At 34.6% G+C, this 125,507-nt stretch overlaps 5 protein-coding genes and 1 long non-coding RNA gene across 7 annotated transcripts; 4 read left to right on the top strand and 2 right to left on the bottom strand.

Annotated features, from left to right (window-relative positions):
* The first annotated feature begins 493 nt into the window (after nucleotides 1-493).
* On the top strand, nucleotides 494-5,625 carry LOC136041487 (actin, cytoplasmic 1-like). The gene has a single exon (XM_065726183.1). The coding sequence runs from the start codon at nucleotides 496-498 to the stop codon at nucleotides 1,621-1,623; it is 1,128 nt and encodes a 375-aa protein (XP_065582255.1). The 5' UTR covers nucleotides 494-495; the 3' UTR covers nucleotides 1,624-5,625.
* Nucleotides 5,626-15,870: 10,245 nt separating this feature from the next.
* LOC136041437 (calcium release-activated calcium channel protein 1-like) lies at nucleotides 15,871-22,226 on the top strand. Its single transcript, XM_065726106.1, has 2 exons — nucleotides 15,871-16,067; nucleotides 21,590-22,226. Exons 1-2 carry the CDS (start codon nucleotides 15,877-15,879, stop codon nucleotides 21,912-21,914), a joined length of 516 nt encoding a protein of 171 aa, XP_065582178.1. The 5' UTR covers nucleotides 15,871-15,876; the 3' UTR covers nucleotides 21,915-22,226.
* Nucleotides 22,227-30,398: 8,172 nt separating this feature from the next.
* LOC136041488 (actin-3-like) lies at nucleotides 30,399-34,645 on the bottom strand. The gene has a single exon (XM_065726184.1). It carries the CDS (start codon nucleotides 34,612-34,614, stop codon nucleotides 33,487-33,489), a length of 1,128 nt encoding a protein of 375 aa, XP_065582256.1. The 5' UTR covers nucleotides 34,615-34,645; the 3' UTR covers nucleotides 30,399-33,486.
* A 4,347-nt stretch (nucleotides 34,646-38,992) lies between these two features.
* Nucleotides 38,993-56,743, top strand: LOC136041453 (uncharacterized). Its single transcript, XR_010621031.1, has 2 exons — nucleotides 38,993-39,222; nucleotides 56,289-56,743. It is a non-coding gene; the product is annotated as an uncharacterized LOC136041453 (long non-coding RNA).
* On the top strand, nucleotides 51,604-52,922 carry LOC136041493 (actin-3-like). The gene has a single exon (XM_065726188.1). It carries the CDS (start codon nucleotides 51,636-51,638, stop codon nucleotides 52,761-52,763), a length of 1,128 nt encoding a protein of 375 aa, XP_065582260.1. The 5' UTR covers nucleotides 51,604-51,635; the 3' UTR covers nucleotides 52,764-52,922.
* A 12,697-nt stretch (nucleotides 56,744-69,440) lies between the features above and the next one.
* Nucleotides 69,441-114,397, bottom strand: LOC136041492 (calcium release-activated calcium channel protein 1-like). 2 transcript variants are annotated; one of them, XM_065726186.1, is made up of 5 exons: nucleotides 99,643-99,804; nucleotides 89,931-90,108; nucleotides 83,250-83,363; nucleotides 75,501-75,697; nucleotides 69,441-70,077 (listed from the first exon to the last, which is right to left on the bottom strand). In XM_065726186.1, exons 1-5 carry the CDS (start codon nucleotides 99,771-99,773, stop codon nucleotides 69,753-69,755), a joined length of 945 nt encoding a protein of 314 aa, XP_065582258.1. In that variant the 5' UTR covers nucleotides 99,774-99,804; the 3' UTR covers nucleotides 69,441-69,752. The 2 variants fall into 2 exon arrangements, with proteins under 2 accessions (XP_065582258.1, XP_065582259.1); XM_065726187.1 differs by lacking the exon at nucleotides 99,643-99,804 and adding an exon at nucleotides 114,244-114,397 and having other exon boundaries at nucleotides 69,575-70,077.
* Nucleotides 114,398-125,507: the final 11,110 nt, after the last annotated feature.

Raw genomic sequence — 125,507 nt, forward strand, 5'->3', positions numbered from 1 at the left:
TTATAATTAATCCATCCTTGTTTTTATTTTGATTTTTACCAATTGTCAATTTAATTTGTTTGGGCCGTTTTGCTTCGGGTTACCTTTTGCCATTATGAAATACATGTAGCCGGACGTTTTTAAGCTGAGGTTTGGTAGACATTGATGATCTTATCAAGCCTAATCATCATCGTTATTATTTCATCATCTGTTACAGTAAGAGACAAGTAATAGACAATGATCTGTTACAGTAAAAAAGTAATCATCATCTGTTACAGTAATAGACAAGCCTTAGAGTTGTTTTTAACGAAGGTTTATCGCAAAGGTTATAATCGCTAAGGTTATTATGTAAACTGCAAAATATTTATGACACAGGAGCAATAATTTTTATTGCTTATTTCAAACTAGGAAACTACCTGAAAATTTTAAAATTAGTTTTGTTTTTTGTTAGGTTCTTGCTACTTGACGAGTGACTTTAACATGTAATGTCATTTTATAGTAAGAATTACAAAAAATATGACAGAAGATATAGTTGCAATTGTTATTGATAATGGGTCAGGTATTTGTAAAGCAGGATTTTCAGGAGATGATGCCCCAAAAACATTGTTTCCTGCTGTGGTTGGACGTCCAAAACATACGGGAGTAATGATTAATGCTGGTAGCCAGGATACTTATGTAGGTGATGACGCTCAAGCAAAAAGGGGAATTTTGAGACTTAAGTATCCTGTTGAGCATGGGATTGTCACAGATTGGGACGATATGGAAAAGATCTGGCACCATACCTTCTACAATGAACTTCGAGTTGCCCCAGAAGAACACCCAATTTTACTCACAGAAGCGCCTCTTAACCCAAAAGCCAACAGAGAAAAAATGACTCAAATCATGTTCGAAACTTTTAATACCCCTGCTATGTATGTTGCCATCCAAGCCGTCCTTTCCCTCTATGCATCTGGAAGAACCACTGGTATCGTTCTTGACTCTGGTGATGGTGTCACCCACACCGTACCCATTTACGAAGGCTATGCCCTCCAACATGCCATTTTGAGATTGGATCTTGCTGGTCGAGATTTGACCGATTATTTGATGAGAATTTTAACTGAACGAGGATATTCCTTTACTACCACTGCCGAAAGAGAAATCGTTCGTGATATCAAAGAACAACTTTGCTATGTTGCTCTGGACTTCGAAGAGGAGATAGCATCTGCCACTAACTCAGCATCTCTTGAACAGAACTATAAGCTACCTGATGGTCAGGTCATCACTATAGGCAATGAGAGATTCAGATGCCCAGAAGCCTTATTCCAGCCATCTTTTCTTGGTAGGGAATCTTACGGCATTCACGAAACTACATACAAGAGTATTATGAAATGCGACGTCGACATCAGAAAGGATCTCTATGCCAGCATCGTTTTGTCTGGTGGCTCTACCATGTACCCTAGCATTGCTGAAAGAATGCAAAAGGAAATTACTGCGCTTGCACCATCCACCATGAAGATCAAAGTTATTGCCCCGCCTGAGCGTAAATACTCAGTATGGATTGGTGGTTCTATCTTAGCTTCACTCTCAACATTCCAAGAGATGTGGATTTCTAAGCAGGAATACGACGAGTCCGGACCATCCATTGTTCACAGAAAATGTTTCTAACTTGCTTATGCCGAAAAGCGAACAAACCACAAAATGTGACCTTTGTAAAATAAATTCCGTTGAAAGATGATATCACCATCATCTTACGTTTAACTTGGCTTTGATAGGAGAATAATACTGAGTCAGATATTGGTTATCATTTCTTAATAAGCAAGGACTGAAAGTTTTTCTTGTTTCCTATTTTTTCAAAACTTTTTTTTTATTTTTGGTTATGTGACTAAATGAAGGATCGATCACAAATTGTTTGTTGTCAAGATGTACATAAAGGACCAATATTAGTCAATTAAATTAAAAGACGATCTTTGAGGCTCGTCTTTTACCATTCCAGAAAGAAAGAAATCCTGTTTGTAATAAATTTATGGTCAAATTACATTAGTGATCGATATATCCAGTTTGCAACAGTAGCTGTCAACCGAGTAAGATCTTGATTTCAGCGGTAGCCAGAAACCAAGTAATATCCAGGTTGCAGCAGTAGCTAGAAACCTCCTAGTAAAAAAAAACAACTGGATTCTTATAAAAACAGAAGTACACTATTAGAACCGCCCTGTCCAATACCCCTATTTAGGAAAAGAACTTTCCCTTGGCTTGAATAGCAAGGAACAAATATTGGTTTGAAAATCAAGAAAAGGAGCTGCAACTACGGTATGGCACTGGAAAATCATAGAGAGCTCTATAATGGCTTATTTGAAAGGAAATCGATGTAATGAATATATTTCCTAATTTAATAAGTATATTTTCATAACAAAATCGTTTTTTCACGATAAACTACATTTTTAGCCACCTAGATCCAGAATATGCAACCCTAAAAAATCATTAGGTCCAAAATCATTAGGTCCAAAAAATCATTAGGCCTCGTCCAGAATATGTAATGGTCTGTTCTTGTAATGATTTTCTCTTAATATAATTAGGCAGGAAACCGAGGCTTGACTTCCTGTTTGGAAGAAATTTGAATATCTATCTATCTATATGTATAAAAATAAGTTGTTTGTATGTTATGTCTGTTACATTATGTCTTTTACGCCAGAAATATGACGTCTGAAAAATAAAGAAGGAAAAGAAAACAAACTAAAATGTAAAGACTAGGAATTGCATAAATATTTCGAAATATTTTGACAATAGATTAAAGTAATTCGAAAACCTTAAAACAGATAATTAAAATGTTGAGGTTTATTATAAATTGTTGAGCTTTAGCAAGCTTAGCACGTACAGAAGAATTTTTAGTATAGATCTTAAAATGACAGAAGAAACAGCCGAGGAAGCTGCTCAAATAGTTAATCAAAGAGAAATTTAAGTATAAATCCTACAATGGCAGAAGAAACAGCCGAGGAATCTGCTCAAAGGGTTAATGCCAAAAGACTTGCAGCTAAAGAACGCAAAACCGCGCAATTAGAGTTAAATCCACCTGGACAGCGACAGTCAAAACGTATCAAAACTCAAAATGATGTCGATGATGATTGGGTTTGGGATTTTGACTTGGATAAGGTCATCAATGTCTACCAGATTTTAGTTTCAAAAAAAGGTTTGGTGATATGTATTTCATGGTGACGCTGAAAAATGAAGAAGAAAAAGAAAACTGAAAAAAAGGTAAAAAACTAAAAATAAACTAAATGAAAAAACTAAAAAAAAACAAGCGCATATGTCGTTACGCGCCATATTAGTTACGCGCCATTGTAGTTGTGTCCCTGTGTACCACCTATGAATATAGATAGATTTATATATGTGTTTTGAACTACGTAAAACTTGCGAATATACAACATTCTTGGCTTTCCCATTGTCTGTGCATATACAAAGCCTTATGTACTAATAATGACGTCATATGCAAACGCTCTTTTTACAAACAAACAAACATGCATACACACAACTCGTTTTTATATAGATAGATAGATAGATACAATACAAATTAACTGCGTAAAACTTGCGAATATACAACATTCTTCGCTGTCCAATTGTCGCTGCATATAAATAGGTTGTCAGGTTTACTGACCCTTGAACATCCAACGTACAATTGTTCATGGAAAAAACAATCAGTATTAAGATCTATACCACATTTTTCTAATGATTGACCATGAGCTTTGTTGATGGTGATTGCAAATACTAATCGAATTTGGAATTGCAATCTTTTAAATTGAAAAGGCAGATCCGTTGGAATCATGTGAATGCAAGGAATAAGAACAGGCTCAGCCTCAAAAGGCCCTGTCAAGATTGTAGCCTCTATTACGTTTTCCATTGTTTTTTTTTTTACGGCAAGTCGCGTGCCATTGCAAAGCTTTGGTGGGTTGATATTTCTTAACAGTATTATTGGTTCGCCTATTTTTAGTTGTAACACGTGTGGTGGAAACCCTGAAAGATCCACGGAATTTAAAAATTCAGATGGATAATTAACCGCCTCATTTGGTTCCAAAACTGTGTCGACTGACTTGTAAAGGACTGCCTGGTCTCGAATCTTGGTCAAAACAATATTGTTGATTTCGTGGACGTCCTTATTTTTGGGTGCAAGAATCACTCTTTCACTTAGCCATTTATTGTTTTTATAATTGTTTAGAATCTTCGGAAATACTTTTTCAATCAATTCATTTTTGGACGTCACTAAATTACAGAATTCAGCAGGTAGTTGTATACGTCCTGAAATTGAGTCTACTGGGAGCTTTCCGTTTCCAATTGCCAGCAATTGATCTGAAAATGTTTGACCAGAGTCATCGTTTTGCAATCGCACACGCATATTTGTAGTTAATTTTAATGTTTTTACGTGTGCCCATAAATTAGAATTTTTCAGGCAAGCATTCATTTCGTCTACAGGGGTTGATCTAGGTTTTTTAGGTAATGTTTGCCTGAAATCTCTCGCAAGCAATATTAATGTGCTGCCAAAGGGTTTCGAATTCCCTCACAAATCTTTCAAACATTAATCCAGAGCCTTGAGCGATTTTTTATGTGCCATTGTGCACTCGTCCCAAATAATAAGTTTTCACTGCTGCAATACTTTACCCATCCCAGATGATTTGGAAATATTGCACGTGGGAGTTTCTGTAGAATGCAAATTCAGAGGCAATTTCAAAGCGGAATGAGCAGTTCTTCTACCAGGCAGCAACGTTGCGACTATTCCAGACGACACAATTACCAACGCTATATCATTTTTTGATCGAATTGATGCCAGAATCAGTTTTATCACAAACGTTTTACCAGTACCTCCTGGCGCATCCAAAAAGAAAATTTCTCCAACGTTGTTATCGACACAATGCATTTTCGTATCATAAATGTCTTTTTGTTCCGACATTAACTTTGAAATGTTATTTTCTACATACGACAATAGGTCACTCGTACTGTAACTTTGTTCACGATCCAATTCTACACATGTCGAAACAGCAGTGGTACGATTAGGTGAAGGCATTCCCCAATCATGAAGAGGTTTGTTTGCCAAACATACGCATAAATCTTCTATAATAACTAAAGTGTGGTTATAAATTTCTTATGTAAAATTAAAAGTCATATCTGACATCTCTAACCGTTTTCGATGGAGTATTTCTTCGGACATTTTTGATTTATATTTTTCCCATAACTCTGTAGGAGCTGATGGAGAGCAAGTTGTTAGTATGATGCCAAACAATGCATGAATTTGACTTGGAGTTGACGTTTCGCACACGTCATTTATGCAGTTGTCCCAGTGTTGGTCATTCTCCAATAAATTCAGAGCTTGGCATGCACTACGGTAAGTGTCATGTATAGTACCGTTTACAGTTCTCAAATACTCAAAGGACGTCGGACCGGGTGCATTCACCAAAAGCAGGCGTAGAAATGTTGAAGGGGGTGAACGGTGTAGAGTCTTCCTATCGTGGTATCTTTGAAGATGGTAGGTTGGTAGTCGACTGACTTACCCTGTTTTCGACGTTCAAATACTTTATTTTCAGTGTTCCACGTGTAATACGAAGGCACTTCAGTATACAGCAGTTTTTTTGCAAACGAATCATTTTTGCATAGCGAAAAGAAAGCAGTTAACTTTGTATCCGGTGGATTCTGGGCTCTTTGTTGCACGTTGGATTCCGAAAAATAAACACGTTGACCATTCTGTAAATGTACCTCTAAGTGAAGAGCAGCTGGATTAAATTCATGTATCGGAAATGAAAGAATTCGCCAAACAGCTTCATTACTGCTTATGTATCTTCCAGCCTGATATTGTACAATTTCGTCGATATCTTTGATTTCGGACTGCAAGCCAAAAACTGCCATGTCACTGCCTTTGTTGACGTATTTACATATGTGTTTGATTGCCTTTACGGAGTTACACTATTCAACGCTTACGTGTGCATTAAATGTTTTTGATAATAATGGGGAATATGGAACAACCCACTGGTTATCTACTTCGATAGTGGTACCGTTACGCTTCTTTATTATTGCTGTTTTACCACCATCTTCAGTAGATCTTTTTCTATATTGTGGGTAACCATCATTGCCAGTAATTGTGTTGGATACTAAAAGTCGTGGATATTACTTCGTGCACCTTCCTTTGGCCATACATGGTGAATTTTCGTTCAGTGCACCGCAAGGTCCATGTATTATATTTTTTACAACAATACCATATATCTCCGACCATAACGTTTGCCACTTCGTCGATAGTTGGAGCATTGTATCTACGCACATGTTGGCCAGGAGGCAATTTGTCAGCGGAAATAACAATTTTAAGCGTATCAGTAGGCATCAAATCGATGGCTGAACAGACGCACTAAATTATTATTTTCGTGGAAAAGATGTTGCAATTGGGAAACGATTGTCCTTTCAACGTTGGGAGAAATTTCGCAACGTGTATTCAATTCAGAATTTCTATCACTGATGAAGGACAATTGTAAAAATTTATGATTCTCGCCTGAGAATGGTAGAAGGGACCCTGCTCTATGTAAAATTTGCCCTTTTACTTTGAAAGTAGGCATTGATAAAAAAAAAAACGCTTAGATTCTGACGTAGTTCCAGTAAGCAAAGTCTTCAATGGCTCTGGGGCAATCGGCGGTTCATAGACATGACATTACGGCCCGTGTCTTCCCACAAAAGTTGAAATCACTGATAAACTACATAGTAAAACTTGAAGTGTTTGGGTCAGTGCAATGCTGGATGTACTCAGTGGAATGGCAAAAACGAGGTTTGCCACACGCACATATACTAATCTGGCTACATAATAAAATTACTTCTAACGAAATTGATGATGTGATTTCCGCTGAAATACCTGATGAAAATTTCGATAAGGGGTTATATGATATTGTTGTAAAAAATATGATACATGGACCTTGCGGTGCACAGAACGAAAATTCACCATGCATGGCCAAAGGAAGGTGCACGAAGCAATATCCTCGACTTTTAGTATCCAACACAATTACTGGCAATGATGGTTACCCACAATATAGAAGAAGATCTACTGAAGATGGCGGTAAAACAGCAATAATAAAGAAGCGTAACGGTACCACCATCAAAGTAGATAACCAGTGGGTTGTTCCATATTCCCCATTATTATCAAAAACATTTAATGCACACATAAGCGTTGAATACTGTATGAGTAAAACGTTCGATACGGTGGACAGCTCAGGGCTTATTTAAGGTCTTGACTCAATTGGGGTGAAGGGTTTAAGCCTTGAGTGGTTTTCATCATATCTACACGATCTAGATGAAATAGTACAGAAGGGATCATTTTTATCTTCAAAAAAGAATCAATCCTGGGTCAAGAATCAATCCTGAGACCTCTCCTTTTCATAATTTTGTTGATCCAGTGAAGCATTACCTGTCGGAGGTTGGTGTCATCCTGTTTGCAGATGGCGCTTTGATCTTTCTAGCTGCGCCTTCGCTTGATGTTTTGTATAATAAAATTCATAATGCCGTCTCTGAATTTCTAACTTTTTCTCAACAAACTTTGTTAACCCTAAACTTTTTTAAAACATTTTCATGATATTCTCTAGAATTTCGTCAAGTGTTCGAAATGATCAAATCATGGTTCGAGAAAATGTGATAAAAAGAGTAACAAGAACGAAATATTTGGGGTTTTTAATTGATGAAAACCTGTCATGGAAAAACCATTCAAATGCGACAGCTGAAAAATTAAGCACAGATCTTGGGGGGATGCGAAGAATTAAAAATATAGTCTCCAAAAAGGCTCTGAAAATGATTTATTTTTCTATATTTTGTCCATATATTAGCTACGGATGCTCTATATGGGTAAGTAATTTTGTTTGCATATTTGCATAAAGTAATTTGCATATTAATTAATTGCAATTTATTGGAAGATTTTGAGAAAAAAGGAGCGAAGGAGGAGGCCTAGTTGCCCTCCAAGTTTTTGACTACTTAAAAAAGCAACTAGAACTTTTAATTTTTTACAAACATTTTCATTGGTAAAAAATATACGTAACTTACGAATTGACTTACATAACGAACTTCTATATTCGTATGTTTTTATTGCGTATATGAGGGGGTTCAACCTTCGTCGCTCTTTAGCACTACAGCTTAGATTTTGTCCCAATTCCTTAAGAATAACCTTTGAATCACAAAGGCCGTAGAATAAATAGTATAAATTACTAAAAATACTTAGCGTAAAGAGTGAGGTATAACGAGGGGGTAAACCCCTCATATGTATAATAATTTTGTTCGTGTTAAATTTTAATGCTGCTCCTTACTTTCAGTACAAAAATTTTTTTCATATTTATTTTTTCATTGTTTTTTTCAAATAATGCTAGAAAATCCTTCGCCCCTTCATGGGGAAATTCTCTTCCCCATGAGAAGTTTCTCCATGGAAATATCCTCCCACGTAACCCCCCCTCAACTCTCCCCCCCCTAAACCAAAAAAATCCCCTTGAAAACGTCTGTACACTTCCTAGTAACCATTACTATATGTAAACACAGGTCAAAGTTTGCAACTTGCAGCCCCTCCCACGGGGACTGTGGGGGAGTAAGTCATCCCCATAGACATAGTTATTAGGTTTTTCGTCTATGGTGAATAAAATGGCTATCTCAGAATTTTGATCTGCTGACTTTTGGGGAAAAATGAGCGTGGGAGGGCTTTGGAAAAATGAGCTTGAAACTTCTACAATAAGGTTCTCTGATACGCTGAATCTGATGGTGTTATTTTCGTTAACATGGTATGACTTTTAGGGGGTGTTTCCCCCTATTTTCTAAAATGAGGGAAATTTTCTCAGGCTCGTAACTTTTGATGGGTATAACTGATCTTGATGAAACCTATATATTTTACAGCATTAAAATGCGATTCTTTTGATGTAACTATTGGCATCAAAATTCTATTTTTTAGAGTTTCGGTTACTATTGATCTGGGTCGCTCCTTACTACAGTTCGTTACCGCGAACTGTTTGATATGTGTTGAACAGTCTTGGAAAGAACAAGTAAAGTCAAACTAAATATTTGGTATATAATGATTTTTAATTGTTGAAAACTCATCTGCTCAGGAATTTATTCCGTTGTAATTCTTAATTTCATTTTCATTACTGTAATAACTGGAAGAGAAAATATATGTAATATTATTCATGCAAAATTGACGCATTAAGCCTTAGACTTTTATAGTCAAACAGTTCGCGGTAACGAACTGTAGTAAGGAGCGACCCGGCTCAATAGTAACCAACACTGTAAAAAATTGAATTTTGATATCAATAGCTACATCAAAAGTATTACATTTTAATGCTGATTTTAAATATATAAGTTTCATCAAGTTTAGTCTTACCCATCAAAAGTTACGAGCCTGAGAAAATTTGCCTTATTTAGGAAAATAGGGGGAAACACCCCCTAAAAGTCGTAAGATCTTAACGAAAATGACACCATCAGATTCAGCGTATCAGAGAACCCTACTGTAGAAGTTTCAAGCTCCTATCTACAAAAATGTGGAATTTGTATTTTTTGCCAGAAGACTAATCACGGGTGCGTGTTTATTTGTTTGTTTGTTTTTTTTTGTTTTTTTTTTTTCCCAGGGGTCATCATATCGACCAAGTGGTCCTAGAATGTCACAAGAGGGCTCATTCTAACGGAAATGAAAAGTTCTAGTGACGTTTTTAAGTGACCAAAAAAGTTGGAGGGCATCTAGACCCCCTCCCACGCTCATTTTTTCCCAACGTCAACGGATCAAAATTTTGAGACAGCCATTTTGTTCAGCATAGTCGAAAACCATAATAACCATGTCTTTGGGGATTACTTACCCCCCCACAATCCCTGGGGGAAGGGCTGCAAGTTACAAACTTTGACCAGTGTTTACATATAGTAATGGTTATTAGGAAGTGTACAGACGTTTTCAGGGGGATTTTATTTTGTTTGGGGGTGGGGCTGAGGAGAGGGGGCTATGTTGGAGGATCTTTCCTTGGAGGAATCTGTCAAGGGGGAAGAAACATTCAATGACAAGGGCGCATTATTTTCTAGGATTACTATAAGAAAACATTGAAAAATAAACATGAAAACGTTTATTCAAATGAAAGGAAGAAGTAGCATTGAAACTTAAAACGAACAGAGATTATTACGCATATGAGGGGTTCTAAAAATACTTTAGCATAAAGAGCGAGGTATTTAGGAGGAGATAAATACCTTGCTCTTTATGCTAAAGTATTTTTAGTAATTTCAACTATTTATTCTACGGCCTTTCTGATTCAGGGGTCATTCTTAAAGAATTGGGACAAAACTTACGATTTAGTGTAAAGAGCGAGGTATTAACGAGGGTACAAACCCCCTCGTATACATAATAAAAATATAAGGTTATGAAAGTTTGTTACGTAAGTTAACTCTTAAGTTACGTATATTTTTTACTAATAAAAATGTTCGTTAAAAATTAAAAGTTCTAGTTGCCTTTTTAAGTAACCGAAAAATTGGAGGGCAACTAGGCCTCCTTCTCCACCCCTTATTTCTCAAAATCGTCTGATCAAAACTAAGAGAAAGCCATTTAGCCAAAAAAAGAATTAATATACAAATTTCATTTTAATAATTTATGTGCGGAGAGCCAAAACCAAACATGCATTAATTCAAAAACGTTCAGAAATTAAATAAGAAAAAACTAATTTTTTTAGCTGAAAGTGAGGAGCGACATTAAAACTTAAAACGAACAGAAATTACTCTGTATATGAAATGAGTTGTCCCCTCCGCAATCCCTCGCTCTTTACGCTAAAGTTTGACTCTTTGCCACAATTCTACTTTTTTAAACAATTAAAAGCTTTAGTGTAAAGAGCGAGGGATTGCGGAGGGGACAACTCATTTTATATACGGAGTAATTTCTGTTCGTTTTAAGTTTTAATGTCGCTCCTTACTTTCAGCTAAAATTTTTTTTTTTTTTTTTTTTTAATTTCAGGAAGGGGGCAATATCTAAACTCTCGTTTGTAGGGAAACTAAGTTTATCTTGAACAGTCATGGAAATAACAAATAAAATTAAACTGAATATTTGATTTGATATGATGATGTTAGTTGAAAAAAGCTCATTAGTTCAAAATCTAATAATACTGTATATTTTTGGTTTATTTTTAATTATGTAATGATTACAAAAGAAAATATTTGTAATAGAATTCGTTTTTAGTAAAGCACCTATGATGTAGTGGGTTTTAGACTTTTACAGTTAGCGGAGGAAGCAGTACCCAAACCCTTGTTTGTAGTGATTTTTCTTCGTTTCAAGCTTGATTAGCATATTCAACTAAAGTTTTACTCACTTTAAGATTTGTTATTCATCTACATTAGTACCTATTTTATGTTTTTTTTGCTGTGATTGTTTATTTAATTTCTGTGTGTCTTGAATTTCGTCTGTTCTTTAAGCGCGATTTCTGGTCGTTTTGAGTTTGAGTTATTGTAGGTTTTTATTTCTTCTATCTGACGTTTAATATAGCCTTGATTTTACTTGGAATAACTTCTTTTTACGGAATATTTATTGTAATTAATTTCTGTTCGTTTCGGATTGCCAAAGTCTAAATTTTTTCATATTGCCTTGAACATTCTTTGCTAGAACTAACAAAATTAAACTGAACGTGTGATACATAATGCTATTAATTGCTGAAAGCTCATCAGCTCGAGACTTTGTTTCACTGCAATTTTGATTTTATTGCCAATGTTGTAATAAGTAATATTTGTAATATAATTCGTTTCAATAAAGCACCAAATACGCAGTTGGCATTATGCTTTTACAGTTAGGGAAACGGACAGTAAATAAACTTTGGTTTATAGTGAAAACTATAGGTGTCTTGCAGGGGCGTAGCGCCAGCATTTTAATTGGGGGAGGGCAAGAATTTTATTCCAGCGCTACCATATACCATATACCAAAAACGCTGCTTGGTTAAAGTCAAATTATTATAAGACTCATAATAAACAATAAACACACATTACATAAAGTTTTAATGTCACTCCTTACTTTCAGTTAAAAAAAAGAATTGGAACAAAATTCAAACTTTAGCGTAAGGAACGAGGTATTGACGATGGGACGACCCCCCCCCCCATATACATAATAAAAATGTGCAAATATAGAAGTTCGTTGCGTAAGTTAATTTGTGAGTTACGTATATTCATTACCAGTAAAAACATTCGTAAATAAATTGAAAAGTTCTAGTGGCCTTTTTAAACAACAACAAAATTGGAGGGCAACTAGGCCCCTTCCACCATCCCTTTCTCCTCAAAATCGTCTGATCAAAACTTTGAGAAAGCCATTTAGCCAAAAAAGTAAAGTTAATATGAAAATTTCGTTTTAATTATTCATGTACCGTGATCTAAAATCAACACCTGTATTAATTCAAAAAGATTCAGTAATTAAACAAAAAAAACAAGTTTTTTATTTTAACTGAAAGTAAGGAGCGACATTAAAACTTAAAACGAACAGAAATTATTCCATATATGAAAGGGACTGTATCCTTCTCAACGCCCCACTCTTTACGCTTTACTACTTTTCAAGACAATAAAAACTTTAACGTAAAGAGCGGGGCGTTGATGAGGGGAAAGTCACTTTCATTTACGGAATAATTTCTGTTCGTTTTAAGTTATAATGTCGCTCCTTACTTTCAGTCAAAAAAGCTTGTTTTCTTATTTCATTTAACCAACAATCAGAATCCATTGCAAATGTGGTGTCTTTAACTAAGCTATAATCTTCTCGAGGGGTGTTACAGCTCATGGTCACTCCTGCCTCTCTATCAGCAGTCATGGTTTTGGTTAGGAAAATTCGTGAAAAGTTCACCTTGACGTTGCTATCAGGCCCACGATTGCAGGATTTCCCCGATATTTAGTATATCTAAGTGATATATAATCAAACATTTCGTGCTAACGAACTGTAAGTAAGGAGTGACCTGGATGAATAGTAACCGAAACTCCAATAAAAGGGACAATAGACACATAAAAAGAATTAAATTTCTATGCTGATTCCAAACATATAAGTTTCACCAAGTGTATACTTACCCTGAATTTTTTTTCTTATTTTCGAAAAAAGGGCGAGACATCCCCCCAAGACTAATAGAATCTTAATGACAATTACACCATCAGATTCAGTGTATCAGAGAACCTTATTGTAAAGGTTTCAATCTCCTTTTTGAAAAAATGTGGAATTTTGGATTTTGTGTCAGAAGAAAGATCACGGATGCGTGTTTATTTGTTTTATCTTTTTAGGGGTGATCTTATTGACTCAGTAGTCCTAGAATATCGCAAGAGGGCTCATTCAAACTGAAATTAAAAGTTCTAGTTCCCTTTTTATGTGACCCAAAAAATTCGAGGACAACTACGCCCCCTTTCATCCTCTTTTGTTTCCTAAAGTCACCGGATAAAAATTCTGAAATAGCCATTTTGTTAAGCATAGTGGAGATATCTAATAACTGTGTCTTAGAAGACGACTTAATCCCCCACGGTCCCTGGAGGAAGGGCTGCAAGTTATGAACTTTGCTTATTGCTTACATATAGTATCGATTATTGGGAAGGATACAGACATTTTCAGGGGAGATTTTTCCCGGTGGGCAGGAGACTGGGGGAGTTTGTTACATGGGATAGTCTTTCCAAAAAACAAATAAAACAAGTTTATTCGCTGAAAGTAAGGAGTAAAATTAAAACTTAAAACGAACAGAAATTATTACTTATATGAGGGGGCTATCCCCCTCGTCAATACCTCGCTCTTTACACTAAAGTTTTTTAGTACTTTTAAAAGAGCTGTTTCTTTTAATTAAACGACCTTTGTGATTCAGGGGTCATTCGTAAAGAATTGGAACAAAAGGGGGACTCAGGGGTCATTCTTAAAGAATTGGAACGATTGGAAGCGTAAAAGGCAAAATATTAACTATGGGGTGAACCCTCTCATATACATAATTATTTCTGCTCGTTCTAAGTTATAATGTTGCTCCTTGCTTTCATGTAAAAAAACTATTTTTTTTTTTAATTTAATCACTTAACAAAGTCATTGACTCTTGGGTGAAAACTTTTCCCTCTGTAATAAAGAACAAAAGATTTACCAAAAGTGTCTTGTAGCTTATGTTTCTGTTATCCAGCAGCCTTTTCTAGCAACAAATTGGGGAACGGGCTATGGAGTTCAAAATCTGGATTTTGGAAAGAAATTTTTTTTCTGGATAGATTTGCTGACTTGAATTAAAAAAAAAACTTTTCTTCTGTGATTTTTTTCTCAATTTACCAGATTCATAAGCTTATAAAGAATTACCATACTATGTAATGTTATATCTTTAAAATCTTTTCTAAGGATCTTAAGAACAGATTTTCAGATAAGTATGGCAGAAGAAATGGTAGAACATGGTTCTAATGAAGACTATTACAAATCAGAACTAAAAAAAAAAAAAAAAAAAATAAAATCAAACTACATGTTTGGCTAGCTGAAAATACATCAGATTACAAGTCATTAGCTAGGAAAATTCAGATTAGAATCTAGATGTGATATACTTGGACCCGGTAACGATAGTAAACATTCCATGCAATTGAATCAAGGTATGTTTCTTTTCAGCGGAGGAAGTTGATATCATCTAGTTTGACTGATTACTGTCGTCAAAATATTTTGCATAGGTTATCCATTCAGAATGAAAAAAAAAATCCGGGAAAAAACTGTAATACAAATAGTTTTACACAGAAATTACTTATAAAAATTTGGAAAATAGTATACTAAAAGCCCACCGAGATCAGAAACGGAGAAACGCCCCAGAATCAAACAGTTCACGGTAGCGAACCGTAAGTAAGAAACGAAATGGCTCAATAGTAAACGAACCTCTAAAAAACAGAGTCTTTATACCAATAGATATATCAAAAGAATCGGCTTATTTTGATGCTTTTAAATGTGTAAGTTTTATTAAGTTTGGTTTTACTGATTAAAGGCTGCGAGACTGAGACAATTTGCCTGATTTTTCAAAAAAGGGAGAAAAACCCCCTAACAGTATTAGAATCTTAATGAAAATCACAGAATCAGATTCAGCATGTCAGAAAACTACTATAGTGGTTTTAAGCTTCTATCTGCAAAAATATCGAATTTATATTTTTGCCAGAAGAAAGATCACGAATGCGTGTTTATTTGTTTTTTTCCGTGTATAATTGTGTCAACCCAGTGGTCCTAGAATATCAAAAGAGATCTCATTTGAACGAATATTAACAGTTCTAATGCCCTATTTAAGTGACCAAAAAGATTGGACGCCAATCTGGCCCCCTCCCCACTCCTTTTTTCCAAAGTCGTCTGATTAAAATTTTAAGATATCCGTTTTACTCATCATAGTTGAAAGGTCCAATAACTATCCCTTTGGATATAGAATGACCCCCCATAGCTCCAGGGGAAAGGTCTTTAAGTCATAAAATTTGCCCTTTTTTCACATAGTATTTATTATTGTGAAGTATATACTCATTTTCGGGTAGTTTTGCACGTAATATATTATTATTCAAATTTTTGAAAATATTTTAGTGTGAACAGAAACCATATTCCATTTTTTTCCACCTCAAACAATAGAATGAATAGTCTAATAGTGTAGGCTAGCACTTTAATGACCTTGTTCATTCTTTTTTTTCTAGTCTAATATAATTGTAGAAATGTTAATAAACATCTATAAAAGTAAAGAGATTCTTCTGCAAGGTTAAATTTCAGAATTTTCCCAAACGTGAAAAATTACTAAGGAAGCGCCAAGTTTTGATTATAAAATGGTAGGAAAAGACTATTTTCGTAATTGATTCCTCTCAGCACAAATATAGTGTTACATTGACTATTTAGTACGTTTTTAGTCTTTTATTTATACATTCTAGCAAAACGATAAGGACTGTGAGAAGAAAATAAAAAAAAACTAGAAAAATGTCCTTTTCTAGGTAGCCATGGTTGAAATTAACCTTCAGGATAACCTTCCAGATGCTCTTTATATAGCTTTTGCATCTTGTACAACAGTCCTTGTAGTCATGCATACACTTGCCCTGATGATAAGTACTTGCATATTACCACACGTGGATACTATTGCTGGATTGAAGCGAGCAGACTTAGTTGACGAATCTCCACATGAAATGCTACGGTGAGTAAATTTTACGACATGTTAGCTCTTTTGCGCTCTTCTACCGGCTTGACTAGTGACATTGGCCATTCTTCATCTGCTGTCTTTTTTCTGTTGAGCTGTGACGTATCTCGAATTTAAGTTTTATAATGGTTGTAGCAATAACTGCAACTTACTTTTAGCGTGACCATCGGTCAATACATGGCTAAAATTTAACGTGTGGTGACAGAGCGATTACTGACTGGGAAGAAATTCACAATAAGTGCTGCTTCAGAAACAGTTGTTTCCATCCAAATTCGACTAAGAAGTAATTTGCAACTGCGGAAACAAATTTTCCGGAGCTCTAAAGAAGAGTTGTAAACCGCTCAAACATGGCTTCCGATCAAATTAAAACGACCACTGTTAAAATCACAATCTTGAAACACCCTAACTTGAAAAACAAGAATGCTCTTTTTTGGAGCCACGTTTAAAACCCCACTCTAAAAGCAAACAGCACACTCTTCATAGAGCCGTCTATGTTAAATAGCATAGAAAAAAAAGAGATTTTTTTTTTAACTAAAAGTAAGGAGCGATATTAAAGCTTAAGACGAGCAGAAATTATTCCGTATATGAAAGGAGCTGTCTTCTCCTCAACGCCTCACTCTTTTTCAATTTTTCTTAGGCAAATTTTGTCAGGCGCTTAACTTTTGATGGGCAAGGCTAAACTTGATAGGTAACTTTTGATCGATGGCACTAAATATGGAATCAGCATCATAAGCTGATTCTTCAGCTATTACTGATTCAGCTATTAAAATTAAATTCTGTTTCTTAGAGTTTCAGTTACAATTGAGCTGAGTTGTTCCTTACAGTTGGTTACCACGAACTGTTTGATTGCGTAAAGAACATCTTTTCCTCTACTAAAATAGCTCCCTTTACTTCTGTGATTTATAATCTGTATATTACCGCAGCTCCCTTAAAAATATTTGATCATATGATGCCTCCCTTCCATTATACAAAATAACGCAGACATGAAAATTGTAGTTATTCAGAATTTATTTAAGACGAACTCATAAAAACAAAGTAAATGAAAAAAAAATATGTTATTGTCCTTTAAAGAGGATATGCTTGCCTATTAGCACCAAGTTTATCAAATCGGTGCCAATCATAAGATAGCACAAAAGCTCCTTTTCTGCAACCAACCGAAGAGAATGTTTCAATTTCATTTCAGCTAATGCAAATTTTATTTCACCTAATGCAGAAAAAGCCTGTACTGTATAAACAAGATTTTGCGACTGACAGCAACACTTTCAAAGCTTTATTTGACAAAAGATAATTTTTGCTCTTAATATATATTCAAAATTGTATTAGAGATCCATTCTAAATTTGTATTTTAAAGAAGTATCACTGGATAATTCAATCAGGTTTCCTTTCTAATTGCTTGTTATTTTAAATTCACCATTTTGTTTATCGGTAAGCAGATTCTGTATCCCCACAAATTTTGTAAAATTAATCCCATCAAAATAATACCAGCAATGAATTATCAAACCATCCCAGTATTCAAGACATGGATTTTTGTTTGTTTCTATGTTATGTTAGACGCATAAATTGAGATCTGGAAATATTTCAATCTCCTTTTTTTCACAATTTGTCTTCCAAAGCTCTATTTTTTTTGTAGTTTTGCTTTCACATTAGCTTTCTGAGTCAATAAATGTATTTGTGGTTAGTACATTGTTTTATTCAAAACACTCAATTGTCCTAAGATATTCCACAAATAGATCAGTTTAATAATTGAATTATTATAATTTTAATAATTAAATGCTTGCTTTTTAAATGCTTGGTAATTAAATCACTAAGTAGTTTTTAAAGTTTTTAAAACATTAAAACTTTAGGTTTAAAGTACTAAATCTTTAGTTAAAGTTTTTAAAGTATTAAGCACTTTTCAAAGTTTAATAATTAAATGCTTGTGTCCTCATTTTGATTTTCTTTTATTACAATGACATTTCCACTTTGAGTTCATGTATGCTCTTAATAACTTTAACACAAGATAGTCAGCACACTTCAAAAAAGTAAAAAAGTATGGATCCCTTAACGTCATATAACGTCATATAACGTCGTATAACGTCGTACAAGTAGATCCCTTAACGTCAAACGGCTTTGTAAGCAAACCAAGATATTAACTTATAACGAACTGTTTTTATATAGTTTGTAATTTTCAGAGTTGTGAGTTACTCACAACTTGTGAGTTATAACAACTAAGTTACTCACTTTTGTTTCTTTTTATACAAGAGCTGCTGTGCATCGTGCTGTGCTGCTGTGGAACATGCAGTGCATCGTTTTGATTTCAATTAGTGCTTGAAAGCCAGTTTTGTGACCTGACATTGATTTTGCACCATCTGTGCAAAGCCAAACGCAAATATTCTACAATATGCCTTTCTCATTAGAAAAAAATGTCAAATAAATACGGGATGTGGGTAAGTTTCACGGGATGTGGCTTGTCCAGGAATAAGTTGGCAAAACAATCTTCGGTTGTATTATTCTTTTCAACATATCAAAGATACCCAATTAATATGCGGTTGTAGCTACATCAGTTCCTTCTTCTACTTGTAAGGCGAATTTTTAAAATGCGTATTTGAGAAACTAATTAATCGGAAAGATTGTATCGTCTATCGTCAAATCGTCAGTTTGTTCAACCCCAAATGGAATAATTAGTAGAATCTACGAAATCTTGCCGATTCTACCTAGAGATTGCGGACCTAATTTTTTTTAGCCTGGGCCAGTAAATGTCGCAGTCCCGAAAGGGTTAAGATATTTCGTGAGATTATGTAGTTTCAATTTCATTTGATTTTTGTTAATCTAATCTAATACTCGCGCCTCCCTATAGACTAGTTCACGGACTCCATAGGGGAGCACGCCTCCCAGTTTGAAAGTGCTACCTTACTTAATTATTTCTTTAAAGCTTTGATCTTAAAAGCCAAACATATTCTTAGGTATTGAATATAGTTTTTACAGTGTCACACCAATAAAGCATTTGCTTTAGAAGGCTGTGGTAGTCAAGTTTGTTTATTTCTAATTTGAGCCTTGGATATTGACCTAATCCACACTTTTTTATTTCTCTTGTAACCCTTTTTCTTGACAAGTATTCACAACAGACATAGTATTAAACATACAGAGTCAATTCTTTTGACGTTCTTGGATTACTGCTACAAAGCCACACCAGCTAAAACTTGGCAAATATACCATGAATTGATCATCCCTAGGTAATCTAATACGTAGCTTCTCAGGAAAAATACTAGACATGGGTCATGGAACCAACTGGAGAATATTTTTGTGTAATTTTGGGCCATTCCAGTAAAACTCTATGGTCAAAACCAAATCAGAACATGGAATGTATATTTCTACCTCTATCAACAAGGTGACCAGCTAGGCGGTTGAATCAGTCTAATGTTCCAAAAAATGCATACATGGGCTTGGTATCTTGAACTATCATACAAGTCTGAAACACCTCAACCTTCCAATTCTCTTCAATAGGAAAAAGCTATGTAATGTCACTATGAGCAATACTTATAACATCTGCTGTTCTTCCAACATTCCGATGCTGGATTAAAACATTAACACAGTTCTGCTCCAAGAGATTTTTTCAAAACCATAAAACAAGGAAAAATATATTTGTGAAATAATTTGATCAGGCAAATATGTCTAGCCAGTAAAGAGAGCCACTAGTTGGCTAAACTGATAGAATATTCTTTGGGTACAGCTACTAAAACTTCCAGTTCCCGTTCTAGCCAACTATTGATATTTTTATAACCATTGATTAGGAACGAGTTCCCTAGGAATAAAAGAGGTACAAACATGCCCGTGACCATCCTTCTCACTTCACAAATTCTTCTAAGCCAATTCTTTTGATGTTCATACCCATTATCTCTATGATGCCGAGGATTAAAATTTTGAAAGTTTTGTCAGCATAAACCCTTTTGGTTGGAAAAAATCACTGTAATCATTCCAAAACTTAAATTGTAGTTTTAATTACTTGTAAACGGTAATGAATTTTACTTGTAAACGGTAGCAGGCTGGATATTAATTTCTGACAAGAAGCGTGTTTAGGCATACAATTCCAGCTTGATGTGCAGCCGAGCACTGCTTTAAAAAGAAGTAAAAATTGATGAAGTGTTATTATTTGCAACCAAAAAGCTATTAAGCAGCCTACCAAAAAAGTAAACTGAGTGTTAAGGCAACTCATAAACCTCTTTAATTAATATTAAATTAATAGATTAATTAGAATTAATTTAATTTATTAATATTTATTAATTAATTTTTATATTTATATTGTAATATTTGTATAATATTGTATATTGTATATAAGAATAGTAATATTTATTTATTGATTATTAATTTAATTTAAATTAATTAGAAATTATAACCAAGAGCTGTTTATTTACAAAGTTAAACCGTTGAGATACAATTTATTATTAATTGAAACTAATTAAAAAAACACTTTCCGAAACAGAAGTTTTCTAAAGACAAGTGAAAGCCATATCAAACTTAAGATCAGAGAAAATAGAAATCTGCAGTAACTCAGACTCGAAACGATCAGAATGTACTGCTAAAGACTAAAAGAACCCCAAAACAAACAGAAAGTAAATAAACAACCGTAGCAAAAAGACATACAAGAGGTTTTTAGTTTACAATCAATTAAACCCTCTTTGAAGTTTATACGAGCATCCCTTCTATAAGAGCCAAATATGCCCCCAGAGCATAACCTACAAGGCCTGCCCCCGGGTTCAGGGGGTTGTGTCGACCCAAAGTTTTTTTTTTTAAATGTTCTTGGACTATTTAAAAAAATGGCTATCTGAAAATTCTTGTCAGATATATTTGGGGGAAAAGGGTGTGAAGGGGAGGGGATTTGCCCTTCGATCTTATTTGACTCTTAAGAAAGGCACTAGAACTTTTAATTTATAATTGAATGAGCCCCCTTCAAAGTTTATACAACGACTCCTTCCATAAGAAGTTTGTCTGAGAAAAAAAAAAAGATAAGTCAAAGGAACCGTATGGCATTTACTATTGCCAACGCCACAGCGTTGGCTCTGATCATGCAGTAGTTGGTCATTGTTTAAATTCCAGACATTTTTTTATTTCTATCTGTAAAACATAAATTTTCAAGTTATGATGCTAATCTCTGAAGTAGGTTAAAAGTCCTATCATTGCCAAGACAGGTTCAATTCAAATGTGCCCACAAAATAACCATAAATAGTCCCTTTAAAACAGAAAAGGAAGTCTATCACTGGAAAATAAAAACTAAAAAATAGAATTAGAAAGATAGAGATATTAAGAGAAAGATGCGGAAGGAGTCAAGCAAAGAGGGAATTAGAAGAAAGGGGAAGTGAAAAAAGAGAGAGAGGGAGAAATATAGAGTGAAATATCTGTACTGCCTGGAACGGAATATTATTGCAAAGGGGCAGAAAAAAAGCATTATAGGTAGGAAAAACAAGCTACAATACATTTCGAAATATTATTTACTAACTTTTATTTTACTCTGAATCTCTTCATTAATTACATATTCAATTTAGATCGTATATTCAACTTGCCTGGGTCCTATCTACTGTCACTGGAATCGTTCTGTTCATGGTTGAAGTTGTCCTGCTTTGTTGGGTTCAGTTTTATTCGTACTCAATTAACGCTGCCTACGCCTCGACTGGAATCGTTCTTCCTTCCCTTTTAATATTTGGTTACATGGCCTTGAAATTCTATAAGAACCTGAACAAACACATGGAAATGAATTCCCAGAGGGATTTAAGCTCTCTGGAAAATGTAGCCGAACAATTAAAAGGAACAATTGACGGAAGAAGGGCATCTAAAGAAAGAACGTACTCCATCATTGACATGCCTCAATAATTGGAGTTCAAACTAATTTATATGGAAACGATAAAAAGTATAAGAATCAACAAAACCATATTTTCTACAATTCATCTCTGAAAAATTGCCATAACTTACAAGGTACTGAGAAGCTGATGCCCACGTTTAATGCTTATCTAGCTAAGAAAACACAGATTAGAAAGTTTTTATCATCTTACCTTTTTATATTTAGGTAGTTTTTCTTTGCGCTAGGAGACTTTCAAAGAAAAAGATAACAACAATCTAGTAAGAATGCAGTTAAGATGTCTTTGGTACATTTTTCTTTTGTAAATTATATTGTATCTATACGAATTTCTTAGTTTTCATTATTTACTCAAGAATTTGAATTTCATTTTGATACGCTGTTTTATCGACTTTTATTGACTGTCTGTCGACTGTTTGAGGCACCTAGGCCCCCTCCCACGCTCATTTTTTCCTAAAAGTCACCGAATCAAAATTCTGAGATATCTGTTTTATTCACCATAGTCGAAAAACCTAATAACTATGTCTTTAGGGACGACTTACTCCCCCGCAGTCCCCGTGGGAGGGGCTACAAGTTACAAACTTTGACCTGTGTTTACATATAGTAATGGTTACTGGGAAGTGTACAGGCGTTTTCAGGAGGATTTTTTTGTTTAGGGGGGAGAGCTGAGGTGGAAGGGTTACGTGGGAGGATATTTTCATGGAGAAGCATCTCATGGGGGAAGAGAATTTCAATGAAGGGGGCGCAGGATTTTCTAGCATTATTTGAAAAACAATGAAAAAATAAATATGAAAAGTTTTTTCTAATGAAAGAAAGGAGCAGCATTAAAACTTAAAACGAACAAAAATTATTACGCATATGAGGGGTTTACCTCCTCGTTATACCTCACTCTTTGCGCTAAAGTATTTTTAGTAATTTCAACTATTTATTCTACGGCCTTTGTGACTCAGAGGTCATTCTTAAGGAATTGGGACAAAATATAAGCTTAAGTATAAAGAGCGAGGTATCGAGGAGGGGGCGAACCCCCTCATAAAAACATGAGAATACAAAAGTTCTTTACTTAAGCTAATTTATAAGTTACGTATATCTTTTACTAATAAAAAGATTCGTAAAAAATTTAAAGTTCTAGTTGCCTTTTTAATTAACCCAAAAATCGGAGGGCAACTAGGCTTCCTCCCCTGCTCTTTTTTCCCAAAATCATACGATTAAAATTAGGAGAAAGCCATTTAGCCAAAAAAAAAGAAAAAAAATATACAAATTTCGTGTTAATTATTCCTCTGCGGAGAGCCAAAATTTAACATTCATTGATTCAAAAACGTACAGAAATTAGATAAAAAAAAACAAGTTTTTAAACTGAAAGTAAGGAGCGACATTAAAACTTAAAACGAAAAGAAATGGGTTGTCTCCTTCGCAATCTCTCGCTCTTTACGATAAAGTTTGACTCTTTGCCACAATTTTACATTATAAAACAATTAAAAGCTTTTTTTACAATTAATTTTTGGCAATTCTAGATGCTAAAGATAATAAAAAATTCCGAATATACACAATTGAGGTCTTTCAGGGGGAAGACACATGTTCATAACCACCCCTTGTGGGTGCCCATATGGGGGCTCAAAAATATATACTTTTTAAATAGATATGTTCGCCAGTTGTAAACATTGAAATACTCCAAGAATAAGGAAACACTTGGATAAAAAGGATAAAGATCCTCCTGAGCCATTGCTGCTACATAAGGCGTCGAGTCGACGTTTCAGTTGCTGATTGACTTTTACAGGAACAAGTAGCAAGTTTGTCGCCAGCCTTCCTGCACCGGGGATCGAACCCGGGTGCTCCGTATCACCAAGCACAGCATTAATCCGCTAAGCTACAACAGGTTATGAAATACGTGATTATGCAAAAAATTTAATATAGAATTGAGCTGGACCTACAATAGGAAATTCAATTTTTGAAATTGTCGAACTTCGGAAGATTGAAACAAATTACAATCAATTAACTAATCAGTTATTTTATCATCCATGAAAGAAAATGATGGCCGAAACCCTTTAATATAGTAGTAAAATCAAAAAACACAAAATAAATCCATACATATATTATTTAGTATTCGTACTGCAGATAATACAGTTACTATTCCATAGTGTCAAAGATAAGGTGAATCTGAAAGGTCATTTAAAACAAAATTCTGACATGTTTACCAATGATGGCAACATATTTTAGTAGGCTATTCTTTTCTAAAAAGAAATATAATCATAGTCAATCGTGGTAAGCATAGCAGACAATTTACAAACTTAAAAATTCTACAGATATGCACCTTTTAATGGCTGGAGAAAAAGAACCACAGAGGAGAAAAGCTGATTGTATGGGACAATGAATGGCAAATGCACTGAAAAGCCATGTTCGGTGAATCCTTTGTCATCTTGGCGGTTGATGCACCCAGAGATGGATTATTATAACGGACCTCCTTAGTAACAGGCTCAATAACGAACTAGACTTCAACAGATAAATAAGACTTTCATGAAGTTCAACGTCGTCCTTCGACATCGTCCTTTGACGTCCTTCGACAGTTGCGATTATCTTCACAAAGCCAATAAGTTATAATTTAAGTTTTCAACTTAAATTATAATTTAAATAATAAATTATAAATTATAATTAAATTATAATTTAAGTTTCAAGAAGGATTGAACAACAGTCGTTGCTATTATGCTCGCACAAAAAGAGATAGACTAACTGCGGTAAAGTACAAACGTTATGGTCGCTAATAGTGGTGAAGTCACCAGGTTATACCTAATGATGATGGATAAGTCACTGGATAGTAATTACCGAATTTCCAGAATAGGCCTCTGAACTAGGGTGCATTTAGTAACCTAGTTTTAAGTATCCTAGTTTTGATGAGCCTAGCCTAGTTTTGGCTAAAACAAAGACCTTCTCCATAAAAAGGTCACAAAAATAGCAAAGAATGTAACGATTTGCAGTGCTTTGCAACAGAATGTGAAGCAAGCATGTTTCGGTGATTCAAATGTGTGGTTCAAAAAGGTGTATCTTAATATTTCAGTGAAAGAAGCTTGAACTTGCCCCCAAACGTGGTCCTTGTCAATAAAAAGATCACAAAAAAAGCCAAATATATGGCACTTTACTATGTTTTGCAACGAAATATTAAGCAAATGCACTTCTTTGACTGAAATGTGTGGTTTAAATGGAAGGTTTTTTTTACCATTCGATCAGGGAAGTCTTTGCTCAACAAATGAGCTTTATCCAGGAAGAGACTGTAAAAATAGTGAAAAATCCTTTTCTGTGTTTTGCCATGGAATACAAAGGAAATACATCAGTTTTCAAATGCTCTTTTACTGTCATTTGCAACAAAATGGCCCTTCTCCATAGTGTTCTCATAAAAATAGAAAAAAAATATGATATTATACTGTGCTTTGCAACGAAATAAGAAAACAATACTATTCTTTGATCCGCAAATTGGTTCCATGTTTTTTTTTTACCATTCTATGAAGGGACCCTAGCATTGGCTCAAAAATGGCCCTTCTCCATAAAGTTCTCGCAAAAATAGCCGAAAATGTGACGTTATACTGTGCTGTGCAACGAAATACGAAAACAATACTATTCTTTGATCCAAACATGAGGTTCCATGTTTTTTACCATTCTATGAAGAGAGCCTAGCATTGGTGCATATTTTATCAAATTTCAATGACGGGGGGGGGGGGGCCTGGCCTTGGGTTAAAAAAGGCCTTTTCTATAATAGCATCATCAAAATAGCAAAAGTTATGACGTTGAACTGTGTCTTGCAACGAAATACGAAGTAAATGTGGCTATTTAATTCAAACGGCTGGTTCAATCGGGTGTGTTTTATTTTTCCATGAAGTAGGTTATGTTTGGCGCAAGATATTGGCCTTTTCCATGAAAGGCAGAGCCTGACATTTTACTGTGTTTTGTAAAGAAATCCAAGGCCAATAAGCTTCGTAGGGCAAAATGTATTGCCAAGGGCGTCGTCTGTTCAGACTATCTTGATAAGATTATCCCAATAATCTGAAGCATAAAATTGTCATATAGCCCCTACCCCTTGACTATCTACATACGAACATATTTTGCTCCCCCTCCCAATAAAAGACTGGAGAGTTGTCCCTGTATATAGTTCGAACATTTTCTTTAGTAACCTTTTAGTGAGGAAGGCCTAGTCTTTGTTAAAAAATGGACCTTCGCCATGGAAAGTTCACAAAAAATCCAAAAATATGATGCTTTGCTATGTTTTTAACTAAATATGAGTCAAATACGTTTCTTTGATTCAAGTGTGGGACATTAAATGTTATTTTTGCCTATCAATAAGGTAGGCTTAGTCTTGGCTCAAAGTTTGGGCCTTCTCCATTAAATAGTCACAGAAATAGCAAAAACATTTGACGGTGTATTGAATTTGGCAACAAGATACGAAGCACATGCAACTCTCTGATTCAAATGTCTGGTTCAAAGGGGTGTCTTTGCTTTTCATTGAGGGGGTGACTTAGTTCTTACTAAGGAAATGGTCTTTTCCACAAAACGTCACAAAAAGCAGAAAACTATGAAGTTTCGTTTGTTTTGAAATTATGACTCAAAATATTCGTTTTCTCCATAGAGGTCACCAAAAAGCAAAAATTATGACGTTTTACTGTGGTTTGCAACGAAAAAAATAGCAAATACGTTTCTTTGATTGCACTGTAGTTCAAATACATTTCATATAGCCCTTCAATGAGGTGAGCACAGTTTTGGCTAAAAAAATTCCTTAAAAATGTCAAAAAAAGTGAGAAATTGTACGTTTTATTACTTTTTGTAAAAAAATAAATAAAATATGTTTATTGATTAAAATGTGAATTTCAAACCTATTTTTTTTACCTGTCTCTAAGGGGGGCTTATTCTTGACTTAAAAAAAGGAGGGTTATCCATAAAAAAACAACAGCCAGACTAAATCACAAATAACAGCCAGACTTTGATGTTTTACTGTGTTTTGCAAAAAAGAAGCAAATATAGTTTTTCGATTTTAACACATGATTCAAATTTATTTTTTTACTCCTTTTAAATGGTGAAGGTCTAGTCATAGCTAAAAATTGGTTTTCACCATAAAAATGACAAAAAAATATGACGTTTCACATTGTTTTGCACCAAAATACAAAGCAAATGTAGTTCTTTGATTCAATTGCCTAGTTCAAATAAGTTTTTATTACCTATCAGTAAGGTTGGACCAAAATATCTAGCTTTTCCATAAAAGATCGCAAAAACTAAGAAAACTGAATATTTTAGAGTACTTTTCGACGAAATACTAAGCAATGCATTTTTTCATTAAGATATGTTGTTTAAATTTATTACCTTTTTATGAGAGAGGGCTAGTCTTGGCAAAAAAATGTACCTATTCCTTGAAAAAGTCACCAAAAGGCAAAAATAAGACGCTTTACTATGTTTTGCAATGATATATGAAGTAAATATGATTATCTCATTCAAATATTGGGTTAAAATAGACTTTTTACCATTAGATAAATGAATTCTGATTTTGGCAAAAAAAAAAATGGGGCCTCTTCACCAAATTGTCACAAAATATGAAAAAATATGCTGCTTTATTGTATTTTGCATTGAATACGAAGAAAATGTCATTTTGTGATTGAATTGCCTTACTCAAATGGGCATTTCTTTACCTTTTAATGACGAGAACATAGCCTTGGCTCGAAAACGGGCTATCTCATTAAAAAGGAAAAAAAAAGCAAAAACGACAAAAACAAAGTAAATACAGTTCTTTTGTTGAAATATTGGGTTTTAATGGAAGTTTTCCTTTTTTATATATAGAAAAAGCTCAAAAAGGAGCCTTCTCCAAAAAAATGTCACCGAAACGGCAAAAATATTTCATTTTACTGTCTTTAACCACAAATGGTTATCTTAACATTCAGTTATCTTAACATTCAGCTTAGAAATTTCAAATCTCAACATAGAGATTTCTCCAAAAAAGGTAATAAAAATAGCAAAACATATTTGATTTTACTGTGTTGTGTTGAGGTTTAACATTAAAAGTTTTTTTTCAGTGTATTTTTGTGACCTTTGAACGGGGAAGTTCTAGTCCTGGTTAAAAGACGGGTCATCTGTATAAAAATGTCAAAAAATTATGACTTTTACCGGGTTTTGCAACGAAACAAAAGTAAATAATTTTCTTTGATTCAAACGACAAATATATATATATATTTCATAACCCCCCCTCCAAAGCCCCCCCGCGCGCGTAAGTCGTTACGCGCCATATTAGTTACGCACCATTGTAGTTGTATCCCTGTGTACCACCTATGAATATAGATAGATTTATATATGTGTTTTGAACTACGTAAAACTTGCGAATATACAACATTCTTGGCTTTCCCATTGTCTGTGCATATACAAAGCCTTATGTACTAATAATAACGTCATATGCAAACGCTCTTTTTACAAACAAACAAACATGCATACACACAACTCGTTTTTATATAGATAGATAGATAGGTAGATACAATACAAATTAACTGCGTAAAACTTGCGAATATACTTCGCTGTCCAATTGTCGCTGCATATAAATAGATTGTCAGGTTTACCGACCCTCGAACATGCAACGTACAATTGTCCATGGGAAAAACAATCAGTATTGAGATCTATACCATATTTTTCTAATGATTGACCTTGAGCTTTGTTGATGGTGATTGCAAATGCTAATCGAATTGGGAATTGCAATCTTTTAAATTGAAAAGGAAGATCCGTTGGAATCATGGGAATGCGAGGAATAAGAACAGCCTCACCCTCAAAAGGCCCTGTCAAGATTGTGGCCTCTATTACGTTTTCCATTGTTTTTTACGGCAAGTCGCGTGCCATTGCAAAGCTTTGGTGGGTTGATATTTCTTAACAGTATTATTGATACGCCTATTTTTAGTTGTAGCACGTGTGGTGGAAACCCTGAAAGATTCACGGAATTTAAAAATTCAGGTAGATAATTAACCGCCTCATTTGGTTCCAAAACTGTGTCGACTGACTTGTAAAGGACTGCCTGGTCTCGAATCTTGGTCAAAACAATATTGTTGATTTCGTGGACGTCTATATTTTTGGGTGCAAGCATCACTCTTTCACTTAGCCATTTATTATTTTTATAATTGTTTAGAATATTCGGAAATACTTTTTCAATCAATTCATTTTTGGACGTCACTAAATTACAGAATTCAGCAGGTATTGTATACGTCCTGAAATTGAGTCTGCTGGGAGCTTTCCGTTTCCAATTGCCAGCAATTGATCTGAAAATGTTTGACCAGAGTCATCGTTTTGCAATCGGACACGCATATTTGTTGTTAATTTTAATGTTTTTGCGTGTGCCCATAAATTAGTGCATAAATTAATGCATTGCGCTGCATTTCTTATCCGTTTGTTTGTTATTGGATGGATGTTGCAATTTATTATTAAAATGATAGACGTCGGCTTCATCCCAGAAAATGATAAGATATTGTAGGGCCTCGTAGCATCGACTTATATTTTCTGATCTTTGATAAAAAAAACACGCTTAGATTCTGATGTAGTTCCAGTAAGCAAAGTCTTCAATGGCTCTGGTGGTGCAGCCAGTAGAGGAAGTTTAACTTTTCCTGAGGCTCAACACATTCCCATTCCCATTGTTTCACCATTAAATTTCAAGGCCTTGTAATAGGGACACATTCTAGACAGAGTCCCGATTTGAACACATCTACTCAAGCTATAATCATCAATTGGGCTGTACCTGAATGCCAGGCGAAAATTTTCAGGTTGCTCTTGTGATTCCTCGGCACGCTTTCTTTTGGTGAATTCTTTTTGAGACGCAAGCCTGTTTTCACGCTGTTGTTGTGATTCCTCGGCACGCTTACTTTTGGTGATTTCTCTTTGAGACGCAAGTCTGTTTTCACGCTGTTGTTGTGGTTCCTCGGACCGCTTTCTTTTCAGACTTTCACTATTAGCCGCATGCCTGTTTTTACGCTGTTCTTGTGATTCCTCGGCACGCTTTCTTTTCATACTTTCTGGTTCCTCGACAGGCTTTCTTTTTTTACTTTCTCTATCAGCTGCAAGCCTGTTTTCACGGTGACGTTGTGATTCCTCGGCACGTTTTCTTTTCACACTTTCTCTATTAGCCGCGTCTTTTGGCATAGACTCTTTGAGCAGCTTCCTTGGCTGTTGCCGTCGTAGGTTCTTTTGTTATTTTACAATAAAAAATTCTCTTTGAACGATCTTCTTAAATACTTATAATGACGTCATATAATAAGCCTCGTCATAACAAACAATGCGACAAACAACTTCGTGACGACATACAGCTCAATCCTTATAATGACGTCAGTCGACAAAGATGACATCAATCAACACAAAAACAAGACGTCAGTCAACAGACACACACAAACAAACAACTTATTTATATATATATATATATATATATATATATATATATATATATATATATATATATATATATATATATATATATATATATATATATATATATAGATAGATGTCCCGCTTGTCATTTGTATCCTCGCGTCCTGGTCTGTAATTTCTCTGTGAGTGTCCCGGTCGTCATTTATATTCCTTGATCCCCGGTGTCCCGGTCTGTAACATACGACAATAGATCAATTGTGTTGTAACTTTGTTCACGATCCCATTCTACACATGTAGAAATAGAAACAGTACGTTTAGGTGAAGGTATTCCCAAATGTTTGATAAGTTTGTTTGCAATAGATAAACACAAATCTTCAATCAGAACTAAAGTGCAGTTACAAATTTCTGTTGTAAAGTCCAAGGTCACATCTGACCTTTCTAGCCGTATTCGGTGGAGTACATTCTCGGCCATTTGCGGTTTGCATTTCTCCCATAGCTCTGTAGGAGATGAAGGAGAGCAACTTTTGCCGGAAGACACGGGCCGTCGTGTCATGTCTATGAACCGGCGATTGTCTAAGGATGTATAAGCTGTTGTATCTAATCCCAAGATGGATTATATGTAAATGTAATAAAGGACGAATCATTAATCTATAGGCATAGTATTTCATTGTGCTGCATTTATTATCCATTTCTTTGTTAGTGGCTGAATTTATCAATTTAATATTAAAGCGATAGGCGTTGGCTTCTACCAAAAAAATGATAGGATATCGCCGAACCTTTGTTCGGCTTTGATGACCTTATCTAAGCATAAATTCCAGACCCAATCATCATCGCTATCATTTTTAGTTTTGATACGTTTTGATTCTCGCTGTCCAAGTTGATTTTCATCTAACTGCGCGTTTTTACATTATTTAGCCCCAAGCCTTTTTGGCATTAACTCTTTGAGCAGCTTCCTCGGCTGCTTCTACTGCCATAGTAGATTTATACTAAAACTTCTCTTTGAATTAACTATTTGAGCAGCTTCCGCGGCTGTTTCTTCTGTCATTTTAAGATCTATACTAAAAATTTCTCTTTGAAACGCTTTCTTATATACTTATAATGACGTCATATACAAAGACTTTGACGTCATATACAAACATACATAATACATACATGACGGCATAATATTAAATCCTTATAATGGCGTCAATCGACTAACATGACGTCAGTCAACAAACATGTGTGATGTCAGTCAACACTCAAACAACTTATCTATATATATATAAAAATAAGTTGTCTGTCTGTGTGTCTGTCTGTCGGGTGACGTCATGTTTCTGTGTCGACTGACGTCATGAAGTTAGTTGTCGTCATTTTTGCTATGATGGTGACGTCATTAAAGATATTTAAGACATATATGTTCACATAGAAATCTATTAATGTTTAAGTTGAAAATGACTGATGAACTTACAATGGCAAAAAACCGATGAAGATGCTCAAAGAGTCTATGCCAAAAAACTTGCTGCTGATAGAGAAAGTCAGAAAAGAAAGCGTGCCGAGGAATCAAAAGAACAGCAAGGAAACAGGCTTGAGGCTAAAGAACGCAAAAATGCACAGTTAGATGAAGATCCACCTGGACAGCGAGAGTCAAAATATATCAAAACTGAAAATGATAGCGATGATGATTGGGTTTGGGATTTTGACTTGGATAAGGTCATCAATGCCTACCAGATTTTAGTTAAAAAAACAAAGGTTCGGCGATATGTATTTCATAGTGAAGCTGAAAAATAAAGAAGAAAAAGAAAACTGAAAAAAGAAAAAATGTAAAAAACTAAAAAATACTAAAAAGAAAAAACACTCAAAGAGAAATTACAGACCGGGACACAAATGACGACCGGGACAGAGGGAATATAAATAACGATCGGGACACTCAAAGAGAAATTACAGACTGGGATACCGGGACACAAATGACGACCGGGACACAGGGAATATAAATGACGACCAGGACACAGGTATTTAAGAATATCGTTCAAAGACAAATTTTTAATTGTAAGAAGACCGTTGAAAGAGAAATTTATAATTATAAAATGACTGAAGAACCTACAATGGCAACACCCGAGGAAGCTGCTCAAAACGAATGTATTCAAGCCGAAGTAGCTGAGTTGGTAAAGCGTTATGTTTCAGGTTCTAGGTCCGAGAGGCTCCAGGTTTGAACCTTGGCTTTAGCATTAATACAAAAGAAGAAAAAAACTAAAAAAGGTAAAAACTACAAAAAAACTAATATGGCGCGTAACGACTTACGCGCGCGGGGGGGGCTTGGGGGGGGCGCGAAGCGCCTCACCAACTAGGTGTTGGGGTGGTGCGAAGCGCCACCCCAACAGCTAGTTCTTATATATATAGATGTACTGTGTGTTGTCTGTTATCTGTTGTCTGTTACAATATGACGTCAATATATAATACATGACGTCATATTCAATATGATGTCTTTATAAATTTTTGCAGCTAAGAAAAAAAGTACCATTATATTGTAGCTCAAAGAGAAAGTATTACTAACGTCAAAGAGAAATTATTCGCTTTATATCAATGAAGGCATGTCGAGGAACCACTAGAGCAACGCGAAATCAGGCTTGCGGCTGACAGAGCTAGTAAAAAAAGAAGGCGTGTCGATGTATTACAAAAACAGCCAAGGGACAGTTATTTTCCTATATAGCGGTATTGAACAAGGCAGTTCTAATAGTGTACTTCTGCTTTTATCAGAATCTATTTGTTTTTTACTATGAGTTCGCTAGCTACCGCTGCAACCTGGATCTTACTTGGCTTCTTGCTATTGCTAAAATCCGGATCTTACTTGGTTGCTATTTACTGTTGTAGACTAAATATATCGATCACTTCTGTAATTTGACCATCTATAGATAAAAAGAAAAAAGCCAAGGGCCTTTTATTTTTGAAATGGTAACAGACGAGTATCAAAGATTATCTTTTAATTTAATTGACTTTATGTCCACTCTTGACCAAAAAACATTTATGATTGTTCCTTCATTTAATTACATAACCAAAAATAATAAAAGCCTTCAAAAACTGAGAAGCGAGAAAAAACTTTCATTCCTTGCTTATTAACGAATGATAACCAGTATCTGAGTCAGTCTTATTCCCCTATTTAAGCCAAATTAAACGTAAGATAATGATCTCATCATTCAACAGAATTTCTTCATCAATGTTACATTTTGTGGTATGTTCGCTTTTTGGCATAACAAGTTAAAAACATTTTCTATGAACAATGGATGGTCCAGACTCGTCGTATTCCTGCTTAGAAATCCACATCTCTTGGAATGTTGAGAGTGAAGCTAAGATAGAGCCACCAATCCATACTGAGTATTTACGCTCAGGCGGGGCAATAACTTTGATCTTCATGGTGGATGGTGCAAGCGCAGTAATTTCCTTTTGCATTCTTTCAGCAATGCTAGGGTACATGGTAGAGCCACCAGACAAAACGATGCTGGCATAGAGATCCTTTCTGATGTCGACGTCGCATTTCATAATACTCTTGTATGTAGTTTCGTGAATGCCGTAGGATTCCATACCAAGAAAAGATGGCTGGAATAAGGCTTCTGGGCATCTGAATCTCTCATTGCCTATAGTGATGACCTGACCATCAGGTAGCTTATAGTTCTGTTCAAGAGATGCTGAGTTAGTGGCAGATGCTATCTCCTCTTCGAAGTCCAGAGCAACATAGCAAAGTTGTTCTTTGATATCACGAACGATTTCTCTTTCGGCAGTGGTAGTAAAGGAATATCCTCGCTCAGTTAAAATTCTCATCAAATAATCGGTCAAATCTCGACCAGCAAGATCCAATCTCAAAATGGCATGTTGGAGGGCATAGCCTTCGTAAATGGGTACGGTGTGGGTGACACCATCACCAGAGTCAAGAACGATACCAGTGGTTCTTCCAGATGCATAGAGGGAAAGGACGGCTTGGATGGCAACATACATAGCAGGGGTGTTAAAAGTTTCGAACATGATTTGAGTCATTTTTTCTCTGTTGGCTTTTGGGTTAAGAGGCGCTTCTGTGAGTAAAATTGGGTGTTCTTCTGGGGCAACTCGAAGTTCATTGTAGAAGGTATGGTGCCAGATCTTTTCCATATCGTCCCAATCTGTGACAATCCCATGCTCAACAGGATACTTAAGTCTCAAAATTCCCCTTTTTGCTTGAGCGTCATCACCTACATAAGTATCCTGGCTACCAGCATTAATCATTACTCCCGTATGTTTTGGACGTCCAACCACAGCAGGAAACAATGTTTTTGGGGCATCATCTCCTGAAAATCCTGCTTTACAAATACCTGACCCATTATCAATAACAATTGCAACTATATCTTCTGTCATATTTTTTTTGTAATTCTTACTATAAAATGACATTACAAGTTAAAGTCACTCGTCAAGTAGCAAGAACCTAACAAAAAACAAAACTAATTTTAAAATTTCCAGGTAATTTCCTAGATTGAAATAAACAATACAAATTATTGCTCGGGTATCATGAATATTTTGCAGTTGACATAATAACCTTAGCGGTTATAACCTTTGCGATAAACCTTCGTTAAAAACAACTCTAAGGCTTGTCTCTTACTGTAACAGATGATGAAATAATAACGATGATGATTAGGTTTGATAAGGTCATCAATGTCTACCAAACCTCTGCTTAAAAACGAAGGTTCGGGCTATATGTATTTCATAATGGCCAAAGGTAACCCGAAGCAAAACGGCCAAACAAATTAAATTAAGTATTAGCCACCTGATTCTCTGAGGTTTGTCTCTTAATGTAACAGATAAGAAAAAGCCATAAGTATTTTCATGTTTTAAATTTTCTTTGAAAAATTGTTTTCTGTCATTCTATCTAAGAGTTACATCGGTCAAGGATCGATCATCCAAATTGCTAGTCAAGAGGATCTCATGTGCAAGTTTTAATATCAGTTTTCCTATACTTTAAATCATCAAATGTATAAAAATTGCCTCCAGCAGGAACTGAGCCTGGGACCTTCTGAGTAGAATTCCAACAATCTTTTTACTGTGCTAATTTGGTTTTTAAGGACTTATTTTTAAAATAGTTTGCGTTATACTTAAATGAACAAGGTTTTAGTGGTAGATTGTAACCTAGTATCTGGGTTGCAATGGTAGCTAGCACCTAAGCAAGAGATGATCTGGTCCAATAATAAGAAATACAATACCCAAGAACTCCAAAAAATAGGGTTAGAATTGAAGCACAAACTATATATATTGAAGCACCCTTATATAAGAAACTTACAGCACCTTGGCTTGAATAATGAAGATTATAGAAAAGAGAACTAAGCCCTGCGGCTATCTTCATTATTTTAGCTAGGAAGTAACTAAAACAAGTACATTTTAAAAATTTTCCGGGTTGCAGCTGTAGCTAGCAAACTAATAAGAGACTTTCCACCCCATAGTAAAAATAAATAGTCCATTACCCTAATGAAACCAAGCACACTTTTGTGCTACCAAGTACACTATTAGAACCACCTTGTCTGAAACCCTATATTTGAAACTTTTCATCCCCTGGCTTGAACAACATGAAAAACATATTGGTTTGAAATTCAGGGAAAGTGGCTACAACCACTATAATCTTCATATACAGCATGGTTTTTCTCTTTTTTTTCTTTTCCACATTTATATTGGCACTGGAGCATCGTAGAGAGTTGTTTAATTGCTCATTTTAAAGTAAATTGATACACCTAGTGCCTTTTGTAATTAAAATAAAAAAAAATTGAATTATTTTGATTTGTGTAGCCATCTTTCCTCTTCTCATCTGCCAATTGAGCATAAGCCATCAGAATTTTCCAGAAAAGAAATTAATTTTATCTATTTTTGGCACTCAATTTGAGAACGCCCACTCATCAAGATTGTGCATAAAAATGCAGCTTTTTAAATAAGAAATATTATTAATTAATTAAATTTTGTTTGATAAAAAAAGCACTAGAACTTTTAATTTCCGTTCGAATGAGTTGATATGATAAACCTCTGGTAAAAATAAATGAACATGCATCCCTGATCTTTCTTCTTGCAGAACTACAAAAATCTGTATTTATTCCAATAAAAAGCTTCAAACCTCTACAGTTCGGTTTTCTAATGCGCAAAATCTGATGGTAAGATTTTTGTCTAGATTTTTTGACTTTTAGAGGGTTTTTCCTTTTTTTCAAAAATAAGGTAAATTTTCTCAGGCTTGTAAAGTTTGATGGGTAAGATAAAACTTGATGAAACTTATATATTTAAAATCAGAATAAACTTTTTTTGGGGATTCTATTCGTATAAAAATTTTGTGTTAAGAGTTTGGTTACTATTGAACCGGGACGCCTTTTACCACGTTCGTCACCACGAACTGTTTGATTAAAAACCCATCATTAGAAGAACAAAACATTGTATATATTGGACTTAGTTAGCTGCCTGATTCTTTGTGGTTTGTCTCTTACTATTCCAAAAAAGAAAAAGGACGGCTTTTTTCTTGATTATAATCAGGGTATTACATAAAACTAAAAATAGAGAACCAACTCTTGCTTACACTAACTGAAAGAATAACCCAAAACTTTCGATCATTAGCTCTAGTAACTAAAAGTTAAAATAATACAAACATCTTTTAAAAACTTGTTCTTCTGAGGAACGGTGACATGCATATTTGACTGATTCTCTGTGGTTTGTATCCTTCTATTCCAACTATGGAAGACTCATAAGCTTTTTCCTACTTATTATCTGCTTTCCAGCAGTAGCTAGGGACCTAGTAAGTGACGATCATGTCCTATACTAATAAATACATCTTGTATACAAAGATCAAAATAGGGTTTTTAACCTATTTTGAAATTACAGAGAAAATAAAGAGAAATTGCATTAATTAATTAAATTAAAAAGAAATTAAAGAGAATTACAGAGAAATTAAAGAAATTAAAGAGAAATTACAGACTGGGATACCGGGACACAAATGACGACCGGGACACAGGTACACAAGTGCAACGGGGACGCCGGGGGTACAGGGGGATATATAAATGACGATGGGGACACGGGGAATGCTCGATTAGCAATCACCATCAACAAAGCTCAAGGGCAATCGTTAGAAAAATGCGGTAGAGATCTGAATACGAATAGTTTTTCCATGGACATATGTTGCATCATATGTTGCATGTTCAAGAGTCGGTAAACCTGACATTCTATTTATATGAACAGATAATGGGAAAGCGAAGAATGTTGTATATTCGCAAGTTTCACGTAGTTAGAACATATATATATCCATCTATTTTCACAGGTGGGACACAGGAGCACAACTACAATGGCGCGTAACTAATATGGCGCGTAACGACTTACGCGCGCGGGGGGGCTCGGGGGGGCGCGAAGCGCCCCCACCAACTAGGTGCTGGGGTGGTGCGAAGTGCCACCCCAATAGCTAGCATTTATATATATATATATATATATATAAATAAGTTGTTTGTCTGTCTGTCGACTGACGTCATTATAAGGATTGAGCTGTATGTCGTCATGAAGTTGTTTGTCGTCTGACGTCATGTTTGTCGACTAACGAAACTACAGACCGGGACACCGGGACAGCGATGATGATTGGGTTTGGGATCTTGACTTGGATAAGGTCATCAATGCCTACCAGATTTTAGTTAAAAAAACAAAGGTTCGGCGATATGTATTTCATAGTGAAGCTGAAAAATAAAGAAGAAAAAGAAAACTGAAAAAAGAAAAAATGTAAAAAACTAAAAAATACTAAAAAGAAAAAACACTCAAAGAGAAATTACAGACCGGGACACAAATGACGACCGGGACAGAGGGAATATAAATAACGACCGGGACACTCAAGGAGAAATTACAGACTGGGATACCGGGACACAAATGACGACCGGGACACAGGCAATATAAATGACGACCAGGACACAGGTATTTAAGAATATCGTTCAAAGACAAATTTTAATTGTAAGAAGACCGTTGAAAGAGAAATTTCAAATTGTAAAATGACTGAAGAACCTACAATGGCAACACCCGAGGAAGCTGCTCAAAACGAATGTATTCACGCCGAAGTAGCTGAGTTGGTAAAGCGTTATGTTTCAGGTTCTAGGTCCGAGAGGCTCCAGGTTTGAACCTTGGCTTTAGCATTAATACAAAAGAAGAAAAAAAATAAAAAAGGTAAAAACTACAAAAAAACTAAAAAGAAAATATATATATATATATTTATATATATCATCTTTTCCACAAAAATAATAATTTAGTGCTTCTGCTTAAAAACAGCAATCGAATTGATGCCTCCTGATACGCAACTATCAACAAAGTGGCAATCGTTGTGGACGGTGATCAGTTCTTACCTCGAGATAATATTCTTTATAGGCGAAACAGTCAGTTGACAAGAATTGCTTAAACTCATCGATGCTACAATGCCCTACAATATCCTGACGAATATAAATGACGCCCGGGACACTCAAATAGAAATCACAGACTGGGACACCGGGACACAAATGACGACGGGGACACAGGGAATATAAATGACAACCCGGACACAGGGACACAACTACAACGGGGACGCCGGGGGGCACAGGGGGATATATAAATGACGACGGCAACAAATATATATATATATATATATATATATATCTACTAGCTGTTGGGGTGGCGCTTCGCGCCACCCCAACACCTAGTTGGTGGGGGCGCTTCGTGCCCCCCCAAGCCCCCCTGCGCGCGTAAGTCGTTACGCGCCATATTAGTTACGCGCCATTGTAGTTGTGTCCCTATGTCCCACCTGTGAATATAGATAGATATATATATATCTATATATATAAAAATAAGTTGTCTGTCTGTGGATGTGTGGATCAGGTGACGTCACCTGAAAAAACTGGATCAGGTGACGTCAAAACTGAAAAAACTAAAAAAAGGCAAAAACTACAAAAAAAACTAAAAACTAATAAAAAAAAAAGCTAAAAAACTAAAAAAACTATAAAGGTAAAAACCAATAAAAAACTAAAAAAAAAACTGAAAAAACTAAAAAAAGGCAAAAACTACAAAAAAAAACTAAAAACTAATAAAAAAAGTAAAAAAGCTAAAAAACTAAAAAAACTAAAAAAACTAAAAAAAGGTAAAAAACTAAAAAAAATAAAAAATAAAAAAAAAATAAAAAAAAGGAAAAAACTGAAAAATAAGCTAAAATAAAGGTAAAAACCAATAAAAAACTAAAAAGAAAAAAAGGAAAAAACTAATAAATGACGACACTCAAAGAGAAAGCGACCAGGACAAAAGGAATGTTCGATTAGCAATCAACAAAGCACCGGGACACAGGGAGTATAAATGACGACCAGGACATAAGTAAAAAAAAAAAATTAACAAAACTAAAAAGAAGGTAAAAACTACAAAAAAACTAAAAAGAAAAAAAAACTAAAAACTAATAAAAAAACTAAAAAATCTAAAAATCTAAATAAACTAAAAAAGAAAAAAAAAGGAAAAAAATAAAGGAGAAAAACAAAACTAAAAAACGAATGTATATACAGACCGGTACACCGGGATACAAATGACGACCGGGACACAGGGAATATAAATGACGACCGGGACACAGGGACACAACTACAACGGGGACACCGGGGGAAACAGGGGGATATAAATGACGACCGGGACAAAAAAACTAAAAAGAAAAAAAAAACTAAAAACTAATAAAAAAACTAAAAAATCTAAAAATCTAAATAAGCTAAAAAAGAAAAAAAAAGGAAAAAAATAAAGGAGAAAAACAAAACTAAAAAACGAATGTATATACAGACCGGGACACCGGGATACAAATGACGACCGGGACACAGGGAATATAAATGACGACCGGGACACAGGGACACAACTACAACGGGGATCTATTTATATGCAAAGACAATGGGACAGCAAAGAATGTTGTATATTCGCAAGTTTTACGTAGTTAAAACCATATATATATATCTATCTGTATTCACAGGTGGTACATAGGGACACAACTACAATGGCGCGTAACTAATAAGGCGCGTAACGACTTACGTGCACGGGGGGGCTTGGGGGGGGGGCGCGAAGTGCCCCCACCAATTAGGTGTTGGGGTGGCGCGAAGCGCCACCCCAACAGCTAGTATATATATATATATATATATATATATATATATATATATATATATATATATATATATATATATATATATATATATATATATATATATATATATATATATATATATATATATATATATATATATATATATATATATATATATATATATATATATATATATATATATATATATATATATATATATATATATATATATATATATATATATATATATATGGTTTTAACTACGTAAAACTTGCGAATATACAACATTCTTTGCTGTCCCATTGTCTTTGCATATAAATAGATTGTAAGGTTTACCGACTCTTGAACATGCAACATATAATGGTCCATGGGAAAACAATCTGTATTCAGATCTATACCTCATGATTCTAATGATTGCCCTTGAGCTTTGTTGATGGTGATTGCTAATCGACCTTTTTTTTATTTTTTTTTTATTTTTTTAGTTTTTTACCTTTTTTTAGTTTTTTTAGTTTTTTTAGTTTTTTAGCTTTTTTACTTTTTTTATTAGTTTTTAGTTTTTTTGTAGTTTTTGCCTTTTTTTAGTTTTTTCAGTTTTTTTTTAGTTTTTTATTGGTTTTTACCTTTATTTTAGCTTATTTTTCAGTTTTTTCTTTTTTTTAGTTTTTTTTAGTTTTTAGTTTTTTTAGTTTTTTACCTTTTTTTAGTTTTTTTAGTTTTTTTAGTTTTTTAGCTTTTTTATTTTTTTTATTAGTTTTTAGTTTTTTTGTAGTTTTTGCCTTTTTTTTAGTTTTTTTAGTTTTTTAGCTTTTTTATTAGTTTTTAGTTTTTTTTGTAGTTTTTGCCTTTTTTTAGTTTTTTTAGTTTTTTAGCTTTTTTATTTTTTTATTAGTTTTTAGTTTTTTTTGTAGTTTTTGCCTTTTTTTAGTTTTTTCAGTTTTGACGTCACCTGATCCAGTTTTTTCAGGTGACGTCACCTGATCCACGATCCACAGATCCACAGACAACTTATTTTTATATATATAGATAGTTTTTTTTTTTACTTATGTCCTGGTCGTCATTTATACTCCCTGTGTCCCGGTGCTTTGTTGATTGCTAATCGAACATTCCTTTTGTCCTGGTCGCTTTCTCTTTGAGTGTCGTCATTTATTTTTTTCTTTTTTAGTTCTTTTAGTTTTTACCTTTTTTAGTTTTTTTTTAGTTTTTTAGATGAAAATTTTTTTTAGTTTTTTCCTTTTTTTCTTTTTAGTTTTTTATTGGTTTTTACCTTTATTTTAGCTTATTTTTCAGTTTTTTCCTTTTTTTTTAGTTTTTTTTTATTTTTTATTTTTTTTAGTTTTTTACCTTTTTTTAGTTTTTTTATTTTTTTTAGTTTTTTAGCTTTTTTACTTTTTTTATTAGTTTTTAGTTTTTTTTTGTAGTTTTTGCCTTTTTTTAGTTTTTTCAGTTTTTTTTTTAGTTTTTTATTGGTTTTTACCTTTATTTTAGCTTATTTTTCAGTTTTTTCCTTTTTTTTAGTTTTTTTTAGTTTTTAGTTTTTTTAGTTTTTTACCTTTTTTTAGTTTTTTTAGTTTTTTTAGTTTTTTAGCTTTTTTATTTTTTTTATTAGTTTTTAGTTTTTTTTGTAGTTTTTGCCTTTTTTTAGTTTTTTTAGTTTTTTAGCTTTTTTATTAGTTTTTAGTTTTTTTTGTAGTTTTTGCCTTTTTTTAGTTTTTTTAGTTTTTTAGCTTTTTTATTTTTTTTATTAGTTTTTAGTTTTTTTTGTAGTTTTTGCCTTTTTTTAGTTTTTTCAGTTTTGACGTCACCTAATCCAGTTTTTTCAGGTGACGTCACCTGATCCATCCACAGACAGACAGACAACTTATTTTTATATATATAGATAGATATATATATATATACTAGCTGTTGGGGTGGCGCTTCGCGCCACCCCAACACCTAGTTGGTGGGGGCGCTTCGCGCCCCCCCCAAGCCCCCCCGCGCACGTAAGTCGTTACGCGCCATAATAGTTACGCGCCATTGTAGTTGTGTCCCTATGTCCCACCTGTGAATATAGATATATATATATATATATATATATATATATATATATATATATATATATATATATATATATATATATATATATATATATATATGGTTTTAACTACGTAAAACTTATACAACATTCTTTGCTGTCCCATTGTCTATAGATATATATATATATATATATATATATATATATATATATATATATATATATATATATATATATATATACTAGCTGTTGGGGTGGCGCTTCGCGCCACCCCAACACCTAGTTGGTGGGGGCGCTTCGCGCCCCCCCCAAGCCCCCCCGCGCGCGTAAGTCGTTACGCGCCATAATAGTTACGCGCCATTGTAGTTGTGTCCCTATGTCCCACCTGTGAATATAGATATATATATATATATATGGTTTTAACTACGTAAAACTTGCGAATATACAACATTCTTTGCTGTCCCATTGTCTTTGCATATAAATAGATTGTCAGGTTATCCCCCTGTTTCCCCCGGTGTCCCCGTTGTAGTTGTGTCCCTGTGTCCCGGTCGTCATTTATATTCCCTGTGTCCCGGGTCCCGGTCATCATTTGTATCCCGGTGTCCCGGTCTGTATATACATTCGTTTTTTAGTTTTGTTTTTCTCCTTTATTTTTTTCCTTTTTTTTTCTTTTTTAGCTTATTTAGATTTTTAGATTTTTTAGTTTTTTTTATTAGTTTTTAGTTTTTATTTCTTTTTAGTTTTTTTGTCCCGGTCGTCATTTATATCCCCCTGTTTCCCCCGGTGTCCCCGTTGTAGTTGTGTCCCTGTGTCCCGGTCGTTATTTATATTCCCTGTGTCCCGGTCTTCATTTGTATCCCGGTGTACCGGTCTGTATATACATTCGTTTTTTAGTTTTGTTTTTCTCCTTTATTTTTTTCCTTTTTTTTTCTTTTTTAGTTTATTTAGATTTTTAGATTTTTTAGTTTTTTTATTAGTTTTTAGTTTTTTTTTCTTTTTAGTTTTTTTGTAGTTTTTACCTTCTTTTTAGTTTTGTTAATTTTTTTTTTTACTTGTGTCCTGGTCGTCATTTATACTCCCTGTGTCCCGGTGCTTTGTTGATTGCTAATCGAACATTCCTTTTGTCCTGGTCGCTTTCTCTTTGAGTGTCGTCATTTATTTTTTTCTTTTTTAGTTCTTTTAGTTTTTACCTTTTTTAGTTTTTTTTTAGTTTTTAGTTTTTTTAGTTTTTTACCTTTTTTTAGTTTTTTTAGTTTTTTAGCTTTTTTATTTTTTTTATTAGTTTTTAGTTTTTTTGTAGTTTTTGCCTTTTTTTTTAGTTTTTTGTCCTGGTCGCTTTCTCTTTGAGTGTCGTCATTTATTAGTTTTTTTTTTTAGTTTTTTACCTTTTTTTAGTTTTTTTAGTTTTTTTAGTTTTTTAGCTTTTTTACTTTTTTTATTAGTTTTTAGTTTTTTTTTGTAGTTTTTGCCTTTTTTTAGTTTTTTCAGTTTTTTTTTTAGTTTTTTATTGGTTTTTACCTTTATAGTTTTTTTAGTTTTTTAGCTTTTTTATTTTTTTTATTAGTTTTTAGTTTTTTTTGTAGTTTTTGCCTTTTTTTAGTTTTTTCAGTTTTGACGTCACCTAATCCAGTTTTTTCAGGTGACGTCACCTGACACATCCATCCACACATCCATCCATCCATCCATCCACAGACAACTTATTTTTATATATATAGATATATATATATATATATATATATATATATATATATATATATATATATATATATATATATATATATGGTTTTAACTACGTAAAACTTATACAACATTCTTTGCTGTCCCATTGTCTTTGCATATAAATAGATTGTCAGGTTTACCGACTCTTGAACATGCAACATATAATGGTCCATGGGAAAACAATCTGTATTCAGATCTATACCTCATGATTCTAATGATTGCCCTTGAGCTTTGTTGATGGTGATTGCTAATCGACCATTCCCTGTCCCGGTGTCCCGGTCGTCATTTACATCCCCCTGTTTCCCCCGGTGTCCCCGTTGTAGTTGTGTCCCTGTGTCCCGGTCGTCATTTATATTCCCTGTGTCCCGGTCGTCATTTGTATCCCGGTGTCCCGGTCTGTATATACATTCGTTTTTTAGTTTTGTTTTTCTCCTTTATTTTTTTCCTTTTTTTCTTTTTTAGCTTATTTAGATTTTTAGATTTTTTAGTTTTTTTATTAGTTTTTATTTTTTTTTTCTTTTTAGTTTTTTTGTCCCGGTCGTCATTTATATCCCCCTGTTTCCCCCGGTGTCCCCGTTGTAGTTGTGTCCCTGTGTCCCGGTCGTCATTTATATTCCCTGTGTCCCGGTCGTCATTTGTATCCCGGTGTATTTTTTTTTATTAGTTTTTAGTTTTTTTTTGTAGTTTTTGCCTTTTTTTAGTTTTTTAAGTTTTGACGTCACCTGATCCAGTTTTTTCAGGTGACGTCACCTGATCGACGATCCACAGATCCACAGACAACTTATTTTTATATATATAGATAGTTTTTTTTTTTTTACTTATGCCCTGGTCGTCATTTATACTCCCTGTGTCCCGGTGCTTTGTTGATTGCTAATCGAACATTCCTTTTGTCCTGGTCGCTTTCTCTTTGAGTTTCGTCATTTATTTTTTTCTTTTTAGTTCTTTTAGTTTTTACCTTTTTTAGTTTTTTTTAGTTTTATAGATGAAAATTTTTTTTAGTTTTTTCCTTTTTTTCTTTTTAGTTTTTTATTGGTTTTTACCTTTATTTTAGCTTATTTTTCAGTTTTTTCCTTTTTTTTAGTTTTTTTTTATTTTTTATTTTTTTTAGTTTTTTACCTTTTTTTAGTTTTTTTAGTTTTTTTTAGTTTTTTAGCTTTTTTACTGTTTTTATTAGTTTTTAGTTTTTTTTGTAGTTTTTGCCTTTTTTTAGTTTTTTCAGTTTTTTTTTTAGTTTTTTATTGGTTTTTACCTTTATTTTAGCTTATTTTTCAGTTTTTTCCTTTTTTTTTTAGTTTTTAGTTTTTTTAGTTTTTTATCTTTTTTTTAGTTTTTTTAGTTTTTTTAGTTTTTTAGCTTTTTTATTTTTTTTTATTAGTTTTTAGTTTTTTTTGTAGTTTTTGCCTTTTTTTAGTTTTTTTAGTTTTTTAGCTTTTTTTTTAGTTTTTAGTTTTTTTTGTAGTTTTTGCCTTTTTTTAGTTTTTTTAGTTTTTTAGCTTTTTTATTTTTTTTATTAGTTTTTAGTTTTTTTGTAGTTTTTGCCTTTTTTAGTTTTTTCAGTTTTGACGTCACCTGATCCAGTTTTTTCAGGTGACGTCACCTGATCCATCCACAGACAGACAGACAACTTATTTTTATATATATAGAAGATATATATATATATATATATATATATATATATATATATATCTATATTCACAGGTGGGACATAGGGACACAACTACAATGGCGCGTAACGACTTACGCGCGCGGGGGGGCTTGGGGGGGCGCGAAGCGCCACCCCAACAGCTAGTAGGGAATATAAATGACGACCGGGACACAAGGAATGTTCGATTAGCAATCACCATCAACAAAGCACCGGAACACAAATGACGACTGGGACACAGGGAATTTAAATGACGACCAGGACACTCAAAGAGAAATTACAGACCGGGACACCGGAACACAAATCACGACCGGGACAAAAATGACGACTGGGACACCAGGACACAGGGAATAAAAATGACGACCGCGACACTCAAAGAGAAATTACAGACTGGGACACCGGGACACAAATGACGACCGGGACACAGGGAAACAACTACAACAGGGATGCCGGGGGGCACAGGGGGATATATAAATGACGACGGGAACACAGGGAATGTTCAATTAGCAGTCACCATCAACAAAGCTCAAGGGCAATCATTAGAATAATGAGGTTTAGATCTGAATACAGATTGTTTTTCCCATGGACAATTATTTGTTGCATGTACCCCAACACCTAGTTGGTGGGGCGCTTCGCGCCCCCCCAAGCCCCCCCGCGCGCGTTACCCGCCATATTAGTTACGCGCCATTGTAGCTGTGTCCCTGTGTCCCACCTTTTTAACTACGTAAAACATGCGAATATACAACATTTTTCGCTGTCCCATTGTCTGTGCATATAAATAGCATTTATATTCCCTGTGTCCCGGTCGTCATTTGTGTCCTGGTGTCCCAGTTTGTATTTTCTCTTTGAGTGTCCCGGTCGTCATTTATATTCCCTGTGTCCCAGTGTCCCGGTCGTCATTTGTGTCCCGGTGTCCCGGTCTGTAATTTCTATTCAAACAATCCCTGTGTCTCAGTCGTAAATTATATATCCCGCCTGTGCCCCCGGCATCCCCGTTGTAGTTGTGTCCCTGCGTCCCGGTCGTCATTTATGTTCCCGGTCGTGATTTGTGTCCGGGTGTCCCAGTCTGTAATTTTTCTTTGAGGTTCCTGGTCGTCATTTATATTCCCTCTGTGTCGGTCTTTGATATGTTTTGACTCTCGCTTTCCAGGCGGATTTTCATCTAACTGCGCGGTTTTGCGTTCTTTAGCCGCAAGCCTGTTTTCTTGCTGTTCTTTTGATTCCTCGGCGCTTTCTTTTCTTACTTTCTCTATCAGCAGCAAGTTTTTTGGCATAGACTCTTTGAGCAGCTTCCTCGGCTGTTGCCATTGTAGGTTCTTCAGTCATTTTACAATTAAACACTTTTCCGTGAACGCATGTCTTAAATACCATTAATGACGTCACCGTCATAGCAAAAATGACGACAACTAATTTCATGACGTCAGTCAACACAGAAACATGACGTCACCTGATCCACAGACAGACAGACAACTTATTTTTATATATATAGATATATATATATATATATATATATATATATATAAAACTTGCGAATATACAACATTCTTTGCTGTCCCATCGTCTGTGCATATAAATAGATTGTTAGGTTTACCGACTCTTGAACATGCAACGCATAATGGTCCATGGGAAAACAATCCGTATTCAGATCTATACCTCATGATTCTATTGATTGCCCTTGAGCTTTGTTGATGGTGATTGCTAATCAACCATTTCCTTTGTTGCCGTCGTCATTTATATATCCCCCTGTGCCCCCCGGCGTCCTCGTTGTAGTTGTGTCCCTGTGTCCGGGTTGTCATTTATATTCCCTGTGTCCCCGTCGTCATTTGTGTCCCAGTGTCCCAGTCTGTGATTTCTATTTGAGTGTCCCGGGCGTCATTTATATTCGTCAGGATATTGTAGGGCATCGTAGCATCGATGAGTTTAAGTAATTCTTGTCAACTGATTGTTTCGCCTATAAAGAATATTATCTCGAGGTAAGAACTGATCACCGTCCACAACGATTGCCACTTTGTTGATAGTTGCGTATCAGGAGGCATCAATTCGATTGCTGTTTTTAAGCAGAAGCACTAAATTATTATTTTTGTGGAAAAGATGATATATATAAATATATATATATATATTTTCTTTTTAGTTTTTTTGTAGTTTTTACCTTTTTTAGTTTTTTTCTTCTTTTGTATTAATGCTAAAGCCAAGGTTCAAACCTGGAGCCTCTCGGACCTAGAACCTGAAACATAACGCTTTACCAACTCAGCTACTTCGGCGTGAATACATTCGTTTTGAGCAGCTTCCTCGGGTGTTGCCATTGTAGGTTCTTCAGTCATTTTACAATTTGAAATTTCTCTTTCAACGGTCTTCTTACAATTAAAAATTTGTCTTTGAACGATATTCTTAAATACCTGTGTCCTGGTCGTCATTTATATTGCCTGTGACCCGGTCGTCATTTATGTCCCGGTATCCCAGTCTGTAATTTCTCCTTGAGTGTCCCGGTCGTTATTTATATTCCCTCTGTCCCGGTCGTCATTTGTGTCCCGGTCTGTAATTTCTCTTTGAGTGTTTTTTCTTTTTAGTATTTTTTAGTTTTTTACATTTTTTCTTTTTTCAGTTTTCTTTTTCTTCTTTATTTTTCAGCTTCACTATGAAATACATATCGCCGAACCTTTGTTTTTTTTAACTAAAATCTGGTAGGCATTGATGACCTTATCCAAGTCAAGATCCCAAACCCAATCATCATCGCTGTCCCGGTGTCCCGGTCTGTAGTTTCGTTAGTCGACAAACATGACGTCAGACGACAAACAACTTCATGACGACATACAGCTCAATCCTTATAATGACGTCAGTCGACAGACAGACAAACAACTTATTTATATATAAATGCTAGCTATTGGGGTGGCACTTCGCACCACCCCAGCACCTAGTTGGTGGGGGCGCTTCGCGCCCCCCCCCCCCCCCGAGCCCCCCCGCGCGCGTAAGTCGTTACGCGCCATATTAGTTACGCGCCATTGTAGTTGTGTCCCTGTGTCCCACCTGTGAAAATAGATGGATATATATATGTTCTAACTACGTGAAACTTGCGAATATACAACATTCTTCGCTTTCCCATTATCTGTTCATATAAATAGAATGTCAGGTTTACCGACTCTTGAACATGCAACATATGATGCAACATATGTCCATGGAAAAACTATCCGTATTCGGATCTCTACCGCATTTTGCTAACGATTGCCCTTGAGCTTTGTTGATGGTGATTGCTAATCGAGCATTCCCCGTGTCCCCATCGTCATTTATATATCCCCCTGTACCCCCGGCGTCCCCGTTGCACTTGTGTCCCTGTGTCCCGGTCGTCATTTGTGTCCCGGTATCCCAGTCTGTAATTTCTCTTTAGTTTCTTTAATTTCTCTGTAATTCTCTTTAATTTCTTTTTAATTTAATTAATTAATGCAATTTCTCTTTAATTTCTCTGTAATTTCAAAATAGGTTAAAAACCCTATTTTGATCTTTGTATACAAGATGTATTTATTAGTATAGGACATGATCGTCACTTACTAGGTCCCTAGCTACTGCTGGAAAGCAGATAATAAGTAGGAAAAAGCTTATGAGTCTTCCATAGTTGGAATAGAAGGATACAAACCACAGAGAATCAGTCAAATATGCATGTCACCGTTCCTCAGAAGAACAAGTTTTTAAAAGATGTTTGTATTATTTTAACTTTTAGTTACTAGAGCTAATGATCGAAAGTTTTGGGTTATTCTTTCAGTTAGTGTAAGCAAGAGTTGGTTCTCTATTTTTAGTTTTATGTAATACCCTGATTATAATCAAGAAAAAAGCCGTCCTTCTTCTTTTTTGGAATAGTAAGAGACAAACCACAAAGAATCAGGCAGCTAACTAAGTCCAATATATACAATGTTTTGTTCTTCTAATGATGGGTTTTTAATCAAACAGTTCGTGGTGACGAACGTGGTAAAAGGCGTCCCGGTTCAATAGTAACCAAACTCTTAACACAAAATTTTTATACGAATAGAATCCCCAAAAAAAGTTTATTCTGATTTTAAATATATAAGTTTCATCAAGTTTTATCTTACCCATCAAACTTTACAAGCCTGAGAAAATTTACCTTATTTTTGAAAAAAAGGAAAAACCCTCTAAAAGTCAAAAAATCTAGACAAAAATCTTACCATCAGATTTTGCGCATTAGAAAACCGAACTGTAGAGGTTTGAAGCTTTTTATTGGAATAAATACAGATTTTTGTAGTTCTGCAAGAAGAAAGATCAGGGATGCATGTTCATTTATTTTTACCAGAGGTTTATCATATCAACTCATTCGAACGGAAATTAAAAGTTCTAGTGCTTTTTTTATAAAACAAACTTTAATTAATTAATAATATTTCTTATTTAAAAAGCTGCATTTTTATGCACAATCTTGATGAGTGGGCGTTCTCAAATTGAGTGCCAAAAATAGATAAAATTAATTTCTTTTCTGGAAAATTCTGATGGCTTATGCTCAATTGGCAGATGAGAAGAGGAAAGATGGCTACACAAATCAAAATAATTCAATTTTTTTTTATTTTAATAACAAAAGGCACTAGGTGTATCAATTTACTTTAAAATGAGCAATTAAACAACTCTCTACGATGCTCCAGTGCCAATATAAATGTGGAAAAGAAAAAAAAGAGAAAAACCATGCTGTATATGAAGATTATAGTGGTTGTAGCCACTTTCCCTGAACTTCAAACCAATATTTTTTTCATGTTGTTCAAGCCAGGGGACGAAAAGTTTCAAATATAGGGTTTCAGACAAGGTGGTTCTAATAGTGTACTTGGTAGCACAAAAGTGCGCTTGGTTTCATTAGGGTAATGGACTATTTATTTTTTACTATGGGGTGGAAAGTCTCTTATTAGTTTGCTAGCTACAGCTGCAACCCGGAAAATTTTTAAAATGTACTTGTTTTAGTTACTTCCTAGCTAAAATAATGAAGATAGCCGCAGGGCTTAGTTCTCTTTTCTATAATCTTCATTATTCAAGCCAAGGTGCTGTAAGTTTCTTATATAAGGGTGCTTCAATATATATAGTTTGTGCTTCAATTCTAACCCTATTTTTTGGAGTTCTTGGGTATTGTATTTCTTATTATTGGACCAGATCATCTCTTGCTTAGGTGCTAGCTACCATTGCAACCCAGATACTAGGTTACAATCTACCACTAAAACCTTGTTCATTTAAGTATAACGCAAACTATTTTAAAAATAAGTCCTTAAAAACCAAATTAGCACAGTAAAAAGATTGTCGGAATTCTACTCAGAAGGTCCCAGGCTCAGTTCCTGCTGGAGGCAATTTTTATACATTTGATGATTTAAAGTATAGGAAAACTGATATTAAAACTTGCACATGAGATCCTCTTGACTAGCAATTTGGATGATCGATCCTTGACCGATGTAACTCTTAGATAGAATGACAGAAAACAATTTTTCAAAGAAAATTTAAAACATGAAAATACTTATGGCTTTTTCTTATCTGTTACATTAAGAGACAAACCTCAGAGAATCAGGTGGCTAATACTTAATTTAATTTGTTTGGCCGTTTTGCTTCGGGTTACCTTTGGCCATTATGAAATACATATAGCCCGAACCTTCGTTTTTAAGCAGAGGTTTGGTAGACATTGATGACCTTATCAAACCTAATCATCATCGTTATTATTTCATCATCTGTTACAGTAAGAGACAAGCCTTAGAGTTGTTTTTAACGAAGGTTTATCGCAAAGGTTATAACCGCTAAGGTTATTATGTCAACTGCAAAATATTCATGATACCCGAGCAATAATTTGTATTGTTTATTTCAATCTAGGAAATTACCTGGAAATTTTAAAATTAGTTTTGTTTTTTGTTAGGTTCTTGCTACTTGACGAGTGACTTTAACTTGTAATGTCATTTTATAGTAAGAATTACAAAAAAAATATGACAGAAGATATAGTTGCAATTGTTATTGATAATGGGTCAGGTATTTGTAAAGCAGGATTTTCAGGAGATGATGCCCCAAAAACATTGTTTCCTGCTGTGGTTGGACGTCCAAAACATACGGGAGTAATGATTAATGCTGGTAGCCAGGATACTTATGTAGGTGATGACGCTCAAGCAAAAAGGGGAATTTTGAGACTTAAGTATCCTGTTGAGCATGGGATTGTCACAGATTGGGACGATATGGAAAAGATCTGGCACCATACCTTCTACAATGAACTTCGAGTTGCCCCAGAAGAACACCCAATTTTACTCACAGAAGCGCCTCTTAACCCAAAAGCCAACAGAGAAAAAATGACTCAAATCATGTTCGAAACTTTTAACACCCCTGCTATGTATGTTGCCATCCAAGCCGTCCTTTCCCTCTATGCATCTGGAAGAACCACTGGTATCGTTCTTGACTCTGGTGATGGTGTCACCCACACCGTACCCATTTACGAAGGCTATGCCCTCCAACATGCCATTTTGAGATTGGATCTTGCTGGTCGAGATTTGACCGATTATTTGATGAGAATTTTAACTGAGCGAGGATATTCCTTTACTACCACTGCCGAAAGAGAAATCGTTCGTGATATCAAAGAACAACTTTGCTATGTTGCTCTGGACTTCGAAGAGGAGATAGCATCTGCCACTAACTCAGCATCTCTTGAACAGAACTATAAGCTACCTGATGGTCAGGTCATCACTATAGGCAATGAGAGATTCAGATGCCCAGAAGCCTTATTCCAGCCATCTTTTCTTGGTATGGAATCCTACGGCATTCACGAAACTACATACAAGAGTATTATGAAATGCGACGTCGACATCAGAAAGGATCTCTATGCCAGCATCGTTTTGTCTGGTGGCTCTACCATGTACCCTAGCATTGCTGAAAGAATGCAAAAGGAAATTACTGCGCTTGCACCATCCACCATGAAGATCAAAGTTATTGCCCCGCCTGAGCGTAAATACTCAGTATGGATTGGTGGCTCTATCTTAGCTTCACTCTCAACATTCCAAGAGATGTGGATTTCTAAGCAGGAATACGACGAGTCTGGACCATCCATTGTTCATAGAAAATGTTTTTAACTTGTTATGCCAAAAAGCGAACATACCACAAAATGTAACATTGATGAAGAAATTCTGTTGAATGATGAGATCATTATCTTACGTTTAATTTGGCTTAAATAGGGGAATAAGACTGACTCAGATACTGGTTATCATTCGTTAATAAGCAAGGAATGAAAGTTTTTTCTTGCTTCTCAGTTTTTGAAGGCTTTTATTATTTTTGGTTATGTAATTAAATGAAGGAACAATCATAAATGTTTTTTGGTCAAGAGTGGACATAAAGTCAATTAAATTAAAAGATAATCTTTGATACTCGTCTGTTACCATTTCAAAAATAAAAGGCCCTTGGCTTTTTTCTTTTTATCTATAGATGGTCAAATTACAGAAGTGATCGATATATTTAGTCTACAACAGTAAATAGCAACCAAGTAAGGTCCGGATTTTAGCAATAACAAGAAGCCAAGTAAGATCCAGGTTGCAGCGGTAGCTAGCGAACTCATAGTAAAAAACAAATAGATTCTGATAAAAGCAGAAGTACACTATTAGAACTGCCTTGTTCAATACCGCTATATAGGAAAATAACTGTCCCTTGGCTGTTTTTGTAATACATCGACACGCCTTCTTTTTTTACTAGCTCTGTCAGCCGCAAGCCTGATTTCGCGTTGCTCTAGTGGTTCCTCGACATGCCTTCATTGATATAAAGCGAATAATTTCTCTTTGACGTTAGTAATACTTTCTCTTTGAGCTACAATATAATGGTACTTTTTTTCTTAGCTGCAAAAATTTATAAAGACATCATATTGAATATGACGTCATGTATTATATATTGACGTCATATTGTAACAGACAACAGATAACAGACAACACACAGTACATCTATATATATAAGAACTAGCTGTTGGGGTGGCGCTTCGCACCACCCCAACACCTAGTTGGTGAGGCGCTTCGCGCCCCCCCAAGCCCCCCCCGCGCGCGTAAGTCGTTACGCGCCATATTAGTTTTTTTGTAGTTTTTACCTTTTTTAGTTTTTTTCTTCTTTTGTATTAATGCTAAAGCCAAGGTTCAAACCTGGAGCCTCTCGGACCTAGAACCTGAAACATAACGCTTTACCAACTCAGCTACTTCGGCTTGAATACATTCGTTTTGAGCAGCTTCCTCGGGTGTTGCCATTGTAGGTTCTTCAGTCAATTTATAATTATAAATTTCTCTTTCAACGGTCTTCTTACAATTAAAAATTTGTCTTTGAACGATATTCTTAAATACCTGTGTCCTGGTCGTCATTTATATTCCCTGTGTCCCGGTCGTCATTTGTGTCCCGGTATCCCAGTCTGTAATTTCTCTTTGAGTGTCCCGATCGTTATTTATATTCCCTCTGTCCCGGTCGTCATTTGTGTCCCGGTCTGTAATTTCTCTTTGAGTGTTTTTTCTTTTTAGTATTTTTTAGTTTTTTACATTATTTCTTTTTTCAGTTTTCTTTTTCTTCTTTATTTTTCAGCTTCACTATGAAATACATATCGCCGAACCTTTGTTTTTTTAACTAAAATCTGGTAGGCATTGATGACCTTATCCAAGTCAAAATCCCAAACCCAATCATCATCGCTATCATTTTCAGTTTTGATATATTTTGACTCTCGCTGTCCAGGTGGATCTTCATCTAACTGTGCATTTTTGCGTTCTTTAGCCTCAAGCCTGTTTCCTTGCTGTTCTTTTGATTCCTCGGCACGCTTTCTTTTCTGACTTTCTCTATCAGCAGCAAGTTTTTTGGCATAGACTCTTTGAGCATCTTCATCGGTTTTTTGCCATTGTAAGTTCATCAGTCATTTTCAACTTAAACATTAATAGATTTCTACGTGAACATATATGTCTTAAATATCTTTAATGACGTCACCATCATAGCAAAAATGACGACAACTAACTTCATGACGTCAGTCGACACAGAAACATGACGTCACCCGACAGACAGACACACAGACAGACAACTTATTTTTATATATATAGATAAGTTGTTTGAGTGATGACTGACATCACACATGTTTGTTGACTGACGTCATGTTAGTCGATTGACGCCATTATAAGGATTTAATATTATGCCGTCATGTATGTATTATGTATGTTTGTATATGACGTCAAAGTCTTTGTATATGACGTCATTATAAGTATATAAGAAAGCGTTTCAAAGAGAAATTTTTAGTATAGATCTTAAAATGACAGAAGAAACAGCCGCGGAAGCTGCTCAAATAGTTAATTCAAAGAGAAGTTTTAGTATAAATCTACTATGGCAGTAGAAGCAGCCGAGAAAGCTGCTCAAAGAGTTAATGCCAAAAAGGCTTGGGGCTAAATAATGTAAAAACGCGCAGTTAGATGAAAATCAACTTGGACAGCGAGAATCAAAACGTATCAAAACTAAAAATGATAGCGATGATGATTGGGTCTGGAATTTATGCTTAGATAAGGTCATCAAAGCCGAACAAAGGTTCGGCGATATCCTATCATTTTTTTGGTAGAAGCCAACGCCTATCGCTTTAATATTAAATTGATAAATTCAGCCACTAACAAAGAAATGGATAATAAATGCAGCACAATGAAATACTATGCCTATAGATTAATGATTCGTCCTTTATTACATTTACATATAATCCATCTTGGGATTAGATACAACAGCTTATACATCCTTAGACAATCGCCGGTTCATAGACATGACACGACGGCCCGTGTCTTCCGGCAAAAGTTGCTCTCCTTCATCTCCTACAGAGCTATGGGAGAAATGCAAACCGCAAATGGCCGAGAATGTACTCCACCGAATACGGCTAGAAAGGTCAGATGTGACCTTGGACTTTACAACAGAAATTTGTAACTGCACTTTAGTTCTGATTGAAGATTTGTGTTTATCTATTGCAAACAAACTTATCAAACATTTGGGAATACCTTCACCTAAACGTACTGTTTCTATTTCTACATGTGTAGAATGGGATCGTGAACAAAGTTACAACACAATTGATCTATTGTCGTATGTTACAGACCGGGACACCGGGGATCAAGGAATATAAATGACGACCGGGACACTCACAGAGAAATTACAGACCAGGACGCGAGGATACAAATGACAAGCGGGACATCTATCTATATATATATATATATATATATATATATCTTCTATATATATAAAAATAAGTTGTCTGTCTGTGGATGGATGGGTCAGGTGACGTCACCTGAAAAAACTGGATCAGGTGACGTCAAAACTGAAAAAACTAAAAAAGGCAAAAACTACAAAAAAACTAAAAACTAATAAAAAAAATAAAAAAGCTAAAAAACTAAAAAAACTAAAAAAAGGCAAAAACTACAAAAAAAACTAAAAACTAATAAAAAAGCTAAAAAACTAAAAAAACTAAAAAAAGGCAAAAACTACAAAAAAAACTAAAAACTAATAAAAAAAAATAAAAAAGCTAAAAAACTAAAAAAACTAAAAAAACTAAAAAAAAGATAAAAAACTAAAAAAACTAAAAACTAAAAAAAAAGGAAAAAACTGAAAAATAAGCTAAAATAAAGGTAAAAACCAATAAAAAACTAAAAAAAAAAACTGAAAAAACTAAAAAAAGGCAAAAACTACAAAAAAAAACTAAAAACTAATAAAAAAAGTAAAAAAGCTAAAAAACTAAAAAAAAACTAAAAAAACTAAAAAAAGGTAAAAAACTAAAAAAAATAAAAAATAAAAAAAAACTAAAAAAAAGGAAAAAACTGAAAAATAAGCTAAAATAAAGGTAAAAACCAATATAAAACTAAAAAGAAAAAAAGGAAAAAACTAAAAAAAATTTTCATCTAAAAAACTAAAAAAAACTAAAAAAGGTAAAAACTAAAAGAACTAAAAAAGAAAAAAATAAATGACGAAACTCAAAGAGAAAGCGACCAGGACAAAAGGAATGTTCGATTAGCAATCAACAAAGCACCGGGACACAGGGAGTATAAATGACGACCAGGGCATAAGTAAAAAAAAAAAAACTATCTATATATATAAAAATAAGTTGTCTGTGGATCGTGGATCAGGTGACGTCACCTGAAAAAACTGGATCAGGTGACGTCAAAACTGAAAAAACTAAAAAAAGGCAAAAACTACAAAAAAAACTAAAAACTAATAAAAAAAAATACACCGGGATACAAATGACGACCGGGACACAGGGAATATAAATGACGACCGGGACACAGGGACACAACTACAACGGGGACACCGGGGGAAACAGGGGGATATAAATGACGACCGGGACAAAAAAACTAAAAAGAAAAAAAAAAGAAAAACTAATAAAAAAACTAAAAAATCTAAAAATCTAAATAAGCTAAAAAAGAAAAAAAAGGAAAAAAATAAAGGAGAAAAACAAAACTAAAAAACGAATGTATATACAGACCGGGACACCGGGATACAAATGACGACCGGGACACAGGGAATATAAATGACGACCGGGACACAGGGACACAACTACAACGGGGACACCGGGGGAAACAGGGGGATGTAAATGACGACCGGGACACCGGGACAGGGAATGGTCGATTAGCAATCACCATCAACAAAGCTCAAGGGCAATCATTAGAATCATGAGGTATAGATCTGAATACAGATTGTTTTCCCATGGACCATTATATGTTGCATGTTCAAGAGTCGGTAAACCTGACAATCTATTTATATGCAAAGACAATGGGACAGCAAAGAATGTTGTATAAGTTTTACGTAGTTAAAACCATATATATATATATATATATATATATATATATATATATATATATATATATATATATATATATATATATATATATATATATCTATAGACAATGGGACAGCAAAGAATGTTGTATAAGTTTTACGTAGTTAAAACCATATATATATATATATATATATATATATGTATATATATATATATATATATATATATATATATATATATATATCTATATTCACAGGTGGGACATAGGGACACAACTACAATGGCGCGTAACTATTATGGCGCGTAACGACTTACGCGCGCGGGGGGGCTTGGGGGGGGCGCGAAGCGCCCCCACCAACTAGGTGTTGGGGTGGCGCGAAGCGCCACCCCAACAGCTAGTATATATATATATAAATATATATATATATATATATATATATATATATATATATATATATATATATATATATATATATATATATATATATATATATATATATATATATATATATATATATCTATATATATAAAAATAAGTTGTCTGTGGATGGATGGATGGATGTGTCAGGTGACGTCACCTGAAAAAACTGGATCAGGTGACGTCAAAACTGAAAAAACTAAAAAAAGGCAAAAACTACAAAAAAAACTAAAAACTAATAAAAAAAATAAAAAAGCTAAAAAACTAAAAAAACTATAAAGGTAAAAACCAATAAAAAACTAAAAAAAAAACTGAAAAAACTAAAAAAAGGCAAAAACTACAAAAAAAACTAAAAACTAATAAAAAAAGTAAAAAAGCTAAAAAACTAAAAAAACTAAAAAAAGGTAAAAAACTAAAAAAAATAAAAAATAAAAAAAACTAAAAAAAAGGAAAAAACTGAAAAATAAGCTAAAATAAAGGTAAAAACCAATAAAAAACTAAAAAAAAAAAGGAAAAAACTAATAAATGACGACACTCAAAGAGAAAAAAAAGGCAAAAACTACAAAAAAAACTAAAAACTAATAAAAAAAATAAAAAAGCTAAAAAACTAAAAAAACTAAAAAAAGGCAAAAACTACAAAAAAAACTAAAAACTAATAAAAAAGCTAAAAAACTAAAAAAACTAAAAAAAAAGGCAAAAACTACAAAAAAACTAAAAACTAATAAAAAAAATAAAAAAGCTAAAAAACTAAAAAAAACTAAAAAAACTAAAAAAAGGTAAAAAACTAAAAAAACTAAAAACTAAAAAAAACTAAAAAAGGTAAAAACTAAAAGAACTAAAAAAGAAAAAAATAAATGACGACACTCAAAGAGAAAGCGACCAGGACAAAAGGAATGTTCGATTAGCAATCAACAAAGCACCGGGACACAGGGAGTATAAATGACGACCCGGGGGAAACAGGGGGATATAAATGACGACCGGGACAAAAAAACTAAAAAGAAAAAAAAACTAAAAACTAATAAAAAAACTAAAAAATCTAAAAATCTAAATAAGCTAAAAAAGAAAAAAAAAGGAAAAAAATAAAGGAGAAAAACAAAACTAAAAAACGAATGTATATACAGACCGGGACACCGGGATACAAATGACGACCGGGACCCGGGACACAGGGAATATAAATGACGACCGGGACACAGGGACACAACTCCGGTACACCGGGATACAAATGACGACCGGGACACAGGGAATATAAATGACGACCGGGACACAGGGACACAATTACAACGGGGACACCGGGGGAAACAGGGGGATATAAATGACGACCGGGACAAAAAAACTAAAAAGAAAAAAAAACTAAAAACTAATAAAAAAACTAAAAAATCTAAAAATCTAAATAAGCTAAAAAAGAAAAAAAAAGGAAAAAAATAAAGGAGAAAAACAAAACTAAAAAACGAATGTATATACAGACCGGGACACCGGGATACAAATGACGACCGGGACCCGGGACACAGGGAATATAAATGACGACCGGGACACAGGGACACAACTACAACGGGGACACCGGGGGAAACAGGGGGATGTAAATGACGACCGGGACACCGGGACAGGGAATGGTCGATTAGCAATCACCATCAACAAAGCTCAAGGGCAATCATTAGAATCATGAGGTATAGATCTGAATACAGATTGTTTTCCCATGGACCATTATATGTTGCATGTTCAAGAGTCGGTAAACCTGACAATCTATTTATATGCAAAGACAATGGGACAGCAAAGAATGTTGTATATTCGCAAGTTTTACGTAGTTAAAACCATATATATATATCTATCTATATTCACAGGTGGGACATAGGGACACAACTACAATGGCGCGTAACTAATATGGCGCGTAACGACTTACGCGCGCGGGGGGGCTTGGGGGGGGCGCGAAGCGCCCCCACCAACTAGGTGTTGGGGTGGCGCGAAGCGCCACCCCAACAGCTAGTATATAAATAAGTTGTTTGTTTGTGTGTGTCTGTTGACTGACGTCTTGTTTTTGTGTTGATTGATGTCATCTTTGTCGACTGACGTCATTATAAGGATTGAGCTGTATGTCGTCACGAAGTTGTTTGTCGCATTGTTTGTTATGACGAGGCTTATTATATGACGTCATTATAAGTATTTAAGAAGATCGTTCAAAGAGAAATTTTTAATTGTAAAATAACAAAAGAACCTACGACGGCAACAGCCAAGGAAGCTGCTCAAAGAGTCTATGCCAAAAGACGCGGCTAATAGAGAAAGTATGAAAAGAAAACGTGCCGAGGAATCACAACGTCACCGTGAAAACAGGCTTGCAGCTGATAGAGAAAGTAAAAAAAGAAAGCCTGTCGAGGAACCAGAAAGTATGAAAAGAAAGCGTGCCGAGGAATCACAAGAACAGCGTAAAAACAGGCATGCGGCTAATAGTGAAAGTCTGAAAAGAAAGCGGTCCGAGGAACCACAACAACAGCGTGAAAACAGGCTTGCGTCTCAAAGAGAAATCACCAAAAGTAAGCGTGCCGAGGAATCACAACAACAGCGTGAAAACAGGCTTGCGTCTCAAAAAGAATTCACCAAAAGAAAGCGTGCCGAGGAATCACAAGAGCAACCTGAAAATTTTCGCCTGACATTCAGGTACAGCCCAATTGATGATTATAGCTTGAGTAGATGTGTTCAAATCGGGACTCTGTCTAGAATGTGTCCCTATTACAAGGCCTTGAAATTTAATGGTGAAACAATGGGAATGGGAATGTGTTGAGCCTCAGGAAAAGTTAAACTTCCTCTACTGGCTGCACCACCAGAGCCATTGAAGACTTTGCTTACTGGAACTACATCAGAATCTAAGCGTGTTTTTTTTATCAAAGATCAGAAAATATAAGTCGATGCTACGAGGCCCTACAATATCTTATCATTTTCTGGGATGAAGCCGACGTCTATCATTTTAATAATAAATTGCAACATCCATCCAATAACAAACAAACGGATAAGAAATGCAGCGCAATGCATTAATTTATGCACTAATTTATGGGCACACGCAAAAACATTAAAATTAACAACAAATGTGCGTGTCCGATTGCAAAACGATGACACTGGTCAAACATTTTCAGATCAATTGCTGGCAATTGGAAACGGAAAGCTCCCAGCAGACTCAATTTCAGGACGTATACAATACCTGCTGAATTCTGTAATTTAGTGACGTCCAAAAATGAATTGATTGAAAAAGTATTTCCGAATATTCTAAACAATTATAAAAATAATAAATGGCTAAGTGAAAGAGCGATGCTTGCACCCAAAAATATAGACGTCCACGAAATCAACAATATTGTTTTGACCAAGATTCGAGACCAGGCAGTCCTTTACAAGTCAGTCGACACAGTTTTGGAACCAAATGAGGCGGTTAATTATCTATCTGAATTTTTAAATTCCGTGAATCTTTCAGGGTTTCCACCACACGTGCTACAACTAAAAATAGGCGTACCAATAATACTGTTAAGAAATATCAACCCACCAAAGCTTTGCAATGGCACGCGACTTGCCGTAAAAAACAATGGAAAACGTAATAGAGGCCACAATCTTGACAGGGCCTTTTGAGGGTGAGGCTGTTCTTATTCCTCGCATTCCCATGATTCCAACGGATCTTCCTTTTCAATTTAAAAGATCGCAATTCCCAATTCGATTAGCATTTGCAATCACCATCAACAAAGCTCAAGGTCAATCATTAGAAAAATATGGTATAGATCTCAATACTGATTGTTTTTCCCATGGACAATTGTACGTTGCATGTTCGAGGGTCGTTAAACCTGACAATCTATTTATATGCAGCGACAATTGGACAGCGAAGTATATTCGCAGGTTTTACGCAGTTAATTTGTATTGTATCTACCTATCTATCTATCTATATAAAAACGAGTTGTGTGTATGCATGTTTGTTTGTTTGTAAAAAGAGCGTTTGCATATGACGTTATTATTAGTACATAAGGCTTTGTATATGCACAGACAATGGGAAAGCCAAGAATGTTGTATATTCGCAAGTTTTACGTAGTTCAAAACACATATATAAATCTATCTATATTCATAGGTGGTACACAGGGATACAACTACAATGGTGCGTAACTAATATGGCGCGTAACGACTTACGCGCGCGGGGGGGCTTTGGAGGGGGGGTTATGAAATCTATATATATAAAAATAAGTTGTCTGTCTGTGGATGTGTGGATCAGGTGACGTCACCTGAAAAAACTGGATCAGGTGACGTCAAAACTGAAAAAACTAAAAAAAGGCAAAAACTACAAAAAAAACTAAAAACTAATAAAAAAAAAAGCTAAAAAACTAAAAAAACTATAAAGGTAAAAACCAATAAAAAACTAAAAAAAAACTGAAAAAACTAAAAAAAGGCAAAAACTACAAAAAAAAACTAAAAACTAATAAAAAAAGTAAAAAAGCTAAAAAACTAAAAAAACTAAAAAAACTAAAAAAAGGTAAAAAACTAAAAAAAATAAAAAATAAAAAAAAACTAAAAAAAAGGAAAAAACTGAAAAATAAGCTAAAATAAAGGTAAAAACCAATAAAAAACTAAAAAGAAAAAAAGGAAAAAACTAATAAATGACGACACTCAAAGAGAAAGCGACCAGGACAAAAGGAATGTTCGATTAGCAATCAACAAAGCACCGGGACACAGGGAGTATAAATGACGACCAGGACATAAGTAAAAAAAAAAAAATTAACAAAACTAAAAAGAAGGTAAAAACTACAAAAAAACTAAAAAGAAAAAAAAACTAAAAACTAATAAAAAAACTAAAAAATCTAAAAATCTAAATAAACTAAAAAAGAAAAAAAAAGGAAAAAAATAAAGGAGAAAAACAAAACTAAAAAACGAATGTATATACAGACCGGTACACCGGGATACAAATGACGACCGGGACACAGGGAATATAAATGACGACCGGGACACAGGGACACAACTACAACGGGGACACCGGGGGAAACAGGGGGATATAAATGACGACCGGGACAAAAAAACTAAAAAGAAAAAAAAAACTAAAAACTAATAAAAAAACTAAAAAATCTAAAAATCTAAATAAGCTAAAAAAGAAAAAAAAAGGAAAAAAATAAAGGAGAAAAACAAAACTAAAAAACGAATGTATATACAGACCGGGACACCGGGATACAAATGACGACCGGGACACAGGGAATATAAATGACGACCGGGACACAGGGACACAACTACAACGGGGATCTATTTATATGCAAAGACAATGGGACAGCAAAGAATGTTGTATATTCGCAAGTTTTACGTAGTTAAAACCATATATATATATCTATCTATATTCACAGGTGGGACATAGGGACACAACTACAATGGCGCGTAACTATTATGGCGCGTAACGACTTACGCGCGCGGGGGGGCTTGGGGGGGGCGCGAAGCGCCCCCACCAACTAGGTGTTGGGGTGGCGCGAAGCGCCACCCCAACAGCTAGTATATATATATATTTGTCGTTTGAATCAAAGAAAATTATTTACTTTTGTTTCGTTGCAAAACCCGGTAAAAGTCATAATTTTTTGACATTTTTATACAGATGACCCGTCTTTTAACCAGGACTAGAACTTCCCCGTTCAAAGGTCACAAAAATACACTGAAAAAAAACTTTTAATGTTAAACCTCAACACAACACAGTAAAATCAAATATGTTTTGCTATTTTTATTACCTTTTTTGGAGAAATCTCTGTTGAGATTTGAAATTTCTAAGCTGAATGTTAAGATAACTGAATGTTAAGATAACCATTTGTGGTTAAAGACAGTAAAATGAAATATTTTTGCCATTTCGGTGACATTTTTTTGGAGAAGGCTCCTTTTTGAGCTTTTTCTATATATAAAAAAGGAAAACTTCCATTAAAACCCAATATTTCAACAAAAGAACTGTATTTACTTTGTTTTTGTCGTTTTTGCTTTTTTTTTCCTTTTTAATGAGATAGCCCGCTTTCGAGCCGAGGCTATGTTCTCGTCATTAATAGGTAAAGAAATGCCCATTTGAGTAAGGCAATTCAATCACAAAATGACATTTTCTTCGTATTCAATGCAAAATACAATAAAGCAGCATATTTTTTCATATTTTGTGACAATTTGGTGAAGAGGCCCCATTTTTTTTTTTTTTTGCCAAAATCAGAATTCATTTATCTAATGGTAAAAAGTCTATCTTAACCCAATATTTGAATGAGATAATCATATTTACTTCATATATCATTGCAAAACATAGTAAAGCGTCTTATTTTTGCCTTTTGGTGACTTTTTCAAGGAATAGGTACATTTTTTTGCCAAGACTAGCCCTCTCTCATAAAAAGGTAATAAATTTAAACAACATATCTTAATGAAAAAATGCATTGCTTAGTATTTCGTCGAAAAGTACTCTAAAATATTCAGTTTTCTTAGTTTTTGCGATCTTTTATGGAAAAGCTAGATATTTTGGTCCAACCTTACTGATAGGTAATAAAAACTTATTTGAACCAGGCAATTGAATCAAAGAACTACATTTGCTTTGTATTTTGGTGCAAAACAATGTGAAACGTCATATTTTTTTGTCATTTTTATGGTGAAAACCAATTTTTAGCTATGACTAGACCTTCACCATTTAAAAGGAGTAAAAAAATAAATTTGAATCATGTGTTAAAATCGAAAAACTATATTTGCTTCTTTTTTGCAAAACACAGTAAAACATCAAAGTCTGGCTGTTATTTGTGATTTAGTTTGGCTGTTGTTTTTTTATGGATAACCCTCCTTTTTTTAAGTCAAGAATAAGCCCCCCTTAGAGACAGGTAAAAAAAATAGGTTTGAAATACACATTTTAATCAATAAACATATTTTATTTATTTTTTTACAAAAAGTAATAAAACGTACAATTTCTCACTTTTTTGACATTTTTAAGGAATTTTTTTTAGCCAAAACTGTACTCACCTCATTAAAGGGCTATATGAAATGTATTTGAACTACAGTGCAATAAAATAATTTTTTTTAGCCAAAACTGTGCTCACCTCATTGAAGGGCTATATGAAATGTATTTGAACTACAGTGCAATAAAATAATTTTTTTTAGCCAAAACTGTGCTCACCTCATTGAAGGGCTATATGAAATGTATTTGAACTACAGTGCAATAAAATAATTTTTTTCAGCCAAAACTGTGCTTACCTCATTGAAGGGCTATATGAAATGTATTTGAACTACAGTGCAATCAAAGAAACGTATTTGCTATTTATTTCGTTGCAAACCACAGTAAAACGTCATAATTTTTGCTTTTTGGTGACCTCTATGGAGAAAACCAATATTTTGAGTCATAATTTCAAAACAAACGAAACTTCATAGTTTTCTGCTTTTTGTGACGTTTTGTGGAAAAGACCATTTCCTTAGTAAGAACTAAGTCACCCCCTCAATGAAAAGCAAAGACACCCCTTTGAACCAGACATTTGAATCAGAGAGTTGCATGTGCTTCGTATCTTGTTGCCAAATTCAATACACCGTCAAATGTTTTTGCTATTTCTGTGACTATTTAATGGAGAAGGCCCAAACTTTGAGCCAAGACTAAGCCTACCTTATTGATAGGCAAAAATAACATTTAATGTCCCACACTTGAATCAAAGAAACGTATTTGACTCATATTTAGTTAAAAACATAGCAAAGCATCATATTTTTGGATTTTTTGTGAACTTTCCATGGCGAAGGTCCATTTTTTAACAAAGACTAGGCCTTCCTCACTAAAAGGTTACTAAAGAAAATGTTCGAACTATATACAGGGACAACTCTCCAGTCTTTTATTGGGAGGGGGAGCAAAATATGTTCGTATGTAGATAGTCAAGGGGTAGGGGCTATATGACAATTTTATGCTTCAGATTATTGGGATAATCTTATCAAGATAATCTGAACAGACGACGCCCTTGGCAATACATTTTGCCCTACGAAGCTTATTGGCCTTGGATTTCTTTACAAAACACAGTAAAATGTCAGGCAATGCCTTTCATGGAAAAGGCCAATATCTTGCGCCAAACATAACCTACTTCATGGAAAAATAAAACACACCCGATTGAACCAGCCGTTTGAATTAAATAGCCACATTTACTTCGTATTTCGTTGCAAGACACAGTTCAACGTCATAACTTTTGCTATTTTGATGATGCTATTATAGAAAAGGCCTTTTTTAACCCAAGGCCAGCCCCCCCCCCCCCCCCGTCATTGAAATTTGATAAAATATGCACCAATGCTAGGCTCTCTTCATAGAATGGTAAAAAACATGGAACCTCATGTTTGGATCAAAGAATAGTATTGTTTTCGTATTTCGTTGCACAGCACAGTATAACGTCACATTTTCGGCTATTTTTGCGAGAACTTTATGGAGAAGGACCATTTTTGAGCCAATGCTAGGCTCCCTTCATAGAATGGTAAAAAAAAACATGGAACCAATTTGCGGATCAAAGAATAGTATTGTTTTCTTATTTCGTTGCAAAGCACAGTATAATATCATATTTTTTTTCTATTTTTATGAGAACACTATGGAGAAGGGCCATTTTGTTGCAAATGACAGTAAAAGAGCATTTGAAAACTGATGTATTTCCTTTGTATTCCATGGCAAAACACAGAAAAGGATTTTTCACTATTTTTACAGTCTCTTCCTGGATAAAGCTCATTTGTTGAGCAAAGACTTCCCTGATCGAATGGTAAAAAAACCTTCCATTTAAACCACACATTTCAGTCAAAGAAGTGCATTTGCTTAATATTTCGTTGCAAAACATAGTAAAGTGCCATATATTTGGCTTTTTTTGTGATCTTTTTATTGACAAGGACCACGTTTGGGGGCAAGTTCAAGCTTCTTTCACTGAAATGTTAAGATACACCTTTTTGAACCACACATTTGAATCACCGAAACATGCTTGCTTCGCATTCTGTTGCAAAGCACTGCAAATCGTTATATTCTTTGCTATTTTTGTGACCTTTTTATGGAGAAGGTCTTTGTTTTAGCCAAAACTAGGCTAGGCTCATCAAAACTAGGATACTTAAAACTAGGTTACTAAATGCACCCTAGTTCAGAGGCCTATTCTGGAAATTCGGTAATTACTATCCAGTGACTTATCCATCATCATTAGGTATAACCTGGTGACTTCACCACTATTAGCGACCATAACGTTTGTACTTTACCGCAGTTAGTCTATCTCTTTTTGTGCGAGCATAATAGCAACGACTGTTGTTCAATCCTTCTTGAAACTTAAATTATAATTTAATTATAATTTATAATTTATTGTTTAAATTATAATTTAAGTTGAAAACTTAAATTATAACTTATTGGCTTTGTGAAGATAATCACAACTGTCGAAGGACGTCAAAGGACGATGTCGAAGGACGACGTTGAACTTCATGAAAATCTTATTTATCTGTTGAAGTCTAGTTCGTTATTGAGCCTGTTACTAAGGAGGTCCGTTATAATAATCCATCTCTGGGTGCATCAACCGCCAAGATGACAAAGGATTCACCGAACATGGCTTTTCAGTGCATTTGCCATTCATTGTCCCATACAATCAGCTTTTCTCCTCTGTGGTTCTTTTTCTCCAGCCATTAAAAGGTGCATATCTGTAGAATTTTTAAGTTTGTAAATTGTCTGCTATGCTTACCACGATTGACTATGATTATATTTCTTTTTAGAAAAGAATAGCCTACTAAAATATGTTGCCATCATTGGTAAACATGTCAGAATTTTGTTTTAAATGACCTTTCAGATTCACCTTATCTTTGACACTATGGAATAGTAACTGTATTATCTGCAGTACGAATACTAAATAATATATGTATGGATTTATTTTGTGTTTTTGATCTTACTACTATATTAAAGGGTTTTGGCCATCATTTTCTTTCATGGATGAGAAAATAACTGATTAGTTAATTGATTGTAATTTGTTTCAATCTTCCGAAGTTCGACAATTTCAAGAATTGAATTTCCTATTGTAGGTCCAGCTCAATTCTATATTAAACTTTTTGCATAATCACGTATTTCATAACCTGTTGTAGCTTAGCGGATTAATGCTGTGCTTGGTGATACGGAGCACCCGGGTTCGATCCCCGGTGCAGGAAGGCTGGCGACAAACTTGCTACTTGTTCCTGTAAAAGTCAATCAGCAACTGAAACGTCGACCCGACGCCCTATGTAGCAGCAATGGCTCAGGAGGATCTTTATCCTTTTTATCCAAGTGTTTCCTTATTCTTGGAGTATTTCAATGTTTACAACTGGCGAACATATCTATTTAAAAAGTATATATTTTTGAGCCCCCATATGGGCACCCACAAGGGGTGGTTATGAACATGTGTCTTCCCCCTGAAAGACCTCAATTGTGTATATTCGGAATTTTTTATTATCTTTAGCATCTAGAATTGCCAAAAATTAATTGTAAAAAAAGCTTTTAATTGTTTTATAATGTAAAATTGTGGCAAAGAGTCAAACTTTATCGTAAAGAGCGAGAGATTGCGAAGGAGACAACCCATTTCTTTTCGTTTTAAGTTTTAATGTCGCTCCTTACTTTCAGTTTAAAAACTTGTTTTTTTTTATCTAATTTCTGTACGTTTTTGAATCAATGAATGTTAAATTTTGGCTCTCCGCAGAGGAATAATTAACACGAAATTTGCATATTTTTTTTTTTTTTTTGGCTAAATGACTTTCTCCTAATTTTAATCGTATGATTTTGGGAAAAAAGAGCAGGGGAGGAAGCCTAGTTGCCCTTCGATTTTTGGGTTAATTAAAAAGGCAACTAGAACTTTAAATTTTTTACGAATCTTTTTATTAGTAAAAGATATACGTAACTTATAAATTAGCTTAAGTAAAGAACTTTTGTATTCTCATTTTTTTATGAGGGGGTTCGCCCCCTCCTCGATACCTCGCTCTTTACACTTAAGCTTATATTTTGTCCCAATTCCTTAAGAATGACCTCTGAGTCACAAAGGCCGTAGAATAAATAGTTGAAATTACTAAAAATACTTTAGCGCAAAGAGTGAGGTATAACGAGGAGGTAAACCCCTCATATGCGTAATAATTTTTGTTCGTTTTAAGTTTTAATGCTGCTCCTTTCTTTCATTAGAAAAAACTTTTCATATTTATTTTTTCATTGTTTTTCAAATAATGCTAGAAAATCCTGCGCCCCCTTCATTGAAATTCTCTTCCCCCATGAGATGCTTCTCCATGAAAATATCCTCCCACGTAACCCTTCCACCTCAGCTCTCCCCCCTAAACAAAAAAATCCTCCTGAAAACGCCTGTACACTTCCCAGTAACCATTACTATATGTAAACACAGGTCAAAGTTTGTAACTTGTAGCCCCTCCCACGGGGACTGCGGGGGAGTAAGTCGTCCCTAAAGACATAGTTATTAGGTTTTTCGACTATGGTGAATAAAACAGATATGTCAGAATTTTGATTCGGTGACTTTTAGGAAAAAATGAGCTTGGGAGGGGGCCTAGGTGCCTCAAACAGTCGACAGACAGTCAATAAAAGTCGATAAAACAGCGTATCAAAATGAAATTCAAATTCTTGAATAAATAATGAAAACTAAGAAATTCGTATAGATACAATATAATTTACAAAAGAAAAATGTACCAAAGACATCTTAACTGCATTCTTACTAGATTGTTGTTATCTTTTTCTTTGAAAGTCTCCTAGCGCAAAGAAAAACTACCTAAATATAAAAAGGTAAGATGATAAAAACTTTCTAATCTGTGTTTTCTTAGCTAGATAAGCATTAAACGTGGGCATCAGCTTCTCAGTACCTTGTAAGTTATGGCAATTTTTCAGAGATGAATTGTAGAAAATATGGTTTTGTTGATTCTTATACTTTTTATCGTTTCCATATAAATTAGTTTGAACTCCAATTATTGAGGCATGTCAATGATGGAGTACGTTCTTTCTTTGGATGCCCTTCTTCCGTCAATTGTTCCTTTTAATTGTTCGGCTACATTCTCCAGAGAGCTTAAATCCCTCTGGGAATTCATTTCCATGTGTTTGTTCAGGTTCTTATAGAATTTCAAGGCCATGTAACCAAATATTAAAAGGGAAGGAAGAACGATTCCAGTCGAGGCGTAGGCAGCGTTAATTGAGTACGAATAAAACTGAACCCAACAAAGCAGGACAACTTCAACCATGAACAGAACGATTCCAGTGACAGTAGATAGGACCCAGGCAAGTTGAATATACGATCTAAATTGAATATGTAATTAATGAAGAGATTCAGAGTAAAATAAAAGTTAGTAAATAATATTTCGAAATGTATTGTAGCTTGTTTTTCCTACCTATAATGCTGTTTTTCTGCCCCTTTGCAATAATATTCCGTTCCAGGCAGTACAGATATTTCACTCTATATTTCTCCCTATCTCTCTTTTTTCACTTCCCCTTTCTTCTAATTCCCTCTTTGCTTGACTCCTTCCGCATCTTTCTCTTAATATCTCTATCTTTCTAATTCTATTTTTTAGTTTTTATTTTCCAGTGATAGACTTCCTTTTCTGTTTTAAAGGGACTATTTATGGTTATTTTGTGGGCACATTTGAATTGAACCTGTCTTGGCAATGATAGGACTTTTAACCTACTTCAGAGATTAGCATCATAACTTGAAAATTTATGTTTTACAGATAGAAATAAAAAAATGTCTGGAATTTAAACAATGACCAACTACTGCATGATCAGAGCCAACGCTGTGGCGTTGGCAATAGTAAATGCCATACGGTTCCTTTGACTTATCATTTTTTTTTCTCAGACAAACTTCTTATGGAAGGAGTCGTTGTATAAACTTTGAAGGGGGCTCATTCAATTATAAATTAAAAGTTCTAGTGCCTTTCTTAAGAGTCAAATAAGATCGAAGGGCAAATCCCCTCCCCTTCACACCCTTTTCCCCCAAATATATCTGACAAGAATTTTCAGATAGCCATTTTTTTAAATAGTCCAAGAACATTTAAAAAAAAAACTTTGGGTCGACACAACCCCCTGAACCCGGGGGCAGGCCTTGTAGGTTATGCTCTGGGGGCATATTTGGCTCTTATAGAAGGGATGCTCGTATAAACTTCAAAGAGGGTTTAATTGATTGTAAACTAAAAACCTCTTGTATGTCTTTTTGCTACGGTTGTTTATTTACTTTCTGTTTGTTTTGGGGTTCTTTTAGTCTTTAGTAGTACATTCTGATCGTTTCGAGTCTGAGTTACTGCAGATTTCTATTTTCTCTGATCTTAAGTTTGATATGGCTTTTACTTGTCTTTAGAAAACTTCTGTTTCGGAAAGTGTTTTTTTAATTAGTTTCAATTAATAATAAATTGTATCTCAACGGTTTAACTTTGTAAATAAACAGCTCTTGGTTATAATTTCTAATTAATTTAAATTAAATTAACAATTAATAAATAAATATTACTATTCTTATATACAATATACAATATTATACAAATATTACAATATAAATATAAAAATTAATTAATAAATATTAATAAATTAAATTAATTCTAATTAATCTATTAATTTAATATTAATTAAAGAGGTTTATGAGTTGCCTTAACACTCAGTTTACTTTTTTGGTAGGCTGCTTAATAGCTTTTTGGTTGCAAATAATAACACTTCATCAATTTTTACTTCGTTTTTAAAGCAGTGCTCGGCTGCACATCAAGCTGGAATTGTATGCCTAAACACGCTTCTTGTCAGAAATTAATATCCAGCCTGCTACCGTTTACAAGTAAAATTCATTACCGTTTACAAGTTATTAAAACTACAATTTAAAATTGGAATGATTACAGTGATTGTTTCCAACCAAAAGGGTTTATGCTGACAAAACTTTCAAATTTTTAATCCTCGGCATCATAGAGATAATGGGTATGAACATCAAAAGAATTGGCTTAGAAGAATTTGTGAAGTGAGAAGGATGGTCACGGGCATGTTTGTACCTCTTTTATTCCTAGGGAACTCGTTCCTAATCAGTGGTTATAAAAATATCAATAGTTGGCTAGAACGGGAACTAGAAGTTTTAGTAGCTGTACCCAAAGAATATTCTATCAGTTTATCCAACTAGTGGCTCTCTTTACTGGCTAGACATATTTGCCTGATCAAATCATTTCACAAATATATTTTTCCTTGTTTTATGGTTTTGAAAAAATCTCTTGGAGCAGAACTGTGTTAATGTTTCAATCCAGCATCGGAATGTTGGAAGAACAGCAGATGTTATAAGTATTGCTCATAGTGACATTACATAGCTTTTTCCTATTGAAGAGAATTGGAAGGTTGAGGTGTTTCAGACTTGTATGATAATTCAAGATACCAATCCCATGTATGCATTTTTTGGAACATTAGACTGATTCAACCGCCTAGCTGGTCACCTTGTTGATAGAGGTAGAAATATACATTCCATGTTCTGATTTGGTTTTGACCATAGAGTTTTACTGGAATGGCCCAAAATTAAACACAAATATTCTCCAGTTGGTTCCATGACCCATGTCTAGTATTTTTCCTGAGAAGCTACGTATTAGATTATCTAGGGATGATCAATTCATGGTATATTTGCCAAGTTTTAGCTGGTGTGGCTTTGTAGCAGTAATCCAAGAACGTCAAAAGAATTGGCTCTATATGTTTAATACTATGTCTGTTGTGAATACTTGTCAAGAAAAAGGGTTACAAGAGAAATAAAAAAGCGTGGATTAGGTCAATATCCAAGGCTCAAATTAGAAATAAACAAACTTGACTACCACAGCCTTATAAAGAAAATGCTTTATTGGTGTGACACTGTAAAAACTATATTCAATACCTAAGAATATGTTTGGCTTTTAAGATCAAAGCTTTAAAGAAATAATTAAGTAAGGCAGCACTTTCAAACTGGGAGGCGTGCTCCCCTATGGAGTCCGTGAACTAGTCTATAGGGAGGCGCGAGTATTAGATTAGATTGACAAAAATCAAATGAAATTGAAACTACATAATCTCACGAAATATCTTAACCCTTTCGGGACTGCGACATTTACTGGCCCAGGCTCAAAAAAATTAGGTCCGCAATCTCTAGGTAGAATCGGCAAGATTTCGTAGATTCTACTAATTATTCCATTTGGGGTTGAACAAATTGACGATTTGACGATAGACGATACAATCTTTCCGATTAATTAGTTTCTCAAATACGCATTTTAAAAATTCGCCTTACAAGTAGAAGAAGGAACTGATGTAGCTACAACCGCATATTTAATTGGGTATCTTTGATATGTTGAAAAGAATAACACAACCGAAGATTGTTTTGCCAACTTATTCCTGGACAAGCCACATCCTGTGAAACTTACCCACATCCCGTATTTATTTGACATTTTTTTCTAATGAGAAAGGCATATTGTAGAATATTTGTGTTTGGCTTTGTACAGATGGTGCAAAATCAATGTCAGGACACAAAACTGGCTTTCAAGCACTAATTGAAATCAAAACACCTCATGTTCTCACGATGCACAGCAGCTCTTGTATAAAAAAAACAAAAATGAGTAACTTAGTTGTTACTCACAACTCTGAAAATTACAAACTATATAAAAACAGTTCGTTATAAATATCTTAGTTTGCTTACAAAGCCGTTTAACGTTAAGGGATCCACTTGTACGTTACACGACGTTATATGACGTTAAGGGATCCATACTTTTTTACTTTTTTGAAGTGTGCTGACTATCTTGTGTTAAAGTTATTAAGAGCATACATGAACTCAAAGTGGAAATGTCATTGTAATAAAAGAAAATCAAAATGAGGACACAAGTATTTAATTATTAAACTTTAAAAAGTGCTTAATACTTTAAAAACTTTAACTAAAGATTTAGTACTTTAAACCTAAAGTTTTAATGTTTTAAAAACTTTAAAAACTACTTAGTGATTTAATTACCAAGCATTTAAAAAGCAAGCATTTAATTATTAAAATTATAATAATTCAATTATTAAACTGATCTATTTGTGGAATATCTTAGGACAATTGAGTGTTTTGAATAAAACAATGTACTAACCACAAATACATTTATTGACTCAGAAAGCTAATGTTGAAAGCTAAGGAGATTGAAATATTTCCAGATCTCAATTTATGCGTCTAACATAACATAGAAAGAAACAAAAATCCATGTCTTGAATACTGGGATGGTTTGATAATTCATTGCTGGAATTATTTTGATGAGATTAATTTTACAAAATTTGTGTGGATACAGAATCTGCTTACCGATAAAGAAAATGGTGAATTTAAAATAACAAGCAATTAGAAAGGAAACCTGATTGAATTATCCAGTGATACTTCTTTAAAATACAAATTTAGGATGGATCTCTAATACAATTTTGAATATATATTAAGAGCAAAAATGATCTTTTGTCAAATAAAGCTTTAAAAGTGTTGCTGTCAGTCGCAAAATCTTGTTTATACAGTACAGGCTTTTTCTGCATTAGGTGAAATAAAATTTGCATTAGCTGAAATGAAATTGAAACATTCTTTTCGGTTGGTTGCAGAAAAGGAGCTTTTGTGCTATCTTATGATTGGCACCAAGATTTGATAAACTTGGTGCTAATAGGCAAGCATATCCTCTTTAAAGGACAATAACATATTTTTTTTTCATTTTCTTTGTTTTTATGAGTTCGTCTTAAATAAATTCTGAATAACTATAATTTTCATGTCTGCATTATTTTGTATAATGGAAGGGAGGCATCATATGATCAAATATTTTTAAGGGAGCTGCGGTAATATACAGATTATAAATCACAGAAGTAAAGGGAGCTATTTTAGTAGAGGAAAAGATGGTCTTTACGCAATCAAACAGTTCGTGGTAACCAACTGTAAGGAACAACTCAGCTCAATTGTAACTGAAACTCTAAGAAACAGAATTTAATTTTAATAGCTGAATCAGTAATAGCTGAAGAATCAGCTTATGATGCTGATTCCATATTTAGTGCCATCGATCAATAGTTACCTATCAAGTTTAGCCTTACCCATCAAAAGTTAAGCGCCTGACAAAATTTGCCTAAGAAAAATTGAAAAAGAGTGAGGCGTTGAGGAGAAGACAGCTCCTTTCATATACGGAATAATTTCTGCTCGTCTTAAGCTTTAATATCGCTCCTTACTTTCAGTTTAAAAAAAACTCGTTTTTTTCTATGCTATTTAACATAGACGGCTCTATGAAGAGTGTGTTGTTTGCTTTTAGAGTGGGGTTTTAAACGTGGCTCCAAAAAAGAGCATTCTTGTTTTTCAAGTTAGGGTGTTTCAAGATTGTGATTTTAACAGTGGTCGTTTTAATTTGATCGGAAGCCATGTTTGAGCGGTTTACAACTCTTCTTTAGAGTTCCGGAAAAGTTGTTTCCGCAGTTGCAAATTACTTCTTAGTTGAATTTGGATGGAAACAACTGTTTCTGAAGCAGCACTTATTGTGAATTTCTTCCCAGTCAGTAATCGCTCTGTCACCACACGTTAAATTTTAGCTATGTATTGACCGATGGTCACGCTAAAAGTAAGTTGCAGTTATTGCTACAACCATTATAAAACTTAAATTTTGAGATGTGTCTCAGCTCAACAAAAAAAAGACAGCAAATGAAGAATGGTCAATGTCACTAGTCAAGCCGGTAGAAGAGCGCAAAAGAGCTAACATGTCGTAAAATTTACTCACCGTAGCATTTCATGTGGAGATTCGTCAACTAAGTCTGCTCGCTTCAATCCTGCAATAGTATCCACGTGTGGTAATATGCAAGTACTTATCATCAGGGCAAGTGTATGCATGACTACAAGGACTGTTGTACAAGATGCAAAAGCTATATAAAGAGCATCTGGAAGATTATCCTGAAGGTTAATTTCAACCATGGCTACCTAGAAAAGGACATTTTTCTAGTTTTTTTTATTTTCTTCTCACAGTCCTTATCGTTTTGCTAGAATGTATAAATAAAAGACTAAAAACGTACTAAATAGTCAATGTAACACTATATTTGTGCTGAGAGGAATCAATTACGAAAATAGTCTTTTCCTACCATTTTATAATCAAAACTTGGCGCTTCCTTAGTAATCTTTCACGTTTGGGAAAATTCTGAAGTTTAACCTTGCAGAAGAATCTCTTTACTTTTATAGATGTTTATTAACATTTCTACAATTATATTAGACTAGAAAAAAAGAATGAACAAGGTCATTAAAGTGCTAGCCTACACAATTAGACTATTCATTCTATGGTTTGAGGTGGGAAAAAATGGAATATGGTTTCTTTTCACACTAAAATATTCTCAAAAATTTGAATAATAATATATTACGTGCAAAACTACCCGAAAATGAGTACATACTTCACAATAATAAATACTATGTGAAAAAAAGGGCAAATTTTATGACTTAAAGACCTTTCCCCTTGAGCTATGGGGGGGGGGTCATTCTACATCCAAAGGGATAGTTGTTGGACTTTTCAACTATGATGAGTAAAACGGATATCTTAAAATTTTAATCAGACGACTTTGGAAAAAAGGAGGGGGAAGGGGGCCAGATTGGCGTCCAATCTTTTTGGTCACTTAAATAGGGCATTAGAACTGTTAATATCCATTCTAATGAGACCTCTTTTGATATTCTAGGACCACTGGGTTGACACGATTATACACGAAAAAAAACAAATAAACACGCATTCGTGATCTTTCTTCTGGCAAAAGTATATATTCGATATTTTTGCAGATAGAAGCTTAAAACCACTATAGTAGTTTTCTGACATGCTGAATCTGATTCTGTGATTTTCATTAAGATTCTAATGCTGTTAGGGGGTTCTTCTCCCTTTTTTGAAAAATCAGGCAAATTGTCTCAGTCTCCAGCCTTTAATCAGTAAAACCAAACTTAATAAAACTTATACATTTAAAATCATAAAAATAAGCCGATTCTTTTGCTATATCTATTGGTATAAAGACTCTGGTTTTTGGAGTTTCGCTTACTATTGAGCCATTTCGTTTCTTACTTACGGTTCGCTACCGCGAACTGTTTGATTCTGGGGCGTTTCTCCGTTTCTGATCTCGGTGGGCCTTTAGCATACTATTTTCCAAATTTTTATAAATAATTTCTGTGTAAAACTATTTGTATTACAGTTTTTTCCGGATTTTTTTTTTTTTTCATTCTGAATGGATAACCTATGCAAAATATTTTGACGACAGTAATCAGTCAAACTAGATGATATTAACTTCCTCCGCTGAAAAGAAACATACCTTGATTCAATTGCATGGAATGTTTACTATCGTTAGCGGGTCAAAGTATATCACATCTAGATTCTAATCTGAATTTTCCTAGCTAATGACTTGTAATCTGATGTATTTTCAGCTAGCCAAACACGTAGTTTGATTCTTTTTTTTTATAGTTCTGATTTGTAATAGTCTTCATTAGAACCATGTTCTACCGTTTCTTCTGCCATACTTATCTGAAAATCTATTCTTAAGATCCTTAGAAAAGATTTTAAAGATATAACATTACATAGTATGGTAATTCTTTTTAAGCTTGTGAATCTGGTGAATTGAAAAAAAAAAATCACAGAAAAAAAGTTTTTTTTTTTTAAATTCAAGTCAGCAACTCTATCCAGAAAAAAAATTCTTTCCAAAATCCAGATTTTGAACTCCATAGCCCGTTCCCCAATTTTTTGCTAGAAAAAGCTGCTGGATAACAGAAACATAAGCTACAAGACAATTTTGGTAAATCTTTTGTTCTTTATTACAGAGGGAAAAGTTTTCACCCAAGAGTCAATGGCTTTGTTAAGTGATTAAATTAAAAAAAAAATAGTTTTTTCACATGAAAGCAAGGAGCAACATTATAACTTAGAACGAGCAGAAATAATTATGTATATGAGAGGGTTCACCCCATAGTTAATATTTTGCCCTTTACGCTTCCAATCGTTCCAATTCTTTAAGAATGACCCCTGAGTCCCCCTTTTGTTCCAATTCTTTACGAATGACCCCTGAATCACAAAGGTCGTTTAATTAAAAGAAACAGCTCTTTTAAAAGTACTTAAAAACTTTAGTGTGAAGAGCGAGGTATTGACGAGGGGGATAGCCCCCTCATATAAGTAATAATTTCTGTTCGTTTTAAGTTTTAATTTTACTCCTTACTTTCAGTCGAATAAAATTGTTTTATTTGTTTTTTGGAAAGACTATCCCATGTAACAAACTCCCCCAGTCCCCTGCCCACCGGGAAAAATCTCCCTTGAAAATGTCTGTATCCTTCCCAATAACCGATACTATAGTTAAGCAATAAGCAAAGTTCATAACTTGCAGCCCTTCCTCCAGGGATCGTGGGGGATTAAGTCGTCTTCTAAGACACAGTTATTAGATATCTCCACTATGCTTAACAAAATGGCTATTTCAGAATTTTTATCCGGTGACTTTAGGAAACAAAAGAGGATGAAAGGGGGCGTAGTTGTCCTCCAATTTTGTGGGTCACATAAAAAGGGAAATAGAGCTTTTAATTTCTGTTTGAATGAGCCTTCTTGCGATATTCTAGGACTACTGAGTCAATAAGATCACCCCGAGAAAGATAAAACAAATAAACACGCATCCGTAATCTTTCTTCTGGCACAAAATCCAAAATTCCACATTTTTTCAAAAAGGAGATTGAAACCTTTACAATAAGGTTCTCTGATACACTTAATCTGATGGTGTAATTGTCATTAAGATTCTATTAGTCTTGGGGGGGATGTCTCGCCCTTTTTTCGAAAATAAGAAAAAAATTCAGGGTAAGTATACACTTGGTGAAACTTAAATATTTGGAATCAGCATAGAAATTTAATTCTTTTTATGTGTCTATTGTCCCTTTTATTGGAGTTTTGGTCACTATTCATCCGGGTCGCTCCTTACTTACAGTTCGTTAGCACGAATTGTTTGATTATATCACTTAGATATACTAAATATCGGGGAAATCCTGCAATCGTGGGCCTGATAGCAACGTCAAGGTAAACTTTTCACGAGTTATCCTAACCAAAACCATGACTGCTGACAGAGAGGCAGGAGTGACCATGAGCTGTAACGTCCCTCAAGAAGATTATAGCTTAATTAAAGACACCGCATTTGCAATGGATTCTGATCGTTGGTTAAATGAAATAAGAAAACAAGCTTTTTTGACTGAAAGTAAGGAGCGACATTATAACTTAAAACGAACAGAAATTATTCCGTAAATGAAAGTGACTTTCCCCTCATCAACGCCCCGCTCTTTACGTTAAGGTTTTTATTGTCTTGAAAAGTAGTAAAGCGTAAAGAGTGGGGCGTTGAGGAGGATACAGTCCCTTTCATATGCGGAATAATTTCTGTTCGTTTAAGTTTTAATGTCGCTCCTTACTTTCAGTTAAAATAAAAAACTTGTTTTTTTGTTTGGAGTTGCCCTCCAATTTTTTGGTTGCTTAAAAAGGCCACTAGAACTTTTCAATTTATTTACGAACGTTTTATTGGTAATGAATATACGTAACTCACAAATTAACTTACGCAACGAACTTCTATATTTGCACATTTTTATTATGTATATGGGGGGGGGGTCGTCCCATCGTCAATACCTCGTTCCTTACGCTAAAGTTTGAATTTTGTTCCAATTCTTTTTTTTAACTGAAAGTAAGGAGTGACATTAAAACTTTATGTAATGTGTGTTTATTGTTTATTATGTATCTTGTAATAATTTGACTTTAACCAAGCAGCGTTTTTGGTATATAGTATATGGTAGCGCTGGAATAAAATTCTTGCCCTCCCCCAATTAAAATGCTGGCGCTACGCCCCTGCAAGACACCTATAGTTTTCACTATAAACCAAAGTTTATTTACTGTCCGTTTCCCTAACTGTAAAAGCATAATGCCAACTGCGTATTTGGTGCTTTATTGAAACGAATTATATTACAAATATTACTTATTACAACATTGGCAATAAAATCAAAATTGCAGTGAAACAAAGTCTCGAGCTGATGAGCTTTCAGCAATTAATAGCATTATGTATCACACGTTCAGTTTAATTTTGTTAGTTCTAGCAAAGAATGTTCAAGGCAATATGAAAAAATTTAGACTTTGGCAATCCGAAACGAACAGAAATTAATTAAACTAAATATTCCGTAAAAAGAAGTTTTTCCAAGTAAAATCAAGGCTATATTAAACGTCAGATAGAAGAAATAAAAACCTACAATAACTCAAACTCAAAACGACCAGAAATCGCGCTTAAAGAACAGACGAAATTCAAGACGAACAGAAATTAAATAAACAATCACAGCAAAAAAACATAAAATAGGTACTAAAGTAGATGAATAACAAATCTTAAAGTGAGTAAAACTTTAGTTGAATATGCTAATCAAGCTTGAAACGAAGAAAAGTCACTGCAAACAAGGGTTTGGGTACTGCTTCCTCCGCTAACTGTAAAAGTCTAAAACCCACTACGTCATAGGTGCTTTATTAAAAACGAATTCTATTACAAATATTTTCTTTTTTAATTATTACATAATTAAAAATAAACCAAAAATATACAGTATTATAAGATTTTGAACTAATGAGCTTTTTTCAACTAACATCATCATATATCAAATATTCAGTTTAATTTTATTTGTTATTTCCAAGACTGTTCAAGATAAACTTAGTTTCCCTACAAACAAGAGTTTAGATACTGCCCCCTTCCTGAACTATAAAAGTCTAAGGCTTAATGCGTCAATTTTGCATGAATAATATTACAAATATTTTCTCTTCCAGTTATTACAGTAATGAAAATGAAATTAAGAATTACAACGGAACAAATTCATGAGCAGATGAATTTTCAACAATTAAAATCATTATATACCAAATATTTAGTTTGACTTTACTTGTTCTTTCCAAGACTGTTCAACGCATATCAAACAGTTCGTGGTAACGAACTGTAGTAAGGAGCGACCCGGATCAATAGTAACCGAAACTCTAAAAAATGGAATTTTGATACCAATAGTTACATCAAAAGAATCGCATTTTAATGCTGTAAAATATATAGGTTTCATCAAGATCAGTTATACCCATCAAAAGTTACGAGCCTGAGAAAATTTCCCTCATTTTAGAAAATAGGGGGAAACACCCCCTAAAAGTCATACCATGTTAAAGAAAATCACAAAATCAGATTCAGCGTATCAGAGAACCTTATTGTAGAAGTTTCAAGCTCATTTTTTCAAAGCCCTCCCACGCTCATTTTCCCCCAAAATTCAGCAGATCAAAATTCTGAGATAACCATTTTGTTCACCATAGACGAAAAACCTAATAACTATGTCTATGGGGACGACTTACTCCCCCACAGTCCCCGTGGGAGGGGCTGCAAGTTGCAAACTTTGACCTGTGTTTACATATAGTAATGGTTACTAGGAAGTGTACAGACGTTTTCAAGGGGATTTTTTTGGTTTAGGGGGGGGGGGGAGTTGAGGGGGGGGGGGTTACGTGGTAGGATATTTCCATGGAGAAACTTCTCATGGGGAAGAGAATTTCCCCATGAAGGGGCGAAGGGTTTTCTAGCATTATTTGAAAAAACAATGAAAAAATAAATATGAAAATTTTTTTTGTACTGAAAGTAAGGAGCAGCATTAAAACTTAACACGAACAAAATTATTATACATATGAGGAGTTTACCCCCTCGTTATACCTCACTCTTTACGCTAAGTATTTTTAGCAATTTCAACTATTTATTCTACGGCCTTTGTGATTCAAATGTTATTCTTAAGGAATTGGGACAAAATCTAAGCTGTAGTGCTAAAGAGCGACGAAGGTTGAACCCCCTCATATACGCAATAAAAACATACGAATATAGAAGTTCGTTATGTAAGTCAATTCGTAAGTTACGTATATTTTTTACCAATGAAAACGTTTTTAAAAAAATAAAAGTTCTAGTTGCTTTTTTAAGTAGTCAAAAACTTGGAGGGCAACTAGGCCTCCTCCCTCGCTCCTTTTTTCTAAAAATCTTCCAATAAATTGCAATTAATTAATATGCAAATTTCGTTTTAATTATTTATGTGCGGAGTTCCAACATCAAAACATGTACTAATTCAACAACGTCCATAAATTAAATTAAAAAAAAACAAGTTTTTTTAAATGAAAGTAAGCAGCAACATTAAAACTTAAATCGAACATAAATTACTCTGTATATGAAAGGGGCTTTTCCTCCTTAACACCCCGCTCTTTACGCTAAAGTTTCTTACTGTTTTAAAAATAGAGTTAAGAGAAAGAGTCAAAATTTAGCGTAAAGAGCGAGGCTTTGAGGAGGAAAAGCCCCTTTCATATACGGAGTAATTTCTGTTCGTTTTAAGTTTTAATGTTGCTCCTTACTTTCATTTAAAATAACTTGTTTTTTTTTATTTAATAGTTATCAGTAAAGCGCCAATGACGAAGTAGGTCTTAGGCTTTCACAGTTAGGGAAGGAGGCAGTACACAAACTCTTGTTTGTAGAGATTTTTGTTTGTTTTTAGTTTGATTTGCATATTTAATTTACGTTTTACTTGTTTTAATATTTAATTATTTATTTTTAATAGTATTTGTTATATGTTTCTCTGCTATTATCGTTTATTTAATTGATGTTCGTTTTGAGTTTCATTTATAATTAAATAGCAAAGCATTCTTGTTCGTTTTAAACTTGATTTGAATATTCCATTTAAGCTTTATTCGTTTTGAGATTTATTTATTCGTTTATGTTAGTACCTGTTGTATGTTTTTTGATATGATTGTTTGTTTAATTTCTATTCGTTTTAGATTCCATTAATTCATAGTAATATTAATAGTAATTTCTGGTCGTTTTAAGTTTGAGTTATTGTAGGTTTTTATTTTTTCTGATCTTAAGTTTAATATGGCCCTCAGTTTTCTTTGAAAAAATACTTTTTTGGAAAGTTCCTTTTAATTAATTATTAAATAGGACGTATTCTTCATGTTGGCAATGGAATGAATCTGCTATAATTTATAAAAACAAATTCCAGGAATGAAACGTACTGAAATAAATATCTCCTTGAAATTTGGTCCTATTTGAACTCTTGTGCTTAAGACACTGTCTCTTTCTACAGAAAGCTGAAGCATAAATAATTAAGTAAGAAGAAGTTGAAGGTTAGGCTGAAACTGATAAAAGAGTTTCAAACTTCTAAACCATGTAAATAGTTACTATATTTTTAAGAAAAAACTAAAAAGAAGGACTTCTCGTCAACTTTTCAGCCTTAGAAAGTGCGGGCAGGGGTATGTTGCAGGTAGAAGGAAAATATTGAACCTATCCATTCAACACTTTTCCTATCATACCAATCAGTTTTTCTCGTTGGGTTTTCCCATGCGTCTGGACCTATTTCTTACATACTTTTGGAAGGCGAATAACATCTTAACGTGATGATTTTAGTTCTACTTTATGATAATAAGTTTTTTAACTATCTAGTTTCAACCAAATTCTTACACAGTAAAATAGCAGCTTACCATTGCAAAACCGGCAAGCAGCGCAGATATGTTGCTAACCGCTTTGAGTTGAGCTCTGCTCGTATGTAACTTCTTCCATGACTGGAATGATGGACTGTAGAAACTGCCTCTTGACTATAAGCAGTAGCTGTTGTAATTACTTGTTAACATCAAAAGTAAACACAAAACTGAACAAAATTTGGTTTTTAATGCACTACAATGGCTTTTACACGACAATAAGAAAAAAAAAAGAAAAAAATGACACTACTGGTCATTTTACTGTTGTAAAAAAATACAACAGATCTCTATCTGAGAATAAATAAAAAATATTAAACTTCTTAAGGCTTATGGAATTCTAGTTGTCCTTCTCTGGTTGTGCATATAACTATACCTCCGTTTAACATAACTTCGTTCAACTAGACTCATTTAATTCAATCAAACACCGTTCAACTCAACCCCTGTTAATCCAGCCCCATTTAATTTCAACTCTATTCAAAATATTGTTAAAAATGAATTTAAAATGCGGATAACGAAGGAAGAAAACGTTATAATTGAAACAATATTAATAGAAATAAGCTGCAAATATAAATAAAAAATTACATTGTTTTCGTGTATACTTTTTGTTTTACGCATTCTATAGCTATGCCTTTGACCGCCAAGGGCGGGGCGGGTACATTGTCAGAAAAGTTCGTACTTTGGTTTATTTGTCATCTTGTTTTGTTTTTTACGAAGTTTCTTCATTGCCATGCGGAGAGTCTTTCAAGCGTCTTACGACTGATTTGTCTTTGTTTTAATGATTTTCCGTTTGATTACTAATGTTTTCAATTTGTAATTTTTCCTGTCCTTCTGTTCTTTTATTTTCTGGTGTTATACTTGTAAGTTTGTTTAAACTGGAAATAATTCTGCTTGCACAAATTTTACCCTATTTGACTAAATCTTTCCGAGCCAAGCTCAATCTTATTCTTGATTTCCCTTGTTCACTACAATCTCCAGTAGTCACCTCCTTCACACTCTGTATTAGATGTTGCACTAAATCTTCCAAATTGTTACTATTTATTTCCAACTTACACTTTTTCCACATCCACTTTCACACAGGGATTGGTCTTCACCTTGGTGGTGTTCAATTGCTCGTACACCATTGTCTCTTGAAAAGTTACTTAATTCTGCCTCAACCAGATTTATCTGGAATTTGGATTCATAATCACTAAGTCGAACTACAAAATAGCAGAGCTCTGCTTCCATTCAGGAAGCTGTTCGTCTCTTTATCTTTGAAACTTTGTAATCTCTTCTGTGCACTGTATTCAAGTTTTCTGCCTAGTATTCCTGTTCTAGCGGAAGGCAGTAAGACAATCAGACACTTCTTTCTCATCCCATTCTCTTTGAGTGAGCCTTCTTTCAGGTGAGTATCTCTAAACGATAAGCAGAAATCTTCTTTGGGAATTTGTAGATACAGTGAAATAGCATTTTATAGGAATTCTATGGTGTCGTTAATAGGGACTTTAGCTTCCAAATTATTTCAAATGACTAACTAATCACAATACTAACATCATAAGGCACTAAAATAACCTGACATCCCTCTGGTAGATCATCTTCAGTGGTGAGTTGTCTCTTACTATATAGTAGAGTGAAATTATCTTTGGGAATTGTAGCACTTTCTAGACATTCTAGACTTTCTAGACATGGTGTTCGATTGAAGCTTTCAGATTTCAAACTATTCTCAGTCATTGGAGAAATAATAATGCTGATATCATTCAGCAGTAAGTCAATTCTATATCCCATAATTTTGAATGAGCTCCTTGCGATTTCTCTGGGACAGTTTTCAAGTACATGCTGAGATTCTTTAAAATCACTCATTCTATATTCGTTCGTAAACTTTTCTCAAATTAAAAACTTCAACTGTTTACAGATTTGCCAAATCTGACAAGTTTCTGGCAGAAAAGTCAACAGAAAAATGATAGATAGATTTGATTAATCAATGCCGAACTCCAATAATTGTGCATTTTCATTCTGCTACAGAAAAATTAAGTTAATCCTTAATGGTTTGGATATTTTTGATCAAACTTGGCTAATGCACTGGATTTGTCAGAAGCAGTCAAGGTCAAAAACATTAAAGACTATTGCTTTTTGACTTCTCAGGGTCCTAGTTTCGCAGGAATGTTATAAGAAACTAGCACTAGTCTCGGGGAATTTGACTTTCATTTTGAAGGTGACATTGTTTTTGCTCCAGTGCACTTTGTAGGGTCTGTTATAACTGCCAACAACAAACATTATCAAATAGATACTTCTGTTTCTGAATCTGCCTCAGGTGCAATCATAAAATATTTATAACCAGTTTTTAATGAGCGTCCTGATAGCGGCAGCAAAATCTTTCAAGAAAGCTGCAACCCCTATTAAGAGCCATTTTGTAGATGGTAGACTAAACATAACTGATGGTCCTAATTATAAGCAGAGAGGTTTTAATTAGCAGGGTTATAATACTTAGGTAACACATTGATTTAATGCTGGTATTAAATTTCAACATCTACAAGAGCAAATAAAAACAAAAGGAGATGTAAGCTGACTTCTGAATTGTACTGATTCCTTACAGTTTCTGTCCTTAAAGAGGATGCGTAACACAGCAACTCTTTAAATCTAACATTTTGCGAGACCCACCAAATAGTCCAAGTTGGTGTCCAGCAGTTCCTATCGTTTATCAGAACTCAAAAAGCGGCCTAGAAGGCAGTACAAGCCAACTGAAAAGGAGCTCAAGGAACCACTACCATTTACTTTAAATAATAGGTGGTGACATAAGCATATCAGCTCTAAGTTCAATTATGTAGAGAGTAAATTTACAAATAAGTTAATTAAAAATTTTTGAAAATCAACCTCAACTACTTTTATAGCTTCCCTATATATCAATGGTTTTTGAGCGATTTTGGGTCATGCCCCACCTAGGCATTTCTCAAATCCTGATGTCCCCCTCGTGATTATTTTAATTTTGTTACTCGAAATTTACGCTTATTCACCGGTAGGAGCCTTACAAAAGATGCCCGAGTGGTACTCCTAAACTCATGAGTTGTGTTATCAGCTTTGCTTGTATTATGATCATGACGGTCTCTATTAAAAGTAAAAAAAAATTCAAAAGCGGGGGTGAGCAGGCGATTCAAATATTTATACGAGAAAATCACGACTTGGTAATTTCGAATTTGGGATACATCCATTAACTTATCCTTTTTAAAATGCTCATGAGCAGGAACATCATCAGAATCATAAAATTCCGATAATAATTTTACAGCTCTATTCTGAAGTTTTTTACTCTTTTGAACATGCTACAAAATTACTTACCCATATAGAGCATCCGTAGCTAATATATGGACAAAATATAGAAAAATAAATCATTTTCAGAGTCTTTTTGGAGACAATATTTTTAATTCTTCGCGTCCCCCCAAGACCTCTGCTTAATTTTTCAGCTGTCGCATTTGAATGGTTTTTCCATGACAGGTTTTCATCAATTAAAAACCCCAAATATTTCGTTGTTGTTACTCTTTTTATCACATTTTCTCGAACCATGATTTGATCATTTCGAACACTTGACGAAATTCTAGAGAATATCATGAAAATGTTTTAAAAAAGTTTAGGGTTAACAAATTTTGTTGAGAAAAAGTTAGAAATTCAGAGACGGCATTATGAATTTTATTATACAAAACATCAAGCGAAGGCGCAGCTAGAAAGATCAAAGCGCCATCTGCAAACAGGATGACACCAACCTCCGACAGGTAATGCTTCACTGGATCAACAAAATTATGAAAAGGAGGGTTCTCAGGATTGATTCTTGACCCAGGATTGATTCTTTTTTGAAGATAAAAATGATCCCTTCTGTACTATTTCATCTAGATCGTGTAGATATGATGAAAACCACTCAAGTCTTGAACCCTTCACCCCAATTGAGTCAAGACCTTAAATAAACCAATTTCGAACTGCAATATCCGCAGATAGCCCTTTTCTGAATCCAAATTGGTTTTCCATTAGAATTTTATTCTTTTCAATATAATAACTTAACTGGGCATGTACAGCTTTCTCATATAACTTAGAGGGGAGAATAGATATAGGTCTTCGATTCGATGGGTCATCCTTTTTCCCTCCTTTATGAAGAGGAACCACTCTTGCGATCTTTAGTGCTCGCAGGAAGACTCCGAGATCCAGAGAAAGGTTGATGACCTGCGTCAAGACAGGTGAAACACTGGTTTTTGCGACTTTTAAGAGTTTCAGCGAAAACTCATCCATCCCACTAAAACTCGACTTCATCGTAGCCAGAAATTGTGCCACTTCCCGTTCCAAATATTTTGCAAATTCAAAGGAATTCTCAGTTGCAGGCTGTCTTTCAAAAACAGATCCAAAACTCACAGATGTGCGTAAGTTAGCCCGCGCCTGATCGCAAAGTCTTTTTCCTTCATTTGCAAAATAATCACACAGAAATTCAGCTATGTGTTGAGAATCAGTAAGACGACCTTCTGTGCTCTGTCTTGGCTCTCAGCTCCTTTCTTCTGTGAAAATTACCCAAAAGTTTATTTATTGTTTTCCATGTATTTTTCACATTCTCTTGATTTTCATGAAATTCATTTTGGAAATGAAGTTTCTGAGCTTTACATTTGACTGAAATTAAAATATTCCGATATTTTTTGAATTTTATAAAATCATCATCTGAACAATCCTTTAAATAATTCACATAAAGTTGGTTTTTCTGCTTTATTGAAACTAGAATAGCTTCTGTTATCCATGGTTTCTTAGGAAAATTTCTATTAAGGTTTATTCTTCGTAAGGGACATGTTTCATTCATTACATTAGTCACTATCAAACAGTTCGTGGTAACGAACTGTAGTAAGGAGCGACCCGGCTCAATAGTAAACGAAACTCTAAAAAACGGAATTTCGATACTAAAAGATATATCAAAAGAATCGGATTTTTATGCTGATTTTAAATATATAAGTTTCATCAAATTTAGTCTTTGTCATCAAAAGTTACGAGCCTGAGAAAATTTGCCTTATTTTGGAAAATAGGGGGTAACACCCCCTAAAAGTCATAGGATCTTAACGAAAATTACACCATCGCATTCAGCGTATCAGAGAACCCTATACACAAAATTCCAAGGTCCAATCTACAAAAATGTGGAATTTCGTATTTTTTGCCAGAAGACAAATCACGGGTGCGTGTTTATTTGTTTTTTGTTTTTTGTTTTTTTTCCCAGGGGTCATCGTATCGACCAATTGGTCCTAGAGTGTTGCAAGAGGGCTCAATTTAACGGAAATGAAAAGTTCTAGTGCCCTTTTTAAGTGACCAAAAAAATTGGAGGGCACCTAGGCCCCCTCCCACGCTCATTTTTTTCCCAAAGTCAACGGATCAAAATTTTGAGATAGCCATTTTGTTCCGCATAGTCAAAAACCATAATAACTATGTCTTTGGGGATGACTTACCCCCCACAGTCCCTGGGGGAGGGGCTGCAAGTTACAAACTTTGACCAATGTTTACATACAGTAATGGTTACTGGGAAGTGTACCGATGTTATCAGGGGGATTTTTTTGGTTTGGGTGTGGGGTTCAGGGGAGGGGGCTATATGGGAGGATCTTTCCTTGGAGGAGTATTTCATGGGGGAAGAGAAATTCAATGAAAAGGGCGCAGGACTTTCTAGCATTACTATAAAAAAAAACAATGAAAATATAAACATGAAAAAGTTTTTTCAATTGAAAGTAAGGAGAAGTATTAAAACTTAAAACGAACAGAGATTATTACGCATATGAAGGGTTCTAAAAATACTTTAGCATAAAGAGCGAGGTATTTAGGAGGAGATAAATACTTCGCTCTTTATGCTAAAAATTTTTTAAATAATTTCAACTATTTATTCTACGGCCTTTCTGATTCAGGGGTCATTCTTAAAGAATTGGGATAAAACGTAACGTAAGTTACGTAAGTTATGTACGTTTGTTACGCAAGTTAATTCTTAAGTTACGTTTTTTTTACTAATAAAAACGTTCGTTAAAAATTAAAAGATCTAGTTGCCTTTTTGAGTAACCGAAAAATTGGAAGGCAACTAGACCTCCTTCCCCACCCCTTATTTCTCAAAATCGTCTGATCAAAACTAAGAGAAAGCCATTTAGCCAAAAAAAGAATTAATATGCAAATTTCATTTTAGTAATTTATGTACGGAGAGCCAAAATCAGACATGCATTAATTCAAAAACTTTCAGAAATTAAATAAAAAAAAAAGTTTTTTTAAATGAAAGTAAGGAGCGACATTATAACTTAAAACGAACAGAAATTACTCCGTATATGAAAGGGGATTTTCCTCCTCGACACCCCGCTCCTTGTGCTAAAGTTTGATTCTTTCTCGCAACTCTACTTTTTAAAACAATAAAAAGCTTTAGCGTAAGGAGCGGGGTATCGAGAAGGAAAAGCCCCTTTCATATACGGAGTAATTTCTGTTCGTTTTAAGTTTTAATGTCGCTCCTTACTTTCATTTAAAAAAACTTGTTTTTTTTATTTAATCTCACTGAAGAGGTCTTATGTTGTATTTGGACACTTTTCCTCTATTGTATTTTTTCGTTTTACTTAGTTTTTATTTTTTTTTCGTTTTGGCGTACTGTTTTTTCGTTTTTTTTTTTGTTTTTTTTTATTCGTAAATCGCTTTTTTATCACCTTCAAATAGTCACATACTAAGAAAAAAAAATACCTTTATCTGTTCAAGAGGTTTGTTTGGTACGTAGCTGTTGATGTGATTTATGAATTCAGTTGAAGCATTCGAATATATATCTTGGTTTAAAACAGTCTTGCTTTGACTTTTTAATCCATTCCCAATGAAGTCTGTTGAGTTCGATCTTAAGCGAGGTGGAGGCATTTCCTGATCGTAGCTAAGGAAAAAAAGGTATAAACAAAAAATACGATGCATGTCTACATGCAATGAAAATAATCGAATTGACAGTTGCCGTATGGATTAATTCCTGCTTATTTCCACTTTTTTAGCCATCATTACTTTTAATATATTTTTCATCATTTATTCTTGTAATCGGAGATAAAACTTTAAGCATACCAGTAAAAAAGCAGGCTTTGTTCAACGAAACATGAGCTTTCTTGTAATTGTTCACCGTTAAAAGACAAATTTCTTAAATTTAACTTTAACTCAAAGACAATGGTTAAGACATCAGAACCTACAGAAATTAATCTATTGGTGGAATAACTCTATTTGCACTCAATTCAGCATTGCAAAAGTTACAGCTCCAACAGAGAAACTGAACATAGAGACAAGAGATTCAGGTTGAGAATCTTCTGTGGCATATTGAGCCCAATTCATGTCTGCGCATGGCTTTACAAAAACTACAGCTCAACAAAGACGCACAACATAGAAACGTGAGTTTAGGTTGAGAATCTTATGTGGCACATTGAGCCAAGGTCATTTATGCACCGTAACTTAAAGAGTAGTACACACACATCATCTTATGAGAAAGAGCAAAAACCCAAAAGAAATAAGTGCTTATGATGCGTTCGTACACAGCAAAAAAACAGTATTATATGCATCGCAGAACATGTCTAACTGTTCTTCTTTCCAATAGCCCATCCACCTGTTTGTACTAAATTCGGCTTTACAAAAACTATAGCTCAACAAAGACGCAGAACATAGATTCGTGAGATTCAGTTTAAGAATCTTATGTGGCATATTGATCCCAGGTCATGTATGCACCGCGACTTAAAGAGAAGTACACACATATAATCTTATGAGCACGAAGATAAAGCCAAAAGACATCAGTTTTTATGATGCGTCCGTACCATGCAAAAAGAAAGCCAAAATTATATGCATCGCGGAATATGTTCGACTGTTCTTCTTTACAATAGCCCATTCAACTTTTTGTGCTAAATTTGGCTTTACAAAAACTACAGCACAACAAAGACGCAGAACATAGAAATGTGAAATTCAGGTTAAGAATCTTATATGGCATATTGAGCCCAGGTCATATATGCACCACAACTTAAAGAGTAGTACACACAATATCATCTTAACAGATATGCTACATTTTGTGATCATTCTGTCCTTTATCTTTCTGGTCTTTATCCCCTTCTAAAGAAAAAAGATGTTAATCAGATTCGGATTTTTTATTTCAGATATTGTAAATTTTTACTTTATCTCCCCCCTTGGTATAGCAATAGGAAGATAATTCGTAAGTTTGATGTCCCTGATATAAGTGCAAAGTTGGCCCTCATGTATGGAAGGTTGTCGGAATCAGCTTTTTATCGTTTATCGCCTCATCATCCTTTGGTCCGTCTGTTCGGTTGATCTCATTGTAGCGTAATGTTTTTTTCTATTTGTAGTGTATTTTACTTGTAGTGTATTTCATTTTTTTTCTTTTTGTTACTCCACAAGTGCCATAACTTGCTATGATGTGGGTTAAGAATAAATTAATATTATTATTATTATAAGTGCTTATGATGCGTTCGTACAAGGCCAAAAAAAAGAATTATATGCAAGGCGGAACATGTTTTACTGTTCTTCTTTCCAATACCCCATCCAACTTTTTGTGCTAAATTTTGCTTTACAAAAATTGCAGCTCAAAAAAGACGCAGAACATAGAAACGTGCGATTCAGGTTTAAATTCTGATATGGTATATTGAGCCTAATTATGTGTAAACAGTAATTTAAAGATTAATGTACACATATCTTATGAGAAAAAACATAAAGCCAAAAGACAGATGTGCATATAATGCAACCATACGATACAAACATAGCCAAAATTATATGTATCTTAAAACATTTTAGACTGATCTCCTTTGCAATAGTCCACCCAGCTTTTTGCGCTAAATTCGGCTTTACAAAAACTACAGCTCAACAAAGACGCAGAACATTGAAACGTGAGATTCAGGTTGAGAATCTTATGTGGTATTAAAAAAGACAAGTTTTTTGACTGATGGTAAGGAGCGACGTTAAAACTTAAGACGGACAGAAATTATTCCGTATATGAAAGGGGTTGTCCCCTCCTTAACGCCCCGCTCTTTACGCTAAAATTTTACTCTTTGTCATAGTTCTACTTTTTAAAACAGTAAAAACTTTAGCTTAAAGAGCGAGGCGTTGAGGAGGGGACAATCCCTTTCATATACGGAATAATTTCTGTTCGTCTTAAGTTTTACTGTCACTCCTTACTTGCAGTTATAAAAAAAAATTATTATTTATTTTCTTAACGTTTTTTAGATAAATTTCCATATTAATTATTTTTTTGACTAAATGGCTTTCTCATAGCTTTGTTCGAACGATTTTGATAAAAAAAAAAGAGGTGGGGGAGTAGGCCTATTTGCCCTCATATTTTTGGTTTCTTAAAAAGGCAACTAGAACTAAATATACGTAACTTACGAATGAACTTACGTAATGAGCTTATATGTTTGTATATTTCTATTACGTATATAGGGGGAGGGGTGGGTCAACTCCTCGTCAATACCTCGCTCTTTACACTAAAATATGAATTCTGTCCCAATTCTTTAAGAATGACCCCTAATCACAAAGGCCGTAGAATAAATTGTTGAACTTGCTAAAAATACTTTAGCGAAAAGAACTAAGTATCGTGGAGGAGACGAGCTCCCTTAAACACGTAATAATTTCTGTTCGTTCAAGGTTTGAATGCTGCTCCTTACTTCTAGCTGAAAAAACTTATTTTCTCATTGTTTTTTTTAAATAGTGCTAGAAATCCTGCGGCCCCTTCATGGAAATACGCTTCCCTCATGATAAATTCCTCTATGGAGATATACTCCCGCGTAACTTCCTCCTTCGACCCCCTCCCCCAAACGTAATAAAGTCCCCCTGAAAACGTCTGTACACATCTCAACAACTATTACTGTATGTAAACACTGGTCAAAGTTTGTAACTTGCTGCCACTTCCCAGAGATTTTGGCGGATTAAGTCGTTCCAAAAGATATATTTTTTAGGTTTTTCGACTACGCTGAACAAAAGGACTATCTCAAAATTTTTATCCGGTTACTTTGGGAAAAAAATGAGCGTGTGAGAGGGCCTAGGTGCCCTCAAATTTTTTGGTCTCTTAAAAAGGGCACTATAACTTTTAATTTCCTTTAGAATAAACCTTGTCGCGACATTATAGGACGACTGGGTCGCTACGATCACCCCTGGGGGGAAAAAACAAACAAAAAAAACAAACAAACAAACACGCATTCGCTATCTGTCTTTTGGCAAAAAATTCAAAACTCCACATTTTTGTAGATAGGAGCTTGAAACCTCGCAGCGAATTGTGAAATTCCAATTGTGAAAGTGCATGGACCCTAAGGTGTTAAAACACAGAGGGGGTCTTTCGGCGATTCACTTCACTTCACTTCAAGAGCTTGAAACTTCTACAGTAGGGCTTTCTGAAACGCTGAATTTAATGATGTGATTTTCGTTAAGATTTTGCGACTTTTAAGGGGTGTTTCCGCCAATTTTCTAGAATATGGCAAATTTTCTCAGGTTCTTAACTTTTGATAGGTAAGACTGATGAAACTTATATATTGAAAATCAGCATTAAATCTCGATTCTTTTGATGTAACTATTGGTATCAAAATTCCGTTTTTTAGAGTTTCGGTTACTATTGAGCCGGGTCGCTCCATACTAGAATCAAACAGTTCGTTACCACGAACTGTTTGATATTGAACGTAATTATGTGTACACAGAAATTTAAAGATTAATGCACACATATCTTACCAGAAAGAGCATAAAAGCAAAAGACAGAGATGTTTATGATGCGATCGTACGATAGAAATATAACCAGAATTATATGTATCGCGAAACATGTCTGACCGCTCTTCTTTCCAATAGTTCGCCCCACTTTTTGAGCCTTAAAAAATTCAGCCTTAAAAAACTACAGCCTTAAAAACTCAGCTAAATTCAGCTAAATCCAGCCTTAAAAAAACTACAGCTCAATAAAGACACAGATCATAAAAACGTGAGATTAGGGTTGAAAATCTTCTGTTGCGTATTGAGCCTAGCTTAGTGTGCAGAGTCATTAAAGAGTTAGACATATATTGATTTATGACTTAAGAGCCTAAAACCAAAAAATCCGAGGATTCAATATACGATCATATGATACACAAAGAGTCAAAAATTCATCAATCGCGGAACATACTACTTTTTTTTCGCTAGCCCGTCCTGATATGAGCCAATTTAAAGTAAAACGAGTTGAATTTGACTTTGTATTTGCAAGCCCAAACAAAGATAATAATCTTCAAATGCACAATTCATGATTTTATTAATATATCTTCAATTTTGGAACAAAATATAACATATTTTTCGGAAACAAAATTCAAAAAACGAAAAACTCAGAAAAAGTTTGACGGCATCTGATTTTGTTCCCAATCGTGATTCATAACCTTACTTACGATAAAAGAAAAATAATACTTAGCAGAAAAACAATAGGGCTGGGCATAGAACGAAATGTTAAGCCATTAAAGGAATAGAATAGTTTGTTTGTGACATTCTGGCTATAGTCAGTGTTCTTGAAAAGAAAACATTCTGGATATGGTCAATGTTCTTGTTCTCTGTTATCTCTAAGTAAGCTAAAGTTTGACTCTTTCTCTTAACTCTGATTTTTAAAACAGTACAAAACTTTAGCGTAAAGAGCGGGGCGTTGAGGAGGAAAAGCCCCTTTCATATACGTAGTGATTTCTGTTCGTTTTAAGTTTTAATGTCGCTCCTTACTTTCAGTTAGAAAAACTTGTTTTTTTTATAATTTAATTTCTGAACGTTTTTGAATTAACGCATGTTTTGATTTCGGCTCTCCACAAATAAACAATTAAAACGAAATTTACATATTAATTTTGTTTTGGCTAAATAGCTTTCTCATAGTTTAATCGGAAGATTTCGAGAAAAAAGGAGCAGGGGAGGAGGCCTAGGTTCCTTACAATTTTTGACTACTTAAAAAGGCAACTAGAATTTAAATTTTTTTACGAATGTCTTCATAAGTAAAAAATATACGTAACTTACGAATGAACTTACGTAACGAACTTCTATAATTGTATATTTTTATTAAGTATATGAGGGAGATCACTCCCTTGTCAATACCTTGCACTTTACACTAAAGCTTAAATTTTGTCCCAATTTCTGAAGAATGACCCCCGAATCACAAAGGCCGTACAATAAATAGTTGAAATTACTAAAAAATACTTTAGCGTAAAGACCGAGGTATTACGAGGAGGTGAACCCCTTATATACGTAATAATTTTTTTTCGTTTTAAGTTTTAATGCTGCTTCTTACTTTCAGTTGAAAAAGCTTTTCATATTTATTTTTTCGTAGTATTTTTTTTAATTATTCTAGAAAAATTATGTGCCCCCTTCATTGAAGATCTCTTCCCCTCCTCAACTTCTCCCCCCCCCCAACCAAAAAAATCCCCCATGAAAACGTAAGTACACTTCCCAATAACCATTACTATATGTAAACACTTATCAAAGTTTGTAACTTGCAGCCCCTCTCACGGGGACTTTAGGGGAGTAAGTCGTCCCAAAAGACATAGTTAGTCGGTTTTTCGACTATGATGAATAAAATGGCTATCTCAGAATTTTGATCCGGTGACTTTGGGGAAAAATGAGCTTGGGAGGGGGCATAGGTGCGCTCCAGTTTTTTTGGTCACTTAAAAAGGCCACAAGAACTTTTAACTTCAGCTAGAATGAGCCCTCTTCCGACATTCTAGGACCACTGAACCGATACGACCATCCCTGGAAAAAAATAAACACGCATCCGTGATCTGTTTTCTGGCAAAAGATGCGAAACTCCAAATTTTTGTAGATAGGAACTTGAAACTTCTACGTTAAGGTTCTGTAATATGCTGAATCTAATGGAGTAATTTTCGTTAAAATTGTATGACTTTTAAGGGGTGTTTCTCCGTATTTCCTAAAATAAGGCAAATTTTCTCAGGCTCGAAAATTTTGATGGGTAAGACTGAACTTGATGAAACTTATATATTTAAATTCAGCATTAAAATCCAATTTTTATGTAACTGTTGGTATCAAAATTCTATTTTTTAGAGTTTCGGTTACTATTGAGCCCTGTCACTCAGTTGTATATCTTAATACCTTTTTGAAGCACATAAAACCCTTACAGGTACTATAAAATAGGACGTTAAGAATAATTGGAAATTTTTTACATCGACCTTCAAAACTTGAAAATGTTTTGGAAACTTAAATTTGTTAGATTTAAAAGATATGCGAGCATTAAATAATTCCATTTAGCATTTTCAAATCCAAAATTCAAAAAAATTTTATACGATAAATCTTTATTAATTTTACTTTCTCGTTCGGATTGTCGGAGGTCTGGGATGTACTGAATTCCTTTTGTAAGTTCTGAAAGGTCAAAGTTTTCGATTAGGTACCAAATACCCTTCATTGCAAATAATTATAAGCTGGATGATAAAATTCCGTTTGATCCATTCCAAAAATCTCAGCTAAAATTAAAAAACCAAATATTAAAGATTGTTTGCTAAAATTTTGATTACTCACCATTGATGATGGAAAATTAAATAATTTGATCTTCTTCTTCGTGTGTTTTGCTTTTGTGTCCTTGTGTTTGGGATGGCCTCCCACGCCCCTCCTGCCCGATATTTACTTATTTACTTATCCTTGTTGCTTCTCTTCTGTGTTTTTTTTTCTATTTTGTTTGTTTTTTGCCGGGATAAATTTTGGAATTATTGTTATGACGAGATAGTCCGTCCGTGGCCGAGTGGTTAACGCGCCGAACTCACGAGCGAAGGGTCGCTGGTTCGAATCTCGGTGGTGCCGACCGCTTGGTTTAGGACGAGGGTTAGTGGCGTTTCCCCGTAAGACAAGCCAAAAGTCCACCCAGCTTCAAATGGGTACCTAGAGAAATCTAGGGAAAAGCACGGGAAAGCGTCAGATGGCTTGCCCCCAACCACGCATTGCACCCCGGCCGAGGGCAGAGAATCAGGAGATCGGCACCTGCGCTACGCGAACCCTAATCGGTTTGCATGCGAAAGTTTGCTTTGCTTGCTTTGTTATGATGAGATGCTGATGTTTTTTCTGCACTGTCCTTAACCTTACGAGCTCTGCTCTCTGTTGGGAGATAATACTGTATTTTGTATTTTTTTTAGTGGAATAAAGAAAAAATAATAAAATAATATAATACGGGGGGGGGGAATACCCAAGACTTTATAAACAATCAAAGAGACTGTTTAGCACTTTTTTTTTCAATTAAACTTTTAGATGTTTTTTCACTTTCTTGATTTTACTTTTAAATACAAACTGGTATTCATTGAAGGTTTAATAGCTCTAGAGGCGAGCACACTCTCTTGCAGAATACTTTGGACGGACCCTTATTTCCCACGTCCCTACTTAATGGTAAATAACGGCAAGAAATCCGCTTGGAGGATATCGTGTGCATGCAATACAACCCTTTTTTAAAAAGTTCCATTTTTAATTTCAAGAAAAAACCGCACAAATCTGCTGCATTTCAAGGAAATTCCAAATGTAAAAAGATTAATAAGGGTTACGACTTTTCTCAAATGCGAAAAGTAATTCTTCCAGTTATAATTCGAAACTTTACATTACGGGGGGGAATTTTGTATGGTGCCCCTTCACTCCTGTTTCCGTAAGGGTTTGAATATAATCTTTTATTTCAGGCTCAAACATTTCTACAATAAGAAGGGAGATGTTCCCCCCACCCAACCGTAATGCACGCTGTAAAAATGAAAGTATTTTGCAAGCTTCGAGAAAAAATAAAAATGAACGGGTATTATTGAAGCCTGTTTTCACGTTTCTCTGCCTGGCAATGCTGACAGCAGTTTAGGCCAATTATTGGATGCAAAAGTTATTAAATGCTGCCAGGATGCTAATGTGATAAAACCAAATAAAGGGGGCACGCTACACGGTAAATAGGAGATAAAATGATTTAACTAGTAAAATTCTAATGTAGCAGTTTCGTCCGGGCAGGTCCCTGAAAAATTTCGACAGGTAAATATAGTCTAAAAATGGATATGACCAAAACAATTTTTGGATTCTTAGAACTTTGGTCTGCTGCGGTAGGATTTAATGAAAGAAAAAAAAGAAATCACTTATTGCAGTAACTACGGAACTGAGGAAGTCACTAATTGAATTCTATAATTAAAAATAAATCTAATAAATGTAAATCAATAAATTTTAAGAAAACAAACTAGAAAACAAAAATCAAAACATATTAAGGGGGTAAGATATTACTAAAATATTAATTATAATCTTAATTAAAATATTATATGACTATAATATTAATGTTACAAGAGTTATCTTGGAAATTTTTTCGAAGATTACCAAAAGAACTAGGAAATTGCCAATTCCGAACAATGAACTTTTCCCCTGAAATTACTTAGCAGTATCAAAAACTATTTAAGAAACATAAACACTAATGAATATTTTAAAAATACGTTAAATAATTTTTAGTTACAATTTATTTTTTTCTTTTCTTATGAGTAGTGTAGATATTAAGGGAATTCTAATTTCTTCCACTGACTCGGTATTTCACTTCGTTTATATTTCTCAAACTATGTGTTTTATTGAAAAACATTTTAGAGCAAAAGCAATTTCTACATCTTAGAAGTGAGACTTAGATCCACGTTTTAGTCACTCTGGATCTAAAAAGGGACTTTAACTTCTGATTACTAATCCAATGAGCCCCCTGTGAAGTTTACACGATCACCCTTTCTATATAAAACTTATGTGCCTCTAGGGAATAGATTACAACCTTTGCTCTGAGGGCTGGGGGGAGGGGTTGTCATCTTCGTAGATATATTTTCAGGCCTTTCAGCTACGTTGAATAAAATAGCTCTCTCAAAATTTGATTGGATGTGTTTGGAGAAATCGAGGGTGTGTAATGGGGGTTAGTTGCCCTCCAATCACTTTTGACTATTTGAAAGTGCATTAGCCCTTTCTATTTTCGATCGAATGAACCTTTTTCGCTGTTTCTACGACAACAAATAGCCATCTCAAAATGTCCCCCAAAATACCCATCAACATGCCCAAAATAGAACTTTGGTCCTTCAAGTTAAAATTTGTTAGGAATTAAAGTGTGAAAAAGTTAATGAAACTACTAATTATCACTTTGGAAACGAACGACTATATCATAAATTATATCTATAATTACGAATAACAAATCATAGTCTTTGAGCACCATAGGAACCCAAATTTATGGAGACCAATGTTCATATATTTAAGAATGTTTACTTAAGGTGGGCGCAATGTTGGGAAGGGGCCAACTTGAAAAAAAACATGCAAGAAGCAGGTGATTTGTATGGAAAATATACGAAATTATAGCTAACCTTAGGGCTACATAGGTGGTTTTTTCCTCAAGGACAGAAGAAAGTTAAAGAAAATTCTAGAGAGATGATTAGCTCGGAGTTAAAAATTTCAGAAAATTTGGCAAGGAAATAATCAACGTAATTACCTTGTTAGAGCTTGAGAACTGGTATTTAAATCATTTCGAATGCCAGCCGTAGCCGAAACGATTGAAAACATACTGGGCACATTGTCGTACGCATTTTTGAAAGATTTTTTACTTCTCAACCTATCGTACATCCTTATACTAGAAGCTATGTATAGAAATGCTATCTTATTATTTTATTCTATTGTGGTCTCAAAATTGCCCAATTTTGTCAGATTTGCGGCTTCGCTTACTGAATATATAATTGAGTTGATATGTGTTTTTCTAACTAATTGATTTTTAGAAACTTTTAAATTAAGGTCTTTTAGTTTGTTAACATGTCTGAATTCTAGCCGAATACGAGATTTGCTCGAAATAAGGTTTTTAGTTTTCTTGGACTATTCTAGCTCATATGATAAAAATAATTAGCCAAATTAAGATAATGAGCGGTGACACCATAATATTTTTTTTATTCAGCAAATTCTGCCTAATTTCCTAGCCAATTTATTGTTTTTCTTATTTTTATTGACTACACACAATTTTTATAACACATTCACTGACAACATATTATATGGGACCAGTAAGGGAAAAATAACCTCTCCAATTAATTTTGGGATGGAGTTACAGCCATATAATTTTGACTAAATCATTTAGAAAATCACGCATTAATAATATGCATTACGGAGCCAATAGAGGAGGGTTACCCTCCCTGAATAAACATAAAATTCTTGTTCCCATGCTCTGTTGTGTTTGCTCTTTCATCTTCAGCGACGAAATTGCGTTTTAATATATGAAAAAAAAAACAGCCTTTTTGTTTAAAATACAACTTTTGAACACAGTACTTGTGCTTAAAACACAACTTTTGTTTAAAACGCCGCTTTACAGATGCTGCAAAATCCGGGAGGTTTAATTTCCCCATTGAAGTTTAACTTCCTATATGAGCACAAGAAAATATTTCAGAGTTATATGCAATTTTCAAAAATTTCGGTTCACAATATAATATTCATTGACCCAATTCCAGGTGAAAACTTGTAGGTGTAATCTTCCCTATTGGTCCTAGGAAATATATTATCAATGTGTGTGATTTCTCAAAAGTTCGAGTAAAAAATCTTACATTTAAGAGCCCGTTCCCTTCCATTAGCTACAAACACAGTCTTAGTCTACACCCATAGGCATAACCAGAGAAGGACTAGGTGATCTATAGCCCCTTGGAATTAGGGAGGCAATAGAAACTTCACTGTTGATACTTGGGGTTCTGTGTGTATCCCTATGTCCTCGGACTATTTCAAAACTAAGCCTTCTTCATTTTAACATAGATTTTACTACGTGTTTACGTCTTGGAAGAGTTTTCGTTTGTTACTATAACACCAAGTAATTGCAATTCTACTCACCACCTACGAAATTTACTCCAAAGCAAAATTTTCTGAGGGCATCTTAGTATACACCCCTCACCTTCCAAAACCGCAAGCTGTGGGTGTAGGCCTACGACAGATCTGTTCGAAGAGGGGGAGGCACATCAACAGTGGTGCCGTGGCTGGGGGCACCACAGCTGGGTGGGGGATCCCCACTTTGATCAATTTTAATTAGACTTTTTTGCTTATATTTGAATCGGGAGAGGGAGGGGGTCCGTAATTAATTGTTCCCCGGGCAGCACCAACCCTAGCAACGGCTCTGGCCTACGATAACGAAAATTGACATCTAAAATAATTTGCTTGGTCCAGAACATATATACGTCCAACCTGTAGGCCTTTTAATCTATGTAAAAAGAACTGAATTCGTTCTGTACAAAGTAATATTGATAATAGATTGTAAAAGTCATGTATTTGTCTTTTTTAATGAATTTGGGGGTTACTTTCTTCAAGACATGTGTAGGTCTTTCTCAATTACTATGATGGGCACAGTCGTATAAAGATTCTGAAAATAGGAAAAATATTTAGACTTGTCTCAGTTTACTGGAATTTTTCCATGCTTTTGAACAAATCTCAAAAATGTAAAAACGTAATTTTTGCTATTCTTTAGTAAAATGTTACTGCATGCTTTTTTATCTGCTTTAAGGTTAATTGCAGTAAAAACTATCAGTATAACAATAGATTGTTATAACAATCAACAGGGCTAAATAATAACAAAAAATAAAAAATATAAATAATAAATAAATATAAATATAAATAAATATAAATATAATATAATAAATATATATAATAATAAATATATATAATAATAAAATAAATATAATAAATATAAATATAAATATAAATAAATATAAATAACAAAATAAAAATAATAAATAATAACAAAAATAATATAAAATAACAGGGCTATAACAATAAATGCAAAGCCATTAGCAACATTTCTTACCACTAGCAATGGTTTCAGGAACAGTTGATGGAAAATCGTGAGTGGTTACCGAAAGAGATTATGGCCCGAAAACAACTTAAAGATTAAACGATTTTGAGTCTGTGAAAACAGGATGTGAAGAAACGAAAAATGTGTAAGCACTGAAACTATACAAAGTATTAAAACAGAATCGTATCCATAATATAATATCAGAATTTTGATTGACCAGATATTTACAGGACGGAACAGCAGTCAGTTGGACTTCATTCTGTGTGCTTGAGGAAACAGTAGACGGCAACTTTTTTCGGGCTAAGCAACCGTTCTTGCAGTCTAGAGAACTTTTTTCTTAGTGTGTCTGACCTATAGATCTTGAGGTATCATAGGTTTCAAATTCCGCTATACTAATCGATCCCCCTCCATTGGTCTTCTCTTTGTGAGAAGAATACATCTTATGAGTGACACTAGTCCTCAACAGAAGTTTGAACACAAGCTTTAGACTAGCAAGCATTAAAGAAATTTGATAACATAAAGGACCACCCTATCTCGTCTATTAAAAACGTTTTTAGTTTATGTGGCCAAACTGTTTAGACTTGATGTGGCGGTCTTGTCCCAGATTGTAGACCATAGAAAAAACACCCAATAAACGACAGAAAACTGAACGCCAACTCCTAATTTGGCGAAAATAGAAAAACCGTTTTTCTTCTCTCTTTTTGTGAGAAAATTTGGACTTGACGAAACTACATAATTAGGAAGTGCGAACTTTGTTTTTTCAATTGATCACAACAGAATTTTCTTTTCGAAGTTAAGAAGAGGGCAGTCCCTAAGAATATTCTAGCCTATCTACACCAATAGTACTAGTAACAACTCACCGTAGCCCCTATTCTCTCCGCGAGCCGGGTGTAGGTGTTTCCACCGAAAACTCCCCCTCGCAAAAAACTCCCCCGGAAAATACCTCCCTCTGGGATATTCTCTTCGGAAAATCTCCTTATGGAAAATTCCTCCTCCTCTATATTCCGCCTGAATAATTCTGGAAGTTCATTAGAAGGAAAACTGAAAGTTCTACTCACCTGTTTAAGAAAGAGGCAATGCTATACCGTTGCCTATAGTAAAGAGCCATAAGAGTTCAATGCATAAATGATTAATTTATTTTCCCAGATGCACTTCATATGGAAAGTGTAGTCGCATAAACTTTGGAGGGGGCTCGTTCGATTGCAAATTAAAAGTTATAATGCGCTTTTTAAGAGTCAAAAGTAATCGGAGGGCACGAAGATGTCGCTACACTATTTCTTCCTCAAACACATCCGACCAAAACTTTAAGACAGCCATTTTGTTGAAAATAGTTCAAAGGTTAAATGAACATGGTCCGGTTTTGACAACCCCCCTCCAGCACTCGGAGCAAGGGCTGTAACTTAGGCGAGTTGTCAGTTGTTAAGATATAAGGTGGTTTTTCTGGGAAGGTGATCAAAACAATTTTGGAGGGGGCTCATTCAATTAGAAATTGAAAGTTCCAGCGCCCTTTCTTTTAAGATTCAGCAAGCTTTTTAACCAGTTGCTATCAAATGAGGTGTTACCAACTGCAGCGTCTTAAACAAATTTCTTATTCTAGTTCAAGTTTATAAACAATTTGTGTAAAAAGTCCAACTGCAGCATAAAAATAAGGTTTTGAGGAGGGTGAGCCCCCTTATATGCGGATTAATTTCTGTTTATTTTAATTTTTAATGCTACTTCTTACTTTCAGTTGAAAAACCTTGTTTTTCAATTAGTTTCTGATTGTTTTTTCAAATCATACCCAGCCTTAACCAAGATATGATGTGGGCTACCAGCCCAATAAATACACGATTTATTGTTGTTAAAGTGTATGTGCCAACAGCTATAAATTGATTGGTAGCTTCCCGCTTTTTCAGTATTTTGCTTGAGAGTTCGAATACAGGATTTTGGTAAAATTTTGGACAAGATATGGAAAAGGTATGGACAAGATAAAATTTTGGAAATTTGGACAAGATATTATTTCGTCAAAATTTTCGATGAACAGTACTTTTGTTGAAAAAGTGCTTAGTAATAATTTTAATAAGGAAATTGGAGTGGACAGAGACGGGTATCATTGTTTACGTGAATGGAAATTCTGCATAACTTGTTCTTTTACGTGGCTGAAGCCGTCACGTCCTCCACAATAGTGTTCTCTGATGTTTAAATGCATGGTATAAGTATATCTATATTGTTTATACATTTTATACAGGAAGAGAGGAATATTAATATTTAAGGTTGGTGATCCTGGTAGGGTTTGTTACCCCACATCCTCCAAGAATTTCTAGGCAAGGCCCATGATGCCCTGCCTCATCCTTTCCCCCTAAGTGTCGGTGGGTACGTAAATGCAATAATTACAATGTATAGATGAGCCAAATGACTATCTCAGAATTTCATCTGGATGTATTTGGGGGGAAAGGGTTGTAGAAAGGGGCTAGCTGCCCTCTATTCTATTTGGTCACCTAAAAAGATGCTCAAACTGTTCGAATGAGTCCTCTCCTGACCTTCTAGGATACTTGGTTTTATAGAATCATCCCCGAGGGAAACAAAAAAAATAAATAAGACACATCCATGATTTTGAAATAACTACTCAAACCACATTGACTTTCATAAAAACCATAAACTTGGGACTGGTCCTCAACAGAAGTTTGAACACAAGCTTTAGACTAGCAAGCATTAACGAGATTTGTTAACCTAAATTATCACCTTATCTCGTCCATTAAAAACTTTAATTTTAAACTTTGATTCTTTAATTCTTTGAAAAAATTAATTATTAAACTTTAAAGCTTTAATTAGTTTTAATTTTCAACTTCAGCTGTAGAGATCTCATTTTATTGTAAGTTTTATTTAAATTATAGAGGTAATTTCTTTGGAAGGCTCTTGGATATAGAGCCTAAATATTTTTAAGGTCTAAGCAAATTTCACTGTTTTAGGTAGGTTCCCTGTTTTACTTGATGCGGTTTTATCCATGACCACTCTTTGACAAAAAAAATACATAATTCTAAACATTTGCATACAAGAGCTTTAAAACTCTTAAAAATTCTTCCTGGGATTCTCTGATTGTTTTGTAGTTAGGATGGGAGGGAGATGCCTCAAAGGATACATTTTCATGTCAAAACTTCCCAACTCGCAATGAGCCTTCAGATAAATACAGAATTAGTTCTAAGGGATAGATGAGGGGAGAGTGGAGGCATAAACTAATATATAATCCTCAGTTTTATGTCCAGGACTTTATTTGGTGGGGTTTTATCAAAGGGGTGAGGGGGGATTCAAAAAACCTTAAAAAACCTATCAAAAATCTGTTTTCATACACTTTTATTACGTTTTTACAAGTTAGAAAAAACATTTCCTCCCTTCATTGGGTCTTCACTTAAATAGAAAATTATTCCTAGGGAAGGGGCGGGGGGAATGTGAGGCAGAAATTGGTAGTTAATCGCTTTTATGGTCCACATTTCTGATCTACGTTGTTATTATGAAAGTAAAGAGTAACATTAAACCCTAAAATGAGCAGAATTTATTCCGTATTGGAAGAGTGCTGTCCCATCCTCATCCCCACCTCCACATCATGGTCGTAGAAACTTCGAAGGATGTTCATTCGATCAGAAATTGAGAGTTTTAGTCCTTCTTTATAATTCAAAAGTAACTGGGAACCAACCAGCCAATGTCCTAAAATTGTTTTTGATATCTGGTACTTTTGTTATCAATACAAGATACTAGGGTGTTTAGGAGTGCTGTTATTGATGTTAAAAGTAAAGATCACCATCTAGTAGTGTCTAAGGTTAATTTAAAGCTGAAATTTCGGAAGGGTAACTACCTCCGGGAAATTTATGATGTTGGTAGACTCCAGGATGAAAATTTGCGAAAAAACTTCCAGGAACAGTTGAATATTAAACTTGAGAGTTTAAAATTTTACAATGTGGAAGATGGATGGAATAATTTCAGAAAAACAATTTGTGAAGTTGCTGATGGTGTCTTAGGGAAGAGTGCAACTAGGAATATTAGTGAAAAAGCTTTAGATTTAATAGAGAGAAGAAAGAGTTTGTATAAGAATTATCTGAGTGATAGGTCGTATGAAAACTAAAGGAATGTAAGGAAAGTGGAGAAAGCATTAAAATATGAACTGAGGAGATGTGAAGCGGAGGCCATGGATAAAATTGCTGAGTATCTGGAAGATGCGGCTAGACGGCATAATAGTAAAATATTATACTGGCGTGTTAATAAATTGAAAGGGAGTAGCCAATCCGGACTAGTCCCAGTTAAAGATAGAAATGGGGCCACAATTAGTGATAAGGAAAAAGTTAAAGAAAGATGGGTGGAACATTTTGAGAATGTGCTAAACCGAGATACAGTTGCAGGAGAAGATATAGATGAAAATGAAAAAGTTTGTGATACCTTGGACGTGAAGGAAGATTTGTTTGGTGAGGAAGAATTGGCGACAGTACTAAAAGGATTAAAAAATAATAAGGCTCCAGGTGCTGATAGTATGATTAATGAGTTTCTTAAATATGGTGGCTCTGAGGTTAGGAATAAGCTACTGAAGTTTATGAACATGATTTTTGAAAAAGGGGAAGTACCCAATGATTTTAGAAAAACCTTAATTAAACCACTGTATAAGAAAGGTGACAAGAGTGAGTGTCGTAATTATCGAGGCACGAGTCTGGTCTCTGTAGGTAGCAAATTACTGAGTAATATGATACTTTTTAGACTGAGAGATGATGTAGACAAAGTTTCAAGGGAAGACCAATGCGGTTTTAGAAAAGGTAGAGGATGTGTCGACCAAGTTTTCACTCTTAGGTTAATAATTGAGAAGTCCCTTCGTTGTCAAACACCTTTGGTCCTCAGTTTTATCGATTATGAGCAAGCTGTCAATTCTATTGATAGAAGAGCGTTAACAAAAGTCTTATCGTTATATGGTATACCAGAAAAATACATTAAAGTGATTTGTGCTATGTACGAGAATAATACTGCTGTGGTTAAAGTAGGAAATGAGGTTAGCAACTGGTTTTGTATTAAATCAGGAATTAAGCAGGGTTGTATTCTATCCCCCTTTGTATGGATCATTTTGATGGACTTCGTCTTAAGAAGCACAGGAAAGGCAATTGGAGACCACGGAATCAAATGGGGGGGGAAAAACTCTCCTGGACTTAGACTATGCTGATGATTTAAGCATATTATATGAAAGTGTGAGAAAAATGAATGAAGTTTTAGAGGTTTTGCGAGTTCAGGGTGCTAAAATAGGCTTGAAAATTAATGTTAAGAAGACTAAGTCACTAAGGCTAGGAATAAGTGAAGATGAACAGGTGACATTAGGTGACGAAAATATTTATCAGGTTGGGAGCTTCAGTTTCCTTGGTAGTATTATAAGTAAAGATGGTGGGAGCAGTAAAGATGTTAAAAGTAGAATAGCTAAGGCACAGGGTGTTTTTTCAAAGTTAAAAAAAAGTTTGGAAGAATAGAAAGATAAGTGTGCAAACCAAAATTAAAATATTGGAAGCTACAGTGATGACAGTGTCAAATATGGTTCTGCAGCATGGGCGCTCCGAAAAGCAGATGAAAATTTACTAGATATTTTCCAGAGAAATTGCCTACGGATTGTTCTAGGTACCCGTCTGACTGGCCGTATTGCAAACAGTAGGTTGTACGAAAAATGTGGTTGAATCCCACTTTCTAGGGCTATAATGAAAGAAAGGTTGGGATAGCTAGGCCACGTTCTACGGATGAAGGATGACAGATTACCGAAGATTGTCCTTTTCGGCCAACCGTTTGGGGCTACACGGAAAGCAGGTCGTCCTTGTCTGGGTTGGGAGGATGTCATAAATAAAGATTTAAAGGAAATGGAAACTTCCTGGGAGGGTGTAAAGAGGGAGGCTTTAAATAGATTAGGCTGGAGGAGGAGAGGGCGTAGCTGTGTTGGCCTCAGGCGGCTTAGTGCTGCAGTGAGTTATTAATAGTAGTAGCAGCAGTACTTTTGTTGCCCCTTAGCACATCTGATCAACGTTTTCAGATCAGTATCTTGCACTTTATCTTTGGCTGCTTAATTTTGCGTGTAAGGGAATTTTCCATGGGGGAAATTATCTAGGAGAATTTTCCACGGGGAGAGGGATTTCCACTGGGGAGATTTTTCGGGGAGGATTTTCCAGGAGAGACTTTCCTAGAGGGAGTTTTCCTTGGAGGAAAGATTTTCCAAGGGGATTTTCTTGGGGAGGGGAACGCCTGCTCCCCTGCTATCCTACATGCTACTAAAGAGGAAAAATCAGCTCGGAGGAAGTATTACTTGAGTAATTTAATAACTTTGGAAGTTTCCTTTTGTACTACCCGTCTTGATTGAAAACTTTGTCGATGGACGATGCATATTAGTTATGCAATATGCACACTGAATAGATAGTGCTTTGCTTAACAATTAATGAGATAATATATACTTTTCTGTATTTTAAACTAGCCTCTTGTTGGCTTTTCGAAGTGTTGACACATTTAGGGTTTTCGATCCGTTTTTACCAAAATTACTTTGGGAATTCCCTGTAGTGCTGGGAGAAATTCACTAATGAGCAATTTTTCTTTGAAACGGTCAGCAGACGCTGAGACTCTTATTAATCCTAATCCTATTAAAACAAAACTCAAAATTCTGCCGAAGGGAATTCTGAATCTTCTCGGGTCTTTTAATGTATTTTCGGGTCTCTGATTTTTTAATTTTAGCTATTAATGGATTATAGTAACATAAAATCTCTCATCTGGGCTTGCGATCATACTCAGAAAAAAGATACCGCAACTATGTTGCATGAAAATTAGAAATAGGTTGAAAGAGAAGGCAACTACAGCTATAGGATACACAATAAAATTGATGAAGACCTAGTTTGTACTCCTTGAATTCAGCACCCTACTACCATTTCCCGATCGGGGTATATATTAGCAACAGAATAACTGTTATACTGATTTTCTTGTCGCTTAAAGAAAAAGGTTTGTTGACCAACATTGTGAATGAACATAATCCACAGCTGAAATGGCTGTTTTTTCCAATTTGTTGCTCAAATTTAAGCGAGAAATTTAAGGATGAATATCATGGGATAAAATTGTTCTTTCAATTTTAGAATAGAAAACAGTTACTTTGCCATGAAGGTTGTTATATTTGTTTATTTTTTGCTCGATCTCTTACCTGAAATAAGACATCAGAATTTAATTTCTTTTCAATTGTTCACCCTTTTCCCTTCCAAAGGGGACTGATTAAATTTTGTGGTATTTAACTGAAACGTTCAGAATTAGATTAAACAGTGAAAAAAGTATAAACAGTGAAAACTAAAGGAGTATGCATGAATTTATCGAAAACATCTTTCAATTGACTTTGTAACAATTGATAGAGCAGTTTATTTCAAACAATAATAAAGAATTTTGTTGGTTAACATTGTTGATAAACATTTGATCGCCAGAAAAGGCCTCTATTTTTGGTTTAGTTACATAGTGTAAAATCTACTACTATGAACAAACCTTGTATTAATAAAAACTAATAGTACTAACAACTGACTGCAACACAAAGCCACCTAACACCAAAACGGGTACGCCTACTCCTCCTCAATCCCAACTCATTCAAAGCTTCCCTATTTACTCCAAGAAGCTCCCACTTCCCCTGAATCTTTCCTTACGACATCCTCCCACCCCATCCGGGGAAGACTTCCTTTAATCCTAACCTTCAATTGAAGGAGAAATTTCAGTTTTAAAGTTGGTACTGACATAGTAGTTGTTTTACATTTACACAGTAGTTTTGTTATATGCATTCCAAAATAACCACCAAGAACTTCTCTGGTCGTTGCATAATATAGCCATATACATGAAGATGCGGTTTTCAGATGGTAAAAACAAAAGAGGACTAAGACTGTTTGTGAAAATTTTTGTGACCCAAAAACTTTTCATCGAGACAGAGGCAGGTGCAAAGAACCATCCTTATTTGAGTTACGGTCAGAACCCCAGAAAACTTTTGTACCTTATTTGCATAATTTACGTCACGTTCCACCCTTGCATAGCTGATTAACGCCACCTTGACAAAGACGATGCAGAGGCGATCTATCTGCCTTTATGCAATTAGCTCTCGCATCGGAAGCGTGAAATCAGCGACATTTCACTGTTTTACTCTGACAATTGTTTGTGTCTTTGAGTGATTGAACAAAAAAAGCATATTTTTTTCAACTGAAAGGAGGGATCAACATTAAAACTAAAAAGAACAGAAATTTTTACGATATGGGGAGGAAATCCCCTCCACAATACCAAGCTCTTCACACTAACCTTATGTAGAATGTTCGAAAAGCTATCTTATTCTAGTTTAACGAACCTTGCGTTTCACTTTTTGTTCGTAAAGAATTGGGATACAAAATATGCTTTAGCGTAAAGAGCGCAGTATTTAAGAGGAGCATCCCCAACATCCAACAACTGAAAATTCCCCCAGAGAATATTCGCCTCCGGAAAAATGTCTGTTTACTTCCCAATAACAAATGCTATGTGTAAGCAAAAGACAATAGGCTTTTCTTTCTTGAATTAAATGAAAAAAACAAGTTTTTAACTGAAAGTAAGGAACGAAACTAAAACCTAAAACGAACAGAAACTATTCTGAATATGAAAAGTGCTGTTCCCTTCTCAACGCCTCACTCTTTACGCTAAAGTTTGACTCTTTGTCACAGCTCTACTATTTAAAACAATAAAAACTTTAGCGCAAAGAGTGAGGAGTTGAGGAGGGGACAACCCCTTTTCATATACGGAATAGTTTCTGTTTGTTTTAAGTTTTAATGTAGCTCCTTACTTTCAGTTAAAAAACTTACTTTTTTAATTAATTACTGGACGTTTTCAACAAATGCAGGTTCGAATTTGGCTCAACATACATGAAAAATTAAAACTAAATTTGCAAATTAATTTTGGAATGCTTACTCCTGTTATGAAAGGTTGCCCCCTCCTCACTACTTTACTCTTTACGCTAAAGCTGTTCGCACATTTAAAACAGCATCCTATTCTAATTAAAAAGCCCGGTTTTTCAGTAAACCCTCTTAAAAAAATTAGGACAAACAGTCAAACTTTAACGTAAAGAGCAAGGTATTAAGGAGGGTTGTAATCTGATTTGTTAATCTTGGTTAGCTCTATGATATTATTTATTTTCGTATGCTTGTTGATGTTAAGATCAATGAAAAGTGCACAACTTGTAGTTCAAATTCTCTTAAATAAAGAATAAATGCCCCTATAGCCTTTAGAAAGTTTTCGGGGTGGTAACTTTGTCCTGTTTGTGATGATCATTATTCGTTTTGAGTTCTACTCGATTATCCATTTTAGTTTCTACTCGTTTAGATTTATTCATCTATAGCAGTATCAGTTACCCACATGTTTAATATTGTTATTCATTTCAATTTGTGTTCATTTTGGGTTTCATTTGCCCATTGGTAGAATTTCTAAGTTTGAATTATTACATAATTTGATTTTTGCTCGTCTTAGGTTTCAATATGGCTCTTTGCTTTTGTTTAAAAACTTATTCTGAAGAACATTTATGTTTTAAAATTAATAGTAATAAAGGCAAACAAGTTTTGATTTTCAAGATGCGAAAAAACAATCTTGCGATTAAAAACTCTAATTTCCAAAGAACGAGAAGAAAGGGCATTACCCCGTATTAGAAAAAATCAAAACTTTCTAATATGCTATGGGGCAAATAAAATTGGTTTAAACCCGTTCGTAGAACTTACTTTGTTTGAGGCACTTTCCTATAATAATAAAAAAAAATATGCGACGCCCTTTGAATCACCTCAGTTGATATTTATCACCAGGAGGATTGGGCAGTCAAGTAAGGAGCCGGACGCAGGGCCAGTACTATGTTTAGTTCATTATGAAGGAATCAAGGCTTTACTAGGACTTATAACTATCGGGCAAACATTACTAAACTTTGGTTCTAATTTGAGCGCCCAGAAAACAAAAGCGAAAAAACTATTATATCATTTGGAAACAAACAATACCCATATCTATTATTAAGTAAAAAAAAATATGAAATAAAATAGAAAAATCTCAGTATAAAGTAAAAGTAATGTTTTATTTATGTATTATTCCGGGTGTTAAATGTTCTTTTCAATGACCGTTTTTTCAAGTATTAAGCACTAGTATTAGGTTAATACAGCGTTTCGTTCAAGTGTTTTATGATGATCGCTGATCAAAGTTTATGTTATTTGTGTCTTTCGCTTATGTTATTGTACTGTGTTCATGGCTGTATATTTGGCTTTAAAATACACTTGTCTATCGATCTATCTATGGAGAAAAATTAAATCCAATTCATAAACAAATTAAAATAAACTGAATTTGACAGAAAACTATATAAACAATGATGATATAATGGGTATTATCTCACTTTTCCAAAAATTAGAAATATTGCCCAGTATTTATGGCATGAAGGAGGGGTACAACTTTTCATGGAATTTTGGCCTGCAAATAAAGAACCTGTAATTTCCAGGATATCAGGGGACTCAGGCTCTCACTTCAGAGGGGAAGGGTGGACTTTCTTTCTGGGGAAATCAGTTTTTTACCTTTCCTATGAAATAAATATCTTTGTAGAATCAAGTAGTTCGTAATAACGAACTGTAAGTGAACAGGGAAGCGGGCAATAATAACCAAAACTCTAAGATACAAAATTTTGATATCAATGTGAACATCAAAAGAATCAATTTATTATGCTGGTTCCACACATATAATATTCATTGAGTTTAGTTTTATCCATCAAAGGCTACGAGCCTGAGAAAATTTGCTGGATTTTTGAAAAAGGGGAAAACACCACCTAAAATCAAATTAAAATCAATTTAGCGTATCAGAGAACCCTGCTGCAGAGGTTCCAAGCTCCTAACTGCAAAAGTGTAGATATTTGAACGTTTTGCCGATCCTACAATATCGCAAGAGGGCTCATTCGAAAGGAAATTAGTTTTAGTAGCTTTTTCAAGTGACCAAAAATTGGAGGGAAAATAGCCTTCCTCCCATACTCCTTTTCCCCCAAAAGTCGTCTGATCAAAATTTTCGATAGCCATTTTGTTCAGTACGGTTGAAAGGTAAAATAACTATGTCTTTGGAGATGCAATGATCCCCCAGAGCCACCAGAGGAAGGTCGCAAGTTATGAAATTTGCCCATTGTTTACATGTTTATATAGTATTTGTTAAAGGGAAGTGTACCAAAAATTCTCAGCAGGGAGATTTTCTGAGGACGGATTTTTAGTGGAGAATTTCCTACTAAGGTGAAAGCTCCCAGGGGTAAACTTTCCAAGGAAAATTTTACACGAGGAGAATGTGCCAGGATTCGTATACAAAATTCGTTTTACTTATCTTCCTGTCTCGTTGGTGACCCCATTTTACATGTAGAGATGCTTCGGGCGAATTGTCGTGGGGAAATTTTCTGCAAAATTTGAATTATTTGATGGATTTTTTACGTGGCGGGGAGTATTTCCCACAGGAGGAAATCCCAACAGGGGAATTATCATCAGGAAAACATTCTCCAAGGGGAAATATTTTGCGTAAGAAACTTTCCATGGGGGGGGAGATTTCCATGAAAAATTTACCCTAACGTGGGGAGGAGAGAATTCCCCACGACCTTAAAAAGGATCAGAAATTAAGCTAAACAAGTCTTTCTTTAAATGGCAGTATGCTAAGGAGTATTTTTCAAGCGGGATCGAAAGCAAGAAATTTTCTGGAGGGAATTCGCAGCAAGGATGGAATTGTCCAGGGACAATTTGCCGTCGGAAGAATTTTACTTGGAAGGAACTTTTCATGGAGCAATTTTTCGTGAGGGTATTTTCAACGGAGGGGGCGGATTTTCTGGGTTTATTTGAGAAAGGATCAGAAATTGAATCAAATTTTTTTCTCTGCTGAAGTTCAGGAGCAACGTCAAACTTTAAAACGAATAGAAATTATTCCGTAATCAGGTGGACTACCCCCTCCCCTTTCTTTACGCTAACGCTCAACCTTTTGTCACGATATTTAAAGAACGATTCGTGAAACAAAAGGGCAGTGGAATTAGAACCATAACCTTTTACAAAAGTTGTTAATAGCTTTAGCATGAAGAGAGGGGTGTTAAGGAAGAAGCAGCCCACCTCATATACGGAACAATTTCTGTTCTTTTTAAGTTTCAATGTTGCTCCTTACTTTCAGTAGGAAAAAAAAATTTTCCATTTAATTTTAATAAGAAACGACAAGTACAACTAAACACTTTTTCTTCTATTAGAGTATGGCTGTGTTAACATCTCAGTATTTAAGGACAGAAGCTAAAAATCTTACTTTATTTTCCTGAAGAATTCTGTAAACACAAATTCGAAGACCATTCTTGAATAGGTACTGAGACAAACAAACGTCCAGCAACTAATTAAACCAAGATATTGACCTCGCAATAAAAAAAAAATTAATGGTTCTATTAACTTTTCCTTTTTTGCTTCTGTTAATATTTACGAGTCAACTGATTTAATTTGACATTATACACGCTGCCAAGACAAAAGTGAAGAGTCTTAGCATTCTTCATGGAGTACCTGGGAGTTAACAAAAGGATGAGAAAAATAAATGATTTCAGGGGAAAAATACAATTACAAATATGTTTTTGGGGCCAAAAAAGGGAGGCTAAAACCAAAACTCCCTTATAGGGGGGCTAAAACCAAAACTCCCCTGGTACTCCCTTACAGGATGGGGGGCTAAAACAAAAACTATCCTGATACTCCCTTGGTATTCCCTTATAGGGGGGGAGGGGGGCTAAACCTTAAAACTCCCCTGATACTTCCTTATAGGGGGTGGGGTAAAACCAAAACTCCCCGGACCCTCCCTTGATAGTCCCGTATAGAGTAATCTTTTTAAATAATTTGAGGTATTTACAGGAGAACTGAAAGGTCACTTTTTAGGATTCCATCCCCATCCTCTAAAGAGGAGGGCTGAATGGTGAATCTTTCCAAATTTTAAGTTTAGTATCTATATATTATGTCTATCAATGAGTGGCATAGTAAATTGATTAGTTAATTAGATACTCCCCTCAAAACACGCTGGATTCACTCCAACAAATAATCCTTATGACTGCCACTACCCCTGCTCAAGCAATCAGAATTTCTATTAAAATATCACGTTTCTTTAAATTAAACCATAGAGATGGACCGATAAAATCGAGAGCAAACAAAGTTTTAAACATATAAATGACAAAATCGTAGAAACTATTTAAATATTGAACAAAAACCAAATCAATAGCCTAGCCTGTTTACAGCACGGCAGTAAAGAATATTTTTTAAGAGATCAGAGCATACGATAACATATGTCAGCCAGTTTTTGCTAACTAATTGTAACTAATAGTAACCGAAACTTTAAAATATATAGTTTTGACACCAGTATAGACATCAAATGACTTGGTTTTTATAGTGATTCGAAAATGTTAAAACCTACTAAGCTTAAAGTTATTCCTCAAATATTATGAGCCTGAGCCAATTCACTTAATTTGAGAAAAAAAGGGAAGCACTCCAAGAAGGAGAGCAAACTCTACAAAAATTACATCATGTAATTCAGCAAGTCAAAGAACCCTATTACAGACTCCAAAAGCAAATTAAAATGCAAATTCTTCGAGCTTTCAGTGAGATTCCAAATAACCATAGAAAGCGAGGGAAGGGAAAAATTTCTTCCCTAGCCTCCCTGTGGAGTTTATTAACTTTTTTAAGTATAACATAAGAGTTTATATTCTCATGGTTACGTGCAAAAAAGAGGGAGGGGTGAAGAGGACATACACTGTAATATTTGCCCTATGGATTCCCCCTGAAGACTGTGAAAAAGATGACCCTAAATTTCTTTTTGGATGTTTTGGAACCCTTCCCACTCGACAAAACATGTTAAGGGATGCATTGATGATTCTTTCATTGATGATTGAAGCACTGTTATCCAAACATAAGTAATAAATTGCAAATAAAGAGCGACCCTTGTCAATAAAAACAAAACAAAAAAATGTATAGATTATAATATATTTATCCACCGAATCTACTATTTGTAGACTAGTCTTAAAAATGTAAAATTTATTACCTTTACATATATTTATCGAAAACAAGTAACGTTTTAAAGACTTCAGAAAAAAGGGGTTAAGCTGTAAAAAGACATTTGATTTCGATGAAAACTATACAATTAAATTCAATATGTGTCAGAAGGCTTAGGTTACTATTTACAAACATAAGGAATATCTTTTTTTCAAAGAAGGATGGCCGAGCACGAGTTTTGCTTTTCTTCCCAGGGGTAATTTGTAACGAGCCGGTGCTCGCAGATTATCAAAAGAGGGCTTTGAACGAAAATTTAATTTATAGTGCCCTTTTTAAGTAATAAAACAGATAATACTAGAGTAAAGTGCCATTGTCTACGTTTTTTCAGCAAACAGCAATTTTGGCCAAAACTGGATCAAAATATTATCGAGCGAAAGATCTGGGAACTATTGAATTTGTAATTATGGTTTCCCAGCTTCGGAGGCCATACTTGAGCGCGATATAACAAACAGTTTAGACTGTTATAACAGACAGTTTATCCAACATATCGTTAAAATATCTCATACTCTCACACCAGCTATTAAGTTGGAAATCAGCAGATTCTTCTATGAGAGTGAGGAGGGCACGTAAATTCTTCAAGTCCCTTAAAAAATACTTCTCAGTCAAATTCAACGGCCCTTGTGTTTCAGGAGTTGTTCTTAAAAAACTGGGACGAAAAAAAAAATAGCGTAAAGAGCGAGATAGAAGAGACAACCACCTTCATGTACGTAATTTTCTGTTCTTTTTAGGTTTTATTGTTGCTCCCTACTTTTAGTTAAACAAACTTGTTTAGTTTTTTATTGCATGTCTGACCGTTTTTCAAATCCAGTCAGGAAATCTCCTATCCACTCCCATGTAAGATTTCCCCTGAATGAACATTCTCTCCTGAAAATTTTCTCCTCTGGGAAATTCTTCCGGTGGAAAAGCCCCCATAAAATTTCCACCGAAAAATTTCAGCATATTACCCAATAGTTTATTCTTTACGTAAGCGATGGGCAAATTACATAGCTTACAGCCCTTTCCCCAGGAGCTGGGGCGGTCATATCATCCCCAGGAGCATAGTCATTGGATGTTTCAACCATGCTGAACCAAATGGCTATTTTAAAGTTTTAATCGGATGTCTGAGGCGTTTCTTTTATCGGTTTTTTCTTCGGTATTTTCCTCGAATATATTATTTTGTTCGCGCTGAAGAACAGAGGCGGTCGTCCTCTCAATATATCCGCTTTGTGTGTTTTTTCAGTATTCTCGTTTGACCTTAAAAAAACCCCATTTTTGATCATTTTCTTTCCTTATAAAATTTTTCTCAGGCTTGTAGCGTTTGACAGGTAACATGAAACTTAATCAATTTTAGTTATACGGACTTGGCTTAAAAAGTCAATTCTTTTGATGTACTAATTCTTATCAAAAGTCTTTGTTTTTAGAATTTCGGCTACTATAGGGCCGAGTCTCTCCTTACTTACAGTTCATTACAATGAACTGTTTGAAAGAGAAGCAATAACGACAGCTATACAAACATCCTTTACGCTCAGCAGGTCAACCCACAATTACCCAAAACCGACGGTACATCTGCTTATTGATCTCAGTCAATGTTCAGTCAAAGAAAATAGGTAACTGAACGGAGAGTAATCTTTGTCACTTTAACACAAGCATAATAGGAATCAAAGACTGACAGCGCCATTGACGGTATAGCTTTACATTGTAGAACTAGAAATTTTCAAAACAGGCTTAAATTAGGTTTAGTGGCACTTTAACTGTGAAAAGGTATTCCTTTATCTATGGTACAAAGCAAAGCAAACCAGCCCCTTCATGACGTCGTTCAGTTACTTTCAACTTCTCAAACACAACAAGTTCTATGAAATGGCTCAATTTGTTTACTTCTATCTTATTCAAGTCCCAAAATTCTTAGAAGCTTTCTTTCCCCAGAAATATATCATCTTTTGTCACTCGTGGATGTACGAGAAAATTGTAAATGTTCAATTAAAATTTGTTTTCGCTGCATCCGTGACGATTAAAAGGAGCCTCGTTTTACAGTCAACTACTTATTAACAACATTTGAGAAAGCAAAAAACATTTTTAAATTTTGTAAAAAAAAATTTTACTCTAAAAAATTCAAGTTATGGAACATACCATCTTTTCAGTCATCATAGCCAAAAAGACGATACAAGACATAAAAAGAGTTCATTTTTCTATCAGGGTGTTTATTTTTGGAATTACGATTTTGCACGTTTTAAGTTTTCTTATTGTGAGTTTGCTCTTGTCAGAGGCGTCTTGTCTTGTCGCCTCTTATCACAGGCGACAAGCAAATGCCAGGAAACATTTTTTTTTGCTTGAAATATTATGCCTGGATGACCTTTTTTTCTTGTTCGAAATATGTGTATATTTATAAGTGAAACGAAGATGTACCATAAGCTATAGGGTCTTCCTATTAGATCCGCCACTGTTTGCGTTACTGGCCTGCAATAGCACTATTGTCAATAATTTGTTATCTAGAGACCAGAAATAAGCAATATTATCAAACAGTTCGTGTAACGAACTGTAGTAAGGAGCGACCCGGCTCAATAGTAACCGAAACTCTAAAAAATGGATACCAATGAATGGATAAAAAATGGATAAAAAATGGATAAAAATTTGATACGAATAGTTACATCAAATGAACCGCATTTTAATGCTGATTTTAAATATATAAGTTTCATCAAAATCAGTTATACCCATCAAAAGTTACCAGCTTGAGAAAATTTGCCTCATTTCAGAAAATAGGTTGGAAACACCCCCAATCTTAACGAAAATCACACTATCAGATTCAGCGTATCAGAGAACTTAATTGTAGAAGTTTCAAGCTCATATCTACAAAAATGTGGAATTTCGTATTTTTTGCCAGAAGACAGATCACGGATGCGTGTTTATTTGTTTATTTGTTTTTTGTTTTTTTCCCAGGGGTGATCGTATCCACTGAGTGGTCTAGAATGTCTCGAGAGGGCTCATTTTAACGGAATTTAAAAGTTCTAGTGCCCCTTTTAAGTGACCACAAAATTGGAGGGCACCTAGGCCCCCTCCCACGCTCATTTTTTCCAAAAGTCACCGGATCAAAATTCTGAGATAGCCATTTTATTCACCATAGTCAAAAAACCTAATAACTATGTCTTTAAGGACGACTTACTCCCCCGCAGTCCCTGTGGGAGGGGCTGCAAGTTACAAACTTTGACCTGTGTTTACATATAGTAATGGTTACTGGGAAGAGTACAGACGTTTTTAGGGGTATTTTTTGTTTAGGGGGGAGATTTGAGGGGGAGGGGTTACGTGGGAGGATGTTTCCATGGAGAAACGTGTCATGGGGGAAGAGAATTTCAATGAAGGGGGCGCAAAGCTTTCTAGCATTATTTGAAAAAAACAATGAAAAATAAATATGAAAAGTTTTTTCCTACTGAAAGTAAGGAGCAGCATTAAAACTTAAAACGAACAAAAATTATTACGCATATGAAGGGTTTACCTTCTCGTTATACCTCACTCCTTACGCTAAAGTATTTTCAGTAATTTCAACTATTTATTCTACGGCCTTTGTGATTCAGATGTCATTCTTAAGGAATTGGGACAAAATTTAAGCTTAAGGGTAAAGAGTGAGGAATCGGCGAGGGTTGAACCCCCTCATGCACGCAATAAAAACATACGAATATGGAAGTTCGTTACGTAAATTAATTCGTAAGTTACGTATATTTTTTACCTATGAAAACGTTTGTAAATAATTAGAAGTTCTAGTTGCTTTTTTAAGTAATCAAAAAATTGGAGGGCAACTAGGCCTCCTCCCTCACTTCTTTTTTCTCAAAATCTTCAGATTAATTGCAGTTTATTAATATGCAAATTTCTTCTTAATTATTTAAGTGCGGAGAGCCAAGATCAAAACATGCATTAATTCAAAAACGTTCGGAAATTAAATTTTAAAAAAACAAGTTTTTTAAATGAAAGTAAGGAGCAACATTAAAACTTAAAATGAACAGAAATTACTCTGTATATGGAAGGGGCTTTTCCTCCTCAACGCCCCGCTCTTTACGCTAAAGTTTCTTAATGTTTTAAAAATAGAGTTAAGAGAAAGAGTCAAACTTTAGCGTAAAGAGCGGGGGGTTGAGGAGGAAAAGCCCCTTTCATATACGGAGTAATTCCCAAAGAAATATTCTACTGCCTTGCAAATCTTTTTCCTAGAACCCTTCCGTCTCTCCCCTCTCCATTATTAACTCTTAAGTCTCCAATTTCAGATTCAACTGTATTTGGAACGACATCTCCCATTCCTATCCTTGAGTCTATCAACGTTTACTACCTGGAAAGCAGCAACCCTTTCTACTTTCAGCTACTACTCTTCCTAAACCTTACCTAATTACCCTTCTTCTTACCCTACCATTCCTACTACCCTTTACAAATTTCAACTTTAAGCTAATTCTGAACAGTATTACATGGTAATCTTTGCTTTTACTATTAATATAAGTACTCCCATATACCATATTGTCCTTTATCGGTCACACCATTACTCGACTCACGGTATTACGATATCCTTAATTAAGGTCCCGCACAGAACAAGTAAGGATCACTTCGTAAAAAAAAACAAATAGGGCAGGCATTTACTGGAGTTCAGTGGTAAGAAGCATTTAATCATTTCGAATGGGAGGAATCGACCAGGGGTAATGTCCCGAGGGGGAAGGGATTTTACTCGGGAGGAACTTTTCACGGAGGAATTTTTAGGGAGAGGAGGGGTCCATCTAAGGGTAGGTAGATTTCCAGGGATTATTTGAAAAACAGTCAGAAATTGAATACAAAAAAAAAGTTTTTTCTACTGAAAATAAGGAGCAAAATTAATACTTAAAATGAACAGAATTTATTCCGTATACGAGGAGGGATGTCCCCTTCTCAATACCCCACTCTTTACGCTAAAGTTCAATCTTTTGATTCAAATCTTTAAGAACGGCTTCTGAAGCATATGTGCCGTTTAATCTGACCTTGAATTCTTGTTTACTGTCTAATAGTAGGACAGTTTATTCTCTTGTCATTGATCTAAAAAGCCAGTTTGCACGTGATACTGTTTGTTTGTTTGTTTTATGAGCCCCCTCCTTTTCTAACACATCTTTTCTGTGATTTGCTTGATCAGCTTTCTGATGTGAGGACTTTCTCTAAGAAACAGATTTGTGTTTTGGGAAATTTTAATTGTAATATGTTAAATGTTCGATTAAGTGATGAATGTGATCATCTTTTTTATGTATTTTCTTCTTCTGGGCTACTTCCTTCAGTTTTTTTTTCCTTCTCGTGTTGACCCTACAAGAAATTCTGTCTCTTTAATAGATAACATTTTCATTTCTCATTCTCCTAATTTGAAGTTCACTTCTGGTCTTGTTTTCACTGATCTTTCTGATCACTTCTTATTTATCTATCACTTCTAATTTATCTATCACTATTTGTGCCTAAAACATATATTACTGTGAATAAGAAAGGTGAGTCTTCTTTTAGAACTTTTACAGATAAAGAAATTTCTAACTTAATACACAGTTTTTGGAGTAATGATTGGTATAGTATTCTTGAAGCTAATGATGTTGTTGTGCAACTAGATTATTTTTGTGTCTTATGAGAACTCCGTTGGATAAGCATTTTCCTCTTAGAAAGAGGTCAAGGATTTCTACACCCAGATACCGATGGATGTTTAGAAGTCTGATCAAAGCAACAATTATGAAGGCGTCTTTGTTCAAGGCTACATGTAAAAGTAAGATACAGGACGATCTTTTGAAGTATAAACATTAATAAAATGTGCTCACTTCTTCAGTTCGTGCAGCAAAAAAAGCTATATTTTTCGCGTCAAATAAATGAGTGTAAGGGTAATTAGCCCAAGGTTTGGACTGGAATTAATGAAGCTCTTTCCCGCAAGAAACTCAAAAAATCTTCCCGATGTCTTCATAGGAAAGCTGATGGATTTATTGTGGACAAAAAAACCTTAGCGAGTGCCTCCAATTCGTATTTCACGACACTTCCTTCAGTTCTCATTCCAACCCAGAGTAGAGTACGTTGTTTTCTCTCGGCAGAAGTCTTTGTTCCTCTCCCCATGTAGTGCTACTACGATTTCTAGTATTGTTTCTCAATTTCCAAGCAGTCGTTCAGTTGATAGTTTTTGTTTGAGCAATAATGTCCTTAAAAAATTAGTCAGTTTGTTTCTAACCCCATCTCACACATAACTAACCTCTCTCTTTCTTCTGGTGTTTTTCCTCATTTATTTAAAGTTGCTACTGTTGTACCTTTGCATAAAAAAGGTGACTCATCTCCAATTTCAAACTACAGACCTATTTCTCTTCTTCCCGTCATCTCTAAGGTTGTTGAAAAAATAGTGTATCGTAGACTCACTTCATTTGTATTTAGTACTAATACGATTGCTGGAAATTCTCTCATAACTAACTATCTCATAACTAACCTTCTTGACTTTTCAAAGACCTTTGATATGGTTGACTTCAATGTTCTTCTGTCTAAACTATCTTTATTTGGAGTGCATGGAGTCCCACTAGAATGGTTAAGGTCTTATCTGTCAGGGAGATCTCAGTATGTTTCGATTAATGGTACTTCTTCCTCTATTTTGCCTATATTGAAAGATGTCCTACCGAGCTCTGTGCTTGGATCACTTTTGTCTAATTTACATTAATGATCTTGTTGATTGTCTTCATCCCCATGTTCACCCTGTTCCTTTTGCTGATGACAACAACTTTTCATTCCTGCAGTAGACCTACCATCTGCCGCTTCCATAGCTCAAGGTCTTCTTGATAAAGTAAAGGATTGGTGCTTGTCAAATAGTATGGCTCTTAACAGTCGGAAGAGTACCATTATCAATTTCAGGACCCCTTACCGTATGGGAGACGTACAGGAGCGAGCCACCTGGACTTATGGGAACGATATTTATTATGGGAGTGAAATTTGTTGGTGTGTATCTTGACTGTTTTCTTTCTTTTAAACCTCATATAACTCACACCCATTCCCTCATCCTCCGCCAATCTTCAATACTGCACCGGGTTAACTCATTTATTCCTCCTGATGCTATGGTTTCTCTTTATTACGCTTTTATTTATCCTTACCTCTCTTATTGTTGCCCTGTCTGGGGTGATACTAATAAACCTCTTCTTTGCTCACTTCAAAGAGCCCAGAATAGGGCAGTGAAGGCCGCTTTTCTTTTCCCTCAGCTTTACCCTTCCTCTGATCTTTATAATCATACTGGAATAGCTCCACTGGATTGTATTGTATGTAAAAGTGATCTTTATTTAGCGCACACTGCTTTTCTAGGTACACTTCCACCGTCTCTGCAGCAGTTTTTCTTAGGGTAGGTACTCTTCTTCCTTACGAAGTTCTTCTCGCTGAATTATTTTACCCAAACGATCATCAACAGTAGCTCAGAAGTCCCCTGTTTATCAATCAGTTTTATTGTGGAACTCCATCCCTCCTGATGCACCTCTATTTCTCTCTGTAAAGACAGTTTCTCGTCAGGTATTTCCAGTTTAATGTAGTTTTTTTATCAATACTATTATTATTACTTGACCCTAATTAATATTTCTCTCTTCTCTTTATTTGATATATTTTTCAGATTCTAAATGTTTTTGGATTCCATCCTAATTTATTATCTCTTTTCTGAATTTGAATTATTTTTCAGTTATATGTTTAATTTTCCATCTATATCTCCTATTTAATAAATGTCCTTGTCTTGTTTAACTTTTTTTATTGTATTTGATTTATCAGTGTTTTATTTTTGTTTTATTTGCCCATTACAAGATAAGCTTCTTGGGCTTCGCATTTACTTCACGTTTTGTAATTGTTGTTTTTTTTGTATTAATATATTGATTGATTAATTAATTAGAATTAGAAGCTTTTTTAAAAGTACCAAGAAAAATTAGCGTAAACAGAGAGGTGCTAAGGAGGGGGACTCCCTCTTATATACGGAACATAATCTTTTTGTTTTGAGTTTTAATGTTGCTCCTTACTTTAAGTAGAACAAATTCGTTTTTTTATTTAATAAAGTGTAATAAAAGAATGCGAGGCCTAAGTGAGAAATTTAGTAGATTAGTTATTAAAGGTGATTTGGGAATTTAACCATTAAGAAGTATGAGGCTAGTAAAAAGCAACAGGTAAGAGGGGTAAGTTTGGAGAGGCATAGGTTAGTGAGGGAAGCATTGGCAGAGTCTCTGCTGGACGGAACAAGGTATTCGTGGATGAAACAGATTGAGGCATTTTTGGATTCGTGGGAAATGTCCAGTGAATGGAATGGGGTTTATGGCAGGGATAAGGAAGTTGGAGAGGTTTCTAAATAGGTATATTGGATTTCAGTTGATCAGAAAATTCAGAAATAGGGGTGTCATATTAAAACGTTTGACTCTCTTAGTTTGTGTTCTAGGGCAAAAGAGACATGGAGAGAAAAGATGTATTTTAGAGCTGGGCTATTTCGGAATGATATTGAGTGGGTAATCTATGTAGAGATAATTATATACTACTCGTTGGAAGAAGAAGAAGATATTTGGGAAGGCTTTGAATTACAAGTTGTCCTTATTGTTGCCCAATATGTGGAAAGGGGGAGGAAAACTTGTTGCATTTTCTGGGGAAGTATGAAAGTTTTAGGGAATTGAGAAAGGAGATTTTTGGAGTGGATGGAGGAAGAGCCTTGAGTGTGAAAAATTTCTGGGAAATGTTTTTTTTACTTTAATTATTTATGATTTTTAGCTTCTCTGTTTGCTTTTATTCTCTTTGCTGCACTTAGTTTCCTTGTGTGTCTTTGGTTTGCTTCAGTGCTGAAGACACCTTGTTTGATATTTCAGTAAGGCCCCGCTTTTTACGCTAAAATTTTTATTGTTTTAAAAGTAGAGTTGTGAGAAAGAGTCAAACTTTAGCGTAAAGAGCGGGGTGTTGAGGAGGAAGCAACCCCTTTCATATACGCAATAATTTCTATTAGTTTTAAGTTTTAATGTCGCTCCTTACTTTCAGTTTTTTAAAAAAATAGTTTTTTTATTTAACGTGCTTCAAAAAACGAGCTTCAGCACTGAATTGACCAATTCAAGTAATTTCTTCATTGTGTTCCCCTGTTTGAAATTCTGCACGATAACGTAAATAAATGCTACCAATATATGACTTACATTAATTTCGTCATCGGGTGAAGCTATCGTAGAACAGTGGAAAGGTTCCTCTTTCAATACAGCATGCTGATCTAACATTTTTCTCTGATCAAAATCAGCTCCATCCTTTTCAAGGAAATCGCCATCTGTTGCCAATTTCGTTTTTCTTTTCTTCGATTCGTGGAATCAACACCAAAACGGAGATAATCAGCATAGACTGAACGAGATAAATGATAACTATGAGGGTATATTTTAATTAAATATTTAATATACAGAAGTGGTTAGCAAGGTATTTAATAGAATGCGTTCTGGGCCGCCTGCTTTCCATAATTCTCTGTTGTATTTTCCGTAATTGTGTTACTAAAATATTATATTTCATCATATTTTTGTACGTTTCATTATGATT

Source organism: Artemia franciscana, unplaced genomic scaffold, assembly GCF_032884065.1.
Source record: "Artemia franciscana unplaced genomic scaffold, ASM3288406v1 PGA_scaffold_23, whole genome shotgun sequence".
NCBI classification, from domain to species: Eukaryota; Metazoa; Arthropoda; class Branchiopoda; order Anostraca; family Artemiidae; genus Artemia; species Artemia franciscana.

Bases quoted from the DNA above. Each gene is read 5' to 3' on its own strand.
- LOC136041487 (XM_065726183.1), top strand. From the start codon at position 496: ATGACAGAAGATATAGTTGCAATTGTTATTGATAATGGGTCAGGTATT.
- LOC136041437 (XM_065726106.1), top strand. From the start codon at position 15,877: ATGGTTGAAATTAACCTTCAGGATAACCTTCCAGATGCTCTTTATATA. The intron at 16,068-21,589 runs GTGAGTAAATTT...TATTCAATTTAG, and splicing joins TCTCCACATGAAATGCTACG to ATCGTATATTCAACTTGCCT.
- LOC136041488 (XM_065726184.1), bottom strand. From the start codon at position 34,614: ATGACAGAAGATATAGTTGCAATTGTTATTGATAATGGGTCAGGTATT.
- LOC136041493 (XM_065726188.1), top strand. From the start codon at position 51,636: ATGACAGAAGATATAGTTGCAATTGTTATTGATAATGGGTCAGGTATT.
- LOC136041492 (XM_065726186.1), bottom strand. From the start codon at position 99,773: ATGTACGATAGGTTGAGAAGTAAAAAATCTTTCAAAAATGCGTACGAC. The intron at 90,109-99,642 runs GTAATTACGTTG...TTTTTTCCTTAG, and splicing joins AGTTCTCAAGCTCTAACAAG to CTACGATCAGGAAATGCCTC. The intron at 83,364-89,930 runs GTATTTTTTTTT...TACTGCTTATAG, and splicing joins AACCTCTTGAACAGATAAAG to TCAAGAGGCAGTTTCTACAG.